This window comes from Schistocerca cancellata, chromosome 7 (genome assembly GCF_023864275.1).
Source record: "Schistocerca cancellata isolate TAMUIC-IGC-003103 chromosome 7, iqSchCanc2.1, whole genome shotgun sequence".
Lineage (NCBI taxonomy): Eukaryota > Metazoa > Arthropoda > Insecta > Orthoptera > Acrididae > Schistocerca > Schistocerca cancellata.
Window position 1 is genome coordinate 487,226,372 of NC_064632.1, and position 144,179 is coordinate 487,370,550.

Consider the following 144,179-nt stretch of genomic DNA (forward strand, 5'->3'; position numbering starts at 1 on the left):
TTCTTCTCACCAGGTTTTAAAGACTCCCTCACAGGCCAGTTCTTTCTGCACCAGTGTTGATCCCTAGCCCTACTGTCCCATTCACACGAGAAACATGGAAATTTGGTAAAGCCACCTTGCTGTTACTTTTGGATCGCCACATATCATCCAACCATGAGCAGAATAGCCTATTTTATTTAGCACTATTTCTAGGTTTTCATAGCTCTCTTTCATATGTACAGAATGTCCAACAGGTACAGATGCATACATGTTACCATTGTGTAATAAAACAGCCTTTAAACTAGTTTTGGATGAATCAATAAACAGCCTCCAGTCTTCCTTTTTGTATTCAATACTAAACTCACTTTTACAACCACGTTTAGACATTATACTGAGCACATATACAGGAAACGGGAAAGTGAGGTTAGGTTGACAGTAAACAAAACATCATCACAAAAATAGAATCGACCCTTTTTTTTTACCAACAAATGTTTTTTCAGCAGTGATACCAACGTCATCTACATTCATTACACCTCCTTTTTAAATTATTTTAACTATATAAAAGCTGTTAAATTCTTTAAAAAATCGCTTAATTTAATAAATTTAACTGTAAAATGTGGCAATGTGTAAATTCTAATGAACTGCTAATACTCTGAAGCGTTTATTTGATCAGCAATGGATCCCCAAGCTTTTACACTTTCTGAAATGCAAACAGAGATTTCAAAGCTTGTATTCCACGTACAGAGAGGGACTGTGACAGTTTCAAGATCCCCTTTATAAACAAGACAATCTACCAGCATTCAAATCAAGAATAGCAGATGCACTCTACAAGCAGGGAAAAGAAGTGACAAAAAAAGGAGAGATAGGCCTTCAGCCAATGTAGATGCAAAACAGTTATACAAGAAGCATTAGGGTCCAACAAAACCAGTTCCTGACAAGCCTGTCTGAACTGATGTAGAATGTCATTGTCCTCATGTTACAGACACAAGGCAAAGATATAAAAGACCTGATTGTAAAAAGAGATAGTATTAATGTGTAGTACATGCAATGTTCATCAGCATCTAACCAACAGAATAAACTTTCTGCAATTTTCATGAACAAGGCTATATTATATTACATATCACTTTTTAAAATGTATGTTTTGATATGTTTTTCATTTTTAATCATATAAATCCTATCAGTGAATCGTCAAAACACTGAATAAAAATCTTTTACTAAATTAAATGTTGTAATTTTTCTCTCAAATATGCCACGTGCTCGGTTATATCTGAAGATATAACACATGTTAGATCAGACCCTGTGTAGTCTATAACACTACATTACTAGCTGCAAATTATGATTTTTGATTTTTTACTTCAAGCAGAAATTTTTTCCTGTGTTAATGGTTGAAGTTTGACCTATAATGTAAGCATTTTGCTTAATTTTTCACAAACAAACCACTTACCCTCATAGTTACAATGTAATTCATGTTATCCATGTTTAGTGTCCATGATTTTATTTACTGTGCCCATACCTAGAATCATCATTTTCATAATGTGAGCATAATAAGTTATGTTTTGCATTTTTTTTTTTTAACATATGAGTTGTATATTAGATCCTGCTGTAGAGGAATGGTAGCAAAATGTATTTTCAATTTGTCTCATTCTAGAAAATTAGTCAAACTGCCAGTACAAATATAGTTTTCATTATACGCCACTTCAGATGTTATACTGATGACAAAAACATTACTATGAAACATTCTGCCTTTTAAATCTATGTCTGCTATGATGTTTTTTGTTCTCACTCCTGACTTCACCATCCTGGTAACTTGGATTTTATTGTAGAGTACCAGCGAGCTTTCTTCAGTGCCTGTGCACTGAATGAAAGCTGTGAGACTGAGTAGTGCAGGGAAGGGGGAGAGATAGGGGACAGGTGGGGGAAAGAAGAGTGCTGTCTGACAGGCCGTGCAGGGACCAGAGGGCAGCAGGACACAGATGCCCGATACAGTGTCAGGAGGCTGTGGGGGAGGGAGGGGAGCAGAGAAGAGAGGGGGAAAGACCAGCAGGTGCATGGCAGACAGTGGCACACAATGAAGGTGAGGGGGAAGAAGTTGAAGGACAGAAGGATGGAAACTGTTGGGTGGAGGGTGTGGGGACAGTAGGTTATTATAGATTGAGGCTGGGATAATTTTGGGAGCAGAGAATGCATTGTTAGCATATTTCCCATCTGCACAGTTCAGAAAATCTGGTGATGGAGGGGAGGATCTAGATGGCCTGGGTTAGGAAAGCAACCACTGAAAACGAGTGTGTAAAGTTCAGCTGCATGTTGTGCCACATGGTAGTCCACTTTGCTTCTCCACAGCTGGCAGTGGCCATTATTCCTGGTGGGTAGCTAACTGGTAGTCATACCAATATAAAAAACTGTGCAATGATTGCGGAAGGGCTAATATATGACATGGCCGCTTTCACAGTTGACATGGCCTCTGTGGGGTATGGTGAGCCTGTGACAGGACTGGAATAGGAAGTGCAGGGTCTGTGGATTAGGCAGGTCTTGCACTTGGGTCCTCCACGGGGATTGGGAGTGGCATAGGGATGGACTAGGCCATTGTTGCAGGTTGGTTTGGTGATGGAACACCACTTTCGGAGGGGTGCGAAGGATCTTGGATAGGATAAAGCTCGTTTCAGGGCATGATGATAGATAATCAAAGCCATGATGAAGAATGTGGTTCAGTTGTTCCAAGTCTCAACCGATCATCAGGCAACCTTTCTGAACACACACTACATTACTATACTAAGTTTGATCAAATTCTATGACATCAGGAATTTGATATTCTATGACTTGGTGCTGATAATTCACTCATGATATTTGCAAATTGGTTGCTGGCTGCAATTGTTGATGCAAGCTGATGTTTAACCTGGTCAGGTATATTTTCATACACATGATGTAATGTTGCAAGATCTGTTACAGTGTACAGAATGTAATTTTATTCTCCACAATCACCACTAATGATCTGAAGCTGGTATCTGTGTTGTTAAGACTTATGTTTCATTGTGCAGTTGCCAGGCTCCCTAGAGCCTAACATAAGAGCAGATTTTTATTGAAACAGGTATACTATGTTGCATCAGTTAATTCAAAATGATTTGTTGAAATCAAATTTTGCCTACAACTCCAAAATCTCTCCCACAACAAATGGCTGGATGAGAAGTCACTTTCATATACTGTAGGAAATACCAAAGTGCTGTATTAAACAATATTTTCAAGCAGTCTGTAGTACAATACCTATCTTAAATGTGAAATCATGTATTCTCATTCTATATTTATTTACACAAAGCAATAATACACAGCATTTCTTCTATATTGAAGAGCTGAAATATCAATGCTGGTTTACTCCTTACGCAGTTTTGCTGGGGGCATATCTGCTTCCTCCTTCTTGCTGAGTCCAACTAGAAGTTTTTTGATTTCAGCTATTGCTTTGCCAGGATTCAGGTGCTGTGCAAATACCAAAAATTCCTTAGACATGTCTAACAAAGAGATATATGATTTAGATGGACAATAAAACTGAAAATTCCCTTACATCAGTTAGGGCTAGAATTCTATTTTTTCCTCACTAAAATGAATTTTAACACTCATGAATAATATAGCAATATTAGCAGCCTAAATATGATGCAAACTGCTCTACAATTCATTTTTACAGTTGAAATCAATAACTTGAACAGAATGAATCATAATATATTTCCAGACAAGGCATACAATCATTGCTATGCAGAGTAGTAATAACAAGAAAATCTTTTCTGTAAAAGGGAAATATATTAATACTCAGTATAAAGTGAATTGTTAGGGAGTCGTTTGTGAAGGTATTTGTAAGGAAGTGAAACACTTACAATAAACAGTTCACACAAAATGAGAACAGAAGTTTTTGAAATTCAGTGCTACAGAAGAACAAAAAAGATTATATGGACAGATCAATTAAACAATGAAGAGGTACTGAATTAAATAATAGAGAAAAATTGTAGGGTAGTAGTAGTAGTAGTAGTAGTAGTAGTAGTGGTGGTGGTGGTGGTTTTATTCACCTGTAGACTTCTTTTACAAGGTATTGGGCATGTCTTTGCATTACAATTTAAGAACAACAAAAATAATTCACATTTATATACATCTATGTACTTCCATGTCTATATATCTAAAAAGAAAGATGATGAGACTTACCAAACAAAAGCGCTGGCAGGTCGATAGGCACACAAACAAACACAAACATACACACAAAATTCTAGCTTTCGCAACCAACGGTTGCCTCGTCTTTCCTTTTGTTTGGTAAGTCTCATCATCTTTCTTTTTAGATATACTTCCATGTCTAGTATGACAAGGATGGGACAGGTAGTCAGCTGTCATCTTATAGTAGGAACCATCCCATCGTTGGCTGAAGTAATTTATGGAAACCATGGAATATCTAAATCAGGATGGCTGGATGGAGATTGGAGCCTCGACCCTCCTGAATACGAAGCCACTCTGTTTAAAACAGTGCTACCTTTTTTGGTTTGTCCCTAGTGTACAATATTGTTCGATATTGGGAAAGGCTAATGCTTTACTGTTCATTCATACCTGACACAACAATGTAATACACACATTGTTTCGCAACACTACACACACCCTACCAGCTGACATCAGGTTCATTTTGTGTACCACAACCTCCCATTTTCTGGCCTGAAAAACTGATTCAGCATCCCTCAACAACAAGTGAGGTGTTGAGCTCTGGGAGAAAGTTTATCAGAAGAGAGAAAAAGAAAGAAAAATATGGTATGAAAATTTTATGGGGAATGGAATGATAAATGTTTTATCACTATTATTATTTTTTATTTATTTATTTATTTATTCATCCGTAGACAACTTGTGTTGTATGGATGTCGTCAACTGTATACATGGAATGAGTATATACATAATAGTACTTCTGGTAGTACATATTTCTATGGTGCAACTTAATCGTTTGTACACAAAACACATACACACCAATCTTAGTTACAAATAAATATAAATTTACAAATGTATTCTTGCATGGATTACACAAAACAAATACACACCAATCTTAATTACAGATAAATATAAATTTACAAAGGTACTCTTGCATGAATTGGGGTGAACACATATCATTTACAGTATTCTTTGACAGTATAGTAACATTTATCTGCTAAATAACTTTTTGCAGCTTTCCTAAAGGCATGTATTCCAGTTTCAGCTTTGATCTCCTCTGGAAGTCTATTATACTGTATATTTTTATTCCATTAAATAATAAACTATTTTGGGTTTTTGTTTTGTTTTTTCATATGAGATGCAACTGGTGGCAGGATCTAGTCTAGTGTTGGTGTATAGATCTGTTTTGTGTGTACTGGTCAATGTGTTTTTTTATATATATCACAATCTGAAAGATGTATTCACATGGTACTGTCAAGATTCCCATGGTTTTGAATAAATCAGTACAGTGAGCTCTCTTGCTGCTTTTTGTTATTATTTGTACAGCCCTCTTTTGCAGCTTGAAAATTGCTTGTATGTTCTGCACATTTGTACCCCAGAAGGTTATGCCATAACTAATTATTGAATGCACATATGCAAAGTATGTAGTCTTAGCACATGAACTATTACATACTGACATAATTATCCGGAGTGCATAGCAAGCAGTAGCAATTTTCTTTTCTAGTGCTGCAGTATGGTCAGTTCAGTTAAGCTGTGAGTCAACATGCATTCCTAGGAATTTTGTGTTTGTGACACAGTATAAGTTCATCTTTAACTTTTAGGCCTATGCTATTATGTTTTTTATTTATGTGGAATTTAATACTGTTTGTTTTTTTAATATTGAGGGTTAATTTGTTGCTTACTACCCACTTGCATACATGATCGAGAGTTTCTTCAGCTTTGTCTCTCAATTTGTCTGGTGACTCATCACTGATAAGGATGCTGCTATCATCTGCAAATAGTATTGCTTCCCCGTATTTGACACTCTGGGGAAAATCATTGATATATATTAGGAAGAGTATTGGCCCTAGCACACTTCCCTGAGGGTCTCCTATGTTAATATGTTCTGGTTTGGAAATGTGTTTTGTCAATCTGCTGAACTTCGTTTGTGAGATCTCTACACACTGTACCATATTTTCCAAGTACGATTGAAACCAATTATTTACTGTTCCCCTTATTCCTAGTGCCTCCATTTTGTTTAGTAGTATTTTGTGGTCTACCATGTCAAATGCTTTGCTAAAGTCAAGGAATATGCCTGTTACATGTTCACCTTCGTCAAGTGCTTCTAAGACAAAATTTGTGAAGTGAGCTACTGCTGAACCTGTGCTTCTTCCTGGCCTGAAACCAAACTGTTCTTTACATAGTAGGTTGTACTTGTTTAGGAAATCCATTAGTCTCTTTTTCATTATATTTTCCATTACCTTGGAAAAGGATGAGAGTAATGAGATGGGCCTATAGTTTTCTATATTTTCTGGATCGCCTTTCTTAAATAGAGGCAGGACTTTTGCACATTTTAAGTATTCTGGGAAGCAGCCTGCAGTGAAAGATTCATTTATGATGTGTGCCAAAGGATGTTGTATGCTGTCTATGCAGTCCTTCAGTAAGCACACTGGCACTTCATCTAAACCTGCTGATGTTTTATTCTTTAGATTCTTCACAACCATTCTTACTTCTTCTATAGAAGTCGGTAACAGTAACATTGAGTTATCCATATAGTTCAATTTTTGTTCAGGCTGTTTTCTGCCAAACTTTTACTGTAGCTTGGTAGCAACACTGCTGAAGTACTCATTTATAGTATTTACTAGTGTATTTGGGTTATGTGTAATAGCACCATTATGTTTAATTCAAATGTTTACTGTTTTTAATTTATTACTGTTTGTTTCCTGTTTGGTAACAGTCCAGGCTGCTTTAATTTTATTTTCTGCCTTTTCTGTAATACTGTCATTGTGGGCTTTTTTTTGCATCTCGTAATACTCTTCTGTATATTCTTTTGTATGTGTGGTAGTAGTTTAGGAAACCAGGATCACTATGGTAGTTTTTTAACCTGTTCAGTTGTTTGAGTTTTGCAGAGGATTTCCTTATTCCTTTGGTCACCCAGGTATTTCTTTTGTGTGAGTGTACTGCAGTTTGCACCTCTGGGAATGCTTCATCAAATCTGAGTTTAAATAGTGACATGAATTTAGAACATTTCTTATTTACACTAGTTTCAGCATACACTTCTTCCCAAGTTATACTGTTTATTTGCTTGGCAAATTCTGATCTGTTTGGTTTGGAGAAAACCCTTCTGTATGTGTATGTTTTAGTTGTATTGTCTATATTTATGTTTAATTTTAGGATTTGACAGGAGTGATCAGAAAGGCCAAGGTTATCTACAATAATTTCACAACTTTCTTTATCTATGTCTGTGATTATGTGATCAATTGTTGATGATGAGTTTTTGGCTATCCTCGTGGCTCTGTTAACTAATGGTGATAACTTATAACAGCACAATATATTCAAGAATGAGTTACAGAATCTATCTGGGTTTTGTGTGTTTATATTTAAGTCTCCACAAATGAGAAGCTTCCCTTTAGGATTCAAAGCCATGTCTACAATATGGATTAGTTTTGCAGTGAAAGTATCTATATCACCACTGAATGAACGGCAAATACATATTATAGTTAACCTTTGTGCCTCATCTGTCTTGCTTATCTCTATGGCTGATATTTCTATGTGTTTTTCCTCACTTACAGAATTAATATCATTTCTAATTTTATAGGCAATTCCTTGCTTAACATATATACATGATCCACCACCTCTAATGGTGGTTCTACTATAATGACATGCTAGTATATATGAGTTTAAATTTATTAATGTTATTTCAGTTCCTCTACACCAATGTTCAGTAATGCATGTGACTGAACTGTTTTTTTGTGTTACATTTTTTACCAAACACCTACTCTGTGATACATAAGTAATACTCCAATTTATAGAACGTATTGTTTAACAAGTACTTTTTAACTCCCTTTCAGCAATTTCTTTAATCTCCTTTGGCCAGTTGTTGTGCAGTTTCATCCTTGGTAGAAAATACCTCAATATAGTAAGCTGGTTCAAGTGAATGTAGGTTGCAGTAGTTATGTGGAGAGGAAGAGACTTGCACAAGATAGTGTGGACAGCTGCTGTTTTCAGCACAAGAATAGAGACTGCACACCTGTATTGGGAAAAAAAGAAAAGAAGGTTGTCATAGTACTTATAATATACTGCTGATGTTCTCCCTGAATAAGTTTTGGCTTATGATGTGCAACAACAATAATTGTACCTTGTGCTCTTGTACTTTTATTGGCAATTTTTGAGGAAATATGATTACATTGTTTTCTTAATATATTTTCCCCCAGAAAGATTATTTCACCAAACACAACACAGGATGTGCAGATCTCCAATAAACCTCCTTTCTTGCTAAGAGATTTTTCCATGTATATCATCAGTCTTTGCCAATGAAATGAAGCTATTATTGGCATAAAAAGGCTTGGAAAACTCACAGAAATTAATTACACTGTTAGAACAAATACATACATAAAAATATATAAACAGACATAATTATCAGAAGCAAACTAGTGTACCTCTCTAAATATGAGACACATGTGCATACCCATAGATAACATAAATAAATGCAATACAATACAACACATGCATATGGATGAAAATAACTCACATTTTTCAACTGTGGTTGGTAATCATGCATAACCCTCAAGTATCTAGGAATTCCTTTTCTGAGCCATTTAAAGTGGGATGACAATGTAAATACTGATGTGGGGAAGGAAAAAACTGAATTCAGATTTATTGAAAGAATATTAACAAAGTGTGATTCACACCAAAAAGATTATACATAAAAGATTTTGCTTACAAAACCTGCAATCAACCAATTCTTGAGTACTGCCCGTTAGTCTGGGATGCTTACCAGATTAGATTAATGAAGGAGCATTGCTGAGTGCCTTTTTACCTAAATGCAAAGATCCCCATATTCCAAAATGAGTCAAGAAATATATTACTTTCTTCTTGATACATCTTGCACAATGACTATAACAGTAATTTCAGAGCCCCCAGGGGGCTCACAGCTTTTTCTTGAGTTTGTGGGGTGTGGCACACATGGAACCCCAAGATATTGCAGCCCATTCTTCCCTCCTGGACTGTGTGTCTTCCCCTGTGCCCATCCCTTCCTGTCCTCAATCCTTCCCCTCTGCCCCTCCTTCCTATCTCTTGGTATTCTTACTTATGTCGACTTGACTATCCACCTATTTTCTTGTATGCCCTCCAGTTCTTTCCCCTTGCTGTTTTGAAATTTTTGGTCCCCCTCTGGAGTCTGAGCTCCACTTATCAATTTTCTCTATGTAGTGTGAGCTATCTGGGGAAGAACTCCCTTCCCAGGATCTATGCTGATCCCTCTCTTTCCTCCTACCCCTCTGCCTTCCCCACCGTAGCCCCATCCCACCCACTAGGCCACCACTACATGTAGCCAGCCTGTGTGGTGGAGCTGTTGTGTACCCAACTGGCTAAGCCCCCTGACAACACTGGGGTCACACTTCTGATACCTGAGCTGTTGCCTCCATGTGTATGCCTAGGAGCAATTGCTTGTCATTATCGAGCATCGGAACTCCCAGCAATGGTCACTGTGCCAGGCAGCCCTTGTTGTGGCTGGGTTGCACCCACAGGGAAAGCCCCTGATCGGAGTGGGTCGTATCAGGGTTGATTCTTTTCATATTAAATCCATAAAACTCCAGAAAACAGGCTGCTCTTTTACGGCCATCTCTTTGATTGGCAATGAATTATTTAATGCTGCTTCTTATGACCCTGCAGCCCTCCCTTCCTGGCTACACCCTGTGAATAAGGCCAGGCTCACTGGCTTGGTACGATACACATTCTCTGCTACCCTGTCTACACTAGGATTGATGGGGATATTTTCACCGCCACCAAGCTGTTATTTTTTGTGGAAAATATCGAACACAAGTTTGGTGACATGGAGTCTCTCAGTGAAATACATTTGGGTTCACTGTTGATAAAAACTTCTTCTGCTGCCCAATCTGCAGCCTTTCATGCTTGCAACCATCTTGGCGACATTCTGGTGTCCATTACTTGTTATCAGTCTTTGAATATGGTTCAGGGAGTCATGTTTCATATGGGATCCCATTCTTCAAACTGATGAGCAACTACAGGCCAATCTGGAACTAAGTGGCCTTCATTCTGTTTGGCATGTTCAGAAAAGTTGTAAGGACAACTCCATTGATACCACTGCCTTTACTCTGGAATTTGAGGGAGATACGCTCCTGGAGAAGGTCAACATTATGGTTTACTGGTGTGATGTGAAGCTGTATGTCTCACACCCATGAGCTATTTTCAGTGTTTGCATTTCTGGCATATGCCTTCCCACTGCATGGAGGACCCTCTATTGTCCATGTGTGTTAACTGTCACAACCATCACTCTCCTAGCTCACCAGGTTGCCTGGTTTATAAGAAGGAACAGAAGAGAAGATACAGGAGTACAAGTCCCTTCATCGTTCATCCTACACTGTGGCTCATCAGAAATATCACCATCTTCACCCTGTGTCGATGACATCTAACTTTGCCTCTGTTATGTCAATTCCCCCTCCCCTCTCCTCCTTGCCCCAGTCCTGCCCCCTCTCCTCCTCCCTTCATTGGTGCCACTGATGGAGATTCCTCCCAGGACCAAGCCCCTCATTTCTCTGGCATCAACAAGGCCAGAGGTCTGCTGCCACAACTCAAGCTGTGGGATCCACAGACCATGTGCCCCTTGTGTCTAACCTCTTATTTATGGCTGTCACCCCCTCCTCATTTGTGACAGATGGTGACTCAGTGATGTGATTGGCTCCAACTTGTTTGCCTCCCATTTGGATCCCCATATCATGCTTATTCAACGGAACTATAGTGGATACTACCGTCACTTCATGGAGTTGCAGCCACTCATTTCCTTTTACTCAGCAATCTGTGTCATTCTCCAGGAATTTCATTTTCAATGCCCAGTTACTGACCTTTCATGCATTCCATGCATTCTATCAGAACCAGGTCAGCCATCTGAGGGCTTCTGGTGGTGTTTGCATGTTGGTCTTACAGAAATTGTTAGTACATGGATCCCCCTTCATATCACATTGGAAGCATCTGCCATCCAGGTCCACTTTCACTCTGCGGTTATGGTTTGCAATCTCTATCCCCCTCCTGACAGGCCACCTACACCCGCTGCCATAACTACCCTTCCTTCAGCAGCTCCCATCCCCCTTCCCCCTTCTTGGGGATTTCAATGTCCAGCACCCTTTAGGGGTCAGTGCTTTTTTGTCTAGTTGCAGGCTCCTCAATGACCAGTTTCCTGCAGACCACAACCTGTGCCTTCTTGATGATGGTTCCCCTACTCATTTTAGTGCCACAAATGGTATTTTTTCTTGCCGTTGATCTTTCGCTCACTTTCCCTCCTCTTTTTCCTTCCTTAAACTGGTCACCACATGATGGCCTCTGAGATAGTGACCACTCCCTGCTGATTCTCTTGTTCCCTGCCCACCTAATGATGGTCAGGTAACCCCTACTGGACTTTCTGTCATGCTGATTGGCTTCTATATATCTCCAAGGTTGTCTTTAAACCTTACTTGGCAGGTTGTATTGATGAAGCCATTTGTGATCTGTCTGATAAGATAATTCACGCCACCAGCATTGCCATTCCACGGCCAACAGGCTCTGTTAACCGCCGGTCAGTTCTGTGGTGGGGCATAGCTATTACCACTGCCATCCAAGATCACTGACAAGCTTTGTAGCATGTTAAGAAGCACCTGTCCTTCACTGGTCTTATTACCTTTAAATGTCTTCAAGCCAAAGCCCATTACTTAATCAAACAGAGCAACTGAGTGTGTTTGGAATGCTTTGTCTCCTCCCTATGTTCTTCTGTCCTTTGTCACAGGTGTGGGCTACACACCACATCCTCCAAGGTTGTCAGCAGCAGTCTTCCATTCTGGGCCTTGCCCTTCCAGGTGGCCTTCGTACAGATCCACCAGTTCTTGCAGAACTCCTTGTGACCCATTTTGCAACAGAATTGGCGTCAGTCTCCTACCCATACACTTGCTCCTCCAGAAACAGGGGGCTGAAGCTTCCAACTTATGTTTTACTCCTTGTCAGGCATCATCCTATGTCAACCTCTGACTGAATGGGAACTACTTCTGACCCTCTCTTCTTCCCATGATTCAGCCCCTCGCCCTGATTCCATCGATAAAAAATTGCTCCAACACCTTAATCCTCCACAGCAATAATATCTCTTCCAGATATTTAACCATATTTGGCTGCAAAGCATTTTCCTCTCTTGGTGGAGGGACAGTATTGTGGTTTCTGTCCTTAAGCCCAGCAAGGATCCATCATCCCTTGTTAGTTTGGCCAATGAGTCTGACCAATCTCACCTGCAAGTTATTTGAACAGATGGTGGCTAGTCAGCTCACTTGGGTCCTCGAATCTTGGAACCTTTTATCTCCTTACCACTGTGGCTTTCAGGATGGATTGTCTCTGATCAATCATCAGCTTCAAATGGAAACCACAGTTCGGCAGGCCTCTTCTCAGTGCTGCCATCTAGTCACAGTGTTCTTTGATCTCCATAAAGCTTACGACACAGCTTGGTGCCATCACATCCTACTACACTCCATTGAGTGGGATCTTCGGGGACCCCCCTCCTGATTTTTACTTACCAGTTCCAACCCCACTGGTAGTTCAGAGTTTGCGCTAGCACAGTTCTCAGCTCTCTGCAGGCCTAGGAAAATGGTGCTCCGCAGGGCTCCGTATTACGTTTCCTTTTTCTCATTGCTATTAATGGACTTGCAGCCTCTGCCAGACCATTAGTCACTCCTGCTTTGTATGTGGACAATTTTTGTATTTGGGCTAGCTCCCACTTGGTGCCATCCAGTGCACTTCCACGTGGACACACACACACACAATTTTCAATTATATCCTCTTAAGTCGAGGGTGGTGCATTTCTGTCACTATAATACAATGCCTGTCACCTGACCAAGTTCCCCCAGTTCCGTTTCTTGGGTCTTTTTTTTCATGAACTTAATGCTTAATGTCCTTCACTTCCTTACCCACACCTCTTGGGGCACAGATCATTCAACTCTTCTCCATCTTTATTGGGAATTAGTTCCATTTCATGTGGGCTATAGCTGTCAAGTTTATGGATCAGATGCCCCTTCCATGCTGCTCCTCTTGGACCCTGTTCACCATCATGTTATCTGTTTAATCACCAGTGCCATTAGCACTAGCCCTGTTGACAGTCTTCCAGCTGATGCTGGGATCCCTCCCCTATCGGTTCAGTAGTCCCAGCTCCTGGTTTCCTATGCCACCACAATCCGCTCTTCCCTTCGTCACCCCTCTAGTTCTATTCTTTTGGTGCCTTCGGGACATTGTCCACTTGCTGCCCACCACAGGGTGAGTTTACTGGCTGGGCTCCACCTTGCTTTTCTCTGCTGCAGTTTCCATCTCCCCTCATTGTCCTCCCCCCAACATTCTCTCCTGACCCCCACCCTCCTGGTTAGTTCCTTGACCCCAGATTCAGATGGATCGATTCCAGGGTTCGAAAGGCTCCATTGCTCCAATTGTGTTCCATTGTACGTTCTGCCCACTCTTATGGCAGCTTCAGGATGCTACTGATTTTTACACCTTTCACATCTTCTGTTAGGACAGAACACCATCTCTTGCCTGCCACATGTGGGGTGTTTACCACGAAACTGATGACCATCTATTGGACCATCCACTTTAGTAAACAGTTCTCCTTCACTCAAGTTTTGTTATGCATGGACTCAATGAGTGGCCTTCAGGCTATAGCTCAGTGTTTTTCCCATCATCCCTTGGCATCGGCTATCCATGACCTTTTCACCGATCTTGGCAATGCTGCTTGTTTTGTTGACACACTTTGGGTTGCTGGCAATGTGGGTATCCCGGGTGATGAACTTGCTGATCACCTGCCTGGGAGCAGGGTGGGGGGACGGATGGGAGGGAGGGAGAGTGGGGGGAAGGGGGGCAGCAGCCAACTAGCCCCCTGTTCTCAATGACCCCTCCAGGGACAGATTTGCAGCTTTGTGTCCAATCCCTTTTCTTGAGGAGGTATCCCCTTGTCTAATAAACTTCATACAATCAAGGAGACTCCCATCACATGGTGTTCTTCCTTCCATCTCTCCTTGTGGGAATCTTTTCATTGGCCATACTGTGTTGACTCATGGTTTTTTATTCTGCAATGTGCCACCCCCCCCCCCCCTTTTGTAGTTACGGGGCCCATTCAAAGTGACATAGATTTCTAGACTGCCCCCACCTTTTGGCCCTGCTAAGTACACCATCCCACCTTTCTTGTCCCAGGTGTCAGCAGACGACTCTCACATGGTTACTCCTGTTACTCCTGTCCTCCGTTTTCTATATGAAAGTGGTTTGTCCTCCCAGGTTTAAGTACCTGAATTTCCATCTGGAACTGGAATCCCTTGGTAAGTGTTTGCATTGGTTGTGGACACCTTAGCCTTGCCTTCATACTCGCCAGGTTCTGCCCCCTTTTCCCTATAGTTTGCCTCGTCTTTTGTGCCATTTTGTTTCCCTTTGTCTTTCCCCTGTACCTTTTACTCACTGTTTGCCCTTTTTCCTTACCCCTTGATTGGATTGGCTGTTTGTGCTCTTCCTCCCTTGGTTTCTGCCACCACAGATCATGAGACTGATGATGACCTCACTGTTTATTTTCTCTCCCCCCCCCCCCCCTCTTCCGCCAATCAATGAACCAACTAACATTAAAGAATTCAGGCTCACACACAGAGGTATTGCCTGTCTTTCTACTTGTATATCATCCATGAATAGAATAGAATGGGGGATAGTTATGCTGGTAAACTATGCACCCTTCTCCAACATTGTAAGATGACTTGTGGAGTACAAATGTACATATCACATATATAAACAGTGTGGATCACAGTGGTAGTTTTACTAAAATATATGCTTACCTTAGGGCATGCAACAGTACAGTTCATGATCGTGTGACATCGAAAAACAGAATAACTATCATTAAGTCTTCTCAGTCGGTGTTCAATGTATTCATCACGTGAATCAATTATCCATCTATATGCCTGCAATGAAACATGATTATCAGCCCCTGCCAGAAAATTGTGAGAATGTGTTTTATTCATCCACAGAAGCTACACCACATTAAAATATTATATACATAAAATATAAGCAGTATCACAGTCATATTGGGTGTACTCCTTTATAATATTATATTAAATGAAAACAAGCATCCAGTCTTTAACATGGAGTGGAAATCCAAACAAGAATTGTGCTGGAGGAAGGGAAAAACAAGAAAGAAGGTAAGAGTAGAAACATATTATGGTTAAACATAAATAATTTAGGAGTAAGGGTAACAGCTCAACAAACAGTAGTGGCATTGAGTCATCGACAGGCACATAAAAAACTGCACAAGCTCTCAGACAAATCCTTTTTTGAGGTAGAATATGCCATGACTGCAATTCTGAAGATAGACTAGTGCGAGGAGTTGTGTCAGATGGAGTGGGCAAGAAGAGAAGGATATAGGCAGTGAGAGGAAGGTACAAAAAATTAACTTCATCTTTTGTACTTCCCTTCTGAGTAACTTATATTTCCTGCTTTCATAGACTGAAGCAGTACACTGCTTGATGACTGTGTTGTCAATGAGTATCGCTCTACTCTTACAGCAACAGTCTCAGCACAAGGGATATGCAATTAGTAATCCTGAAAGCATATGTGCATTCAAGCTGCCTTAGTGAAATATGATGATTCCTTGAATGCACATGTGCAGATGTTAGAAATTCTCAAGTTGCTAGTTAAGCATTTTTACTTGCTTGAACATCTTCTGACTTGTCAAACAGGTCTTTCAACTTGCTATGCTACAACAGATCTGAGACCTTCTCCTCCTTGATTATACAAACATATATAAAAAGTTTATTTCTTTTATTAGTTCGCTTACTCATTTATTTATTTATTTACACTGGTCAGAGTTTCACTCTTTGGGATTCCCCTTACATTGGCTCAGACACTATCATTTTGCAATGTTGGCATTCATATTTTTATGTAGCACATAAAAGTAATTCCTGAACATACACTATTAATTTACAATACAGTAAGTGTTACACACAGACAATACTTATCCTAGGAAGGAGAGGGGTGAAAAAAGGAGAGAAAAGGTGGAGAGAAAAATAGTCTTTGAGTGAAGAGGAAAAGCAGTTAGGAGGTTAAAATGTGCCTAAGAGTTTGGTTAATGACCTTGAAGCTGTAGGATGTAACGTATACATACTCAGCAAAAAGAAAAGATAGAGTTACCATTATTTGATTAGATAAGTAATAAATTCATTTTATATGCAAAAATTTGTAATTTCTCCGTTGTTGTGAGGCACATCATTCCATCATCTTGATAAGCATTTCTGGTATAAGAGAAACTTAAAAAATCATGTAGGAAGTAAAGATCAAGTGAATTGTGAGTTACTATTGGTGATGTAAAAATGTTCCATTCATGAACAGACAAAATTTGTAGTAACTCAGGAAAATACAGAGGAAATGCACAACATGGTGATAATGCCTTTGGACTGTGTATAACCAAGGTATTTCTCCATATGAATAAATCATATAACTAAAGCTTACATTAGTTCTATGTCCTTTTTTGCCATCCAAGAACAACTTCTCAAGTTAGCATTCCACAAAGCATTCTTATTAAACAGTTAGTTGAATCAGACAGATTAAGGTATCACTATGAATCACAATACTGTGTGGAATCAGATGAAGAAAGGTGAAAGAGAGAGGGGGGGGGGGGGGAAGGGGGCTACTCCACTATATTCTTTGACAATGTGATCTACTATGCTCTCACTGAATAATAATCAATGTTTCAAGTTGCATATCAGACATGTCACAGAATGCTTAAAAGCAGTTTTCCAAATTTAAACTGTAGGGATATTCAAAAGAACTTCATAAACCACAGAGCATGAATATATAAATACATACTGTCTCATTATATATGAATGATCCCGCAGCTGCTGCTTGCTCCTTTTTTATTATTCTGGGTGCTTTAGATAGACAAGGTACTACTAAGTGAGATTTCCAATGTGTGCCGGGACTTACCACAGTTCACTACTACCAGCACCACATCATCACAAGGTGCCTGTGCTTAACAGATAGAGGATTGCACCATAATCTAAGAGTGAAATTAAAAATTAAAATTACTTTTCCAAATTATGTGAGTGTATGCTTCAGTATATTAACGTTAACATTGTGAAATCTCAGAGAGTGACCTAATGAATATATTTTACACAATTTGTGCTACTTACAGCACTTGATTGCAATAATGCTATAATACTGCTGCACCAAGTTTCAAGAATTTATTATAAATAACTGTGAATACAAGGACTCTTAAAGAGGCAGTTCAGAGGTCATGTTCTACTGCCAGTTCCATTATAAAAACTTTAGCTTGAAAAGTTTACATGCAATTGAGCTAAAACTTTTTCAGAAACTAAAGCAAATTTAACTCGTATAACAATTAGGAAAATTGTAAATTATTAAACAACAGAGATATTAATCAATATGTGTCTGAGAAAGGGGCCATTTAGATGCTGCAACCTGTGCCTAGAGAGGATGATAGTAGATATTCCATTTGACAGTCGCTGCACCTATATATAAATATGGCCATAGAGGCAGTAAAGTGGAGACATTTCACAAAGAGATATCAATCTGACTGTATGAGTTAAATGCCTGCTTGCACTGTGCCTTGAATGATGTCACAGTTGGTCAGTTACCAAAAGCATTTTTGATAAAAGTAGGAAGTGAATTTGTGAGAACTGTACATCAGCCCAGATCGCTTAGATTTCACACAAGTAACTGTTCATGTGCCACCTGTAATGTCAGAGAAACTCCATGGGGAGTGGCAAGACTGTTTTCCACTTTTAAGTTGAGCAATTAACTTTTGGTGATTAGAGGCCACAGCAACAGACCACTTTACCAGGAACTTTCCATAGAGGTCACCTCTGAACAATTAATATGCTGTTTCTGATAGGGACATTAGTATTATTATTATCATCATGAATATTATCATATTTTGTGCATGTGAACTTTTACTGAATATATCTATCAGTTAAAATTTATAACTTTTATTTATAGTCATTGTTTCTGATCCCGGTGAGTAAATAGCAAGTAGGAACATTTTTTTCAGTGAGCACAGTGAGTAATGTGGACTTGCAGACTGGAAATTATGTCAGTATGTTCTCCATCGTTTTCTGGCTGACCACGATAGTTTTCATGCTCTTGTAGATGACGAAGATAATTTACCCACCACCCCACATATGATGCCAAAGCTCAGAAACTGAACTGTGGAAGTGTTCAGTACAAAACACGGAACTCTGTAGGCACTAACGTGATGCTGAAGTGAAATATGACAAAATCAGCACAACAACAGTGTTAAGATTTGCTCACAAGTGTGGAAACTGAATTGTGAAGGTCAGGCTCAGTATCCTTGAACATGGTGGAAGGAGGTAAGAAGGCGACCCTACACTGCAGCTACCATTGGCACTGAGATTAGAAGAACATGGTGCATTATCATGGAGCTGTGTGGATCTACAAGTTACCTGCAAGCTATTGTGTGTGCTCACCAGTGCCCAACTCCCTGCTACCCCCCCACCCTTGTGCTACTGATGCTGCCTGCATTACATCGCAACACGTGACATCGCATTTGCTGGTACACGACGCCAGCATCACTCATCGATGTCAAGCAATTAAGTCATGAATATTTAAAGGATTTGTTAATTGTTTATAACAGGCTATTAAAGATGGAATCAAATGATAGGGATGATGTGAAAGTTATGATGGAATCAGGCTCTGACGATGAATCCTCAGAATTAGTAATTGAAATTAATAAGGATGGTTCTGTGAAAGTAATAAATCAAAAATCTGAATGTGATTTGTCAAAAGTAGAACTGTAGGTAAAATTCAATGTTACTGCAAAGTCACAACTAATCTTTGATGATGATGTAAATGAAGTTGAGGTCAAAAAAGAAAAAATGGAAAGAGTTATCAGACAATGAAACAGAGTTCAATATTTCTGAAATTCAGCTAACTCAGGGAATACTAGAACCTCCTTTAAAACGAGTGGAAATGCCAATTGGGAAGGTAGAGGCATCAAACTGGATGCAATTATTGTTTCTAAACTTAAATTGCTTCATAACGAGCTAAAGGATACTAGTAAAAAATTGAACAGTACGACTGAATCTAGTAGTAAAGAACTAAAGGATAATAGTAAAGAACTACAGGGTAGTAGCAAAGAACTATAGGATGAAATGGCCTCAAAATTGTATAGCTTAAATTACAAAACTGATTCTAAGTAAAGTGCTCTGCAAGTCAAAGTAGGGCAACAACTAATTAAATTGCATAGTATTTTCAGAACCAAACTTGGTGAAGTTCATAAAGATGTCAAAGATGTAGATGATCTTATGGAAGTGAGGTTGTCACAAAGAATAGCAATCAATCCAAACTTTTCTCTAATCAGTATGAGGAAGTAACTAATAAAGTAATTGCCTTTCAGAAGGATATTAAGAAAGTAAAATCTGACTGTGAGAAATTACGTGAAGATGTTAACAAAAAATTTTCTGATTGAGTAGAAGCAGAACTACAGGTAGAAGAACTAAATACTAGTATTACTAATACAGAAAATAGAGTAATCTCTGGAAGTTCTTTCAGTGCTACATTACAGCCTGTTGCTTCAGTTTGACACAGCTTTTATCGGATGTTGTCAATTTCTATGTTTCGATCCAGATAAACAAATTCACCCATTAGAGTTCTGCAATGATTTTGAGGATGTTTTACCAAATGCATGGACAGAATGTGAGCAAAATTTCTTTCATAAGAAGTCATTTGTCAGGAGATGCTTTGCGATGGCCAGCTGATGTAATGATTAGATGCAAAACTATTTCTGAATTTAAAACTGCATTGTTTAATGAGTACTGGTCACACAACAAACAAAACAAAGTTTTGAGACAACTTTGGACTGGTACAAAGTTTACTGCAGGTCGTGAATCAGTTGAAGAGTTTTCTAGAAGATGGGATTCATGGCTGTCACATATGGCAGAAAAAATTACACTGGAAATGACAGTCATGGGACTAGAAGGTAAATGGCATTGGATTGACAGAAAAGAATCACCTCCATACCCAGAGATAACATGGATAGGTTCATTGAGTACCTGGAGTGAGTGGAAAGAATAGCTGCTGTTGAGGAGCAGGTGCAGAATAATAATAGATCTTCCAACAGTCATATAAACAACAAAAATAATGACAATGGGAAGATGAATGTTAGAAATATGGGCATTCATAATACATACCTAATTATCATGGTCAAGGCCATGGTAGAGGGAGAGGAGGCAGAAAGCCACTGTGCTTTTGCAATAATTATTATGATGAAGGCAGAAATGAAAGCAATGTACCACTGAGACAAGATGGAGAGCAGAATGCTACCCAATCTGATGCTGAATTGAATGAACACAACAGGCTGCATGTGGCAAACTAAGTCCTGTCTATGAAGGAACTGGTGCTCACAAGATAGAAACAGTAACACAGCCAGCAACAAAAATACAGACTACAGTCAGTCAGCACATGCAAACTGATAATAGGGATGATAAAATAGGAACAGACAGTACCAGTGATGTGCTAAACCACTCTCATTATAAAGCTGACAGCATTTTGGACACATTAGAAAAATGGATCAAGAAGGAAAAAGAAAATGCTATATACAATAGGGAAGAACAAATTGACTGGTCTGAATCAGATAAGGATGAAGATGAAGTAAATCTTTATATCTTCAACAATAATGGCAATCTGAAGTTTTGGTAGAGGAAGTAGAGTCAGTTTTGCAAAGTTTTCAAGAGGAGGAGTCATTAGATGAAGGACGTAGCAATAATAATGAGGTCAAGGAACCTATTAGCTGTATTGACTTGCCACAAACTGTAAAAGTTGACAACAGTATTATAGACAGCAATGTTGTGCATGGACACAGTTGCTTAGAGATAGAGAGCAGCTCAGCTGATTTGTAGCAAACAAAAGTTGAGGAAGTTGTCATGTGCTTTGATTTAAATTTGGTGTAATGGTTAGAAAAGGCAACTGTGAATGTAGAGACTGATGACCCTGTGAATCTGAGTTAAAATACACCTGCAGCTGAACATAATTAGTTTAACTGGAAACATATTGAAAAGGATTATTAGAAGCCTTTTAAGAGGAACCTGTTCAAGTAAGAATAATTCACCCCATTATAAAAACTAACATCTCAGGAGTAACAGTGGATTGTCTTCTTGATAGTGGCAGTGATGTAAGTGCTTTGTCCCAAATATTGTTTGATTCTGTTCCTTATAAGAATGGGTTAACTGCCATGAAAGTAAGTGATTTAAGAATAATGGATGCCACAGGAGAAGTTTCTAGACCAGTAAAGCACAAAGCTTTGATACCAGTTGGTATGAACAACATAATAATAGAGCATCACTGTTTAGTCATGCACGGTTTAAGTGTCAAAACGTTAATTGGTACAGGTGTTTTACTGAAATATCTAGGAAAGATTGACTTTGATCAGAGCCACTTAGTACTAATTTTACCAGTCTCTCAAGTGATTATACAGCCTTTCATTGGAAATTATGTTGGCAGTAATAATTAAGCATGGGAACTTCCTATTAGAGTAATAAGAAATAAGGGATACTTGCAAAATGATACTGAGTTCGAAAATAATGTGTGATATGCTGGTGCAGAAGAGAACTATATCCTCGATGAAACAGAGGATAAGGGACAGTCAATACATCAAACTTCTGGTGAAAGAGCCTTGGACAGGAAAAGAAGGTATGACAGAAATCTTCCCCCACATTGGTGAACTAGTGTTAGTCAGAACTAAAGAAGAATCTAAGAAAATTTCAGCAGAAATAAAGGAGTTTATGCATGTTTATCAATGATGATTCAGGACAACAGGTAAGCCTCCTGCAAATGCATACCATTTCGAATACTCAAAAACTAAGAAAGAACTAGGTCTATGAAACACTGTAGAGCAGAGGCCTTTCAAAACTGACAATAATTACTAATTAGATTCTGTATGAAGCCTGCCGCTCTTTGGTGGATGCACAGTTTGGTGCATTGTGTGGCCCAGCTGGTTGAAACTTTATTTCCCTATCAAGTTTCATTCTCTTATTCTGTTCTAGCACTAGCAAGTAAGGTGTTACGGTGTGAAGTCAGCACTGGTATGCCAGTTGGGAATGACAGGGAAGAGAAGGATCTGAGAAGAATTCAGCCAACAACGCACTGACTGACCTCCCTTTCAGGATGACAGTGCAACAGCAGTGGCCCCCTAGGTGAAGAAGACATAAGCAACACGCCCGACTGGTGGCACCCCACTTTGATAGTAGTGTCAATGTTAGCCACTTCATTAGGAACCTATGTAGCACAGACTTGTTTATCTGTTCTGGAGAAGACATTATTTTGTATGTCACCCTTTGCTTGTGACACATATCAAAGTTAAGTATTGTAATTATCTTTTGTACTAAAACTCATTACTACAAGTTGTTTGACTGCTTGTTTAGCAAATCGAGGATGCAGGGCTCCTAGACACAACAATGGCAATGAGATGGAAAAAAAAACACTGGTGATGAGGTGAATGAATACCGTAGCGACAGCCTGTTACCAGAGCCAACCAGCTGCCAGAGATTTTGTTTTGTCGTGGGCTTTTATGTTTTGCTGGCACCTTAATTCTGCTTTGTTTTTTCTTTGTTGGGTGTGTTAACATGTTTTAAGAGTGTCTATTATAGGGTTTTTTCTATGCAGTGTTTTCAGGTGGGTTTGGAGAAATTTTCTTTGCCTGTGTGCTTATTTTTGTTGCTTGCATTGTCTGTTTATTGCATTTGCCTGTTTCAAAATGAGCAACCCACCTCTTCCACTCCCTGCTCAAGCACCTCAGCTGCAAGCAATAGATGCAATGCAGCTAACACAGATGTTTCAGTTTCAGATGCAGCAGACTGAAACCCTTCTAAACACAGCACTGCAGTTACTCGCCAACCGAGCCCAACATGCCACAACTGTAGCTCCGAGAGCCATACCGTGTGCCATACCGCCTTTTTGCCTGTTTAACAAAACAGAAGAGGAATGCTCAAGTCGTTGCAACAGTATGAAGCCCACATCATTGCTCATAAAGTATCAGGTACTGTGAAACTACATTATTTTTTGTCGAGGGTAGGAAGTGCAGTCTTTCGCCTCATTCAGAAATTGTTCCCTAACACAATTTGTAGTGCCCCCAGAATTTTACGAAAGTCTGGAGACACTTGCATTCCAGCCATTTCGAACACGTGTTATTTTAAAGCAGGGCGTAAGGATGAGCATGGGATACTGCACCCATTTATTGTTTGTGCAGGCGAAACTGGAAGGGAGATAATTGAGATAATTCATCAGCGCTGGCAAGTTATCAGCGCAACCTGCCAAGAATAAACAAATATGGCCCGGAAGCTCTGTGGCCAGCTGCAAAGAGTAATGTAGCATTGTATTGTTAAAAAACAAATGGAGAGACTTGAAATAGTGACTGTTTATTAGACGTTGAACTGCTGTTGAGAGTATATGGACTAGAAGTGGATAGTCAGCCACGATAAAAGCTTATGTATTAATTGTGTTCAAAAATGTGTAATTAACAGATTCTGGGCGCCCGGTAATGTGTGGGCTTACATCATAAAGTTTAGTTGTTTTTTTGTACAAAGTGGAAATAAATATGTTCTGGTGCACTGAATGATATTCCAAGAGTAGCGTATTTTTTAAATAAGAAGAGAGAGAGTGAGAGAGTGAAAATTTTCCCTTCCTAGCAGTGAAATCTTTGGAGAAGCATCCGGTGTGAGCCTAAGACATCGGCGCTGCAAGAAAGCAGAACCAGCATTCTTCAACAAGTAAGTTCACAAAAATGCTTAAGCTGTATAGAGAGAGCTTAACATTACACCGGGCCGCCACACATTCCAAGTGAACTTTCCTATGATCAGGTTGCAGATTCTCGAATTATTATGACCAACAAGTGGGTGTGGGAGCAGCTAGGTACCAATTCTTTCATTGCAGGAAAAGGTCAGAACAAACTTATTGCAAAAGGATAATAGATTTGCTGGGTGTGATGAGGAAATGCAAATTCAAATGTGCTTTATATTCAGAAGTTATGTTGCGTGATGCAATTGTGTACAATGTAACTGATGTCAACCTTAGAGAATAGATGCTGAAATAGTCAGATCCATCATTCCATCACCTAGTGCAAATTCTAGATCAGTATGATTCAGGTGCCATAGTGGCCGATAAATTTGAGCAGCCACCAATTTGTCAGGTTGAGTCGTCCCTTCCTCATCACCATCCCAGTAGGCAGCAACAGCAAGCATGCACCAAGCTGTGTAAACAGTTTTCTCTAAACAGATGACTACATCAGTGAATTCACAGCACAAATGCCAAGATTGCCCGTCCAGACAAGCACAGTGTCATGCTTGTGGCAAGAAAATTCATGTTCAATTCATATATTTGCAATGGAACAAACATAAGAATTCTGCCCACTCACAAAAATCTAGTCACAAGGCCCATGTAATCAATGCAGTGTATTCAAAGGGTGCTGCAGGCATTACCAAAACTAGCAAGCAAACAGTTTCTTCAGTGCTATGTCAGTCCAACAAACTTTTTGTTCATTTGCATCTTCAGCTGGACATGGGTGCCCCTGTTACATTGTTGAATTGTAACACATATGAACTGTTAGGCTACCCACACCTGTCTAAAATAGTATGCACCTGACGGCTTATGATGGACAAGACATTCCCATTCTTGGAAAATGCATTTTGCCTGCCATTTATCGATCAGATTAGATTAGATTAGATTAATACTTGTTCCATAGATCATGCACATGACACTTCGTAATGATGTGGAACGTGTCAGGTTAATAAAAGATTTTTTTTGCCCCCCCTTAATTTATATCTAAAAATTCAGCCAATGAGTAGGAGTTGTCATCTAGAAATTCTTTTAATTTATTTTTATATGTTAGTTGGCTATCTGTCAGGCTTTTGATGCTGTTTGGTAGGTGACTAAAGACATTTGTGGCAGCATAATTTACCCCTTTCTGTGCCAAAGTCAGATTTAACCCTGCATAGTGAAGATCATCCTTTCTCTTGGTGTTATAGTTATGCACACTGCTATTACTTTTGAACTGAGGTGGATTATTAACAAAAAAATTGCATAAGTGAATATATATACTGTGAGGTTACTGTGAGGATCCCTAGATCCTTAAATAGATGTCTGCAGGATGACTGTGGGTGGGCTCCAGCAATTATTCTGATTACAGGTTTTTGAGCAATGAATACTTTTCTACTCAATAATGAATTACCCCAGAATATGATGCCATACGAAAGCAGTGAATGAAAGTAGGCATAGTAAGCTAATTTACTGAGATTCTTATCACCAAAATTTGCAATAACCCTAATAGCATACGTAGCTGAACTCAGACGTTTCAGCAGACCATCAATGTGTTGCTTCCACTTTAACCTCTCATCAATGGACACACCTAAAAATTTTGAAAATTCTACCTTAGCTACAGACTTCTGTTCAAAGTCTATATTTATTACTGGAGTTGTGCCATTTACTGTATGGAACTGTATATACCGTGTTTTATCAAAATTTAAAGAGAGTCCGTTTGCTGAGAACCACTTAATAATTTTGTGAAAAACATCATTTACAATTACATCACTTAGTTCTTGGTTTTTGGATGTTATTACTACACTTGTATCATCAGCAAAAAGAACTAACTTTGCATCTTCATCAATGTGGAATGGTAAGTCATTAATGTCTATCAAGAACAGTAAAGGACCTAAGACCGAATCCTGTGGGTCCCCGTACTTGATAGCCCCCCAGTTTGAGGAATAAGCTGTTGTTTTAACATTACATGAACCACTTATTTCAACTTTCTGCATTCTTCCAGTTAAGTATGAATTAAACCATTTGTGCACTGCCCCACTCAAACCATAATGATTTCGCTTATCTAAAAGAATTCCATGATTTACACAATCAAAGGCCTTTGAGAGATCACAAAAAATACCAATGGGTGATGTCTGGTTATTCAGAGCATTTAATATTTGATCAGTGAAAGCGTATATAGCATTTTCTGTTGAAAAGCCTTTCTGAAAACCAAACTGACATTTTGTTAGTACTTTATTTTTACAAATATGGGAGGATACTCTTGAATACATTACTTTCTCAAACATTTTTGATAGAGCTGTCAGAAGAGAGATTGGGCACATTACATGAACTGTAACTTTCACTATGCTACAATTGCGCAATTGTGAGAACATATTTTGCCTTGATTTGTTTGGCTTTCAAATTCAGGACAATGTGTTGTCAGTGACTGCACTCAATGCTAAAGACAGTGTAGCTAGCTTGCTGAAGGAATTCCCTGGACTCTTTTCTGTAGGTTTAGGCAAGGCTAATAATTTCGTTGCACATATTACTATGAAAGACAATGGTCAGCCAAACTTTTGCTGGGCCAGAACTGTTCCTATTGCATTACGGAACACTGTGGCTGCTGAACTTAATGAATTGCAAGATAGCGGAGCTATTGTGCCCTTACAAGCTATCCATTGGTCAAGTCCTCTGGTTTTGCTCCCCAACTTTCAGGTCGCATTCACCTCTGTGTTGACTTTAAGTCTATAGTCAACCCACAAACTGAGATTGATACCAATCCATTGCCATGCCCAGAGGATGTCATGGATAGATTAGGCACTGGCCGCTACTTTTCAAAAATTGATTTGCGTGATCTATATCTTCAAATACCACAATGAAGAATCTCAAACTATGTGCGTTGTGAACACTCATTTCGGCTTTTTTTAAATATTTGTGTTTGCCTTTTCGCAGTGCTTGTGCACCACCCTTTTTCCAATGGAACAGCAGACTCCTCAAGTACCAAACTGTTCAAACTATTTGGACAATATTGTTGTAGCAGCTCATACACCTGAAGACCACATTGCAAATTTGTATGCTTTGTTTTGTGTGTTATCTGATGCAGGACTAAACAGTAGAATAGAATCAACAAGTGTGATTGCTTTAAACATTAGTTGCAGTATCTTGGTCATGTCAAGGTGTACATCCTCATCAGTCACATTTGTTAGCCATACGTGATCTGCCAGTTCCTTGCAATATCACAGAATTGCAGTCAGTCTTAGGGAAAATGAACTATTATATTCGGTTCATACTGAATGCTGCACAAATTGCAGCTCCATTGCATCACTTGCATCACATGAATACCCCCTTTGTTTGGACAGATGAGTGCCAGGAAGCTTTTCAAAAACATAAAGATGCATTGCTCAGTGATTGATGCTCGGTTCACTTTGATCCTGACAAACCAGTTGTGTTGCATGTTGATGCTGCTTCTCACACAATTGGTGCGGTACTTTTGCACAGATTTGTTGATAAAGACAGGCCTATTGCTTTAGCAACAAAAGTGTTGTTCAAAGCTCAGTGTAACTATTCAAATAGAGAAAGGGGCATTGGTTATGGTGTATGGTGTTATCAAATTCCATCACTATTTGTATGGGAGAAAATTCTACTTGGCAATGAATCACAAGCCATTGCCAGCCTTGTTTCATCCGATGAAGCCGATTCCTGTACGAACTGCACAAAAATTGCAATGATGGCTTTGTTGTTGTCTCAGTACCAGTACGAGATTGTGTATCATCCGACAGCTTAACATGCTAATGCAGATGCACTTTCGCATCTTCCAATTGGTTGTCACAATTCTGAATTGCTTCAATCCTTTCCTCTGAACTATAGGAAAATTCCACAGGCCACAGAAGCTGATTTAGATTTGAACATTTTGCTAATATACATATGCACATCTTGGCCTCGCTCATTGTATGGCATAACAAACTCTGTAGTTTGCCGATACTTTGCACGATGGCATAGCCTTGCTGTACAGTAAGGTGTGATTGTTGTTCAAAATTGTGGTGTCACCACCAGACACCACACTTGCTAGGTGGTAGCCTTTAAATCGGCCGCGGACCATTAGTATACGCCAGACTCGCGTTTCGCCACTATCAGTGATTGCAGACTGAGCGCCACCACACGGCAGGTCTAGTCTAGAGAGACTCCCTAGAACTCGCCCCAGTTGTACAGCTGACTTTGCTAGTGATGGTTCACTGTCTACATACGCTCTCATTTGCAGAGACGACAGTTTAGCACAGCCTTCAGCTATGTCATTTGCCACGACCTAGCAAGGCGCCATATTCAGTTACTATTCTGAACAGATAATATTGTGAATCATGTATCATCAAGAGCGACGTTCATCATTAATGGATTAAAGTTAAGTTTCAAACTAATTACGTCCGCTTTCTGAATTCTAATTCCTTGTCATGTTCCAGACCTCACGTCAGTATAGTTCTTCCCTCCTCACGCCAGCCTGCGTGAGCTAAAACGCGTGCGTTTCGGCCTCCATTCGTAACACGGTGTTGGCTCTTCTGCCAACACAACAAAAATGACACTGGACAGTCACTTCTTTGCAAAAAGAAGTGTTGCAGTTACTTCACCAAGGACAGTGGGGGTACTGTTTGTATGAAACAGTTAGTGCGCCAACACTGTACTTGGCAGAGTATTGACACCCAAATAGAACAGATGACATCACAGTGTCGTGTGTGCAGAGAATCAGTCTGCTCCATGAAAAAATTCTCTGCTTGACCTAAGTTGCAATCATCATGGCAACATGTGCACATAGACTTTGCAGGATCTTTATGGAACATTCATTGGTTGATTGTGGTAGACCGTTATAGCAAGTTTCCTTTTGCTGTACCAATGAACTTGACAATCTCACGTAGCACAGCTCAGGCATTGTCCTCTACTTTTTGCCTCCAAGGTTTGCCTGAAGTCATAGTGTTGGACAACGGCACTCAAATGAATTTGAATCATTCTGTGAATACAATGGCATACAGCATCTAACTAGTGCACCATTCCATCCACAGTCAAATGGTGAAGTGGAACATGTTTTCAGAACCTTCAAGCAGCAGATGGCCAAACTTCACACTGTACACACCAGGGATCAAGCACTGCAACTGTTCCTCGCCTTCTGTTGTTCGCATCCACAAGATGGACCATCGCCAGTGGAATTTCCACCATTGGACACTGCTCCACCCTCCTCACCATCCAGCACTAATGGAAGGCCACAAGTATCACTTCACGCCCCACGATATTGTGTTTTTCAGGTTTTTTAGCACCAGCACACAGTGGGCACAAGGCGAGATCCTTTGAGAACTTGGTGCATGCATGTATCTCACTTCAGGCCCAAACAGATTCCAGTGCCGACATCACAATCAAATTCGCCTCTGTCATGTGCACAGTGATCCTTGTGTATCTCTTCCCACCGATTCATGGATTCAGAGGACAGCACAGCCACAGCAGCTGTCAGGGGATGTTATCATGATACCACAGGATGACCCCATGGAGACGGAGCCTTTGCCTCCTCCGCCTCCTCTCGTCTTACCAATTGAGCTGGACCCACCCACACTGCAGCTACCAACGCCTTTGACATCTGGATACGGGCCTCAGGAGGTGGACATGTACTCTTTCCGGGGAGACGTTTCTACCAGAGCAAAGTCCAGAGCAGGGTATCACCAGAAGTCTAACATCTGCTGCATCACAGCTTCCAGTCCATCAGAGCGTCCAAGCTCCTGCCTCAACCCCCCCCCCCCCCCACACCCTCATTGTCATGCTCCATATACGATGACAGTCCATCATGAAGTCAGCACCAACACTCCAGTTGGAAAAGACAGGGAAGAGAAGGCTGTGAGAAGAAGTCAGCCAACTGCATGCTGACCGACCTCCCTTCCAGGACAACAATGGAACAGCAGCGGCCCCTAGGTGAAGACAACATAGGCGCCACACCTGATAGCAGCGTCAACATTAGCCACTTCCTTAGGAATCTCTATGTAGCACAGACTTGTTTCTCTATTCTGAAGAAGACTGATTATTTTGTATGTCACCCTTTGCTTGTGACGCATGTCCAAGTTAAGTATTGTAATTGTCTTTTGTAATAAAACTCATTAACACTAGTTGTTTGATTCTTTGTCTAGTGAACTCAGGATGCAGGACTCCTACATACAGATCAACGAAAACAACCAATTATTGACAAAATTATTTAACTGGATAGATAAAAATTCTACTCACCAAGCGGCAGCAAAACACACACATAAAAGAAGATTGTAAATGCCAAGCTTTTGGAGCCAGTGGCTCCTGCTTCAGGCAGAAGGATTGAAGGGTAAGACGGTAAGTCTCCCCTGACCTGCAGTTCTGGGTGACTTTCCCAAAACCTACCCCTGTTCCTAGACCTCTCCAGTCCTTTTCCTTCACCCTTCTTCTTTCCCCTTCAACCCTTCTGCCTGAATAAGGAGCTACTGGCTTCAAAAGCTTCCCAATTAAACAGTATTTTATGTGTTTGTTCTGCCAATGTTTCCTGAGTAGATTTATTATCTATCCAACATAAGGACACACAACATAAGGAATATATGCCTTCATGTTATACATATGCTATTACTTTGTAATATCTTCCTAGTAAATAAGAATGATTCCTGAAAATGACTAAACCCGAACAATGACTAATAAGTGTATATGAGAGGTAGTTTGCAGTAGCAAATTCAAAATGTTGAAATAACAATGGGTAGCACTAATGGTAGAAAAAATAATGGCTAAAGTTAACAAACAGTAAATAAGATCCATAAAAAGGATCCCCCCCAAGAACCATGGACCTTACCATTGGTGGGGAGGCTTGCGTGCCTCAGTGATACAGATAGCCGTACTGTAGGTGCAACCACAACCGAGGGGTATCTGTTGAGAGGCCAGACAAACATGTGGTTCCTGAAGAGGGGCAGCAGCCTTTTCAGTAGTTTCAGGGGCAACAGTCTGGGTGATTTACTAATCTGGCCTTGTAATACTAACCAAAATGGCTTTGCTGTGCTGGTACTACGAAAGCCTGAAAGCAAGGGGGAAACTATAGCCATAATTTTTCCTGAGGGCATGCGGCCTTACTGTATGGTTTACTAATGATGGCATCCTCTTTGGGTAAAATATTTTGGAGGTACAATAGTCCCCCACTTAGATCTCTGGGTAGGAACTACTCAGGAGTACGTCGTTATCAGTATAAAAAAGAAAACTGGTGTTCTATGGATCGGAGCATGGAATGTCAGATCCCTTAATCGGGCAGGTAGGTTAGAAAATATAAAAACAGAAATGGATAGGTTTAAGTTAGATATAGTGAGAATTAGTGAAATTCGATGGCAGGAGGAACAACCCTTCTGGTCAGATGACTACAGGGTTATAAATACAAAATCAAATAGGGGTAGGGCAGGAGTAGGATCAATAATGAATAAAAAATAGGAGTGCATGTAAGCTACTATGAACGGTATAGTGAACATATTATTGTAGCCAAGATAGACATGAAGCCCACAATTACCACAGTAGCACAAGTTTATATGTCAACTAGCTCCGCAGATGACAAAGAAATTTATTAAATGTATGATGAGATAAAAGAAATTATACAGACAGTGAAGGGAGATGAAAATTTAATAGTCATGGGCGACTGGAATTCGATAGTAGGAAAAGTAAGAGAAGGAAAAATAGTAGGTGAATATGGAAGGGGGTAAGGAATAAAATAGGATGCCACCTGATAAAATTTTTGCATGGAGTGTAACTTAATCATAGCTAACACTTGGTTTAAGAATCATGATAGAAGGTTGTATACATGGAAGAAGACTGGAGATACTAGAAGGTATCAGATAGATTATATAATGGTATGACAGAGATTTAGGAACCAGGTTTTAAATTGTAAGATATTTCCAGTTGCAGATGTAGACTTTGACCACAATCTATTGGTTATGAACTGTAGATTAAAACTGAAGAACCTGCAAAAAGGTGGGAATTTAAGGAGATGGGACCTGGATGAACTGAAACAACCAGAGGTTGTACAGAGTTTCAGGGAGAGCATAAGGAACAATTGACAGGAAGGGGGGAAAGAAATACAGTAGAAGAAGAATGGGTAGCTTTAAGAGATGAAATAGTGAAGGCAGCAGAGGATCAAGTAGGTAAAAAGATGAGGGCTAGTAGAAATTCTTCGGTAACAGAATAAATATTGAATTTCATTGATGAAAGGAGAAAATATAAAAATGCAGTAAACGAAGCAGGCAAAAAGCAATACAAGCATCTCAAAAATGATATCGACAGCAAGTACAAAATTGCTATGCAGGGATGGCTAGAGGACAAATGTAAGGATGTAGAGGCTTATCTCACTAGGGGTAAGATAGATACTGCCTACAGGAAAATTAAAGAGACCTTTGGAGAAAAGAGAACCTCTTGTATGAATATCAAGAGCTCATATTGAAACCCAGTTCTAAGCAAAGAAGGGAAAGCAGAAAAGTGGAAGCAGTATATAGAGGGTCTATACAAGGGTGATGTACTTGAGAACAATATTATGAAATGGAAGAGGATGTAGATGAAGATGAAATGGGAGATATGATACTGTGTGAAGAATTTGACAGAGCACCGAAAGACCTAGGTTGAAACAAGGCCCTGGGAGTAGACAACATTCCATTAGAACTACTGACGGCCTTGGGAGAGCCAGTCCTGACAAAATTCTACCATCTTGCTCACCAGATGGTGAGCAAGATGTATGAGACAGACGAAATACCCTCAGACTTCAAGAAGAACAAGATAATTCCAATCCCAAAGAAAGAACGTGTTTACAGGTGTAAAAATTACCAAACTATCAGTTTAATAAGTCACAGCTGCAAAATACTAACATGAATTCTTATGAGATGAATGGAAAAAGTGGTAGAAGCCGACCTCAGGAAATATCAGTTTAGATTCCATAGAAATGTTGCAATACATGAAGCAATACTGAGCCTACAACTTATCTTAGAAGATAGATTAAGGAAAGGAAAACCTAGGTTTCTAGCATTTGCAAACTTAGAGAAAGCTTTTGACAATGTTGACTGGAATACTCTCTTTCAAATTATAGAGGTAGCAGGGGTCAAATACAGGGAGAAAAGGGCTGTTTAGAATTTGTACAGAAACCAGATGGCAGTTATAAAGAGTCAAGTGGCATGAAAGGGAAGCACTGGTTTGGAAGGTAGTGAGACAGGGTTGTAGCCTATCCTCGATATTTCCAATCTGTGTATTGAGCAAGCAGTAGAGAAAACAAAAGAAAAAATTCGGGTAGGAGTTAAAATCCATGGAGAAGAAATAAAAACTTTGAGGTTTGCCAGTGCCATTGTCATTCTGTCAGAGACAGCAAAGGATCTGGAAGAGCAGTTGAATGGAATGGACAGTGTCTTGAAAGGAGGATTAAGATAAACATCAACAAAATGAAAACAATATAGCCAAATTATATCAGGTGATGCTGAGGGAATTAGATTATGAAATGAAACACTTAAAGCAGTAGATAAGTTTTTCTATCTGGAAAGCAAAATAACTGATGATGGTTGAAGTAGAGGATATAAAATGTTGACTGGCAATGAGATATTTGTTAACATTGAGTATAGATTTAAGTGTCAGGAAGTCGTTTCTAAAAGTATTTGTGTGGATTGCAGCCATGTGTGGAAGTGAAACATGGACAATAAATAGTTGAGACAAGAAGACAATATAAGCTTTCAAAATGTGGCGTTACACAAGAATGCTGAAGATTATATGGGTACATCACATAACTAATGAGGAGGTCCTGAATAGAACTGGGGAAAAGAGAAATTTGTGGCACAACTTGACTAGAGGAAGGGATTGGTTGGTGGGACATGTTCTGAGGCATCAAGGAATTGCGTTTAGTATTTGAGGGCAGCGTGGAGGGTAAAAATCATAGGGGGAGACCCAGAGATGAATACACAAAGCAGATTCTGAAGGATGTAGGTTGCAGTAGGTACTGGGAGATGAAGAGGCTTGCACAGGATAGAGTAGCATGGAGAGCTGCATCAAATCAGTCTCTGGACTGAAGACTCCAACAACATCAACCAAAAGAATTGTTAACAACAAAATACAGATACTTTGCATTAAGAGAAGTAACTGAAGCTGAAAATTCTTAGAATCTGAAAGAATCAACTCTGCATAAACAAATAGTTTGTCATGCTGGAAGTAAGGTTGTCTGTAGATAAAAGATAGTAATAATATGGTGCCAATTGAGGCAAGCCAAAGCATCTTGATATTAATTAAAGGAGATGTGTGGAAGTGGTGTGAGGATCACGCCAAAAATATGTGTAAATGACGTCAGTGTGCTAACGAAGATAAAAGAAAGGAGAAAGAAGTGTCGAAATATGTAGGAAAGTGAAATACATGGGTAAATGAAAACAGGGAGAAATAGGAGAAATGAAGTCAATAGGCTGATTATATGGTAAAATGGTGAAAAACTGGTGGATAGTTCTTTTACGTCTCATAAATAAAAGTGTTGGTAAATGTGTAAGCTTGCCTAAGGCAGATAGTCAATTAACTGATAAATATTGACTGATACAGGTAACAATACAGATATACAAATGTGTTAATAAAAGCAGATTGTACAGTATCGGTAGGTCATATTAAAAACAGCTTTTCAATGGTGTGTGTAACAAAGCACAGTAACTGCTGTCAACTTTTTAGCATACTAATCCATACAATAATTCAGCCATAAGAAGATAGAACTTACAAAGGCCATTTGATTTTCTAGGTAAAGCAACATCTTTGGTAATGTAGTAAATTATGAACTAGCCCAAAATGTGACTATTTGAAAAACCTATATTGACTTTCAGAGCATAATAGCTATGATTTTTATTATTTTTTTTTTAATTGTGAATTTTGTAATTCAAGCTTAATAATGATGTGACTGGTAAAAGTGAGCTAGAGTAACATCACGATTCTATGAAGCAACGACTGTCAACAATCATTTTGAAAAACTTAGTAACAGTTCTCCAGATAATAAATTTAAAAAAAGAAAAGAAAAATTCTTTGTGATAACTTCTCAATTGTTCATTTTAATTATAGAAGAAAAATAAAATACAGAATGTGTTTTGTCCTCCCTTAGATGTAAGCTGAGAACAGAAGCTTAGGCTATGTTATCTGTTTCTCAGAGATGTGGAGGCTTCATTAAAGGCAGCATACAAGCTGTATTAGAGAAGAAAGTGAGAAGGAAATCAGCGTCCTCCTATTTCCCTTTTGTAGTAGAATGTCTTGAAGAACATCTTACACAGTTAATTCCCACCCTCTACCTTAATTGTTTTAGTGAAAGTGGTTTGTAAGGACACACACAACACTGCCTACAGTTGTGATTAAATACATTACTACTGAAAAGTGAAATGTTTTTGTGTATTTCTCTTTCAGGTAAAGACTGAAAATTCTAAATGACAAAATTAATTTTGAAATAATTGAAATTTTTATTTCACGTTTCTCTGTTATTTTATGTGCATAATTGGTAAAAATCCACTATATTATGTTTTTCTATGTCTATATACATATGGTTCATTCAGTGTGGGAGTAGTATAAAGGAAAATTTAGCCATAATCAATTTCCTTTAACAGCTGTCAGCTATAGTAATATCAGTTGTTTCTTATATTTAATTTTGTTCAAAAATAAATTTTTGCACAAAAATAAATAAGGGGTGATGTGGCAAAACAAGGATTGTATCACTGTGAGAGATACAGAGGCAAGCAAGTGTTCCATGACTTACCCCAGTTCACTGCTACCAGTGGCACGTCATCAAAATGCACCTGTGCTTAACAGACAAAGGATTGCCCCATAATCTAAGAGTGAAATTAAAAATTAAAATAACTTTTCCAAACTTTGTCAATGTATGCTTCAGTATATTAATGTTAACACTGTGAAGTCTCAGAATGATCGTATGAATATGTCTTGCTAAATATATTATTTTAAGAAAAAATAAAAGTTGCTAAATAATGAAACTAGAAAGCTAAAAATTGTGCAAAATGTGCAAATGTATGACACAATCAAAAGTTACAAGTCTCAACTTGATTGGGGAAATATTTTGGTCAAAATCAGCATTTTTATGATAAATTGAAGGCACTAAATATTAGACTCAGAAAGTTGAAAATTCATATGTAGTCTCAGTTTGATATACCTACATTAACAATGTGAGTCTGTTACACTATATCTAATAGTTTTCAAGTAATTTACTAAAAAAAAATTGGAAAGGAAATGTCTTTATTCATAATATATTAAGTATTGTTTGTATTTGTTAGAAAGTTCTACTTGCAGCACTCTATTACAAAAATGCTATAATACAGCTGTATCAAGTTTCAAGAATGTATTATAAATAACTGTAAATACAAGGTCTCTTAAAGAGGCAGTTCAGAGGTCATGTTCTACTGTCGATTCCATTATAAAAATTCTGGCTGGCAAATTTCACATGCAATCGAGCTAAATTTTTTTTTTTTTTTCAGTAGATAAAAGAAATTCCACTCTATTTATATAAAAATTATGAACATTGTAAATTGTTAAACAACAGATAAATTAACTTGTATGTGTCAAGAAAGGGGCCATTTACATGCTGCAACCTGTGACTAGGGCTGTTGATAGTAGATGTTCTGTTCAGCAGTCCACTGCACCTATATGAGGACTGTATACCATCCTGGATCACTTAGATTTCATGGAAGTAATTGTTTGTGTGCCATCCATCATGCTGACAAAACTGTATGGCAAGTGGTGGGATTATTTTCCAATTTTAGGGTGAGCAATTAAGTTTTGGGGATTAGAAGATAGGGCAACAGATCATTTTACCTGGGACTTTCCACAGAGGTTCCCTCTGGCCTTTTAATAGTGCTGTTTCTGGTAGGGACATTATTATTATTTCTTTCCTTTCTCAGATGTTATGTCTGGTTAAAAATGGAAAGTGACGCAAACCTTGATCAAGCGTGACTTCCTTTTAACTGTACAGTATATGTTACATTGCATTTAGGAACTTTCAGGTAATTGAACATGTATCAATAATTACAGATTTCTGTAGTTGTATAGATACGTTTGGATGTAGCTGTATTGCGTTGATGTACTGGTGGATACTGTGTGGTATGACTCCTGTAGTTGACAGTATAATTGGTATAATGTCAACTTTATCCTGATGCCACATGTCCTTGACTTCCTCAGCCAGTTGGATGTATTTTTCAATTTTTTCTCCTGTTTTCTTCTGTATATTTGTTGTATTGGGTATGGATATTTCAATTAGTTGTGTTAATTTCTTCTTTTTATTGGTGAGTATGATGTCAGGTTTGTTATGTAGTGTTGTTTTATCTGTTATGATGGTTCTGTTCCAGTATAATTTGTATTCATCAATCTCCAGTACGTTTTGTGGTGCACACTTGTACGTGGGAACATGTTGTTTTATTAGTGTATGTTGTACGGCAAGTTGTTGATGTATTATTTTTACTACATTTTCATGTCTTCTGGTGTATTCTGTATTTTCTAGTATTGTACATCCGCTTGTGATGTGATCTACTGTTTCTATTTGTTGTTTGCAAAGTCTGCATTTATCTGTTGTGGTACTGGGATCTTTAATAATATGCTTGCTGTAATATCTGGTGTTTATTGTTTGATACTGTATTGCAATCATGAATCCGTCCATCTCACTGTATATATTGCCTTTTCTTAGCCATGTGTTGGATGTGTCTTGATCGATGTGTGGCTGTGTTAGATGATACAGGTGCTTGCAATGTAGTGTTTTCTTTTTCCAATTTACTTTCTTCGTATCTGTTGATGTTATGTGATCTGAAGGGTTGTAGAATTGGTTATGAAATTGCAGTGGTGTAGCCGATGTATTTATATGAATGACTGCTTTGTGTATTTTGCTAGTTTCTGCTCGTTCTATAAAGAATTTTCTTAAATTGTCTACCTGTCCATAATGTAGGTTTTCTATGTCAATAAATCCCCTTCCTCCTTCCTTTCTGCTTAATGTGAATCTTTCTGTGGCTGAATGTATGTGATATATTCTATATTTGTGGCATTGTGATCGTGTAAGTGTATTGAGTGCTTCTAGGTCTGTGTTACTCCATTTCACTACTCCAAATGAGTAGGTCAATATTGGTATAGCATAAGTATTTACAGATTTTGTCTTGTTTCTTGCTGTCAATTCTGTTTTCAGTATTTTTGTTAGTCTTTGTCTATATTTTTCTTTTAGTTCTTCTTTAATATTTGTATTATCTATTCCTACTTTTTGTCTGTATCCTAGATATTTATAGGCATCTGTTTTTTCCATTGCTTCTATGCAGTCGCTGTGGTTATCCAATATGTAATCTTCTTGTTCAGGGTGTTTTCCCTTGACTATGCTATTTTTCTTACATTTGTCTATTCCAAAAGCCATATTTATATCATTGCTGAATACTTCTGTTATCTTTAGTAATTGGTTGAGTTGTTGATTTGTTGCTGCCAGTAGTTTTAGATCATCCATCATGTATAGCAAATGTGTGATTTTGTGTTGGTATGTTCCAGTAATACTGTATCCATAATTTGTATTATTTAGCATGTTGGATAGTGGGTTCAGAGCAAGGCAGAACCAGAAAGGACTTAATGTGTCTCCTTGGTATATTCCACGCTTAATCTGTATTGGCTGTGATGTGATATTATTTGAATTTGTTTGGATATTAAGTGTGGTTTTCCAATTTTTCATTACTATGTTTAGGAACTGTATCAATTTAGGATCTACTTTGTATATTTCCAATATTTGCAGTAACCATGAGTGGGGTACACTATCAAAAGCTTTTTGGTAATCAATGTATGCATAGTGTAGCGACCTTTGTTTAGTTTTAGCTTGCTATGTCATCTCTGCATCTATTATCAGTTGCTCTTTACATCCTCGTGCTCCTTTGCAACAGTCTTTTTGTTCTTCATTTATAATTTTGTTCTGTGTTGTATGTGTCATTAATTTCTGTGTAATGACTGAAGTTAATATTTTGTATATTGTTGGTAGGCATGTTATGGTGTGATATTTTGCTGGGTTTGCTGTGTCTGCTTCATCTTTAGGTCATTCCATGTGTAAGTGTATCAGGGAATGTGTATGGGTCAATGTAACTGTTAAATAATTTAGTTAGATGTGAATGTGTTGAGGTGAACTTCTTTAGCCAGAAATTTGCTATTTTATCTTTTCCAGGAGCTTTCCATTGTGAGTAGAATTAATTGCTTGGGTGACTTCATCTTGCAAAATTATCACTTCAGGCATATGTGGTATCATCTTGTATGTGTCTGTTTCTACTTGTATCCACCGTGCATGTCTGTTATGTTGTACCGGGTTTGACCATATGTTGCTCCAGAAGTGTTCCATGTCTGTTATATTTGGTGGATTGTCTATTTTAATGTGTGTGTTATCTATTGTCTGTTAAAATTTCTTTTCGTTTGTGTTGAATGTTTGGTTTTGTTTCCTTCTATTTTCACTTTTTTTGTATCTTCTAAGTCGTTTGGCCAATGCTTGTAATTTCTGCTTCTTTTCATCTAATTGCTCTATCGCTTCTTGTTGTGAGATTTTACCTAACCTTTTTCGTTTTTTGTCTGATATTTCATTTCTTATAAATTGTGTTAGCTGTCCGATGTCTTTTCTCAGTTTTTCTATTCTGATCTGTAGCCTGTGTTGCCATGCTGGTTTTGTGGGTTTCTTCTGTGTGTTGGTTGGATTTGATCTCTGCCTAGTGTGTATATTTAGTGTAGTGAGTGCTCATATATAAATTAATAGTTGTAACTCTTCCATAGTTGTATTTTCATTTATTTTGTTGTGTTTGATTGTGTTGATAGTTGTTATTGTTGTTTTGACTTGTGGGTTATTTGGGGGTCTATGCAAGAATGGTCTAATGTCTGTATTTGTGTCTTTGTATTCTATATATGTCAGCTGAAATTTTTCTTCTATATCTAACATGTGTGTCACTTCGTGTTCTATTTGTGCTTGTTCTGGTGGCTGTCTTAAGATTTCGTTTTCCTCTGATTGTTCAATTGATGTGTGTTGTTCTTTGTTTGTTTGCTCTGGGATGTTTGAGTCCATTACTGTATTTTCTTCTTCTTCTGATTGCACATTATTTTGTTCTAGTATTTGTTGTACTTGTTGTTTGATGTTTTCTAATTCTTACTGGGGTATCCTGTTATTTTTTATTACTACACGGATCTGATCAGCTAGTCGTTGTTCTGTTAAAAATTTTAATTCTGGGTATCTGGTAATAAATGTTGTGTATACTTGTGATCTGTATCCAGATGTGTTGGTTCCTAAGTTTTTTGCTTGGTAATAACAGAACATGAGGTGTTGGTTAACTTCATCTGACCATCTCATCCTCTGTCTTTGTTTTCCTTCTAGAGTGGTTGCAGGAAGCATATCCTGCAAAACACCTCTATTTGGATTTAAATCATTTTCCGTGTGTCGAGCATTGTCGTTACCATTGTGAATGGGCATAGGGTTCAAGCGTCGTCCCCGATCATGACAGCGCTTGTCTGAGGCTTCATTAGTTCTGTCCTGAACCAACTAATCACACTAAAAGGGGGGTTAGCCCTATTAGTGGTTTGTTCTTTTCATTGCCTTTTACAACTGGCAGAACATACCGGAGGCCTATTCTTTTCCCGGGCCACCACTGTTATTATTATTGTTATTATTTCTTTACTTTCTCAGACGTTATGTCAGGCATTTGTGGTATCATCTTGTATGTGTCTGTTTCTGCTTGTATCCACCGAGCATTATTATTATTATTATTATTATTATTAGGAATATTATTATATTTTGTGCATGTGTATGTTTCCTGAATATATCTATCAGTTAAAATTCAAAACTTCTATCCTTCAATATGCACAATGAGTGAAGTGGCCTTGCCGACTGGAAGTTGTGGTCAATATATTCTCCATCATTTTCTGGCTGACGGAAAAAATAATTTTCAGGCTCTTGTAAATGGTGAAGATAATTCACCCACCACCCCACAAGAGGAGAAAGTTGTTGATTGAAATTTTGTGAGAATATCCTGCCACAATGAAAGACACCTTTCTTTTAATAATTTTCACCCCCAAATCCTGTATCATGTCTGTGACATTCTACCCCCTATTTCTCGATAACACAAAAGATGCTGTGCTTTTTTGAAATTTTGCAATGTACTCCATTAATCCTGTCTGGTAAGGATCCTACCCTGTGCAGCAGTATACCAAAAGAGGATGGATAGCATAGTGTAGGCAGCCTCTTGGACCTACTGATAACAAACAGACCCGAACTTTTCGACTCTGTAAGTGCAGAACAGGGAATCAGTGATCATAAGGCCATTGCAGCATCCCTGAATATGGAAGTAAATAGGAATATAAAAAAAGGGAGGAAAGTGTATCTGTTTAGGAAGAGTAATAGAAGGCAGATTTCAGACTACCAAACAGATCAAAACGAGAATTTCTGTTCCGACACTGACAATGTTGAGTGTTTATGGAAAAGTTCAAGGCAATCATAAAATGTGTTTTAGACAGGTATGTGCTGAGTAAAACTGTGAGGGATGGGAAAAACCCTCCGTGATTCAACAACAAAGTTAGGAAACTACTGCGAAAGCAAAGAGAGCTTCACTCCAAGTTTAAACGCAGCCAAAACCTCTCAGACAAACAGAAGCTAAACAATGTCAAAGTTAGTGTAAGGAGAGCTATGCTCGAAGCATTCAGTGAATTCGAAAGTAAAATTCTGTATATCAACTTGACAGAAAATCCTAGGAAGTTCTGGTCTTATGTTAAATCAGTAAGTGGCTCGAAACAGCATATCCAGACACTCCGGGATGATGATAGCATTGAAACAGAGGATGACACACGTAAAGCTGAAATACTAAACACCTTTTTCCAAAGATGTTTCACAGAGGAAGACCGCGCTGCAGTTCCTTCTCTAAATCCTCACACATACGAAAAAATGGCTGACATCGAAATAAGTGTCAAAGGAATAGAAAAGCAACTGGAATCACTCAACAGAGGAAAGTCCACTGGACCTGACAGGATACCAATTCCATTCTATACAGAGTACGTAAAAGAACTTGCCCCCCCCCCCCCCTTCTAACAGCCATGTACTGCAAGTCTCTAGAGGAACGGAAGGTTCCAAATGATTAGAAAAGAGCTCAGGTACTCCCAGTCGTCAAGAAGGGTCGTCGAGCAGATGCGCAAAACTATAGACCTATATCTCTGATGTCAATCTGTTGTAGAATTTTAGAACATGTTTTTTGCTCACGTATCATGTCATTTTTGGAAACCCAGAATCTACTCTGTAGGAGTCAACATGGATTCCGGAAACAGCGATCGTGTGAGACCCAACTCGCTTTATTTGTTCATGAGACCCAGAAAATATTAGATACAGGCTCCCAGGTAGATGCTATTTTTCCTTGACTTCTGGAAGGCATTCGATACAGTTCTGCACTGTCGCCTGATAAACAAAGTATGAGCCTACAGAATATCAGACCAGCTGTGTGGTTGGATTGAAGAGTTTTTAGCAAACAGAACACAGCATGTTGTTATCAATGGAGAGACGTCGACAGACGTTAAAGTAACCTCTGGCGTGCCACAGGGGAGTGTTATGGGACCATTGCTTTTCACAATATACATAAATGACCTAGTAGATAGTGTAGGAAGTTCCATGTGGCTTTTCGCAGATGATGCTGTAGTATACAGAGAAGTTGCAGCATTAGAAAATTGTAGCAAAATGCAGGAAGATCTGCAGCAGATAGGCACTTGGTGCAGGGAGTGGCAACTGACCCTTAATATAGACAAATGTAATGTATTGCGAATACATAGAAAGAAGGATCCTTTATTGTATGATTATATGATAGTGGAACAAACACTGGTAGCAGTTACTTCTGTAAAATATCTGGGAGTATGCATATGGAACAATTTGAAGTAGAATGATCATATAAAATTAATTGTTGGTAAGGCGGGTACCAGGTTGAGATTCATTGGGAGAGTCCTTAGAAAATGTAGTCCATCAACAAAGGAGGTGGCTTACAAAACACTCGTTTGACCTATACTTGAGTATTGCTCATCAGTGTGGGAATGTACCAGATAGGTTTGATGGAGGAGATAGAGAAGATCCAAAGAAGAGTGGCACGTTTCGTCACAGGGTTATTTGGTAACCGTGATAGCGTTACGGAGATGTTTAGCAAACTCAAGTGGTAGACTCTGCAAAAGAGGCGCTATGCATCGCGGTGTAGCTTGCTCGCCAGGTTTCGAGAGGGTGCGTTTCTGGATGAGGTATCAAATATATTGATTCCCCCTACTTATACCTCCCAAGGAGATAACGAATGTAAAATTAGAGAGATTGAAGCGCACACGGAGGCTTTGCGACAGTCGTTCTTCCCGCAAACCATACGCGACTGGAACAGAAAAGGGAGGTAATGACAGTGGCACCTAAAGTGCCCTCTGCCACACACCATTGGGTGGCTTGCTGAGTATAAATGTAGATGTAGATGTAGATGTGTTGCCTCTTCTAAGTGTTCTGCTAGTAAAACACAGTCTTTGGTTCACCTTCCCCACAACATTTTCTATGTGGTCATTCCAATTTAAGTTGTACCTAATTGTAATTCCTAGGTATATAGTTGAATTTGCAGCCTTTACATTTGATTGATTAATCATGTAACTGAAGTTTAATGGATTCCTTTCAGCACCCATGTGGATGACCTCACATTTTTCATTATTTAGAGGTCAATTGCCAATTTTTGCACCAAACATATCTAACTTATTTTGCAGATGGTTTAGATCTTCTTATGACTTTACTAGATAATAAGTGAAGTATTGTTTGGTTTTATCTCTACAGGTCTTTACAAAAGATAAACTGACAGATAGTTAACAAGCTCTACTAAGAAAAATGAGTACGTCTTCTTTCGAAGGCCACTTTATCAAAACCTTTGAAAAGACTTGAAATAGTAAAATTAATCTGTAATTAGAGGTGGTATGCTTACCTCCATTTTTTAGATTGGTGCTACTACAGAATATTTAAGTCTCAGATGAAATATATGCTGAGTCATTGACTGATTGCAGAGATAGCTGCTATCAAATCAGCACAATGTTTTGATCCTCTGTTAGAAAAACCATCACATCCAGCAGAATTCTCACCTTACAGCGACCTGATAAATCTTTTAATTCCATTAGGCCTTGTATTTCTTCAATTAAAGTGTACTGGTTGTGGATACAGTCAGCTCAGAAAAAGTATATGAAAAACATGTTACTGTTGATAAGAACAGATTTGATGCATAGTTGCAAGAAGTCACACGAAATGACTGCTGGCTTGAATTTCATACAAGAACATTCTTATTTTTATTTCTTATTTTTATGAGATTTGTTCAAATAAAAAATTATACATTTATTTAATAACTAATTTTGTATTCAATGTGAAATAAAAATTGTGGTGTGGCAAAACTCTATATGGTGCTCTCAATATTCATCTGGTGTCAACACACACAATTGAAGCTTTCTGGCATTTTATACATCCATTTATCTTTTTCTCTTGAGATGGTTTGATACAATTAAACCTAAGATATATTTTCTATCAATCAGTGTCTCAGGGTATGTGTGCTAATACACTCGATAACACCCATCTACAAAACTGGAGATAATCAAGCCACCTCCAACAACAGGCCTAAATATTCTTTCCAGTCTTTTCAAAAGTGTTTGAGAAGTGGCCTATGATAGAATACTGACCCATTTAATTGATCAGAACTCATTAACCACCTTTCAGTATGGCTTCTGTAACAAATTCTCCACACAGAAAGGAATACAGAACCTAGCAGAACTAAACACTCAAAATTATGCTTTGATTGCATGGATCACAAAATTACACCAATGAGAACCCCTTCAGTGTAAGGTTGCAAAATGCCAATGGTGTTTACGGCCTTCAACACCCCACATATTGTCTTTCAAGCAACCATAATAATGGCTGCTAATGGCAACAGGGGGCAGGACTTGCAAGTGTGCAATGGTGAGCATGAGACTACAGTGCATAGTTGAACTGCTTAGTCGACGAGTAACTCACAACAGTGCTGTAGTGCTAGTGGTGTTGATACAAAGCAGAGCAATAGCAATGATAAATAAAGCAAACATTACATTATATCTACAACAACAGTTGCCAAAGTTGACATTTTGTCAGAAAAAAAACCAAAGAATTTCACAAAGTGAGAAAGAAGTGGCAGATGAAACATTAGTGTTTCTGCGACATCAGTCAGTGGAATGTGTGGTCTCGTGTAGGCTCGACTGTGCGGACAATGAAAATGAGGAGTACAATGAGGACAATACATGCTTGATATTGAAACAAGTGTCGAGACATGGAGCTCATTCTCGTTTTTGGACAGGGAGCCACAAATCCTGATTCCAGTGAAATGTAGTAAAGGATAGCCATTGTCCAAGGAGTGAGTACTAAACATAATTATGTACATGTAAGATCATCCGCGGCATAGTACAAAACAATTACGAATGGATTTCAAATAAGTGTGCAGTATCATCACCATATAGTGCATAAGAAAAACTATGGGTATTCAAGTGAGGACAAGGCACACTTATTACAAAAACTGGTGTTTGTGCATTTCAAGAATGCTCTATAAAATTTACAGGATGTGCATGATAGTGACCTACTACATTATGCACATCAAATTGCATGTGATATATATATATAGATTACAGTGATTTCAAGGGAACTAGAGGAGGGTAGCATAACATTAAACAATGCTATAGAACTGGAAGATTTAAGATAATGAAATGTCAAACAAACCATCAACTTGACGATGCAGAGCAAACTGTGGAATTGGCATAAAATGTTTAGATGAGGTAAATAAACACATCCCATCATTCAGTAAGGAATTTGTTTTGAATTTTGACCAATCAGTATTTGAAGAGGAAATGCACATGTTGAAAGGAACCCTGGAAATTAGAGGTATCATGAGAGTTGTTATCAAGATAAACTAACATCAATGTCTTAAAGCATTAACATACAATTATGCTGACTGTTAGCTGTGTAGTAAATTGGCTGGAAAGTTATTTATTGTGCTGTGAGAAGTTGGAGATGCTCTGCCCCCTATGATTTTTTCTTGTGTGAGTGATCATGCAAGATCAGTAGCGAATATTTACATCACAGCAAGCAAGAGTGGGGAAAAGGCATAAGAGAACTACAGCTACAGTATGAGCACTGCTTTTGGCAAGCAGCTGGTCAAAATAACTTGCTTTTCCTTGATTCCTGGCCTAAATATAAAAATCATACTCTTTCAGAGCAAACTATCCCTCCTCAAAAGTGTGTGTCATTGCAATTCATACCACCTGGAATCACTGGACAAATTCAGCCTCTGGATGTTCCCCCTCCCCTTGCCTATAGTACATATTATTGCATTACTTGCAGGTACACTTTAAAATAGCCAGTTTCATCATAAGCTCCACGACAAACTGTTTTGCATTCAGCTGCAAGCCATCACATTCCATCAGTTCTCACCAACCCATTACACCAATACGCATCCTTAAGGAGTGGATACCTAGCAGAACATTCTGCATGGTTTCATAGCTCCCGAGGAGTTCATCTTTGATCTGGATGGTGTGATCGTTCATGATCACTCTGGCGCACCATTTTTCATTCAGTGTTCCTGGTGCAAGTTTTGAACATTTCTTGATTGTTGAAGGTGTCCATTTCGTGAAGTGTAATAAATACATCCCATAGAAGATTGCTCTGCACCTCCCAGACACTCATTTTCTGTCACCCTCCTGATGTACATTGTCTGTCATTAGCAATTGATATTTTTCCTGTCATGACTGTTAACACACCACCTTCAAATATGCCTTATTAAAGATTGAACATGTGACCTCACACTCAGGGAGTTCCATATCAGTAAGCTTAATGTTGTGGCATTCCTGACATCCCTCTTGCAGGCATGGAATCTTGCCCCTACAGCAGAAAGCAGAGGGTCTCAGAAAAAGACTGTATCTCAGGTGTGAATATAACCTCAGGTGTGCCACAGGAACTGTACTGGTCCCACCCTTGCTTCTAACCCACATAAATGACCTTCCAATAACTATACGACAATTCTAAATCTTTAATTTTTGCTGATGACACAAGCATACTAATCAAGGGCCCAAACTCAACCCTAGCAAAAACAGTTCAGATGACAGCTGAACAGTGATTCACAGCTAACAGTTTAAGTCTTAACCTCACAAAGACTCGTGCTGTATTACACAATTTCAAACCAACAATAGTGGCATGCTAGCACTAGCAATAAACATTAATGAGGCACAGTGTGTGAAATTCCGTGGCGGCCAGCTAGATGAGAGCTTAAAATGCATAAACTAATCAAAAATCTCAGCTTGCCATGTTATGCTCTTAGAAGCATCTCCCATTGTGTTTACTTAAAGACAAGTGTAGTGGCTTATTTGGAATACTTTCATTTCTTGTTGTCTTATGCATTTATCTTCTGAGACCTGCAATTGAAGTAAATAAAGTGTCTGTTCAGCAGAAGTGAGTTGTAAGAATATTATGTACAGTATATCACAGTACATCTTGCGGAAGCCTTTTTAAGCATCTTGAAATTCTTGATCTCACTTCTCAATATATTTACTCCTTAATTGTTTTTGTTGCTGTAAATAAAAATCACCTCCATGAACCATGGACCTTGCCATTGGCTGGGAGGCTTGCAAGCTTCTGCGATAAAGATATCCATACTGTAGGTGTAACCACAATGGAGGGGTGTCTGTTGAGTGGCCAGACAAGTGTGTGGGTCCTGAAGAGAGGCAGCAGCCTTGTCTGTAGTTGCAGGTACAAGAGTCTGGATGATTGACTGATCTCGCCTTATTACATCAACCAAAATGGCCTTGCTGTGCTGGTACTGCAAATGGCTGAAAGCAAGGGGAAATTATTGCCGTAATTTTTTCTGAGGGCATGCAGCTTTACTGCATGGTTAACTGATGATGGCATCCTCTTGGGCAAAATATTTTGGACGTAAAATAGTCCCCCATTCAGATCTCCAAGCAGGGACTACACAGGAGGACGTCGTTATCAAGAGTGTGTGGAGAGTGTGGAATATCAGATCCTTTAATTGGACAGGTATGTTAGAAAATTTAAAATGGGAAATGGATAGGTTAAAGTTAGATATAGTGGGAATTAGTGAAGTTCAGTGGCAGGAGGAACAGGACTTCTGATCAGGTGAATACAAGGTTATAAATACAAAATCAAATATGCAGGAGGAGGTTCAATAATGAATTTAAAAAAATAGGAATGCAGTAAGGTACTATGAACAACATAGTGAATGCATTATTGTAGCCAAGACAGACACGAAGATCACACCTACCACAGTAGTACAATTTTACATGCCAACTAGTTCTGCAGATGATGAAGAGATTGAAGAAATATAAGATGCAATAAAAGAAATTATTCAGATAGTTAAGGGAGATAAAAATTTAATAATCATGGAGGACTAGAATTCGGTAGTAGGAAAAGGAAGAGAAGGAAAAGTAGTAGGTGAACATAGACTGGAAGTAAGGAATAAAAGAGAAAGCCACCTGGAAGAGTTTTGCACAGAGCATAACTTAATCATAGCTAACAATTGGTTTAAGACTCATGAAAGAAGGTTGTGTGCATGGAAGAGGCCTGGAGACACTGGAAGATTTCAGATAGATTATATAATGGTAAGACAGTGGTTTAGGGACCAGTTTTAAATTGTAAGATATTTCTGAGGGGACAGATGTGGACACTGATCACAATTTATTGAACTGAAGAAACCACAAAAATGTAGGAATTTAAGAAGATGGGACCACGGTAAATTGAAAGAACCAGAGGTTGTAGAGAGTGTCAGTGCGAGTGTTAGGGAATGATTGACCGGAACATGAGAAAGAAATACATTAGAGGAAGAATGTGTAGCTTTGAGAGATGAAAAAGTGAAGGCAGCAAAGGATCAAGTAGGTAAAAAGGTGAGGGCTAGTAGAAATCCTTGGGTAACAGAAGAGATTGATGAAAGGAGAAAATATAAAAATGCAGTAAATGAAGCAGGGAATATAAACGTCTCAAAAATGAGATTGACAGGAAGTGCAAAATGGCTAAGCAGGGATGGCTGGAGGACAAATGTAAGGATGTAGGAGCATATATCACTAGGGGCAAGACAGATACTGCCTACAGGAAAATTAAAGAGACCTTTGGAGAAAAGAGAACCATCTGTATGAGTACCAAGCAAAGAAGGAAAAGCAGAAAAGTAGGAGGAGGATATACAGGGACTATACAAGGGCAATGCACTTGAGAACAATATTATGGAAATGGAAGAGAATGTAGATGAAGATGAAATGGGAGATATGATACTGCGTGAAGAATTTGACAGAGTACTGAAAGACCTAAGTCAAAACTAGCACCTGAGAGTAGACAGCATTCCATTAGAACTACTGATAGCCTTCCATTTGGTGAACAAGATGTATGAGACAGGCGAATACCCTCAGACTTCAAGAAGAACATAATAATTCCAATCCCAAAGAAAGCAGGTGTTTACAGGTGTGAAAATTACCAAACTATCACTTTAATAAGTAATGGTTGTAGAGTACTAACACATATTCTTTACAGATGAATGGAAAAACTAGTAGAAGCTGACCTTGAGGAAGATCAGTTTGGATTCCATAGAAATGTTGGAACACGTGAGGCAATATGGACCCTACAACTTATCTTAGAAGATAGGTTCAGGAAAAGCAAACCTACATTTCTAGCATTTTTAACTTGGAGAAAGCTTTTGATGATGTTGACTGGAATATTCTCTTTCAAAGTCTGAAAGTGGCAGGGGTAAAACACAGGGAGCAAAAGGCTTTTTACAATTTGTACAGAAACCAGAGTCAAGAGGCACAAAAAGGAAGCAGTGATTGAGAAGGGAGTGAGACAGGGTTGTAGCCTATCCCTGATGTTATTCAATCAGTATACTGAGCAAGCAGTAAAGGAAACAAAAGAAAAATTTGGAGTATGAATTAAAATCCATGGAGAAGAAATAAAAACTTTGAGGTTTGCCTAAGACATTGTAATTCTGTCAGAGACAGCAAAGGACCTGGAAGAGCAGTCGAACGGAATGGACAGTGTCTTGAATGGAGGATTAAGATGAACACCAACAAAAGGAAAACAAGGAAATTAACTCAGGTGATGCAGAGGAAATTAGATTAGGAAATGAGACACTTAAAGCAGTAGATGAGTTTTTCTATCTGGAAAGCAAAATAACTGATTATGGTCAAAGTAGAGAGGATATAAAATGTAGAATGGCTAAGACAAGGAAAGTGTTTCTGAAGAAGAGAAATTTATTAACATTGAGTATAGATTTAAGTGTCATAAAGTTCTTTCTGGAAGTTTTTGTATGGAGTGTAGCTATGTATGGAAGTAAAACATGGACAATAAATAGTTTGGACAAAAAGAGAATACAAGCTTTTGAAATGTGGTGCTACAGAAGAATGCTGAAGATTATATGGGTAGATCATGTAACTAATGAGGAGGTACTGAATAGAATTGGGGAGACGAGGAATTTGTGGCACAACTTGACTAGAAGAAAGGATCAGTTGGTAGGACATGTTTTCAGGCATCAAGGAATCTCCAATTTAGTATTGTAGGGAAGCATGGAGGGTAAAAATCATAGAGGGAGACCAATATATTGAATACACTAAGCAGATTCAGAAGGATGTACATTGCAGTGGTTACTCAGAGATGAAGAGGCTTGCACAGGATAGAGCAGCATGGAGAGAAGCATCAAACCAGTTTCTGGACTGAATACCACAACAACAACAACAACAACAACAACAACAACAATAAAAATCAGTTTCAACCTAATTGTGATATACACTGACACAATAAAGATACTGGCTACTGCAATACAGGCCATAAAAATTATTTTAATGTTGATTTTGCCAACTTCTACAGGTTTTAGACTGGAGTTATGTATCTTCTGGTAAGGTATTCAGCAAGCTCCCATTTAAGGTAGGGAAGAAGATGGAAATCCCTGCTCATCATCATCATTTGCATCTTCTTTGTTTCCCCTTTATCCAGGATCAGCCATATTGGGACATTTATGGTACTTCTCCACTTTCCCCCATCTTTCCACCATTCTTCTTCTAAAACTTTTTTTGTTCCTGTCGAGATTCCTTCTTTTTAACAGGATACTCTCCACCATCACTGTACAGTGACTTGCGAAATATCTATGTAGATGTAGAGGTCCTTATCTGTGGCTGGTTTTGAAGTAACTTTCCATAGATAGGCTATTATTACAATTTAGTTGCCACTCCCAAAGGCATTTTAGAGCCACTATGAAACCTTTGCCATGTGAAAGAAAATTAAAAATGTACCTCATTAGCTACTCATTGTAAAAGTTATCTGAATATATTGATTCTGGACTGAAAGGTTCTGTTGGCTATGTGCCGAGTATTAGTGCTTGTTACACACCTGAATGACAACTAATAACACACTATAATTAGAACCATTATTTATAGGTGTAAAAAATATTTTATTTGAAAAATACCATTGTATTCATGTAATTATTAGGCTACTAATAACAGACGAACATCATCAACATAACAAAAACTGAGGAGGCAGCATGTTTCTCAAGGTAACAGCTTTCTTACTAATTTATTTGGTTGAATTTAGATCATAATAGCATAAATAGCATTAAGCAGTATAATGATAGTTTATATTGTAACCCCACTGGATGAATCAGTAGATCAGTTGATATAATTATTCATACATGTAGTGAGGTGACTTTTTGTGAGGGAAAAGGTTACATCTGCCAGCACCACATCATGGGGCAAAATACCCACAGCATATTTAATGGCTCCCATGGGTTGCCTGCCACAGACTCACTTGTTGCAAACAGGCAATGTTTACTGCAATTCTCCCATGTACCTACTCACAATGATCCTGTGCTAGGCAGTTTTCTCCTGGACTGTGATTTGGACTTTGTTATTATCTACCATTGATTTTCGAGTAGCACATGGACTTGCTTGTCTGCATAATGTGATACTATCTTTGCTCACCATTCAACTGACTGTTGCATTCCCAGTAAACTAACTGATGGTATACCGGTGCACTGAGGTGATGCTTCATATCTGAGTGCTTCCTAATTGAATCTGCAAACAATGTTCTCCTGCACTATCATGGGAGTTATTCAAAAATTTTCCAGGGTAGTGTATTGGTCAAAAGCTACCCACCTCCAGAGGATTTTAATTTCGTATATTTCCAGGAGAGTTAGGAACTATTACTTCCTCTGATTTATTTGTAAATAATCTGTGCTTAATAAAATCTGTGTTGTTGAAGAAGCAGACTTGCAACAGTGGCAATGATGATTTTTTGGAACCATAACCCAACCCGTGCTTGTCAGGGTGTTTTGCTGCTTGTTTCAACCACTATTGGCAAGCAGTTTTTTGAACTATGGAAACAACAGCTCAATCAGTAGCACAAGATCATACAGAATCTGACAAACTGGGCACATTAACAATTGTATTAAAAAACTAAAAACCTGCCTCGATTGTGAAAAAAGCACCTAGTGTTAAGTGTTAACCCAGGCTTCGGCGTAGGTAACTACACCTTCTTCAGAACAACAATAAAACCCACAAGTGCCTAAGAAGACCTTTGTCAATGATTAAAAGAACACCATAGCTATACATTTATAAATGAAAAAGAAAAGGAAAACACAAACAGTACATATGTGCAAAGTCAAAACCACTACTTAACTTAATGGTGTACGCTCCACCACACACCGGCCTATGTTTGATGGGCCATGACCCACCATAAACTGCAGCTACAAACGGTTGCTCACTTACAAGCCTCACCCGCTATGTATGCACATGCGCAAGACAAGGGAAGTTACTTGAATGTGGATGCGCATACAAATACGAGAAAGTTTTACATGGGTTGGGGCTAAATAGCCCATATATTCTCAACTGTGGATCAACGTATATCAAAAAATGAAATGGATAGAACAAGAGACGAGCTAAATAGGAGATGAAACCTAAATATAACTGCATAGGTAGCTTCATATATAAGTTTCTTTACTAGCATAAGTAACCGTGTGCAGTTATATTTAGGTTTCATCTCCTATTTAGCTTGTCTCTTGTTCTATCCATTTCATTTTTTGATATACATTGATCCATGGTTGGGAATATATGGGCTATTTAGCCCCAACCCATGTAAAACTTTCTCGTATTTGTATGCACATGTGCATTCAAGTAACTTCCCTTGTCTTGCGCAGGTGCATACATAGCAGGTGAGGCTTGTAAGTGAGCGACCATTTGTAACTGCAGTTTATGGCAGGTCATGGCCCATCGAACATAGGCCGGTGTGAGGTGGAGTGTACACCATTAAGTTAAGTAGTGGTTTTGACTTTGCACATATGTACTGTTTGTGTTTTCCTTTTCTTTTTCGTTTATAAATGTATAGCTATGGTGTTCTTTTAATCATTGACAAAGGTCTTCTTAGGCACTTACGAGTTTTATTGCTGTTCTGAAGAAGGTGTAGTTATTTACGCCGAAACCTGGGTTAACACTTAACACTAGGTGCTTTTTTCGCAATCGAGGCAGATTTTTAGTTTTTTAATATATTAACCAACAATTGCTGACGTGCTGCGATGTTGAAGGTTCTTACATTTACAATTGCTTCCAATATCTTGGATTACCAGCCATTCAGTAGAACTGGGTGGTGTACAAAACATTTAGGACTTCATTTCTAGACAAGTTATATTGAGTGCCCTGAGCAACTGCAAGCCTATCTATTATCTACAGACCTACAATTCTATTATCTTGTGCAAAAATTAACGACTTTATCTGGCCCATCAGTGCTGCCCATCGCCACTACTCAGTTACTTTTAAGTGAACAGTTTGATGTAAAAATGAATGTGGTGGTCATTTCTTATAAAAATGCATGTGGTGGTCATTCATTTAGAGTTCCTGCAACATTGTAAGGCAAAATCAGACAATTATGCATTTCGGAATGCACACCTAGAAGGTCTGAGTAGAAAATGCAAGTTTATGTGTTCTTGTAGAGTATCATATGCAGAATCATTAATATGTTATGTGCTGATTAGATTAGTGCTGGGCATTTATGTGCATGCTCGAGTGTTTTGGTAGTCAGAGCCTTCTTTAGCTGAGTCTTGCATATTACTAGAAGTTTCAAGATTCTGCAAGCAGCTCAGGTTTCCATTTCTATGGACTGTGAGACACCAGAACTGTCATCTCGATCTGTAAATGCAGCATGACCTAGTTCATCTAATGGTGAAAAACTCACCGCCAAAACAATTTTTCCTGCCAGCCTCGGTAAAACTTTGCCCAACTGCCTAGCTGTCCAGATGGTTTTTCTATAAATGCTATACACAGTTGCCTACATTTAATGAGGCATCTCACCAGTGTTTTTTCCAGTCTTGTATAGTATTATGTTTGTCAGAGCCAGTCGTGCCATCATCAGTCAAGTGTGCTGATGCAAATAAATGACATCAAAAATCAAAGGTATTATTATCCCATCTTATGCTGTCAGCAATAATTCATGGTACTTCCATTTTATTTCTTTTTGATACAGGGGCAAACAGACTTCATTATTAATCAGCCTACATATCTTCTCTCAGGTTCCCCATCCTTAAAATCGGTATCAGCTAAGCTATGGGAATAAGCTCATCATGAAATTGTGATACTAGGCCATGTAGATCTGAAATTAACATGTGAGCATGTATCTGGAACTCTTCCTTTCTTTGTAGTAACACAACCATTGTGGAAGGTATCTTTGGTGTGGTTGCAGACACAGTCTATGGGTTTTATATCCGAAATCAGTATACGCAATTCAAAATACTATTACATGTGCAGAAGTGCACCCTTTATGGCTCCAATGTGCTGCCTTGTTTCATCTAGACCAGGGAATTGCTTCTAATATTTTTGCCTATATTACACTAAAACAGTTGGCAGTACAGAAATTTTTAGGAACCCACCCAATACTTTTAACCTTGCAGGATGAAATTAAAGTAGGACTGGATCACTTAAAGGAGCCGAAAGTGCCATCCCCATTTCTATGTATCAGATGGATATCACCTTTAGTCATTGCTCACAAACCAGGTGTGCTAATGCAAGACTGTGAAGATTTAAAAAGTTCGGGAAATTTTCAGTCAATTGGGGACTCATATGCTCTTCTGCATCTTGATGAATTATTTTCAAAATTAATAGGGTCTGTATTTCCCTAAGGCTGCTCTCTTTTGGAACCTTATTTTCAACTTCCTTTGGACAAGTTTTTCCAAAGTCATACTGGTATTAAATACTCCTTACAGCCTCTATCAATACAACAGGTTACTACCAGCAATGCTAGCACACAAGAAATCTGTAGAACAAACTATTGCCAATATTCCACCACATATCAATTATCTGGATGATATAATTATTGCAGAATGGACTCAGAAGGAGCATCTCTCAAATCTCCAGTGGGTATTTTTAGTCCTTTCACAAGCCGGACTAAAGTGTAACTAGAAATGCTCCTTCTTTAAGCCTTCCATCTAGTATATAGGATATATCCTTAGCTGTGATGGCCATAAACCAACATCAAAAAATGTGGTAGCCATTTTTCATGTTCCTACACCAAAGAACATAAATAAATTGCAGGTTTGTATGGGTAAGGTTATGTATTATGCACAATTTATCCCGCAAACTGTAATGATAGCCCATCCATTGAATTGGCTGCTGAGAAAAGGCAAGTCTTTTCAGTAGTCCCAGACTGTCATTAGGTACTTGATAAGCTGAAGCAATGTCTTAAACTGGTTCTTGCCTGACATTGTATCAGCTTCATTTACCTCTTGCTTTGACTTTGAATGCATCAGCATGCAGCATTGGGGCTCTTAGATCACAAAAGTACCAAATGGTTCAGAATGGCCAGTCACATTCACTTCTTAAACACTCCTTACACCACAGAAAATTATTTCCAGATAAGGAGGCATTGGTAACTGCAAGTTTTACAATTTTCCATATATTTATTTATTTTATTGTGACTGTCTATGTACTCCGTAAGTCCTGTTGTTTTATAATACATACATTTTCCTTGTAGTTTTTCCACCTTCTGTACATAATACCACTTCAAGCTATTCTTCAGCACTCTTGTCTTGTATCAATTTCATTTTATTGTGATTGTTAGTTTAATTTAAACTGTTATGAAGGCACGGTTTTTTGTGTTTTTATATCAACATTTTTCTGGCTTGTTCTCTCCATATTTATTTATCATTTAACTTCAACATTTTTAATTTCATTGCCACTACACTTTCAAGATGACATTTACTTTGTACTCATATGTCACTCTGGAAGTCAAACATGTTTTTCAATGTTGTTCACTAAAGTTGTGCCTCTTTGGCCATGATAGTTAAAGTCAGATGATGGCCTGGTAATATGGAAACCAATAAATGAAATAAATTAATACTGTAGTATATACACATTATTTTGATTTTCATTTATAATTATTTTTACTCTCTTATTCATGGCAACCAATCATTGTGTGGTCACCTAGGTCAGTAAACACACGTCCCAAAATATCTCTGTGTAGCTCAGACACAAAAATTGCTAACAGGAATTGCATAATTTAAAAGCTAAGAATTTTAGTTTTAATGCATCTGCCATCCTCTCTGTTGTGTTGTAAGTTTCATATGTGATTAGCAACTTTTTTCCAGTTATCTCACAGAAAATATGTTGTACAAATTCCCTAGAAAGAGTGAAAGTGAATTTTCTTGTAAAATAAAAGGAACCTCAAAAGCAATGTGAAGAGGACTTCAGACACTTACGTGCAGGAGTGCTGCTGGTCCCAGAAATTTAGTGCCATTCCACCAGTACGAAGGGCATGACGTAGAGCAACAGGCACACAAAATGCATTCATAGAGATTTTCCTGAAAGAAACAATGCAATTACTTTATATGTCCCAACACAACATAGATGGACTTCAATAAAGGGACAATCTTCAGACTCAGTTTTTTAAGCAATAAAGTTGTCAGTTTATCTCAATACTAAAATTAAATTCATGGCAAATTTATTTATGAAATAAGATATAAGCAGTTTCTACTCTGGAAAATCCAAGATGGAAAAACAGCAATATTATGAAAAGATTAGATTGTTACTCACTGTATGGAGGAGATGTTGAATCACTGACAGGCTCAGCAAAAAGACTGCTATACATTTGAGCTTTCAACCAAAAGGCCTTCTTCTAAATTAGAAAACACACACACATTCACACAAGCACAATTCACACACACATGACCTTGTCTCTGGCCACTGAGGATGGACTGCATACAGCAACTGCACCTGATAAGAGAAGCAATCTCCATATATTTTTATTGCATCCATAACAGCACTGACACGATCTTCTAATGACATAAAAATGGGTGCATAAATCTTACTTGACTTCATGTCACACCTGTTAAAATTATTGAGGACAGGGAGTGACAATCATGTGTCTATGCAAATTTATTTGTAGAGACTTTGAGAATAATATCATCCACACAACCCCAAAGATGGCAAGGGCAGATATGGGCATGAACTATCACACAATCACCTTGTATCAACGAAAATACTCAATTTTTGAAAATTTAATGTAGTTGGGTAGATCAAAAATCTATTCATCAAGCAAAGACAACCCACATATAAAAAATGCATTATGTATGCAAGCTTTTGAGGCCAATGGCTCCTTCTTCTGGCAGAAGGTTGAAAGGGAAGAAAGAGGGGTGAAGGAAATGAACTGGAGAGGTTTAGAAAAAGGGGTAAATTTCAGAAAAGTCACCCAGAACGCCGGGTCGGGGGAAACTTACTGGATGGGATGAGAAGGAAAGCCTAATTGTTGGTGCTGCACTATACAATATTTGCAAACCTGAGAGCTTGAAGGTGGAAGATACGGTAATATGCAAGATAGAGATTACTGCTAAAACATTGTGCACACATTAACAAGAGTGAAAAGATAAGTACATTGCATGTGATTAGAAGTGGGAGGAGGATGGAAAAAAATAGACAGTTCAGAAAATGAAAGATGTAGAAAACTAAAATGAAGTGAAGGAAGGAATAGTTACTGTGAAGAGATGTTGAGACTGAAGAAATTAACGTAAATTAAGGCCAGGTGGATGGCAAAAACCAAGGACATGTTGTAGCACCAGTTTCCGCCTCCAAAGTTCTGAGAAATTGGCGTCTGGGGAAGAATCCTGATGGTACATGTGGTGCAACAGGTGTCAAGGTCACTACTGTCGTGTTGTAGTGCATATTCTCTAACAGGATATAGTGTGTTGGCAGTATACACCCTCTGCCTATGCCTCCTCATCCTAACTGATAACTTGGTGGTAGTCATCCTGAATTAAAAGGCCAAACAGTGTTTACATAAAAGGTGGTATAGACGTGTCTCATTTCACAGGTGGCTCTCCTTTGATAGCTAGTTACAGTGTTGGTATAGGTGTTGGTAGAATGGTGCAAAGGGTGAGTCTTGCATTGGAGGCAGTCACAGGGGTACGAGCCATAGAGTAGGGAGACGGGTACAGAAGGAGCATAGTGTCTGACAAAGATATTGTGGAGATTGAGATGGCGACACAAAGCTATTCTGAATGTGGTGGGCAAAATCTCAGACAGAATGGACCTCATATCAGGGCATAATCTTAGGAAGTCATGGCCTTGTAGTAGTAGCTGATTAATACATTCAAGATCAGGATAATACTGAGCGACAAGTGGTGTACTCCTAGTATGTTTTTTGGAGGGATCAGCAGTATCAGAATTGGATGTGATGGCCCAGGAAAACTGTTTCTGAACTAGGCTGGTGGGGTAATTATGTTTGGTGAAGGCTGAGGTGAGAATAGAAGTGTATTGTTGTAAAGAGTCTGCATCTGAACAAATACGTTTGCCTCGAATTCCAAGGCTGTATGGGAGGGACTATTTGACATGGGAAGTATGGTAATTGTAAAAATGTAAGTACTGTTGTTTGTTAGAAGGTTGAATGTGGACAGAAGTGTGTAGCTGGCCTTTGGTGAGGATGAGATCAACATCAAGGAAAGTGGCATGGGATTCGGAACAGGTGAGGGTGGGTTGTTTGGATGGGGTAAGAAGTTCTATGGATTGAGGTGTTAGTCCCTGTGAGGGGCCTGAGATTTCAAGGAGGGACTGCAGGTCAGTTTTAATCACAGGGATGGGATCTTGATGGCAGATGCTGTGTGTAGAGGTGTCAGAGAGCTGTCATAGACCTTCAATGACACTTTCCTGTTAGTCAAGTACCACAGTGGAAGATCCCTTGTCTGCTGGAAGCATAATAATGTAGTCATCAGCTTTTGGGGTACGAAGAGCTTGGAGTTGTGCAGAAGACAGGTTAGGCTCACGTTGTAGGGACCTAAGGGAGTGCTGTGAAGCAATGCTAGATATGAGAAATTCTTGGAAGGCTTGTAATGGATAATTTTGAGATAGCAGTGGTGAATCGAGTTGGGACCATAGTTGGAACTTTTTAAAGCAGGGTTCAATGTCAGGTTTGCTGTTTGAAAGGTTTTGGGATTGGGTTGAAAAGTGATAGTTCCCATTGACATTATGTGTGAAGGAAAGTAGGTCCTTCACCATAATAGCATGATTAAATGGAGGTTTAGGGCTGAACATGAGACCCTTGGATAATACAAGGTAATTTAGGAGAGGACAGTGCTTTAGACTAGTGGTTGAGAACACTGTACTGTTGTGACTTACTTTAACAACTCATGTATCCAAATTGCTGACAAGAACAATATACAGAACAATGGAAAGGAAAATCAAGGATTTGTTAGATGATGATTAGTTTGGCTTTAGGGAAGATAAAGGCACCACAAAGGTAGATCTGACTTATACCTGATAATGGAAACAAGATTTAAGGAAAATCAATACATGTGTATAGGATTTGTGAGTCTACAAAAAATATTTGGCAATGTAAAATGGTACAAGATGCTCAAATTCTCAGGAAAATAGGTGTAATATTTAGGGATAGATGGGTAATCCATACATATTATAAAATTGTGTGTGTGCGTTCCATGTGTGTGTGTGTGTGTGTGTGTGTGTGTGTGTGTGTGTGTGTGTGTGTGTGTTCCACATCTTCTAAACCACTGAACAGATTTCACCCAAACTTGGTACACACATACCTTACTGTCAAGCAACAATTTCTATGGGGGTAAGAACCATCTAAGTATCAAAGGGGTGGTGGTGCTGAAAAAGAAGCTTAGCCCACAATGTGTGAATTCCCAGACTTCATTCATCCGGCATTTGAGAATGAGAGTTTTTAGTGACTTGAAACAAACTTTAAACATAATTTCAAATCCTTGCAAATTTTTTCTCACTGTCAACCCCTATAAAATGATGAAAGAAAAAAGGTTTATTGCTTAGTACTTTCCTACTGTTGATGCAGTAATAGTACTGCATGAGGCACAACATTATAATTTATTACTTCTTTACTACTAACTGTATTTGTGAAACATTCTGCAGATAGTATGCACTTACATCACTGAATGTAAATTACATCATTGTAGGATACAGAGCTCATGAGATATGACATAATAAACAATGACATACATGAAAAACTGCCGCATCATGTATGACCTTTAAATTTATTACTTCTTTGGTACTAATTCTATTTGCAATAAATTTCACAGACAGTATGCACATTTGCCACTGAATGTGCCTACAATATTGTATCACTGTATGACACATAGGTCAGGAGGTATGATATCATAAACAGTGAGATGCATGACAAAGTGTCGCATCATGCATAATGTTTAAATTTATTACTTTGTTGCTACAAACTCCACTTGCAACACAAGCTGCAGATAGTATCCACATATGCCTCTGAATGTATCTACAACATTATATCTTTGTCCAACACACAGTTCAGGAGATGTGACATCATAAACATTAAGCACAAGGCCATCCACTGTGTGGTATGGGCGTGGACACAGAGCTATAAATAAATATCTGTGCAACGTCAGATTTCTCTACAGTATATTTATGAGCACCAAGAGGGAACAATAGGAGTGCAAGACCTAGACTGAAGTGCAAGTATTAGAAAGACCATAGGACTAGGATGTAGAAAGAGAATGTACAATATGTACAAGAACAAAGAGGTAAAAATAAGAATTGAAGACCAAAATAAAGTGCTAGGATCAGAAAGGGTATTAGACAGGGATGTAGTCGTCTGCTCCTACTGTTCAACCTATACATCAAGGAAGCAATGACAGAAATATAAGAAAGGTTCAGGAACTGGATTAATATTCATAGTGAAAGAATACGAATGATAAGATTCACTGATGACATTGCAATCCTCCATGAAATTGAAGAATTACAGGGTCTGTTGAATGGAATGAACAGTCTAATGTTCCCGAATACGGCTTTAGAGTACACTGGAAAAAGAGACCAAAAAAATGAGAAGTAGCAGAAACGAGAATAATGAGAAACTTAACATGAGAACTGGTGGTCACTAAGTACACGAAGTTAAGGAATTCTGCTATTTTGGAAACAAAATAAGCCGTGATGGGTGAAACAAGGTCATAGAAAGCAGACTTTCACAGGCAAAGAGGGCACATCTGACCTAGAGAACTCTAATGGTGTCACACATAGGACTCAATTTGAGGAAGAAATTTCTGAAAATGTACTTCTGGTGCAGAGCATTCTCTGGAAGTGGACTGTGGAAAAACTGGAACAGAAAAGAACTGAAACATTTGAGATGTGGTGCTACAGATGGATGTTCAAAATTAGTTGGACAGATAATATACGGAGCAAGGAGGCTATCCACAGAAACAGTGATGAGAGGAACTTGTGGAAAAACTGACAGGATGAAGGGGCAGGATAATAGGATATGTGTTTAAGACACCAAAGAATGACTTCCGTAGTGCTTGAGGAATCTATAGGGGGCAAAACTGTAGCAGAAGACAGAATCTGAAATATTTTCTGGTGATAACTAGAACAACTAACAGGGACCAGTCCTTTGTGCAAACTTGTTGGACAGTATTGTAGTTTGTGGAACTTATAAAGAAGAACATCTCTGTAATCTTTGCAAATTATCCTGAATATTACAAACCAAAGGTCTGCACTGAGCAGCTAAAAAATAATAATTCTTACATAAAAAATAAATCATAATGTAAATGAAGCTTGAAAGAAATTGAAAAATTATGTTCCCCACACTGAAGGAAGGCATTCTGCCCTGAGATGCTGGAGTTGGCAGGCATGTGCGCATGAAGTGTGGTTGCCTGTGTGTATGAATGGAGTGTGTCTCTCTTTTAATGATGAAGCCTGTGGTCAAAAGCTTTATGAAAGTGTCTTTTAATTGTGCCTGTCTGCAACTTAATGTCTCTTCTTTATGGTAAGTAGCAGTGTGTCTTTTCCTACATTGTTGATATTCCTAGAGGAGTTTCCATTGTTCCAAACTGAAGGAAGATAAGATTTTAGATCCCTTCAACAATAAGATCACTGGAGACAGAGAACAAGCTTCCACAAGGATAAACTATAAAAGGCATTCCACAGTTTACAGATGATACAACTATTGTTGTCAGAATAGCAATTTACTCTGCAAAATTAATTTTACTTGAATAAATCAGTGAACTTTAATAGAATATATTGAAAAAGAATAACAGTCCTTTCAAGATTTTGGAAGTTATGAAGAAGAGTGAATATATTAACAAACATTATAGCATTATGAATGTTTTCTCAGTCTGAATTTAGTTTTATTCTGTGATGCAGTTAGTCAGTATGACCCCATGCTACAAGCTTTGAAGATAAGACTCCTTTCTTGCAAGAGGGATGCAATTTAAGTTTGATGGGTACAATTATGGTCCACATAATGAAAGTTCTGGATAAAGTCATAGTCTAAACCAACAAGCTGGATTTTCTTGCTTAGAGCACTTGCCCACGAAAGGCAAAGGTCCCAAGTTCGAGTCTCAGTCGGGCACACAGTTTTAATCTGCCAGGAAGTTTCATAATAGGCAGTATCTTGAAAAAGGGGTAAATGGTGTGTATCAATAAATGGTTCAAATGGCTCTGAGCACTATGCAACTTAACTTCTGAGGTCATCAGTTGCCTAGAACTTAGAACTAATTAAACCTAACTAACCTAAGGACATCACACACATCCTTGCCCGAGGCAGGATTCAAACCTGCGACCGTAGCGGTCACGCAGTTCCAGACTGAAGCGCCTAGAACCGCACAGCCACACCGGCCGGCTGTGTATCAATAAAACTGAAACATGGGCAATGGAGTCTAGCAGAATTAAGCTAGGTGATTCCGGGTAAATTAAATCAGGGAGTTACATCCTAAAAATAATAGATGAGTTTTGATATTTTGGAACAAAATAATAAATGTCAATAGAAATAAGGAGAATAAGTGATGTATATTGGCAATGGCAAGAAAAGTTTTTCTGAAGAAGAGAAGTACATTAATATCACATAAGAATTTAACTACTAGAAGTCTTTTTTTAAGTATTTGTCCTAAGTGAAACATGTCCAATAAACATTACAGAGAAGAACATAGCATCTCTTTTGTCATTTCATGTTACAGAAGAATGTTGAAGATTAGTTGCATAGTTCAAATGGCTAATGGTGACATATTGCATAAAGTCCTGGAGGAAAGTAGCTTACTATGATGGCGATTCTAGGAGAGTAATAAAAAATCTTGTAGTGCTTGATGGGGATATCACTGCAATCCATCAGTGACTCCGGACATGCTTTCTGACAGGCTAAATACATTGCAGTAACATCAGTCAATAAAAGTGAAGATAAGCAAGCCATGTCTAATCACAAGGCTGTTTCACTATTTACAGCCTTTTCAAAAGTTTTGAGAAAGTGGCCTTCAGTAGGAAACTGAGACCCCCGCCCCTTTTTTTTCCTCCAGAAGGACTTGCTAACTGCCTCTCATAAGGAAATGTCACCAACTCGACCTCACATTTTAAGCAGAAAAAAGCACACTTGCAAGTATCAGCCTCAGCAATTGATCCTGTGTGAATATTTGGGCCATAATTATGACAGTATGCAGTCATGACCTTCTGAATATACAATGGTTGTCACTCTCTCCCACCTACTATAGCCACCTAATGCCCGAGTGCGAAGCACTGTACAGTGAAGTGAGTAAAAGGTTTGTGAAGTACTGTTTGGATATAGGTAACAAGGTTTGTTCGCTGGGTCACAATGCATGGTTTATAACCTGTAGATGGTGCCAGAGACCTCTTTTCTTTTAACATTTTTATGCTTCAACTCACAAATGCTCCGTAAGTTAATGAAATGAATGAGTAGCTCGTCATAACTGCCGTCTGCTTCACGTTTGCTGTGCAGCGAGCTACGTTAATGTAAGTATTAACTGTATTTTCCTCACTTGTCACTTCTTCTTCCGTGTGTTTTCGCTTTTAGGAAGCGTTAATTGTCAAGTGCTAGTAATAGTGTTCCATAGATTTCATGTTTGTTTTGAATACAGTCAGAGAGAGTCCTTTAGTCAGCCATAGTGCCAGTAGTGTCAGTGTCATCATAACTGCCATCTTCTTCACGTCTGTTGTGCAGTGAGCTACGTTAATTTAAGTATTAACTGTATTTTTCTTACTTGTCACTTCTTCTTCCATGTGTTTTTGCTTTTTAGGAAGCTTTAATTGTCGAGTGCTAGTAATAATGTTCCATAGATTTCGTGTTTGTTTTGAATACAGTCAGAGAGAGTCCCTTTGTCAACCATAGTGCCAGTAGTGCTAGTGTTTGTTTTCAATACAGTCCAGAGACAGGTAGTGTTATTTTCATTGTTTTCTACAAGAAGTGTCTAGCAACCACAGTTTAGTCAACAATCAGCCGCCTTTAGTGAATTAGCAGTCTAGTTAAAAGTTGATTAACTCTCTACAGTAAATTGATTTCTTAGGATGGATAGGATGTGTGACTGCTGTGTACGGACGCAGGAGGAGCTGGCTACTGTTCGCAAACAGCTGAACGTGTTGATGGCCGTGGTCAGCCGTCTTCAGGCTGCTGCCTCAGAGTGTAGCGGCAGTGGGGAGTCTGGTGCATCGCATGGTACACCCCAGGTGTTACATGCTTCACCCACTGTCCCTGCTGTCGAGACATCTACACGGGTACCGGGCGCCGTTGGGCCACCCTCTCCCCAAGGGGTGTGGTGGGTTCAGCGGCGCACGAGGCGGAGGGTCAATGTGGAGGCTGGCCGTGTGGCATCGCCCACTCTGCCTGTGAGTCAACATGTGGCTGCTCCTTCAGCAATGTCCGAGCAGGCACACGGGGGGAGGGGTTTATTAGTTATTGGGAGCTCCAACATTAGGCGGGTGATGGAGCCCCTTAGGGAAATAGCGGAAAGGTCGGGGAAGAAGGCCAGTGTTCACTCTGTCTGCTTGCCAGGGGGTCTCATCCGAGATGAGGAGGAGGCCCTGCCGGCGGCGATAGGGAGCACTGGGTGCACCCGACTGCAAATTGTTGCTCACGTCGGCACCAATGACTCCTGCCGTCTGGGTTCAGAGGTCATCCACAGTTCATACAGGCGGTTGGCGGAATTGGTGAAGGCGGAAAGCCTCGCTCGCGGGGTGGAATCTGAGCTAACTATTTGTAGTATCGTTCCCAGAACCGATCACGGCCCTCTGGTTTGGAGCCGAGTAGAAGGCTTAAACCAGAGGCTCAGACGATTCTGCGGAGATCTGGGGTGCAAATTTCTCGACCTCCGCTATCGAGTGGAGAGATGTAGGGTCCCCCTGAATACGTCAGGCATGCACTACAGTAAATTGATTTCTTGGGATGGATAGGATGTGTGACTGCTGTGTACAGACGCAGGAGGAGCTGGCTACTGTTCGCGAACAGCTGAACGTGTTGATGGCCATGGTCAGCCGTCTTCAGGCTGCTGCCTCGGAGTGTAGCGGCAGTGGGGAGTCTGGAAGCGGTTACAAGGGTAGCGGAGTACGTCTGGAGTGAACATGTGGGTTTTTTAGGTTAGAGAATTCCCTCCCTAGGCCTGACAAGACGCCTCCTGAGAAGCGGCAAGGTAGGAGTAGGCAAAATGCAACAGGGAATAACAATATTAATGTGCTAATAGTAAACTGCAGGAGCATCTATAGAAAGGTCCCGGAACTGCTCTCACTAACAAACGGTCACAATGCCCATATAATACTAGGGACAGAAAGTTCGCTGCAACCAGATGTAAACAGTAATGAAATCCTAAACTCAGATTGGAATGTATACTGCAGACACAGGCTGGACAGTGCAGGGGGAGGCGTGTTTATAGCGATAAGAACTGCAATAGTATCAAAGGAAATTGATTGAGATCCGAAATGTGAAATAATTTGGGTGAAGGTCACAGTTAAAGCAGGCTCAGACATGGTAATTGGATGTCTTATAGGCCCCCTGGCTCAGCAGCTGCTGTGGCTGAGCACCTGAAGGATAACTTGGTAAATATTTTGAGTAGATTTCCCCACCATGTTATAGTTCTGGGTGGAGATTTTAATTTGCCGGATATAGACTGGGAGACTCAAACGTTCATAACGGGTGGCAGAGACAAAGAATCCAGTGAAATTCTTTTAAGTGCTTTATCTGAAAACTACCTTGAGCAGTTAAATAGAGAACCGACTCATGACGATAACATATTAGACCTTCTGGTGACAAACAGACCCAAACTATTTGAAACAGTTAACGCAGAACAGGGAATCAGCGATGATAAAGCGGTTACTGCATTGATGATTTCCGCTGTAAATAGAAATATTAAAAAAAGTAGGATGATTTTTCTGTTCAGCAAAAGTGACAAAAAGCAGATTTCAGAGTACCTGATGGCTCAACACAAAAGTTTTGTCTCAAGTACAGATAGTATTGAGGATCAGTGGACAAAGTTCAAAACCATTGTACAATATGCGTTAGATGAGTGTGTGCCAAGTAAGATCGTAAGAGATGGAAAAGAGCCACCGTGGTACAACAACCGAGTTAGAAAACTGCTGTAGAAGCAAAGGGAACTTCACAGCAAACATAAACATAGCCAAAGCCTTGAAGACAAATAAAAATTACGCGAAGTGAAATGTAGTGTGATGAGGGCTATGCGAGAGGCATTCAATGAATTCGAAAGTAAAGTTCTATGTACTGAGTTGGCAAAAAATCCTAAGAAATTTTGGTCTTATGTCAAAGCGGTTGGTGGATCAAAACAAAATGTCCAGACACTCTGTGACCAAAATGGTACTGAAACAGAGGATGACAGATTAAAGGCCGAAATACTAAATGTCTTTTTCCAAATCTGTTTCACAGAGGAAGACTGCACTGTAGTTCCTTCTCTAGATTGTCGTACAGATGACAAAATGGTAGATATCGAAATAGATGACAGAGGGATAGAGAAACAATTAAAATCACTCAAAAGAGGAAAGGCGGCTGGACCTGATGGGATACCAGTTCGATTTTACACAGAGTACGTGAAGGAACTTGCCCCCCTACCTGCAGCGGTGTCCCGTAGGTCTCTAGAAGAGCGTAGCATTCCCAAGGATTGGAAAAGGGCACAGGTCATCCCCGTTTTCAAGAAGGGACGTCGAAATGATGTGCAGAACTATAGACCTATATCTCTAACGTCGATCAGTTGTAGAATTTTGGAACATGTATTATGTTCGAGTATAATGACTTTTCTGGAGATTAGAAATCTACTCTGTAGGAACCAGCATGGGTTTCGAAAAAGGTGGTCATGTGAAACACACCTCGCGCTATTCGTCCATGAGACTCAGAGGGCCATAGACACTGGTTCACAGGTAGACGCCGTGTTTCTTGACTTCCGCAAGGTGTTCGATACAGTTCCCCACAGTCGTTTAATGAACAAAGTAAGAGCATATGGACTATCAGACCAATTGTGTGATTGGATTGAAGAGTTCCTGGATAACAAAACGCAGCATGTCATTCTCAATGGAGAGAAGTCTTCCGAAGTAAGAGTGATTTCAGGTGTGCCGCAGGGGAGTGTCATAGGACCATTTCTATTCACAATATACATAAATGACCTTGTGGATGACATCGGAAGTTCACTGAGGCTTTTTGCAGATGATGTTGTGGTGTATTGAGAGGTTTTAACAATGGAAAATTGTACTGAAATGCAGGAGGATCTGCAGCAAATTGACGCATGGTGCAGGGAATGGCAATTGAATCTCAATGTAGACAAGTGTAATGTGCTGCGAATACATAGAAAGATAGATCCCTTATCATTTAGCTACAAAATAGCAGGTCAGCTACTGGAAGCAGTTAATTCCATAAATTATCTGGGAGTACGCATTAGGAGTGATTTAAAATGGAATTATCATATAAAGTTGATCGTTGGTAAAGCAGATGCCGGACTGAAATTCATTGGAAGAATCCTAAGGAAATGCAATCCAGAAACAAAGGAAGTAGGTTACAGTACGCTTGTTCACCCACTGCTTGAATACTGCTCAGCAGTGTGGGATCCGTAACAGATAGGGTTGATAGAAGAGATAGAGAAGATCCAACGGACAGCAGCACACTTCATTACAGGATCATTTAGTAATCGTGAAAGCATTATGGAGATGATAGATAAACCCCAGTGGAAGACTCTGCAGGAGAGACACTCAGTAGCTCGGTACGGGCTTTTGTTAAAGTTTTGAGAACATACCTTCACCGACGAGTCAAGCAGTATATGACTCCCTTCTACGTATATCTCGCGAAGAGACCATGAGGATAAAATCAGAGAGATTAGAGCCCACACAGAAGCATACCGACAATCCTTCTTTCCACGAACAATACGAGACTGGAATAGAAGGGAGAACCAATAGAGGTACTCAAGGAGTATGGATGTAGATATAGATGTAGATGTAGGTAGAGGTAGTGCTGTTTAGTTATTATTATTGATTTTGTGAGTGTTTGTTTTGAATTTTAAGACTGACACCGCTAAAGTGAAGTACATTAGAAGAAGATTGCTAATCTTAAATATGATTGGTTTGATTAAACTGTTAGTCGAAAAATATTAACACCATATCATAATAATTCTTCAGTTGCTTTGGTTTAATCATTTTGATTTTGAGGCACATACAGAGATGCAGAATATCAATATGAGAATACTGTTAAACTAATATTGAATACATATCTGCATGAGGTTAACATATTATGCACTCATACTTGCTTACCTATTTTTGACACAGGATAATGTGTGTTCAAGAAAAATTTAAAAACATTTTGGACAGTTGTGTCCACCTCCCCTCTTCCCTCGCCTTCAACACACTGTTAATTGGTTAGCTCTGGTTGTCACTCCACTGTACACTACTCCACACTCGGATATTATGTGGCTGCATTGGGGCAATGGTCTGGTTTAAGGCTCTTTCAACACAAGTGATCACTTGGGACACAAAGTTAAGAGGGATGCCAGAGATTGTTCCTGGTGAAAAATTTGTACACAGGAAGTATCATAATAAGTACTGAAAACAACCCATTTCCATGCTCACTAGACTGGTTTATTTTTATAGGCATGCATCTAAAGTATGAGTGAGGACAGGAAAGGGAAGGGGTGCCATACTAAATGTAGTTTGTATGGAAAATGGTGGCACCAATTTAGAGGTCACTTGTGTGAAAAAATGTTCTGTATATTCAGACTGTTATAACTGCATATTAACAGAATTATGGCTGAAATTTTCCTATGGAGTCAATTGCTGGGGTTAATTTTTGCAAGTGTACTTTTTTCTCCTTAAAATATGAGGTGAAATTGGTGTAGTTTCCTTGTCATTTCAGCTTCTGTAAAGGATTCTCCACAGAGAATGCTGCACAGGAACTCACTTATGAAGTCCTAGCTGAGCCAAACAAGGAAGTTTATCCTGCTGGGGCTTTCTGTGGTTTTACTGAAGTTCTCGAATGAGCGGACTATAAAATTCTACTTGGAAAACTAAAATGTTATGGCACTAATGACATCCCTGTTGCGTAGTTAGAGTTTTATCATAATAGAAAGAAGAGGGTCATACTGTCAGACTGAGACAGAACTGAAATTAACCTCAGAATATGACAACATAGCAAGTATGGCCCTATAAGGACCAGTGCCTCGTTCATTCTTGTTCTTAAGCTACATAAATGATCCTCCAATAGCTTTAAACAATGGTTCAAAACCTGAACTGTATACTGATGACATAAGTGTACTAATCAAAAGTCCAAACTCAACATTACCAGATTAAGCTCAAATGACAGCTGAACACACTTGATTCACAACAAATATTTTACATCTCAATCTCACAAACACTATATTATGTAATTCAAAACAAGAAAAAAATAAAATGCTATTAACAAAGATCATTTTCAGCTGAACTTTGATTGTACAATCACAATACAAGGTACAAAAATAATTTTCACACAAACTTTATCTCCTTGTCTATGATTCACAGTGGAGATACATACTCCAGTATAAAGGTATTAAACAAACTACTGTATAGCACACATTAAGAAATTGAGAATTGTTACTAACCCAAAAGAAAATTCTACAAATTATCTGCTTATGGTACCTTGATTCAAGGATTGAAAATTCCTATTAGCTACATGGCAAACAGCAGCATTCAGTGTAAAACTATATCAAAAGTAGTAGTGTATTATCATCAGGCTTGTTCTGTTACAAATTTATGTAACCATTTTCTTTATGACTAAACAAAACTACAATCATCCAACCATAAATGTGGGTTCTTTGACTGCTCGGTGAGGTGGCACAAAGCAATTGTAACTTATGAAGTATTTATTCACTCTATTACATAAATAAATGGTTTACTTAACTTTGGCATACTTCCTTGCCACAGGATTGTCGGATAAATTACAACTGTCATTGATTTTTAATTAATCACCTGATTCACTAATTAACAAACTGGTCTCCTGAGGTACAATGTTCAACCTTTGCTAAAGTACAAGTTCATCAGAAACTTCAATGGCTTATTGGTCCTACACTATGATTTTGACTCCTTGAAGTCTGAGCTCTTGCATCCTCAACACTATATTGACCTCAGTGTGAAAGCACTGCAATACTGAGAGGGATGCGTGGTCTTCTGGAGTGCCTTCAATTGTTGTGTATTGCAGCGAACCATCACTAATGTCTGTGGTACTGATTCGCGTTTCCAACTTTGGTGTGGCACCATGATCTCTGGATGATACCACATTTCTCCTTGTCAAATCTCCACACCATTCAGAAATCCCAGGTGACTTAATGTGTGAGCATAAACACTGTAGATTTGCAGACTCAATACTTGCTGCTTTTTTGTCTGAGCTGCATAATTTTTACCTATGATTTGTGGTGCTGGAGTGCTGACTTATGTTAATTTTACTCCACAGTATATCTATTTACCTCATAATTTTGGCATTTCCACAGATAAACAGGCAAACTTGGACACTGGTAACTCAGAACTATCACTGCCTCATTTTAAAAATTGATGAATGGTTAACAGCTGAAACATTCGAATATGAGTTATGCTGTCCTGGATTCAAATCTGAAATATGATGAAATATTCTATCTGATGGGAAAACTCCAAGAATCACAAATACTGGATCTCCTAAAATAATATTTATTACAAATATCAGCCTCAGGTCACACATGTTTAATATTATGGAAGCCTCGGATAATTTGGGTCAGTGTCATTACTTTACGACAGTGGATCTCAAAAGAGATTATCGTTAGTCAGAAGTAGCACTTTAGGATAGACCAAAAACAGCATTTATGGCACTTTGTGGTCATTACCAGTGTAAGCGAAAGTCATTCAGTTTGAAAAATTCACCTTCTACTTTTCAGCAGTTACTGGATGGAGTTTTAAGAGGGTTAAGGCCTAAAACCTGTATTGTATATTTAGATTACATAATAGTTTATGACAAGGATACACTAGAGCAAGTGAGACAATTGGAGGATGGGTTCAAATGATTATAATCAGCATGGTTAATACTCAGCATTGACAAGTGCCATTTTGCTCAAGCTGTCTAGGACACAGAATTACATCTACATCTACATCTACATCCATACTCCGCAAGCCACCTGACGGTGTGTGGCGGAGGGTACCTTCAGTACCTCTATCGGTTCTCCCTTCTATTCCAGTCTCGTATTGTTCGTGGAAAGAAGGATTGTCGGTATGCCTCTGTGTGGGCTCTAATCTCTCTGATTTTATCCTCATGGTCTCTTCGCGAGATATACGTAGGAGGGAGCAATATACTGCTTGACTCTTCGGTGAAGGTATGTTCTCGAAACTTTGACAAAAGCCCGTACCGAGCTACTGAGCGTCTCTCCTGCAGAGTCTTCCACTGGAGTTTATCTATCATCTCCGTAACGCTTTCGCGATTACTAAATGATCCTGTAACGAAGCGCGCTGCTCTCCGTTGGATCTTCTCTATGTCTTGTATCAACCCTATCTGGTACGGATCCCACACTGCTGAGCAGTATTCAAGCAGTGGGCGAACAAGCGTACTGTAACCTACTTCCTTTGTTTTCAGATTGCATTTCCTTAGGATTCTTCCAATGAATCTCAGTCTGGCATCTGCTTTACCGACGATCAACATTATATGATCATTCCATTTTAAATCACTCCTAATGCGTACTCCCAGATAATTTATGGTATTAACTGCTTCCAGTTGCTGACCTGCTATTTTGTAGCTAAATGATAAAGGATCTATCTTTCTGTGTATCCGCAGCACATTACACTTGTCTACATTGAGATTCAATTGCCATTCCCTGCACCATGCGTCAATTCGCTGCAGATCCTCCTGCATTTCAGTACAATTTTCCATTGTTACAACCTCTCGATACACCACAGCATCATCTGCAAAAAGCCTCAGTGAACTTTCGATGTCATCCACCAGGTCATTTATGTATATTGTGAAAAGCAACGGTCCTATGACACTCCCCTACGGCACACCTGAAATTACTCTTACTTCGGAAGACTTCTCTCCATTGAGAATAACATGCTGCGTCCTGCTATCTAGGAACTCCTCAATCCAATCACACAATTGGTCTGATAGTCCATATGCTCTTACTTTGTTCAATAAACGACTGTGGGGAACTGTATCGAACGCCTTGCGGAAGTCAAGAAACACGGCATCTACCTGTAAACCCGTGTCTATGGCCCTCTGAGTCTCGTGGACGAATAGCGCGAGCTGGGTTTCACATGACCGTCTTTTTCGAAACCCATGCTGATTCCTACAGAGTAGATTTCTAGTCTCCAGAAAAGTCATTATACTCGAACACAATACGTGTTCCAAAATTCTACAACTGATCGACGTTAGAGATATAGGTCTATAGTTCTGCACATCTGTTCGACGTCCCTTCTTGAAAACGGGGATGACCTGTGCCCTTTTCCAATCCTTGGGAACGCTACGCTCTTCTAGGGACCTACGGTACACCGCTGCAAGAAGGGAGGCAAGTTCCTTCGCGTACTCTGTGTAAAATTGAACTGGTATCCCATCAGGTCCAGAGGCCTTTCCTCTTTTGAGCGATTTTAATTGTTTCTCTATCCCTCTGTCGTCTATTTCGATATCTACCATTTTGTCATCTGTGCGACAATATAGAGAAGGAACTACAGTGCAATCTTCCTCTGTGAAACAACTTTGGAAAAAGACATTTAGTATCTCGGCCTTTAGTCTGTCATCCTCTGTTTCAGTACCATTTTGGTCACAGAGTGTCTGGACATTTTGTTTTGATCCACCTACCGCTTTGACATAAGACCAAAATTTCTTAGGATTTTCTGCCAAGTCAGTACATAGAACTTTACTTTCGAATTCATTGAACGCCTCTCGCATAGCTCTCTTCACACTACATTTCGCTTCGCGTAATTTTTGTTTGTCTGCAAGGCTTTGGCTATGTTTATGTTTGCTGTGAAGTTCCCTTTGCTTCCGCAGCAGTTTTCTAACTCGGTTGTTGAACCACGGTGGCTCTTTTCCATCTCTTACAATCTTGCTTGGCACATACTCATCTAACGCATATTGTACGATGGTTTTGAACTTTGTCCACTGATCCTATCAGTACTTGAGACAAAACTTTTGTGTTGAGCCAACAGGTACTCTGAAATCTGCTTTTTGTCACTTTTTCTAAACAGAAAAATCTTCCTACCCTTTTTAATATTCCTGTTTACGGCTGAAATCATCGATGCCATAACCGCTTTATGATCACTGATTCCCTGTTCTGCGTTAACTTCTTCAAATAGTTCGGGTCTGTTTGTCACCAGAAGGTCTAATATGTTATCGCCACGAGTCGGTTCTCTGTTTAACTGCTCAAGGTAGTTTTCAGATAAAGCACTTAAAAAAATTTCACTGGATTCTTTGTCCCTGCCACCCGTTATGAACATCTGAGTCTCCCAGTCTATATCCGGCAAATTAAAATCTCCACCCAGAACTATAACATGGTGGGGAAATCTACTCGAAATATTTTCCAAATTATCCTTCAGGTGCTCAGCCACAACAGCTGCTGAGCCAGGGGGCCTATAGAGACATCCAATTACCATGTCTGAGCCTGCTTTAACCGCGACCTTCACCCAAATCATTTCACATTTCGGATCTCCGTCAATTTCCTTCGATACTATTGCACTTCTTACCGCTATAAACACGCCTCCCCCTTCACTGTTCAGCCTGTCTCTGCGGTATACATTCCAATCTGAGTTTAGGATTTCGTTACTGTTTACGTCTGGTTTCAGCCAACGTTCAGTCCCTAGTACTATATGGGCGTTGTGATCGTTTATTAATGAGAGCAGTTCTGGGACCTTTCTATAGACGCTCCTGCAGTTTACTATTAGCACATTAATATTGTTATTCCCTGTTGCATTTTGCCTACTCCTATCTTGCCGCGTCTCAGGAGGCGTCTTGTCGGGCCTAGGGAGGGGATTCTCTAACCTAAAAAACCCCCATGTGCACTCCACACGTACTCCGCTACCCTTGTAGCCGCTTCCGGCGTGTAGTGCACGCCTGACCTATTCAGGGGGACCCTACATTTCTCCACCCGATAGCGGAGGTCGAGAAATTTGCACCCCAGATCTCCGCAGAATCGTCTGAGCCTCTGGTTTAAGCCTTCCACTCGGCTCCAAACCAGAGGACCGCGATCGGTTCTGGGAACGATACTGCAAATAGTTAGCTCTGATTCCACCCCGCGAGCGAGGCTTTCCGCCTTCACCAATTCCGCCAACCGCCTGTACGAACTGAGGATGACCTCTGAACCCAGACGGCAGGAGTCATTGGTGCCGACATGAGCAACAATTTGCAGTCGGGTGCACCCAGTGCTCTCTATCGCCGCCGGTAGGGCCTCCTCCACATCTCGGATGAGACCCCCCGGCAAGCAGACAGAGTGAACACTGGCCTTCTTCCCCGACCTTCTTGCTATTTCCCTAAGGGGCTCCATCACCCGCCTAATGTTGGAGCTCCCAATAACTAATAAACCCCTCCCCCCGTGTGCCTGCTCGGACCTTGCTGAAGGAGCAGCCACATGTCCCCTCACAGGCAGAGTGGGCGATGCCACACGGCCAGCCTCCACATTGACCTTCCGCCTCGTGCGCCGCGAACGCCGCTGAACCCGCCACTCCCCTTGGGGAGAGGGTGGCCCAACCGCGCCCGGTACCCGCGAAGATGTCTCGACAGCAGGGACAGTGGGTGAAGCATGTAACACCTGGGGTGTACCTTGCGACGCACCAGACTCCCCACTGCCGCTACACTCCGAGGCAGCAGCCTGAAGACGGCTGACCGCGGCCATCAACACGCTCAGCTGTTCGCGAACAGTGGCCAGCTCCTCCTGCGTCCGTACACAGCAGTCACACATCCTATCCATCCTAAGGAAACAATTTACTGAAGGGAGTTAATCAACCTTTAACTAGACTGCTAATTCACTAAAGGCGGCTGCTTATTCACTAAACTGTGGTTGCTAGCCCCTTCTTGTAGAAAACAATGAAAATAGCACTACCTGTCTCTGGACTGTATTGAAAACAAACTCTAGCACTACTGGCACTATGGTTGACTACAGGGACTCTCTCTTACTGTATTCAAAACAAACACGAAATCTATGGAACACTATTAAGAGCACTCGAAAAATAAAGCTTCCTAAAAACAAATACGCACGGAAGAAGAAGTGACAAGTAAGAAAAATACAGTTAATACTTAAATTAAGGTAGCTCGCTGCACAGCAGACGTGAAGCAGGCGGCAGTTACGACGACACTGACACTACTGGCACTATGGCTGACTAAAAGGACTCTCTCTGACTGTATTCAAAACAAACACGAAATCTATGGAACACTATTAAGAGCACTCGAAAATTAAAGCTTCCTAAAAGCAAATACACACGGAAGAAGAAGTGACAAGTAAGAAAAATACAGTTAATACTTAAATTAAGGTAGCTCGCTGCACAGCAGACGTGAAGCAGGCGACAGTTATGACAACACTGACACTGACACTGAACAAGGTGTTCAGACCAATCCTTGTCTTACAGAAGCAATTAAAATTTTTCAACACCACAAACAACCAAAAAAATACATTCATTCATCAGTTTGTTTAACAACATTTGTAAAGGATTTTGTGAAAACAGCTGAACCTATGAACAGATTACTCAAAATTGTTGTAAAGTTTCAGTGGACAAAGGAACATGAGAAACTGAAGGCGGTGTAGGTAGCGGGGAGTGGGCGTGGTAATTACGACGATAAATAACCACTCGCACTCCTGTCACTTGCTATGAATACTTTTATTCTCGCACAGTATACACAATGCGTACAGTATAAAGCACGCACTACAGAGGATGATCTAACAAAGATACAGTTGTTCTTGCTGCGATAGGGCAGTAGGCAGCAATATTATTGGGGGGGGTGGGGGGGGGGGGGGGGGGAAAGAGCCAGTGGTTCTACATCCCCACAGAGGCATTGATTTTTGGATCCAGTATTGGTTTTTCTACACTTTGAAAATGAATTCATCCTCTCATTTGCTGCTTCTAACAAGTCTTGGCTGTATTTTGGGTCAGAGTAACATTGAGTTGTGGCTATAAAATAATGGGACCATTTTTGTAAAACATTTCACTTCAAAAGCATACATATTTATCGATTTTCACTCTCACTATACTCTCCTCCTATATCCCTATAATGCTCTGTGTGAATTTTGCTATGATGGAAACAGTGATGGAACTCTTCCTCTGTGAGATCCTTGATGACATATGCTGCTTTTTCTTTCACTGCTTCAAAGGACTGAAATTTTGTTCCTTTTAATTCAGATTTGACCCTGGGGAATAGATAAAAGTCACATGGTGCTAGGTCAGGTAAATAAGGTGGGTGGCCTAATGCTAAGATGCTGTACTTCACAAGGAACCTCTTAATGGACAATGCAGTATGAGCCAGTGTGTTGTCTTGATGCAGAACCCATGACTTGTTCTTCCACAATTCAGGTAACATTTTTTTTCTTATTTCCTCACAGAACTGAGTGAGAACCTCAATCTAGTACTATCAATCAATAGTTTGACCTTCAGGCACCCAGTGAAGCATCATTTTGAATCTCGATTTGCTCATTCGGGCTTTTTTTGCTGTCAGTGAAGTTGGGCCTTCCAATGATTGATTGGTGCTTAGTTTCTGAATCATACATGAAAAACCAAGATTTGTAACATTATCACTGTTTCCAAGGATGATCTTCAATGGTATGACTGGTGCTTAGTTTCTGAATCATATTTGAAAAACCAAGATTTGTCACATTATCACTCTTTCCAAGGATGATCTTCAATAGTATTCGAAGTGTGAGTACAAACATTTTCATGACCTTCTTTTGTTCAATCATGAGAATTTACAGCACTAGTTCACACAATGTTCTCATGTTAAACTAGTTATGTAAAATTTGCTTTCTCCGTTCTTTATTAATTTGTACAGTTTCAGCAATCAGTCACATACTTAACTGTATGTCATATCGAATCAGATTACCTACTTTTTTTATATTTCCATAATAACATTTTCTTGGCCATATTTGAAACACTTGAACCACACAAAAACTAGCATATATGATAAACAGTCTTCACCATTCACTTCTTTTAGTAACAGGTAAGTTTCAGTAGCAGTTTTTCCAAGTTTCAACTGAAACTTCAACAATTCATTGCTCTACTATTACACTTACCATTTTTCTAACAAGACAAAATAACAGCTCTTACACAAAGGAAGGTCATGGCCACAATGATCTGTCTACAGACACCAGACATGATTCATTCGAATGAGAAGTCTTCAAGCTTCACAATCATTTGTCATTCACTTTTGGCACATGCATACTTACTCTGTGACAGTATCAGTCCTGTTATTTTACAGCCACAATTCATATGCTTTGAGGCAGTCAAATAAAGCAGAATGTAGCTACTCAACAACTGAGAAGGACATGTTAGCGGCCATACACTGCATTAATGTAATTATAATGTTACTTGTATGGTAGAAGATTTAATGCTCTGACTGATCATGCATCATTGAAATGGTTGCTTGGTCTCAAAGACCCACCTAGTCATCTAACACACTGGGTTCTCAAGCTTAGTGAATTTTATTATGAGGTACCCATAAGCCAGGCAGAAAAGACACGAATGAAGACATGTTAAGTTGCAAATTGGCTGTGTTGAGCACATTGGGCAAGGGTGTGTTGGAATGGTGACAAGTATAGGTGAAGGGTAAAGATTGTTAGGCTTTTAAGTCACAGCCGCTCTTTATCATACATGAGGATTTGTTGTGCAGAGTCACAAAATGCAGACTAAGTGTCATGGCCCCAGCTATTTCCCAAAAAATGTTGTTACAACAGGCTATACCATGTGCTGTCATGTCATGGTGGCCAACAAGCAACAGATAGGTGTGTTGCTAAACAGTTTTGGTGGAGGAATAGGGAGCATGATGTAGAGCAGTGTGTCGGAGAATATGTACCATACACACAAAGACCAGATATTTTGCATCAGAAAATCCCTTTGCAGAGGTTACCAGAGGCGTTGAAGCCATTTCAAATACTTGGCCTTGGCTTTTGCGAGCCATTCAACAAAACACATGCAGGGAATAGGTATGTGCTTATGATCATTGGCAATTTTTTATGGTTTGTGGTAATGATAGCAACAGGCCAGTACTGTGGCAGAAGCATTAGTTAACAGTTAGGTACTGAAGTTTGGTGTGCTTTAGTCACGGATCAGGGTGCAAACTTCATTTCAGAACTAATGACATGAGTTACATATTCCACCCTCAGAGCAATGGAATGATGAAGCCTTCTATGACACTACTTTAAATATGCTAAGTAGCTGCATGAGCACTAGACACAATGACAGGGATATCAACTTCAGTATGTGGTTTGTGTGTACAACTCGAAGACTCATCTAGGAACAAGCATGTCACCCTTTGATATGGTGTACGGGATGCCATTCCCCTTTGATATTTTATGCCGTAAATTAAGACAAGATTGTAAATCAGTAAAGAAGTTTACAAGCAGAATACGGGAAGTATGGAGAAACAGATAAAAGGCAAACACAAAGGCTCTGGAATGACAGGAACAGCCAAACAGGCACATGGGAAAACTACTGCAGTATCGTGTAGGGCAATGGGTATTGGTCACTAATCCCTATATGCCGAAGGGAAAGACAAAGAAGTTCCTGACCATATATCATGGAGCATATCAGGTCAGAGAGATGACCTCACCAGTTAATGTAAAGCTATGGTTCCCTATTAAAACGTGTAATGTTCACATCAGTCACGCAGAACCATTTAAAGTTACAATGGATGCAGTACCACAATTATCCGTGACCAACCCTGTACGTGAAGGTGCAGAAGGTAAGGAGAAGGAACTTCTAAAGGTCAGATAGCACAAATTACATGACATGCCTTATGCCGTAACGAGTTAGGTTCTTAATAATAAACAAAAAGCACCAATTTGCTTTTGTTCTACAGTTAGTTCTTTGCAATATTTTGGTGGTGTTTGATTTATTCATGTTATTTGAGTTTATAAATATGTTTCACACTGTGTTGTGTGATTCAGTGTTTTCATATCATTGACAAGTGTATTTTTCTTTTATTGTTGCAGGTTACTGTCAGATTTATTTGGTGTTGTTTCTTATTTCTGGTTGTCATTAGTTACTCATTTCAGAAGGTAGGAGGGGACAATTTTTTTCCTCATGTGACAAGAATGTGGGGACATCCTGCATTATAGGGTACAGGATACAAATAAGGCAGCTGGAAGTGTAGTTGACTCAGATAATAGGGAAGCTCATGTAGTTATGTCGTTAGCGGATTTGGAGAATTGCACCCAAGGGAGTACTGTTGAGTGTCCAGACAGACCAGTACAGAGTTATATGCACACATGTGAGGCAAATACTTTTATGGGGAAAATAAATGAGACTATTTACAAAAAGGAAATCTTGTCCACGTGTTCTTACTTCCAAAAGGTAGGAAAATAATGGCTGTACTCAGTATTCTTACCAGAAACTGTGTTGACAACATGCTATGGAAAATGGAAACTTAAGGGATTGAAGAAATTAAAGTTGTAAGGAAGTGGTGATATCATTAACAGCACAGCATGTGAGATCATCGGGAAAGCTTTCCATCTTCAGCTACCTTCACTGATATGACTATTATGGCATTGATGTGGAATATGTTGTACTGTACAGAAGGGTCTCTGAGGGTATTACCAACACAACATTTAATTTACCTTAACACCAGCCTTCAGCCTGAACTTATGCATTCATTAGACAAATTTATCAAGTCTCAGCAAGGAAATGTTTCAATGGAGCAGATGTTACAAAATGTTCAAAATTCTCAAGGACACTGTCAGCAGGAGATTACATCAGTAATCATTTCAGCTACCAGTTGTGGCATGTTTCTACTAGGTACTTGCATACTGCATTTCTGTAATAAACACAGACAAGCACAGTCTATGGATCCATTGACACATCAGTTGCCAATTGAGTGGTTAACCAGCAGAGGCAATAGTTGATGGAAGTAAACCCACTGCATTTAAGTAGTGTAAGCATTAGATTAAGGATTCTATTGCAATAAGGTCCTGGAAACTGCACTTTAAGAATAACTCCATGTAGTAGTGGATAAGGCAGAAACCCATTTGGGACAAATATTGGCTAAAACTAGCTTTTGCCATCCATGGTACAGAGTTCTGTTGGTTAAGAGTAATTTTAAGGGAAGACTAGTATTGAAAGATTCAGGACAAATTGGTCACACCAGGGGAGATGTGCTGTAACCCAGAAGAGTTTGGTACATGAATTGTAAATTGTTACAGTTGAATCCCAGCCACAGCCAGGCAGTATGGGTGAGCTCAGGTGATGTGCTAATAGAGTACACCACTGAGCAGTATCACTGACCATTCCAACCAGACAAGCTTAGGGTCTCAAGGCATGCACTCATAGTGCCATCTGCATCTTAAACTGGAGAAAATAATGGGCTTTTGAGTTTCAAGGAGACCGTGTTTACTATTGGGTGATAATGATTGGCTGAGTACCTATACAGTGAATAATTTATCAAGTTCTAGCATGAGGGATGCAATATCTTTGGTGTGGTGACTGCAGGACTTGGGGAAACTTCACCGATGGGGCAGCTGGTGTCCAGCCAGGCAGTGCCCTCTGAGGGATTTTGGCCGATGGACTGCAAGCTGTCAACAATCCCGCTGGGGAAGGTGCACCCTTGTGGCCTCCTATCCACCTACATATCATTGGTCACCGCCCTGGTCCACCGCTGGAGGATGAATGGGGCACTGCTGCTTGACATCAGGGCACCTAGTGTCAGCTATCACATCCAAGCACATGACATGGGGACAATGATGAGCATGTGTGGGGGTTCCTAACTGCTATAGCTCCAGAGGCCTGGATGAGCCACACTCTTCTTCACCTGCTAGTGACCCACATGGTTTTGTGGCAGTTGCCACCCAAAATCCAGGACAATGAATGTCACCAGTGTGATCAGGGCCTCAGTGCATTCTGTAATTGGCTGCACTTGCATGCACATAGTGTGGCCTGGAGACTACTTAGAGTGTTATACAAGCCTGCATGAATAAACACCTGTCAATATTACCACAGCTTAAATGAACGCCCTGGCGTGAATCTACGATCTGCCCCCTCCCTCACAATTTCTCTCATCCATCCCAATGTTAGAGAAGTGATTGCTGGATAACTCTCGACACCCAAACACTGTGGTGTGGTAGCAAGATTGGATACTTTGCTAATGTGTAAAACTAGTGGCACATGGCATATCTCCAGCTCGGTAGTATTGGCTTAGCACAATGGGGTGTCATTGTGTGACAAGTCCCATTTTGTTTATGTTTGATTCAGTATCTGTTCTGAGTTATTAGATTTAGTTTGTGATTACTAGATCAATTAAGTTTAAGGTTAAATTTGCAAAGCCGGTGGACTTATTATTATTTAGGGGAAATGGTAGACCCAATAACCTAGTACCAGTAAGGTGTCAGTCTTGTGTTAAGTTTAAGGTAAAATTTGTGAAGCCGGTGGGCTTATTATTATTTACGGGTAATGGGTGACCCAATAACCTAGTACCAGCAAGGTGTCAGTCTTGTGATCATGCAGGGTACGAACTGCCGTGCACTAAGGTTGTGGCAGCCACATGTTTTACTTGTAGACGCGTTTGTAATTTGTCTCACAATTGTTCAGAGATTCTTATTGCAGTCCACCAAATTCTCAGGTCTCTACATGGGTAGCATGGTTAGCTGGGAACATCAAGTCCTCAAGATCATGAAAAAGTTGTTGTCAGCTACTTTTGCCTTTAGAACAATCTTACATACTGGAAACATCAGTGTCACAATGACCACTTGCTTTGGATACTTCCATCCTATTATTTGCTCCCTATGCTGAAAAATTATATTTCATAATCTTTTTAAGTAACTTGTGATACTTATTATGACTCCCAACTTATTCATTATGAGCTTCATGGTTGACAAACCCTGTGCTCTATGGAACTAATTAATGTACCATGATAATCGTACAAGAAGAATGGTTGACCTCCACTGTGATTTGAAAAATCAAAGGTGTAATATATTCCAGTACTAAAATATTTAATTCCTGTCCAACAACATCAAAGGTCTATGCAGTACCACCACATTATTTTAAAATAAGATAACTATGTATTTACGTGATAAAACTTTTTATGGGTACTCATTAGATGAGGTTTTATCAGACATATACACTTTTTTACATGTATATTTTTATTGTTTGATATGTAGTGTTGTGGAATGTGCTCTAGTGCCTGTATGATATCTTTGTTTCACTTAGCTTCTGTTTTTGTTATAGCTTTATGTTTTTATTTTTCCTGTAACTGGTTTATGAATTAACTGTACTTCCCTCGTTATATGTTATATGTAATTTTTTACATTTACATATTCTTAAACTAGTTCCACATCCTAGCATCTCACACATACAAAAGGATCTATGATATATATAAATAAATAAATAAATAAATAAATGTTAATCACTTTCTACTGAAAGGATTAAAAGATATGTTTTGCACATTTCCATGATGTGCTCAGCTTCTGCTGCCTGCAACCAAACAAATATTATATGGAAATTAAAAATTTATGTTAGTACTAGGTATGAGAGTGATTATTTTTTTAAAAAATCATTAATTTAAAAAGATGGATGGTTGCATACCATTTTTTTAGCATCTCGTTGAGACTGCAAATACTGTATACCACAGTATGTTTGTTCATCTTCTTTCCTCATTAGCCATGGCTCTATGTAAGCATATTGTTTAAAGAAATGGTTCATGTCAACCACAAGATCTTTAATGACATACATGTGTGGAAGAGGATATATTATGGTTGGCTTTTTTAAGTTCTGATCAATAAAACTGAAAACAAGTGATAAAAGATATTTGTTTACAGTACAGAAGACAGTGAACCACTTTGTTTTATAACTATTTAATATTCTTTCATAACATTCCTACAAAACAATTTACAGGGTGACCATTATTGAACTATATGAAATAAAATCATCATAACTTCTGAATGGTTTGTGTTACAATGCTCAAACTGCATAGCTGGTGTGCATGATGGGAATTAGCACACCCATGCACATGCACCTTGTTGTTGTCAGCCATTTGCACATGAAAATGTCACGGTACAGCATGCCTGAGCATATAGCACTTGAGAAGCAATAACAGCCAAGCTGCAACTCAAAGGAAGTTTACAACCAAGTTCAAGCTGAAGATGACTGGTCCAAGTGTGCTAACAATCAAAATTTCATTCACGGTTTTGAGAGAATGGGTAGTGTTTGCGATGACAGTGTTGACGATGTTGGTCATCCAAAAAGGGTGAAAATGCCTGAAAACACTGAGAAGATGTGCGCTGTCTTTCAACCCACCCCCAGGAAATCGATCAGATGAGCTGCACAACAGAAGACACTGAGACAAATTGTTGTTGAAGACCAGCATCTCTTCCCACAGAAAATTCAAACCCATCAGCCATTAAGCCCCAGGGAACAGCGATTGTGTTTCACCAACACTATGATCCACAGAATTGATAAACTGGACTTTGATGTGAAAATGGTTTGGTTTAGTGAAGAAGCCCCCTTTCATTTGGATGGACTTATCAATACGCAAAATTGGCACATTAGAGGCTGAGACTCTACATTTTGCGATAGATAAGTCCCTTCACCCTCAATGGGTGACTGTGTGGTGTGCAATGTCCAGTCACAGAATAATTGGTGGGATATTCCTTGATGGTACTGTGACTACCAAACAGTACGTGAAGGTTTTCGTAGATTATTTTATCCTCATTATATAAAGTGGCCCTGATTTCTATAAGATGTGGTTCATGCAAGACAGAGCTCAACCCCATCAAAGCAGAAGAGTGTTTGATGCCCTGAGGAGCACTTTGGAGACCACATTCCGGCTCTGACGTACCCACGGCCCACTGACATGGGGCTCAATTGGCCACAATATTCTCCGGATCAGAACACATGCGACTCCTTTTTGTGGACCTATATTAAAGACAAGATGTACAGCAATAACTCCCAAAACCATTGCTGAGCTGAAAATAGCTATTCAGGAGGTCATCGATAGCATCCATGTTACATTACTTCAGTGGGTTATGCAGAATTTCGCTATTCATCTGTGCCACATCATCAGTAACGATGGCAGCCCTATCAAACATGTCATAACCTAAATGCAAATCTCTGTAGTGACATTTACATGTTGACTAAAGTGTGTGCATGCCACAGTTTGAAACCAATTTATGTTCTTTTCATATAGTTCAATAATTGTCACCCTGTATATAATGTAGATATGAAAATAGTACGTTAAGTGCAAACAAAAGAATTTGTAAAACTACTTAAAGCAGCTTTAAAATAACATTCAGGATTTGAATGAGTTGTCTGAAAAGAGTTTTAATCACATATTATAACAGAGATTGAAATATTTCCACACATGTTCTTCATAGCTATTAAAACGTTTATCCCATATAATTACTATATTCATCATTATCTTTAAAAGTAAACAATATCACAAGCAAACATCTCTACAGAAAGGGAGTGTGTGCACATGTGTGCACACATGCATGCACACACACACAACTAGAGAGAGAGAGAGAGAGATCCACTGTTGTTTTCTATCTACATAAATGATCTTTTGGATAGGGTGGGTAGCAATGTGTAGCTGTTTGCTGATGATGCTGTGGTGTATGGGAAGGTGTCGTCATTGAGTGACTGTAGGAGGATACAAGATGACTTGAACAGGATTTGTGATTGGTGTAAAGACTGACAGCTAACTCCAAATATAAATAAATGTAAATTAATGCAGATGAATAGGAAAAAGAATCACATAATGTTTGAATACTCCATTAGTAGTGCAGCGCTTGACACAGTCACGTCGATTAAATATTTGGGCGTAACATTGCAGAGTGATATGAAGTGGGACAAGCATGTAATGGCAGTTGTGGGGAAGGCGGATAGTCGTCTTCAGTTCATTGGTAGAATTTTGGGAAGATGTAGTTCATCTGTAAAGGAGACCGCTTATAGAACACTAATACGACCTATTCTTGAGTACTGCTTGAGCATTTGGGATCCCTATCAGGTCGGATTGAGGGAGGACATAGAAGCAATTCAGAAGCGGGCTGCTAGACTTGTTACTGGTAGGTTTCATCATCATGCAAGTGTTACGGAGATGCTTCAGGAACTTGGGTGGGAGTCTCTAGAGGAAAGGAGACGTCCTTTTTGTGAATCGCTTTTGAGGAAATTTAGAGAACCAGCATTTGAGGCTGACTGCAGTACAATAGATTTTATAAAAGTAGCATCTTTGATTGTATGGGAAGTATACAACATTTTTCTGTCCATAGGAATATTACAACTAAAGGCTGGCAACGATTTCTTAATAACATTTCACATGTACCATGAAGATATATTTCTAAAGAAAGTGCCTCACACAAAGTGGACAACTCTTGTAACTCATTATCGGTTCAAGATATGAAAAAAGGTTTTTCAAAAGATCATAACAGTAAACTAAGAAAGAAATATTTGTCTGCATGATAACACTCAAAATATTTTTATCAAACAATTAGAAGGAACTATAGTTTCCTAAATCAAACTATTTACTTTTTTAAATAACATTCAAGAGATCTTGTAAAGAGAGTACGGTCATACAGTTCTTGTTCATGTGTCAACAAAACTTATCAGTTTTGAAAATATAAGTAATTGGATAGATAAAAGGTCTACTCACAAAGCGATGGCAGGAGAAGCTTTTATATTTATGTTTTCTTGTCACTGCTTGGAGAGTGGATTTTTTATCTATTGAATCATTTATAGTTCTTGTTAATGGCATTATCTGTACCACATGAGACTATAACTCAAACTACGGCCAGACCGATGTGCCTCACTTGGCACCTAGATACACTGTTACTCGCCTGGTGCCAAGTACTTGAATGCTTGGTGGCCACACTGGAGCAGCAATGCCAGTCGCCATAGGCATAGTGCTAGCTCACACTGTCAAAATGTTTCTTCCAATGCTGAGTTAGAAAATGCTTCTGTCAGAAAATGTTTCTTTGAAATGAGGAAACTCCCATCATGTTGGGTACATAGTACTAACTGTGAGAGAAATTTATGTGGTGAACTTAATATGTTGTACAAACAACTTTGGGAGTTTCAAGGCAAATTTTTTGGTTATTTATGAATGACTGCAAAATCATTTAACATCTTTCTCGTGGCTACTACAGAAAAACTACAAAAAGAAAATATTAATTACAAATCTAGTTTATCTCCTGAGGAGTGTCTAGTGGTAGCATAAAGATAAATAAATATAAATTCAATATGTGAAAAACATGTGGCAAACTCTGGAGATTGGACATTTTAATACAGCATAGCACTTTCATATGCTGTTGTTTGCTTTCACTTTCTATCTCTGTGTTCGGAGATCACTGTAGTATTTTCTTTTTTTTTTCTTAAATTGTAACTGTTTGAAAAAGTGACAAGACGTTGTGGCAACATCATCAGCTACATTTCCATTTTGTGCTTTGCTGGTTGACTTGTGCAGTTCCTTAAGTTTATTATATCAGGATTAGAAACTGAGTGTACAATTGGTACCAAAGCGAAATAATAATGTCTTCAAAGAGTCCATGGGTGTACTGCCAGTTCATAGTGTCCAATGGGTCACTAAGGACCTGCAGTAGACCTGTGAACTGTACACTGTGAGAAACTGAAGAATCACAATAATATAGTCATTATTTTTACTTTCAGATTTTTAGCTATTGGACATAGTTGTAGATCTCCTGGGTACCATTTTTGTTTAGGCTGCTCAGCATAGTAAAGGAGACTTGTCAAATACTCTGGGGCTCACTGAAGGCTAAATACTTGCCATCGCTACTATTGTGCAATGGTAAAACAATGCCAGCAACTTTTTTGTGAAATGGAATTTTCCAAGCTGCATTGGTGCACCAGATGAGGAACACATGGATGTAAAAGGCCAATATCACAGTGGACCTTTGAATTACAGCTACAAACAATACTCTTTTATTTTAAAGCAGGCTGTAGTAGATACAAATTGTAAGTTTGTTGTCATTGACACTGCCACAGAAGGGCAATAATGTGACTTGATGAACTTCTGAGATTTAGCATTGCTTCAAATACTAGACTCAAGTCACCTCAACATTCCCACGATAAGACAGATTCCAGGAACAAATGTCACAATTCCATTGCTTTTAATTGGGGATGATGGCTATCCTCTACTGGATTACTTGGTGAAACCTTTTCCTGAAAGGTATTCTGATGACAGAAAAAGAGTGTACAGTTACTTCTTTAGAGATCTCACTGAAGCATTGAGTGTGAATTTGGCATAACAGCAACAAAGTGCAGAGTACTGCAAAAAGCTATTCAAACTGATGTAAGTATTGCCATAATAATTACAAAAGCAGTATGTAGTCTCCATAACTTTATGATGGAGCATGAACAACTCGAAAAAACAACTGATACAAAATTTTTGCCAACATTCAGTTCCCAAGGACCTCAGCACAGATGCAAAAACAGTGCAATACATATGAGGAAAATGTTGTTGTTGTTGTTGTTGTTGTCTTCAGTCCTGAGACTGGTTTGATGCAGCTCTCCATGCTAATCTATCCTGTGCAAGCTCCTTCATCTCCCAGTACCTACTACAACCTACATCCTTCTGAATCTGCGTAGTGTATTCATCTCTTGGTCTCCCTCTACGATTTTTACCCTTCACGCTGCCCTCCAAAGCTAAATTTGTGATCCCTTGATGCCTCAGAACATGTCCTACCAACCGGTCCCTTCTTCTTGTCAAGTTGTGCCACAAACTCCTCTTCTCCCCAATTCTCTCCAATACCTCCTCATTAGTTATGTGATCTACCCATCTAATCTTCAACATTCTTCTGTAGCACCACATTTTGAAAGCTTCTATTCAATTCTTGTCCAAACTATTTATTGTCCATGTTTCACTTCCATACATGGCTACACTCCATACAAATACTTTCAGAAATGACTTCCTGACACTTAAATCTATACTCGATGTTAACAAATTTCTCTTCTTCAGGAACGCTTTCCTTGCCATTGCCGGTCTACATTTTATATCCTCTCTACTTCGACCATCATCAGTTATTTTGCTCCCCAAATAGCAAAACTCCTTTACTACTTTAAGTGTCTCATTTCCTAATCTAATTCCCTCAGCATCACCCGACTTAATTTGACTATATTCCATTATCATCGTTTTTCTTTTGTTGATGTTCATCTTATATCCTCCCTTCAAGACACCATCCATTCCGTTCAACTGCTCTTCCAAGTCCTTTGCTGTCTCTGACAGAATTACAATGTCATCGGCGAACCTCAAAGTTTTTATTTCTTCTCCCTGGATTTTAATACCTACTCCGAATTTTTCTTTTGTTTCCTTTACCGCTTACTCAATATACAGATTGAATAACATCGGGGAGAGGCTACAACCCTGTCTCACTCCCTTCCCAACCACTGCTTCCCTTTCATGCCCCTCGACTCTTATAACTGCCATCTGGTTTCTGTACAAATTGTAAATAGCCTTTCGCTCCCTGTATTTTACCCCCGCCACCTTTAGAATTTGAAAGAGAGTATTCCAGTCAACATTGTCAAAAGCTTTCTCTAAGTCTACAAATGCTAGAAACGTAGGTTTGCCTTTTCTTAATCTTTCTTCAAAGATAAGTCGTAAGGTCAGTATTGCCTCACTTGTTCCAATATTTCTACGGAATCCAAACTGATCTTCCCCAAGGTCGGCTTCTACCAGTTTTTCCATTCATCTGTAAATAATTCGCATTAGTAATTTGCAGCTGTGACTTATTAAACTGATAGTTTGGTAATTTTCACATCTGTCAAAACCTACTTTCTTTGGGATTGGAATTATTATATTCTTCTTGAAGTCTGAGGGTATTTCACCTGTCTCGTACATCTTGCTCACCAGATGGTAGAGTTTTGTCAGGACTGGCTCTCCCAAGGCCGCCAGTAGTTCTAATCGAATGTTGTCTACTCCTGGGGCCTTGTTTCGACTCAGGTCTTTCAGTGCTCTGTCAAACTCTTTATGCAGTATTGTATCTCCCATTTGATCTTCATCTACATCCTCTTCCATTTCCATAATATTGTCCTCAAGTACATCGCCCTTGTATAGACCCTCTATATACTCCTTCCACCTTTCTGCTTTCCCCTCTTTGCTTAGAACTGGGTTTCCATCTGAGCTCTTGATCTTCATACAAGTGGCTCTCTTTTCTCCAAAGGTCTCTTTAATTTTCCTGTAGACTGTATCTATCTTACCCCTAGTGAGATAAGCCTCTACATCCTTACATTTGTCCTCTAGCCATGCCTGCTTAGCCATTTTGCACTTCCTACCGATCTCATTTTTGAGACATTTGTATTCCTTTTTGCCTGCTTCATTTACTGCATTTTTATAATTTCTTCTTTCATCAATTAAATTCAATATTTCTTCTGTTACCCAAGAATTTCTACTAGCCCTCATCTTTTTACCTACTTGATTCTCTACTGCCTTCACTACTTCATCCCTCAGAGGTACCCATTCATCTTCTACTGTATTTCTTTCCCCCATTCCTGTCAATTGTTCCCTTATGCTGTCCCTGAAACTCTGTACAACCTCTGGTTTAGTCAGTTTATCCAGGTCCCATCTCCTTAAATTCCCACCTTTTTGCAATTTCTTCAGTTTTAATCTGCAGTTCATAACCAATAGATTGTGGTCAGAGTCCACATCTGCCCCTGGAAATGTCCTACAATTTAAAACCTGGTTCCTAAATCTCTGTCTTACCATTATATAATCTATCTGATACCTTTTAGTATCTCCAGGATTCGTCCATGTATACAACCTTCTTTTATGATTCTTGAACCAAGTGTTGGCTATGATTAAGTTATGCTCTGTGCAAAATTCTACCAGGCGGCTTCCTCTTTCATTTCTTAACCCCAATCCATATTCACCTACTATGAGCAATATCTGGATAACTATTTCAGTGGGAGTGGTTTGGTGCCCTGGTAAATTAACTGTCTGTCTCAAAACATTATTGAACATGATGGTCATGACATGGAATGTATTCAGAATTAAATTACCTACAAAATTAAAAATACTGTAAACCACTCGATTACTGCTGTGGAATTGCAATTTTTAATTAATTTGTAGTTGCTTTGATGAATAAAAATAAAACTGAAACTTACTGGAGCTACCAGTTTCCTTTGCAACACCTTCCTACATCTTTAAAACCATTAATTTTTATGAAGATCATGTGCTAGATTCCACAGATTTTCTCTTTTGAAAATTTACGATATTAATGCTTCATCACACATGGTAGAGAAGAAAAAAATGCAATTATATATGCAGAAGTGTTTATCAGGTAGTATAATCTTTGAAGCCACTGGGTGGCAATCCAGGAAGAACCAACATGACTGTTCATCTAATGACACACCGAGCAACTAGCTTAGTCATCTAGTGCTCAGTGTGGCTGGTCTCAAAAAGTCACAGCGGTCTGCTTAGCAAAGTGGGTTGCCATCTGAGTAGCAAGGTACCTAGGTGCCACATGAGACACATCCAGTGTGACTGTAACCTCAGGTAATTATCATTCTTCAGTGTGGAGTATTCTTTAAAATAAGTTCAAACTAACTCCAGCTGTATAAATTTTGCACACCTGTAGAAAAAAGTATGTGTGCCAACTCCCAGTGTGCTTGTGAACAATCAGATTCTATTTGCAGTCACTGGGTTTTTTGTGCTTTTTTATACCCTGAGGTTAAAATATATATGACAACTGAGTGGACAACACTAACTGTTAAATATGGCCTGTAATTTGATTTTCAACAACAAAGAATTTGTCTGCAGCAGACATTCAACACCAGATATGAGAGGTGTATGTCCCTAAAGCAATGGGTGACAGTAATGTGTGTAAATGTGAAATGCCATTCTAAGATAAGTGAGACAGTGTTGAACAGTGATCAGGTTGACCTGCTGTAATTGGAGACAATTTAGAACACGCAGTTGATACAGAAATTGTTGAAAACTTGTTCACGATTTCCACTGCTATTCCCACATCTGTGCAAGAGACTGCTACACAGAATGTCTGAAAAGATAAAGTTAAGAAAATTTTGTTTGTGTTAGGTTCTCACACTGCTTTCAGTGAAGCATTTTAACAGGAGAATGGCCAGTACTTTAAAATTTGTGATCCAGTTTTCAGTGAGGAAAATTAACTTATAGACTACATTGTAGCTGGAACAGTGAGTGTCTTGCATGGCTCCATCAACAAAATATCAGCCAGTAGAATGTTGGCACGGGAATTCTTGAACAAAGTGAAAGCCAAAGAAACCATTTCAACGTGCAAGATTATAACAATTTTTGTTTGGGCAGATTTGGTGCTCTGTTACTTAACTTTATGTCACAAGGAACAACAACAAATTCAGCTGCTTACTTATGGCCTTGAGTAACTTTCAGCAAACCATACAGCAGAAGTGATATGGCTTACTGTCATCTGGAGGGTTTTTTTTTTTTCCTTGCATGCCAATTCATGACCTCATTCTGTCACTCATCCTCAAGAGTTAATCATATCATTTGCATGGGAGCAAATGGACCAACACCTATAGAACCAAGATGTTGCAACAAGAGATTACCTCTTGTTATGCTACCTGACGGGATTATTCACTGGTTAATAGTTTGACAATGACGGAAGAAGTGAAAAAAAGTAGTTGAAGATTGGTTGTACTAGCAGGTGGATGGCGTCCATGATGTGGGCATAAGCAAATTAGTACAATACTACAATAATTTGTTAAATAATGGAGGAAACTGTGTAGAAAAAATCTTATGGTTTAAGAAATGGAATAGAAAAAAAATTGGCAATACCTTTACTAGTTTTATTGTTACTGAAATACAGATATTACTTTAAAAAATGTGTAGGAAAAAGGTTGAGGTATAAATGGTAAAATAAAAAATATTTGGTGATATAATTACTAGTTTTCTTGTTATTAAAATATAGACCCTACTTTAAAAATGATCCCTCCACATGTGCTGATGATAAATATCTATCACATATAGGTTTACCTTTACATCCAACAGCAGTATATCCAAACCACAGTATCTGAATATCTCATGGTTTGTTGGTTTGGGGTCTGGCATTGGGAAAGGTAGTGTTCAATAGTGATAAGGTCATGGGCATTAGGGATGTTAGTGTAAAAGGAAGTGACATCAGTCGTGACGAGCAGGGCACCATGTGGTAAAGGAACAGGAACTGTGGAGAGTCAGTGGAGGAAATGGTCGGTATCTTTTATATAGGAGGGTAGGTTGCGGAGCAGAGATTCTCTCAATAGGGGCACATTAACGGGCCACAATGGAGTGCCCTGATTGGTTGGGTTTATGGACTTTAGAAAGCATGTAGAAGGTTGGAGTGTGTGGAGTGGTAGGGGTGAGGAGAGAGATGGACTCTGAGGAGAGATTCTGGGAAGGACCTAAGGATTTGAGGAGCAACTGGAAATCCTGCTGGATTTGTGGAATGGGATCACCTGTGGTGTAGAATCACTGTGCAGGGTTTGTATGGGGATGAATCTGGCAACTGGTGGAGACAAAGTTTGGTTTAAATGGTCAAATCTAAAGGCATGCATACCGTGCCTTTACTTATGCCAGAACACAGGTGTACTGAACTCTGTTTTTAATAAATAAATAAATAAAATAATTTTTTTTGTTTCTCCCCTATAGCATTACTTGTTTCACAACACATCAGTCTTTCAATAATTCTTTAGCATGTGCATCTGCAAAGTTACGGTGTATCCCAGGGACCTTACAAATGCTTTTTAAAATTCACAGGCTAATTGTAGAGTGGTCCTCATTCTTGCTATGAGTAATTTCATTGCTTACTGGAGTAAAATGATCTCAATCAGAAATTTGCTGTCTTGTGTCTTTTACAAAGACTTAAGGCAATCAGCTAACTCTTATAACCCTTTTTGGCTGTAAAAGGGCGAAAAATCTTCACTCTCTTTCTGAACAATAATGGACTACTTTTGATGCAACCATTTTCCCACTGCCAAGAGTTTTTTTGTATGAAACAAAAGATTGCACTGCAATATATAAAATAGTGCAAACAGAGACACAGGATAAGTAAGAAACATGAGGAGCAATAATGTGAAAAAGAGGATTGCTACTCACTGTAAAGATATCACATTGAGTTGCACACAGGTACAACAAAAATACTGTCGCATCTGAGCTTTTGGCCAAAGACTTCTACAGAAAAAAAGGAAAACACACACACATTCACACAAGCAGGTACACCTCATGCCCATATGACTGCTATCTCTGGCCAGACTGCAACAATCATATTGAACAAAAGTGCCAATCTGGAGTGAGGCAGGGAAGAGGGAGGAATAGCAGAGTATGCATGGAAGGAGAGAAGAGCACTGTCTGGCGGAGTGTGTAGAGACTAGAAGGCAGCAGGAAAAGGCTGCCAGGAGCAGCACTGGGAGGCTGTGGCTATGGCAGAGGGAGGGGTGGGGGGGGGGGGATTGGGAGCATAAAAGGAGAAATGCTCTGAGAAGAGCAAAGGTCGATGGGTGCATTGGCAGAGAGCAGCACACACAACGAGGATTAGGAGATCGGAAGCGAGAGAGGTGATAGGATACAGGGGGTGAAAACTTGGGTGGAGGCTCTTCAGGCAGTAGGTTATTGCAGGTTATCCCCACACACTCTACCCAGCAGTTTCCACCACCTCTGTCCTATCACCTCCTCCTATTCACAACCCCTCACCCTCATTGTGCACCTCCTCCTGCCAGTGCACCCACCAATCTTTTCCCCCTCTGTGTTCCTCTCCTTCTCTCCTTCTCCACTCCCCATCCCTCCCCACCCTCTCTCCCAGAGCCTTCAGGCACTACACCTGGCAGCCTTGGCCTGCCGCCTTCTAGTACCTGACCACTTTACCAAACAGTGCTCTTCTCTCCCTCCACCTATACATTCAGACAACGGAAAAGAAAGGATGGAATATAACAATATTATAAAAGGATGGTTGCTACTCACCATATAGCAGAGATGGTGAGTTGCAGATAGGCACTACAAAAGAACTGCCAGAAAGTGAGTTTTTGGCCAACAAGGCCTTTGTCAAAAACAGACAATATACAGACATGCAGATGCAACCCACAATGACATGACCACAGTCTCTGCCAGCTGAAGCAAGACTGCGAGCAGCAGCACGTGATGGGAGAGGCAACCGGGTAATGGGGGTAACGAGGAGGCTGGATGGGGAGGGGGAGAGTGACAGCATGGTGGGGTGGAGGATGGTAAAGTGCAGCTTGTGGAAGCGTACAAGGACAAGGTGGAGAGAGGGTGGGGAAGCTAGGTGCAGTCAGGAGGTCAGATGGAGGGCGCGGGAGGGGTTGACAACTGAGTTCACTCCTCCATCCAACCATGATCCACCCCCACTGCCCCCAAATCACCCACTGTTAACTTCTCAGAATTTCTTAGCCTCAAACCTTGCCTCACTATCATTCCCCAAATCCCCCAACATGCAAATTAACTTTATATCCACAGAAAGAACTGCAATCCACCACCTAAAAACTGATCACAACCTTATAATCCTATCTGCTGACAAAGGCTCCACCAATCTTGTTTTGAACTGCAATGATTACCTGGCAGAAGGACTCCACCAGTTGTCAGATTCATCCACCTACAAACCTTGCCATAGTGACTCCTCTCCACAGGTGACCCCATTCCACAAATCCAGCAGGATTTCTAGTCGCTCCTCAAATCCTTAGGTCCTTCCCAGAATCTCTTCCTGGAGTCCACCTCTCTCCTCACCCATACCTTCTACATGCTTCCTAAAGTCCATAAACCCAGCCAATCAGGGCACTCAATTGTGGCCCGTTACTGCGCCCCCACTGACGGAATCTCTACTCTCTTAGACCAACACCTTCAGCCCATTTCTTGCCACCTACCCTCCTATATAAAATACACCAACCATTTCCTCCACTGACTCTTCACGGTCCCTGTTCCTTTACCACATGGTGCCCAGCTCGTCACTACTGATGCACCTCACTTTACACTAACATCCCTAACACCTATGACCTTATCACTATTGAACACTACCTTTCCCAATGTCCAACGGACTCCAAACCAACAACTTCCTTCCTAGTAACCATAACCAACTCCAACACCCATAATTACTTCTCCTTTGAAGGCATTACCTACAAACAAATTCAGTTTACAGCTATGGGTACCTGCATGGCGCCATCCTATGCCATATAGAAGAATCCTTCCTAAGCACCCACAATCCCAAACCCCTCAGATGGTTCAGATTCACTGATGACATCTTCGTGATACGGATCGAGGGTGAGGACACCCTGTCCACGTTCCTCCAGAACCTCAACACCTTCTTCACCATTGCTTCATCTGGTCCTTCTCAACCCAACAAGCCATATTCATCATTTTTGACCTCCACCTCAAAGATGGCTACATCAGTACATCCATCCATATCAACGCCAACAACCAGCAGCAATACCTCCACTTCAACAGTTGCCACCCATTCCATACCAAGAAGTCCCTTCCACACAGCCTAGCCACTTGTGGCCATCACACCTGTAGTGGTGAGCATTCTCTCTTAAAATATTCTGAGGGTATCACTGAAGCCTTTACTGACCATAATTACACTCCTAATCTTGTACAAAAACAGATCTCCCATGCATTATCTTTCCAGTCACCCACCACCTGCCAAAGTCCCACCATCTGTGATAGAGGAGCATTCCCCTCATAAGACAGTGCCACCAAGGACTGGAGCAACTGAATTACATTCTCCACCATGGTTTCAACCACCTCCCATCATGTCCTGAAATGAGAAATGTCCTACCTACTACCCTTCCCACACCTCTCACAGTGGTATTCAGCTACCCACCAAACCTAAACAATATCCTCATCCATTCCTAAACAGCCCCTGCTTCCAACCACTTCCCTCATGGCCCATATCCCTGTAATAGATCTAGATGCAAGATCTATCCCATACATCCTCCAACCATCACCTACTCCAGTCCAGTCACAAACATCACCTATCCCATCAGAGGCAGGGCTATCTGTGAGACCAGTCATGAGATCTCCAAACTAAGCTGTAACCACTGTGCTGCATTCTATGTGTGCATGAGAACCAACAAACTATCAATCCACATGAATGGCAACTGACAAACTGTGGCCACGAAACAGCTGGACAACCGTGTTGCTGAGCTCACTACCCAACATGACGTTCTTCAGTTAAATTACTGTTTCGCAACCTGTGCCACCTAGATCATTCCCACCAACACCAGCTTTTCTGAACTGTGCAGGTGGAAACTTCCTCTGCAATATATCCTATGTTCGTGTAACCCTCCTGGCCTCAACCTTCATTAGTCATTGTCCTTACCCATCGAGCTTCTTCCCTGTTCCCATTCCAGCATACACAGACCTCTATTCCACCTACCCACTCTCAGTCTTTTTACTTCTCTCCTTTTCCACTACCAACTGCCCTCACCCTTCATCTAACCTCCTGACTGCATCTATCTTCCCAACCCTCCCTCCACCTCATCCCTGTACACTCCCATAAGCTGCACTTTACCATCCCCCATCCCTACCCTGCTATCCTTCCCCCTCCCCGTCCAGCCCCTCCTTACCCCCATCACCCTGTTGCCTCTCCCATCATGTGCTGCTGCTCACAGTCTGGCTTCAGCTGCCAGAGACCGGGGTCATGCGTGTGTGAGTTGCATTTGTGTGGGTGTGTGCGTGTATGTTGTCTATATTCGACAAAGGCCTTGCTGGCCGTAAGCCCTCTTTCAGACAGTCTTTTTGATGTGCCTATCTGCAATTCAGCATCTCCTCCTGTACATTGCTATTCTTCCCTGTTCCATGCCCAACTCTGGGTTGCTGCTTTCACTCAGTGCAACAACTAAAGATTGGCCATAGCACCCAGAGATAGTGATCATGTGCCGGTGAAGTGTGCCTGCTTGTGTGAATGTGTATGTGTTTTCCCTTCTTTTCAAAGAAAGCTTTGGCCAAAATCTCAGTGTATAACAGTCTCTTCGTTGTGCCTGTCTCTAACACAATGTGTCGTCTTTACAGGTAGTAGCAATCTATCCTTTTCACAACAGTTTTGATGTTCCTGCCTGGACCTTCCACTGTTTCATAAGAGGATCAGCATCATATGCACCACAAACTTATTGAATTTTCATGTAATATCTATTTCAGTGATCATCAGTTATTTTGCTGCCCAGCCGGCCGTTGTGGCCAAGCAGTTCTAGGTGCTTCAGTCTGGAACCCCGCGACCGCTACGGTCGCAGGTTCGAATCCTGCCTCAGGCATGGATGTGTGTGATGTCCTTAGGTTAGTTAGGTTTAACTAGTTCTCAGTTCTAGGGGACTGATGACCTCAGATGTTAAGTCCCATAGTGCTCAGAGCCATTTGAACTATTTTTTTGCTGCCCAAATAGCAAAACTCATCTATGGCTTTGAATATTTGACTTCCTAATCTAATTCAATCAGCATCACCTGATTTAATTTGATCAGATTCCATTATTCCTGTCTGACTTTTGATGATCATCTTGTAACTCCAGAATGAAATTTTCATTCTGCAGCACATCATGTGCACTTATATGAAACTTCCTGGCAGATGAAACTGTTCGTGAAAGGCAAAGGTTCAGAGTTCAAGTCTTGGTCCACCACAAACTTTTAATTTTTCAAGAAGTTTCATATCAACACACATTCTGCTTCAGAGTGAAAATTTCATTCTGTAAACATCTCCCAGGCTGTGTCTAAGCCATGTCTCCACAACATCCTTTCTTCCAGAAGTGGTAGTCTAGCAAGTTTTGTAGAACAGCTTCTGTGAAGTCTGGAAGGCAGGAGATAAGGTACTGGCAAAAGTAAAGCTGTGAGGTTGTGTCGTGAGTCATGCTTAGTTAGCTTAATTGGTAGGGCACTTGCCCATAAAAGGCAAAGGTCCTGAGCTCAAGTCTCAGTCCAACACACAGTTTTAATTTGCAAGGAAGTTTCATATGAGTGCATACTCCACTGCAGAGTGCAAATTTCATTCTGGAAACATCCCCCAGGTTGTGGATAAGCCATGTCTCCACAATATTCTAGAAAGTTTTGCAGGAGAACTTCTTTGAAGTTTGGAAGGTAGGAGATGAGATATGCTGGAAGTAAAGCTGCGAGGATGGATCGTGCATTGTGCTTGGGTAGCTCACTCGGTAGAGCATTTGTCCACGAGAGACAAAGGTCCCATATTTGAGTCTCAGTCCAGCACACTGTTTTAATCTGACAGGAAGTTTCATCTTGTAACCCGTTTTATAGAGACTACTGATTCAGTTCAAATGCTTCTTCAAGTTCTTTACTGTCTTACAGAATTACAGTTTCACTGGCATGCATGAATTTTTTTATTTCTTCTCCCTGAACTATAATTCCATTTCCAAATTTCTCATTTATTTCTTTCATTGCTTTCTCAATGTACAGATTAAATAACATTGAGGGTACACTACAACCTTGTCTCATTCCTTTCTCAACCACCACTTCCCTTAGACTCATACCATTCACCCTGTCTTCTGTTCATGTTATATACTATAACTTTTTGTTCCCTGTATTTTATCCTCGATACTTTCAGAGCTTCGAAGAGTTTATTCCAGTCAACATTACCAACAGCATTATTACAATTTGATGACCTAGAATCAAAGTGGATTGAATTTTCAGATCTACTTTCATCAGGCTTAGGGTGTGCAAACAATTACATACCTCAAAAGTCTTCAAAGTACCTTGGTACTTTAAAGCTGGACAAGTGTCATTAGCATTGTGGAATGACCTGAAGATGGAATTAGATCATCTAGTGTAACAAGACATCCTCATACTCCTCACATTAAGTCAATAGATAACATCACTGGTAGTTTTATATAAACCAAATGGTTCCTTTCGTCTTTACAATAATTCCAAAGCAACCATAAATATACACTCAGGTATTGCTTTCTATCCCATTCCATGGCCACAAAAGCCGATGTCACAACTATCTGGTGGCCAGCACTTCTCTAAAGTTGTCTATCTTATCTGAACAGTGCCATCAAACCCTCACCCATTCCCCTCCCCCACTCTACCTCTCCTGCCTTTCCACGTTTTCTGTAAAACTATCTATCTTCAACTGTTTCTATGCATATTCAGCAAATTTTATGATTTTGTAAGTAGTTTAGCAAAAATGAAGCCCTATTCAAAAATATTACTTAAATGAACTTTACTGATGAAAAATATTGCTTATGACAAAATCTATGTACTATAGTTTATGGCAGCTACTGTGTATACATTTTAAATGTGGAATTGGAAAGCTCTAGTAGAACATATATATAATTCAGGAGTAGAGGTAATAACTCACTGAATAGTAGAGGCATTGAGTCATTGACTACTAAACTGAATCAAAGACTTGGTGTATTTGTGTATGTGTGTTTATGTGTACTCTAGCTGGGAAAACAATTTGTCCATAAGCTAGCAAAGTTTTCAGATTAATTAATGTGACTGTGAATGGTTTGACTTTTCTACTATTCAGTGAGTTATTATCTTTACTCCTGAATTCTGTACACTGGTTTTAATATAATGTATAATAAAGAAGAGATGTGATTTGCTCCTCATAAATTAGTAATTAGGAATAAAACATTAGGGGTACAGTCAAGAATTGAGAAAATTTCTCTCTCCAGGAATTGTGTTTCTATTATAATTTTACTTTGCATTTCCTTGATTTGAACAAAGCAAAATCATTCTTTACCTCTTTGAAGTCCAGTTTAGCAGCTGTGTCATATTTTGTGGAAAATATAGCTAAATTTGACAGTCTGTCTTGACCCATATTCAAACTTGAATAGTATTTTTCATTTTTTATATGCTGAAATTGCATTCACAAGATGCTCCACTCAGTGTCATTGTCATAAATATCCTAAATATTATAGTGATATTTGGATGTAACCCATACTGTGTAAAAAAACATTAAAATTCCCAAATCAAACTTGGAAGCAGATACTTGGTACCAAAAGCAGCTGCATATTTTTCAAAATAAGACACAGATCTTTCATTTAAGGCATTTCCTGACAGAAAATCAAAGTCAGATAAATTATTGTGACATACTGAGATCTGTTTTTCATTTCTCTTATTACTCTATGAAATACTTCCAAGCCCTCTAACCCAAAACAGTCTTGCTCCAGTCCTCAGTAAACAGAAATTGCCAAAAATCAGAAGCCTTCATTGAAATAACATACTTGCTTCAGCATCCGCTTGCTGATTTTTGAGATCCTGCAATCTGGAGCAAATTAGCTGCAAGAACTCCACTGTTGAACATGAGTGAGATCTGTAGGCAGCGGTCAGCAGTCACGTGACCTAAATGCACTGTTGCCACAGAAACCACATTAGTGACAGACATCTCTTTGGTAGCAGTGATTTTTTTGGCGGATGAAATTATGGTGTTAGGATGGTACAATGAAGGCAGCATGAAACTTCCTGGCAGATTAAAACTGAGTGCTGGACTGAAACTTGAACTCAGAACCTTCGCCTTTTCGTGGGCAAGTGCTCTACCAACTGAGCTACCCATGCACAACTCACAATGCATCCTCACAACTCCAATTTTGCCAGTACCTCATCTCCTACCTACCAAACTTCACAGAAGCTCTCCTGCGAACCTTGCAGAAATAGCACCTCTGGAAGAAATGATATTACGGAGACATGGCTTAGCCACAGCCTGGCGGGTGTTTCCAGAATGAAATTTTCACTCTGCAGCAGAGTGTGTGCTGTTATGAAACTTAATGGCAGATTAAAACTGTGTGCCCAACTGAGATTCAAATTCGGGACCTCTGCCTTTTGCAGGCAAGTACTCTACCTATTGAGATACCCAAGCACAGCTTGCAAACCATCCTCACAGCTCCAGTTCTGCCAATACCTAATCTCCTACCTTCCAAATTTCACATAAGCTCTCCTGCTAAAAGCATGAGTTTACAATCAAGGGCCAAGGGAAGGGGTTCTTCTCATATGCAGAAGATAGAAACTTGGGTACAATAACTGACACACCTCCAGGACTGGTTTAAAGTCCAAGAGACACAAGTGGATGCCTAGGGTGTATTGCATTTAGCAGAGGCCGCTTGGGGCGCCAAGCTGAGAGAAGCACCTGACTACCCAGGTGCTCAATTTGTATACTGTGCATCTACATCTACATCTACATTTATACTCCGCAAGCCACCCAACGGTGTGTGGCGGAGGGCACTTTACGTGCCACTGTCATTATCTCCCTTTCCTATTCCAGTCGCGTATGGTTCGCGGGAAGAACGACTGTCTGAAAGCCTCTGTGCGCGCTCTAATCTCTCTAATTTTACATTCGTGATCTCCTCGGGAGGTATAAGTAGGGGGAAGCAATATATTCGATACCTCATCCAGAAACGCACCCTCTCGAAACCTGGCGAGCAAGCTACACCGCGATGCAGAGCGCCTCTCTTGCAGAGTCTGCCACTTGAGTTTGTTAAACATCTCAGTAACGCTATCACGGTTACCAAATAACCCTGTGACAAAACGCGCCGCTCTTCTTTGGATCTTCTCTATCTCCTCCGTCAACCCGATCTGGTACGGATCCCACACTGATGAGCAATACTCAAGTATTGCTGGCATGGATGAAAGTGTAAGAGGGTAAAGGGCAGAGAGGGGGAAGGAATGGGGACGGAGCAAGCAAATAAATTGCTTGTGTGGAAAAATTTACTCAAACTGGCCCTATGCACCTCTCCCAGTTAATTCCCAAAGCAAATATCTTCTCTCATAACCCCCCCCCCCCCACCCACCCACCGTCCCCTTCCTCCAGGTGGCCTACTGCATCATACTTTTGGTATGGCCCTGTATCCAAAGCATATCTGCAATTACAAACAGACAAACGGTCACACCAATTCATGATTATTAACACACCATTAAAATTTTTCAGATATAACTGGTTGCCATTAGGAACTGTGAGTGCACCAGATTTTTGAGGGTTTTTGGTGCAATTGATCAACACATATCGAATTCAATAAACTACCTGGATGATATATTAGTAAGTGGAACTACAAAAGAGCAATATCTTGAAAACAAAGGTCTAATTTTCCAAATACTACAGCAAAATGGGCTTTGGTGTAATACTTAAAACACATATTGAGTCATAAAGGACTGTAATCAACCCAGCAATATGTATAAGCTGTAACATCATGAAACTTCCTGGCAGATTAAAACTGTGTGCCGGACCGAGACTCGAACTCGGGACCTTTGCCTTTCACGGGCAAGTGCTCTACCATCTGAGCTACCCAAGCACGATTCACGCCCCATCCTCACAGCTTTCCTTCCGCCAGTACCTCGTCTCCTACCTTCCAAGCTTCACAGAAGCTCTTTCTTGCGAACCTTGCAGAACTAGCACTCCTGGAAGAAAGGATATTGCAGAGACATGGCTTAGCCACAGCCTGGAGGATGTTTCCAGGATGAGATTTTCACTCTGCAGTGGAGTGTGTGCTGATATAAAACCTCCTGGCAGATTATAACTGTGTGCCAGACCGAGACTCAAACTCAGGACCTTTCCCTTTTGCAGGCAAGTGCTCTACCATCTGAGCTACCCAAGCATGACTCACGCCCCATCCTCACAGCTTTACTTCCGCCAGCCCACTATTGCACTACCCATGTGTCAACCAAGTCAATGCCTCTATAACAATTCCACACCTGCCCAAAGCCATAGCACCTGCAGGAGCATGTACATGAGGATAGCCGTCCCATTCCTGCAAGAGATGAGGCTCGATGTCATCAGTGCCTGTCAATTCTCTTATGTCGGTCAATTGCAGAATACCACAGCAAGGAAAACCATCAGTACCTTGCAGAAAATATTCACCACTGTATAGTATCCAGAAAAAATCATTTCAGGATACTGTCCTCAATTTTCTTCTAGTATGTTTCAGTGTTTCTGCTGTTGTGTTTGCATAATGCATATAACAACAGCACCATTCCATCCCAATTCCAGTGGTGAAGCCAAGTGGTTCATTTGCACCTTTAAGGTAGCAAGTGTAGCAAGTGTGTACAGCTGACCTGCAGACAAGTTCCTGGCATCCTACAGGACAACACCAATCCAAGAATAAATTCTGGCAGAACTGCTGTACGGCTGCCAACACCTCCTGTGACCAACAACATGCCCACACCAGCTCAGCTGTCACCCTTGCTACTCTCTGGGCACCAGAGGTCTGGGCTTTCACTTCTGGAAGTGCACAAGGATAGCTACCCAGCATCATCATAGCCACTGAGGATGACTAATGTTCACTGTGGAACCCAGTGGCACCATGTTGCTATGGGATGCAAACCAACTGAACTCACACCCTGCAGATTCCACCACAAGCTCCCCCACTGGCCTGGAGTTGGCCCGTTATAACTTTTAATGCCACACTAAGTCAAATTAACAAACACATTTCCAGAAACATCAAAGTTGGTCCACCCCCATCGAGCTGGCCCCCTTATCTCCTTCAGTGCCAATGACTCTGACATCAAGATGACACCCTGCTACAACCAGAGGGAAGTGTGATCACTGATCCACAGCCACCAATACCAATCAATGTCAAGATGAACATCAAATCCCTCACTGTCCTGTCCCCTACCAGTACAGCAAGTCCACTACCAGCAAAGACACTTTCAGCCATACAGGCCAGTTTAAGGGGGAACGGAAAATATATCTCCGTCCTTAGCAAGGTCAATAAATTACTATCATCATTGCTGAGGACCACCACCAGCCAATAGAAAGAACCAAAAGACTATCATGTGGGCATTTTCAGGCAGCATATAAAACTGATTGCACAAAAAGATTGTGACACTTCATATCATGCTGTGCTACAATACCATCCTCAATGTTTATGTGGATTTTTCTTTGGATACTCCAAGGATTGCCAACTACATTGCTGCTGAAATACTTGGTATCATAATGGACTCTTCAGAGCTATCTTAGCTTGCTTTCTACAAAGTCACTAAGACACAGCTGACTGGTTTTGTGAATTGCCTGTTATTTCTGTAGCCATCCAAACTGAGCAGTGAGGGTTATTTGTTAGACTGTAACATGTGTTAAATATAAAAAGGAAAATTCATTCAAGAAAACCATAAAATTTTGATACAGAATTGCTGGCCAGTACCTACATGCAGGATGTGACATTTTATAGTCAGACTGAAATTAGCTGTCACTTGACAGGTAGCATGCCAGAAGGCCCTCAACAGCAGTACATCAATGAGAGACTGGCAATCTCAGCTCCCACTGTGTTGTCACTTCCGTTGCACTGTGCTATTCTCTGTAAAGCATTGTGTAAGACAGTCCTCAGTGAGCCACTGTAGTAAAACAACTGGGTAACTTTCAATTTCACATGCCTTGCCATGTATGACAAAAGTAATTAAAAGCAGGGCCGATGAATGGTCCACTCTCCTAGGATACTTTCAAAAAGAGGTAATATTTTGAAAGACAGATGCAAGCAGGTCACATGGTCCTTTGGACAAAGTGATGGAGTGAATTTAAGTTGCTCTACAAATCAGTGAACAATCAGTAATAAGAATTAGCAAGGATAAATTCAAGATGAAAGAATTGGGTGAGTCATCTACACTAAAGTGCCAAAGAAACTGGTTAGGCATGCATGCTCAACTACAGAGATATGTAAACGGGCAGAAGAAGATGCTGTGGTCAGAAACATCTATATAAGACAACAATTGTCTGGTGCAGTTGTTAGATCAGTTACTGCTGCTACAAAGGGAGGTTATCAAGATTTAAGAGAGGTTGAATATGCTGTTAAAGTCAGTGCACGAGCGATAGAACACAGCATCTCCAAGGTGGTGATGCAGTGGGGATTTTCCTGTACGACAATTTCACGGGTGTACCATGAATATAAGGAATCCAGTAAAAAATCAAATCTCCGACATCACTGCAGACAGAAAAAGATCTAGCAAGAATGGGACCAATGACGACTGAAGAGAACTGTTGAAAATGACAGAAGTGCTGCACTTCCACAAATTGCAACAGATTTCAATGCTGGGCCATCAACAAGTGTTAGCACGCAAACCATTCAATGAAAGATCATCGATATGAGCTTTCAGAGCCAAAGGCCCACTCGTGTACCCTTGATGACTGCATGACACAAAGCTTTACCCCTCACTAGTGTCCGACAACACTGACATTGGACTGTTGATGACTGGAAACATGTTGCCTGGTTGGATGAGTCTCATTTCAAATTGTATCTAGCAGCTGGATGTGTACAGGTATGGAGAAAACCTCATGACTCCATGGACCCTGCATGTCAGCAGAAAACTGTTCAAACTGGTGGAAGCTCTGTAATGGTGTGGGGCATGTGCAGTTGGAATGACTGGGGCCCCTGATACATCTAGATATGGCTCTGAGAGGTGACACATCCGTAAGCATCCTGTCTGATCACCAGCATCCATTCATGTCCATTGTGCATCCCGACAAACTTGGGCAATTCCAGCAGGACAAGGCAACACCCAACACATCCAGAATTGCTACAGATTGGCTCCAGGAACACTCTTCCAAGGTTAAACACTTCTGCTTGTAACACCAATATCGGCTGTAAGTAGGTTATACTAGGTAAGTATGTGTGTGTGTGGCTATGAAGTGATAGTTCTTTACTAATTAAGTTCATTGATTGGTGAGAGGAAATTTAAAGTTTATTATGTATGTATTGTAAAAGTTAAAGAATGTTTAAAAAATAATGACATTTTATGAAATATGTATGGTTGTAAAGAAAGATTAATGTTTTGGAAGCTGGTTCATGCTTAGGGAACTTGTATTGTACAGTATAAAAGCTGCAGGGAACCCCCTCTGCTACAAAAATGGCTTGGTGCACCATGAAAGGTGGTTTTGGTGGTCAATCTGGGCAGCTACTTGGTGGGAACGCTACACAGTCAGTGGCTAGCCATTGTACTGTATACGTCGAAGCATTTGGAAGCAGTTTTATATGGAAAAATGCCTCGGATGTGGTTTCGGCTGTTGCATAGTGCTCTTGGTATTATGGAATGGCTCTAAAATGAGAAAAATCCATCACCAAGAAGAAACTGTATAGAGCTTTCAACATCAAGAGTGTGAGACCAGTTGGCTGCCACATTGTTTGCCACCACTATTGCGCCACTGCTCCGCCAACTTCAGGAACACAGATATGTATTATAGCATGGACCAGTATATTTGTGTGAGTGTTTTTCAATAATAATACAAGTGCTGTAAACCTGTGTTTGAACCTTAAAGTTGTCCTAATCATGAACCAATGCAGGATTCCATCCTAAATGTACAGAAACTGAGTATCCTGTTTCTAACTAAGTAGTGATTTGCTTCCGGATTAAATGTGCTATAGTTCAGTGACAGAGTGTGTAAATATTGCTATCTAAAACACCACTTCACAGGTGGTGAAAAAGGCACATAAATTGAACTTATATGAAATGTAATTTAGTATTGATTGTTAACGTGAACTATTTTCTGAGGTTAATTGAGCTTTCTGTTTTAGTAATTTGCTTTAAAGGAGAAAAATAAAATATAAACTATTCCAGGTGAGGTTAGGAATCAATATTAGTGAATTACACTTTGGTTCTGAAATAATCACAGAGTTTGCCTGGAGAGACGGTAACAGTTTATGGTTTCATTGTAGTTTTTCTCATATTAGACAGGTAACTGGGATATTTGTTGTTACTAAAGAAAACTGATGCATTCCCATAAATGAGAGTAGAAAAAGTGTCTATGTAGTATTATTTAATTTCAGTTGTGGTATTTATATGTTAGTTAAGTCAGAACTCTTTTCATGCCCAACTTTAGTCCAGTGCTTTATATATTAACATCACAGTACTGTGTTGATTAATGACTTCAATCGTAACTATTATTATTAAGAGGGAAGTACCAGTTATCTTCCTACTATTACTGATTTGTGCTAATGGTATCTACTGCTACCTATAACTTAGTTCACCCTTTGCACAATTCAAAGGGAGTGTTAATGAAAGTCACTTTAGCTACTCATATTCAATTTCCTTGAACATAATGTTCAAAATTATTATGCCTAATTAGGCTGGTGACCATTTGTTATTTCATTTGTTTGCACTTCTCTACTTTCATTACCCCCAAAGTACAGCCTGTTAAGTTTTCTATTGATTGCCATATATACGAAATTATTGTTCAATACCCTCTATCCATTAGGTGCAAACACAGGGTCAAAACACTAAAAAAAATCCTCCCAGAGGGTAACGCGGTCTGTGAGCTTAGCGATATACTTGGCGCAATCTTGCAAAATGGTATTATATGCTGGCCATCAAGATCCCCTGACATGAACATTATTAAGTATATCTGGGATGCCTTGCAACATGCTGTTCAGAAGAGATCTCCATACCCTCATAGTCTTATGGATTTATGGACAGCCCTGCAGGATCCATAGTGTCAATTCCCTCCAGCACTACTTCAGACATAGATGAATCCACACTATGTCATGTTATGGCACTTCTGTGTGCTCGTGGGAGCCCTAAATGATATTAGACAGGTGTACCAGTTTCTTTGGCTCTTCAGTGCAAACAGGCAATACTTTGAAAAAGAGGTGCCTTGAGAGAAGGATTGTAAAACTCAACACCTTTCTGGAAGATGCAATTATGTGATTCAAGGGAAGAGAATTTGACACTTAAAAAGCTAAATTCCACTCTTGTAGCAGCAGACCTGTTTTAGAGAAAGAAAATGTTCCTGCTACAAACTGTGAAAAAAAGTTAGGAATTTGTTATAAATGTATTGTGGCCAAAATTTATTATGGGAACACCAAGACATTATTGCCTGGAACTCCATTTTTTGCAGGAAGTAGTAGGGACAAATTCTGATGATGTCACTTGTCTTAATGAAACATGGGTATATGTTGGACACAGTTCTTAAAAAAAAATGCTTTATAGTCAATACCATCACCGGTAGTGTGGTAGCTCCAATTGGCAGAAGGAAGAAAATACTGCAGCACATGCCAGAACTTCAAAATGTCTCATTCCGATTTCTCTGTTCGACATACAAGATAAGGACCCACAAAAGCAACAAGGAGAGACATGACTTGCTGGCTAGAGAAACTTAACATACCAGTTGACAGTGGCTTGAAAAGAGCTTAATTATTACAGATTGTGTTGCAACACAAGCCAAAATGTCCAGTTTACTTTGTGGATGAAATCGCAAAAAAATAAAAGTATAAAATTCTCAGATTGTATCCCTATCTATCTAACAGAACTCATGTCAGCTTACGTCAAATGTCATATTGCTACACAACAGAAAAAAATACATTGGCTGAAGTGGAATACATTTTTTAAAGGCAGGAACTGAAAAAGTGAGACCTGGTGACAGTCGAAAGGCAGTGAAATATGTGAAATGAATGATACAAGCAGCACAGAATGATAAAGGTATGTGGCGGTTATCAACTGCAAGAGTCGACCGCCTCATCTTTGAGAACGAACTTCTTTGAAAACTGTTGATCTCAGTGTGTTCCGAACTCTGTATTCAAGCGGATGTGTTTGTACCGACATGATCAAAATAAAGTTAATTCATTATATACGAGTGAATACTAATGTTGGGTTCGATATTACCATATGTAACATCTTGATTCCCACACTGGTGACCCCGACGCTCACGAACGCCACTTATGACGCCAGTAATGTGTACTGGAACATCACCATGGACAAACAATGCAGCAACCCTTTGTCTGGTTTCTACGTCCATCGACTTCACATCGCGCTGCATCTGGATGCAGTGTACAGTAAGTGTAATTAGTGTGTAAATTCCCGACTCTTGTGTGAATCGTGCTTTTTGGTAACTTTCGTCACCTTCTCACACATCGAGAATGCGACTGAGGCGCACATGTCGTCCATCAAAACCCACTCAACGCGTCAGTAATTTCACTTCCAGACAGTGCAGTGCTCCTTTGCCGATTAATTTGGACAATTTTGACTTGCTTTTGTGTAATGAATTAACTTTGTGTGGTGCTTCGACATTGGACAATCATGCCAAACAATGGACTGCAACAAACAGAGACTACATTGCAAGTCCCAGTTCGCATGAACTCCGAACTATGGCTAAATCGCATGCCTGGTCGAATTCACAAATGCCCGTCATGGCTACCTGGTCGAATTCACAAATGCCCGTCATGGCTATTATGTCTTCCACGCTGCATGCAAATTCGTTCGACCCAGTTTTCGTACAGCTCCTTTTCCAGAGTTCGAATGTTCGCGCCAACTTTTCAGGCGCTTCTCCGCGCTTGTCCCTCATTTGCAGCATTCAACTACCAACATTTCTCTCGGACCAACTTCCAATGTGGTTCATGGCCGCGGAGTATATATTCTCCTCTTATGGCATCACCAACGAAAGTGAAAAATACCTCGTACTCTTCAGGCACCTAAAGGACTATCATTAGATAACTACAGACATTATCTGTGACAATTTGAGTGACAAGTACACCAGAGCGAAATCTGCTTTAATTCAGCACCTGTCATCAACATCACAGGAACAATTTCATCAAGGGCATCATACTGATCAACGACAGTGCACCAATTACACCGACGACAATGCCGGCTGTTTCTCAGTGCAACACTGGACATGCCACGCCTCCCTCTACGCAGCACCTGAGCCGCTCGACTGCTACCGACAGCGACATCACGGCCGCCGCCTGCTGGCTCACTGACCTCGACCCAGTCAAAACAAACAGCTGCGTGACATACGATCCTGCCACGGCTACCGCACCCGCATCTTGTCAATAGCTCACCAACACTACGCTCGCTTACTGCCCGGCCATTCACTACTCAATCGTGCCCGCAACTTGTTCACCCACCCCAGAAGATGATTTCAGCCACATCAACGCTTCATACAGCAGTGAATGTGTTCTCACTCCACCGCCGCTGAGTACTGAGTTTCACAATTGCGATCACACACACGATCTCTTCCACTAGAACTGTTACATCAACACTGTGCCACTGACCTTGTCTTGTATGCCAGGTTACCCTTTGATAGAGACAGATTCTGATTTCGACCCCATCTTACTCAGTGATACACAGCAGACTGCTTCACGACATACATTTTCGCCTGAACAACTGCAACAGGTACGTGAGCAAATTGTGTCATACAACTTGTTGGTACAAGATCAGTTACACATGCTGCAGCCGACACCAACCGAGCACGACATGCAACGAGATGCTGCTGTCATTGTTCTGCCTCCGACTGCTGACAATCCTTCGCCGTTACATACATTTTCGCCTGAACAACTGCAACAGGTACGTGAGCAAATTATGTCATACAACTTGTTGGTACAAGATCAGTTAAATATGCTGCATTCGACACCGACCGAGCACGACGTGCAACGAGATACTCCTGTCATTGTTCCGCCTCTGACTGCTGACGATCCTTTGCCATTACTACCAGCTACAACTAATACCCTGACGATCACGCTACATGGATCTATGTCCCAGATGTCACAACTGTCATCATCATGCCGCCTCAAGTGGAAATTCTATGTTACTGATGTGATACAAGCAACTTATTTAGACCGCTGCCACCTTTCCTTGGTAGTTCCAGACACTTCATTTCTGTAGCACGGCATAACCAGCTGCATTCCAGTGCTGCTTGCTTTGCCACCCTCTTCACTACCTCTGCTATGTATGACCAACACATCTGCCATTTCTGCTTCGAAGAGTGAGCATCTTTCCACTCCGACACACGACCGTGCAGCAGTTTCGCGCGAGCAGCTTGCAGCCTTATGACTCGACCGCAGCGCCAACAGCGACAACACACATGCAGCTCCAGCTCCATCGAACTGTGTTGCCTCTCCACCACGGACCAGTAGTTCATCTGCCAATTTGACTTCTTCACATTCACATTACGTCTCATCGCCTTCTGCTCTGACCACGGTTTCACCGACCACGTCCGCCTTCCACCACCACCACCTCTCGCTGTCGCCATGCCTCATGCACAGGGCTCATGGCCACACCCCACAACCTTCGATCACGGCTGTTTTGCACATCAAAACACCGACACTGTCAACTCCTTGGAACATCCTGCCATCTACCGCTGTAACACACTCACCGTCCATGGACTCTGAGGTGACGCTTCCGTCTACACCGAAGTCATCTACCACCAAGGTCAGTCATGTGCAGCTTGCTGTTTTCTCTCCTGCTGCGACATCATCAAGCACCTCTATAGCTCCATCACTACCGCAAGTGTTGCCTATCCGGCATCTCTTACACAACCTGTTAAGCCACAGCATGCTTGCTCCTTTATGTCATACGGCCAATAACAAACTGTTACCAGACAAGTGCACTTACCGTCGCGCTCACAGCAAATACTTTGGCAATACATTGCATCACATCTTCGACACACTCCGCACCTATGATCGGATCAAAACCCTGCTGCCCCGCACGGCTTCAGCACGACAATGTTCTCCCCACTGACACGCCGCCGCCTTCTGCTTCCACTGTGCCATCAGCAGCATGGCATGGTCAACCTGAGGACACCTTCTGCGCCTCCTTCCCTCCGCCGGTCACGCCTACCAAGACATCGAGAAACGGTCTGATTGCGCCTCGCACTAGCGCCTGTCACAACACAATCGGTCAAGCGCACCAGCGCCATCAGCCGGCCAGGTGCACACAAACCTCTCATCGTCCTTACCATGCTCCGCACTACCGGCGGGGGCTCTGTGGCAGTTATCGACTGCAAGAGTCGACTGCCTAATCTTTGAGAACGAACTTCTTTGAAAACTGTTGATCTCAGTGTGTTCCGAACTCTGTATTCGAGCGGATGTGTTTGTACCGACATGATCAAAATAAATTTAATTCATTATAAACGAGCGAATACTTAATGTCAGGTTCGATATTACCGTACGTAACATCTCGATTCCCACAGGTATATTACAATGGTACATGAAGATTTAAATTATGTATGTCACTACAAGCAGCAACACTGATAGTTTCACTGACTCAGACTGATTTAAGCTTTTTTCCCATTGTCTGACCAGTGTATAGAGTTTACTGCACTTAAATGAACCTATTGTTTGCATTAAGCCTTGTGTCTGTCTACTTACCTCAATCAATTTCTCTTTCACGTTGTGAAACTAAGGAATACTGTTAAGCCTGCTGACATCATCTGCTTATGAAAGTTAGACTTCATTTTAAATGTATTTCATGTTGTGTAGACGTCAAAATGTTATCTCAATGCATGTAATAGTTTTAGAGATATGCAGTGATAAGCAAAAAACTTCATTCATTCATGAAAATTTCTTCCATTTCAATAATAAACAAAACACAAATCATAAATAAAATTAAAAAAATATATGCTACTGAGAGCTTTACCATAAATGAATGTCAGAATTTTTATGTTATTTTTGTAGTAGATGGAAACTTTAAACTTCATACTTCTTTTGAGTCAAATACAACTGTATAAAAATGCCATTCTCAGAAGCTTAGGTACAGGAAATGCAATGTAATACACAACTTTCCAAAGATTTATTGTCAAGGAAGGTATCTAGTAATCAACAGAAAAAGTATTACCATGTGTTCAATAAATTTTTAGGCAACATAGTTGTATGGAGATATACAGCAATTCATTCATTCAATTATTCAAAATGACAGTCACAATCGCATTATTTATTTTGCCACCAACCGGTCTCAAACCCGCGATGGGGCCATCTTCAGGACAATTTACACCATTTGGTCGCTTGCTGGAGTCATCACCCTGCCTGTGCACGATTGGTAACTGTCCAACTGTCCAACTGTGAACAAGAAGGGTGACAACTTCAGCGAGCAACCAAACGGTGTAAATTGTCCTGAAGATGACCCCACTGCGGGTTGGAACCAGTTGGCGGCAAAATAAATAATGCGATTGTGACTGTCATTTTGAATAATTGATTGTGTGTTCAATAGTTTTCAAGATATGACTTGGTAAGTTTGAAGCTGTTTAGGCAAACAGGAAAACTTCATCTGTTTTAAATGAGTTATCGTAACTATAGCCCTAATTAAAATTAAAAGCAGATTTTTGACATGCTTAGAGACATTATAGTGATCTACACTGTACATAAATTTGAGATGTGTAACTTGATTTTCATCAGAGATAAACGATTTATGGCCATTTTCTATAGCCACTGAGATTGAAGTTATGTGGCAGCTGCCGCACATGTGATACCATTATCAAACAAATTCTCAGCACTTGTAGCGGATTGTGGTAACACAATAGACATAAAAAAACCAGAAAGTTATCACAAAACTCCTGCTAAAGAACCAAAAAAGAACTTGCCAACCTTAAGATGCACCAAACGGCTTCTTCTGTATGCCGACAGTCATGGAAAAGATCTATCCAAACGTTTTCATGAAAGTATGCCTTCAAAGCATTCAGTTTTCATAAAAATCAAGCCTGGTGCAATGTTAAATGCAGTGGTGGAGAATATTACAACAGAAACAAGTCAACTGGACAAAGACACTCACATTGTGATTATTGGCGGCGGCAACGATGTATACAAAAACGAAAGCAAGACAGCCCTGCGAGGCTTCCGTAACATATTATCAAAACTAATTCAAATGAACGTTGTCATCACAAACGAGCCAGTGCGACATTATTTACCACTGTGGTCATGTGTAAACAAAGAGATTCGACACTACAATTCCCAGCTAAAGAAACTCTGTGATAAATTTAGCCATGTACATGTGATAGACTTAAGTAAGATGAGTCGTGATGAACATACAAAACACGGTTTCCACTTAAACAGGAAAGGGAAGGCCAAGCTAGTTTCCCACATAAGCAAACTGTGCGAGAAAGACAGCGTGGAGAAAGCTCCAATTGCTCTGGGCTACAACAGCGAGACTTTTTTAGAATAAAGGACCATAATAATAGTTTTCAGGGATGTATTTCAGATGTGACCGAGTCCCGTGCGTGCAAAGAAAAGCCAGGCTGTGAAGTAAGTGCTCAGTCATTGCAGGTCAGTTCCAAAAAACCAGTGTATGCAAAATGTCGTAAAAAGTGTAACTCAAACAATTTTGATTCGTGCAAAACGATAAATAAACAAGAAGGGATAACACCCTTAAAGTTAATGCACTTAAATGTGCAATATCTCAGAAACAAACTAGACATTTTACAAATATTCATAGAGGAACACATGAACTAGTAATAACAGAACATGGGCTAAAATGCAGTGAAATAATATACTATAGATTAGAAGGTTACTTACTAGCAAGTAGTTATTGTAGGCAAAACCGTAAAGGTGGTGGTGTGGCAATGTATGTTAATAAGGATGTAGAAGCTAAAAAAATTTCCTTTCTTGAACACCACACCAAAGAAGGATCAATTGAAATGACAGGCATTGTACTCCACAGTAACGATCTTAAGTTACCGAAGCATAAAGTGATTGGAGTGTATAGGCCACCAAATGCTGATGTAATGCTGTTTATGGATAAACTTAGTAGTGTTGCTGGTCAGGCTGGTTCTAATGACCTTACTATATTAGGTGACTTTAATATAGATGCAAACTCAAATAGTATAGTAAACTTGAAACTCAGTGATGTACTCACCTCATACAACCTTGTAAATATAGTGAACCCTGACACCAGAGTGACGGACACATGTTCCACTAGAATAGATTATGCTATAATTGACAAAGATGTTATAGACAAGGTAAATTACAGTAACTTAGATTTTCTTGATTCTGGCCACTTCTGTCAGGTGATAGAATACAAAAATTCAGTTGTGCCTAAAATAACAAAAATTTTGCTACAGAAACGAATGCTGCATACCTCAAATATTAATGCTCTTAAAGACAAGCTAGCAAATGAGAAATGGGGTTCTATGTACCAGGTAAAAGGGTCAGATGAGAAATGGAATGAATTCTACTCAACCCTAGTGCATCATTATGAATATAGTTGCTCAGCCAGAGAAATCCAGAAGGTAGTTAAACACTGTCAAAATGGAAGTATTCCTAGACTAAAACTCCCAACAAATCTGATTAGGCTCAGGCAGCAAGTACATGATCTAAACCAGCTTTATAAAGTTACTACTATGCAGGTTTTCAAGGAAAAATACAATAGGGCCAAGCAAACTTTTAAAACTGAAATTGTCAATCTAAGGAAGCAGATTAACAGTAAAACAATAGAACGGTCTGACAACATAAGCAAAACATCTTGGAAGCTGATTGACAAATATCGAAAAGGTCCCAACATGATGAACATGGAACCACTCAGCATAAGACATGATGGTAACATTATAAAAAACCGAGATACTATATGTAATATTTTTAATAATTACTACATTTCTGGTGAACAATCAACGCATATTACAGATTCACAGCTAGAGTTCCGATGCCATCTCACCCAGTGTACCGAATTTGAATTTGTGGAAGTGAATGAGCAGGAGGTTCGCAGGGCAATATACATCCTAAAGAAAAAATTTTCATCTGGATGGGATGGCATATCCAGTGCTATTACTAAAGCATGCTTAAAAGAAATTTCTAAAGCTCTTAGTCACCTGATTAATTGCGGCATTAGAGAAAACGTGTCCAACGGTTCTAAAAATGAGTGTAGTGAAACCAGTGTATAAAAAGGGAAGTAAGGAAGAAGTCTCCAACGATAGACCAATATCATTAATTCCCACTTTTAGCAAGATATTCGAAAGCATTACCCTTTCTCAGCCAAGTGCCATTTTCACAAAATATAAACTGCTTGTAGATTCGCAGCATGGCTTCAGAAAAGAGCTAAGTACAACCACAGCAGTTACACAGTTCATCCATGAAGTTTACTGTCTGTTGGACCAGAAGATGCAGACTGCAGGTATATTTTTGGACCTGACAAGAGCATTTGATACGGTAAACCATAGGGTACTTCTTAAAAAGCTAAAATCTTATAGTATTGGGGATCAAGCCATGAATCTTTTAACCACGTACCTGTTGAATCGTAAGCAAAGCACTAAATTGTCATACAAACCAGATAATAAAATCATGAACTCCCAGTCCACCAGTGAACCTGTATTACGAGGTGTACCACAGGGCTCAATCCTTGGACCCTTTGTCTTCCTTATATACACTCCTGGAAATGGAAAAAAGAACACATTGACACCGGTGTGTCAGACCCACCATACTTGCTCCGGACACTGCGAGAGGGCTGTACAAGCAATGATCACACGCACGGCACAGCGGACACACCAGGAACCGCGGTGTTGGCCGTTGCATGGCGCTAGCTGCGCAGCATTTGTGCACCGCCACCGTCAGTGTCAGCCAGTTTGCCGTGGCATACGGAGCTCCATCGCAGTCTTTAACACTGGTAGCATGCCGCGACAGCGTGGACGTGAACCGTATGTGCAGTTGACGGACTTTGAGCGAGGGCGTATAGTGGGCATGCGGGAGGCCGGGTGGACGTACCGCCGAATTGCTCAACACGTGGGGCGTGAGGTCTCCACAGTACATCGATGTTGTCGCCAGTGGTCGGCGGAAGGTGCACGTGCCCGTCGACCTGGGACCGGACCGCAGCGACGCACGGATGCACGCCAAGACCGTAGGATCCTACACAGTGCTGTAGGGGACCGCACCGCCACTTCCCAGCAAATTAGGGACACTGTTGCTCCTGGGGTATCGGCGAGGACCATTCGCAACCGTCTCCATGAAGCTGGGCTACGGTCCCGCACACCGTTAGGCCGTCTTCCGCTCACGCCCCAACATCGTGCAGCCCGCCTCCAGTGGTGTCGCGACAGGCGTGAATGGAGGGACGAATGGAGACGTGTCGTCTTCAGCGATGAGAGTTGCTTCTGCCTTGGTACCAATGATGGACGTATGCGTGTTTGGCGCCGTGCAGGTGAGCGCCACAATCAGGACTGCATACGACCGAGGCACACAGGGCCAACACCCGGCATCATGGTGTGGGGAGCGATCTCCTACACTGGCCGTACACCACTGGTGATCGTCGAGGGGACACTGAATAGTGCACGGTACATCCAAACCGTCATCGAACCCATCGTTCTACCATTCCTAGACCGGCAAGGGAACTTGCTGTTCCAACAGGAGAATGCACGTCCGCATGTATCTCGTGCCACCCAACGTGCTCTAGAAGGTGTAAGTCAACTACCCTGGCCAGCAAGATCTCCGGATCTGTCCCCCATTGAGCATGTTTGGGACTGGATGAAGCGTCGTCTCACGTGGTCTGCACGTCCAGCACAAACGCTGGTCCAACTGAGGCGCCAGGTGGAAATGGCATGGCAAGCCGTTCCACAGGACTACATCCAGCATCTCTACGATCGTCTCCATGGGAGAATAGCAGCCTGCATTGCTGCGAAAGGTGGATATACACTGTACTAGTGCCGACATTGTGCATGCTCTGTTGCCTGTGTCTATGTGCCTGTGGTTCTGTCAGTGTGATCATGTGATGTATCTGACCCCAGGAATGTGTCAATAAAGTTTCCCCTTCCTGGGACAATGAATTCACGGTGTTCTTATTTCAATTTCCAGGAGTGTATATTAATGACATTGCACAACCCATTAACTCCCATATTGTAAGCTATGCAGATGACACGTCAATCTTATTCTATGGGAGCAAATCTAATGAGCTAGAATCGCTTGCTACTAGTGGTGTAACAGAAGTAACAAAATACTAAAATGATCAGAGACTCAAGGTGAATGTCACCAAATCTCAACTACTGACATTTAAAACAGGCATTTCTCATCACAACAATATGAATAGTGCGTGTAATATCTCTGCAACAGAAAATGGTAACTGTAAATTCCTGGGTGTATATGTTGATGAAAATTTGCGGTGGACATACCACATTAATTTCATATGCGGAAAAGTCAGTAGTGCCATATATCTCCTCAGCCAGCTCGCAAAGATAGTTCCTAGCCAAGCTCTGAAATTAGTATATTATGGAACACTTTACCCCCTTCTCAATTATGGAATTGAACTATGGGGCTGTGCAGCTGATGTACATTTAAAAAGAATCCTACTACTACAGAAAAGAGCATTAAGACTTATGCATGGGATGGCACATAGAGATTCATGTTGTGAAGTGTTTGTGCAGCACGAATATCTGACAATATATTCTCTGTACATCTTCACAATAGTTGTATTTTTCATAAGTCGACCAACAGAAGCAATCAAGAGCAGTGATGTACATGATCACAACACTAGAACAAAGTATAACTATTTCCGTAACAGAACAACGATAAAAATGACTGATAGAAGTGCATATATCAGTGGTCTGATTTGGTATAACAAGCTACCAAACTCTCTAAGAACGATCATGGGAAATGTTTTTAAAACAAAATTAAAATCTTTTCTAATAGAAAAATGTTTATATTCTTTCAATGAATTTTAAGATAGTGATTGTAACACGAGGCATTAGCATATCAGTTGTAATGTGATAAATGTAAAAAATAGACATAAGAAGCAACAGCTACAGAATATAGTGTACTTTATAAGTATAAATATAACCATAGTATTAAGTCTGACGAGTGCAAAAGCCATCATTATGATGGCTCCAAGCAAAGAGAATGTAAATAAATAAATAAATAAATGTACTTGATGTGACAACATCACAACTTTGAAGCTTAAACATCAGATACCAACCAGTTTAAACCACTCTATATTACTGCTGATACACACATATATAAGCACATACACTTCCTAGCTTTTGGAACTGATAGCTCCTCTCCCATTCCTTAGATAGGAGATGGGGATAAGTAGCTGAAAGTTAAAGGAAGGGTAGATCATTCAGACCCCAAGATGAGAGGGACCCACATACTGTGAGGGCATGTGAAAAGAAATTCGCAGCCATAGATATGTTTTTCACAAGTGGAATATTGTTGTGGAGGTTAATGCTGAATGCTGATATGTAGAGGACATTAACACCAGAGGCATGGGTATTTATGTCATTGCATTGAACATAGAGTCAGTTGGGATCTTCCTTCAAACAGTAATGCTTCTGCACTCTGTAGCTAGAAACTGACTCTTCAAACATGCACTTGGTTCTCACAAACATCTAGTATTAAATTATGTCGGTCATTTCACCTTTCATTCACTTATTTGCCCATTCATTCATTGTGTTCACTAAGAATACAAATATTTTATTCCATTGTTGAGCATATTTACATGCAATTGGTGTTGTCAGTGTTTACATAATAATAATAACAATAATAATATAAACTTCAACATGACAAATGTTATTAACTACAATATAATAATCCAGGATGGATACAATACATATTTGTGCAAATGTCAATAACAACAACAACAGTTAAAGTGTAACTGAGCCACAGTGCTAGAAAAATTCATAGCAGAAGAATATGAGTGCAAAATCTAAGCATAGTGTTTAATTTATTAGTCATGTGTCCATTGACGGTCTGGTACTTAACTACTAATTAGCTAGTAATACTTGAGAAACAGTAAATACATTCAGCAACCTACCTGAGGCATGCTAACTTGTTGCTCCCATTGATATTCATTCCACATGACCCACATATCCCCTCACGGCATGATCTACGAAATGTGAGGGAACCATCACATTCATTCTTAATCTTCATCAAGGCATCCAACACCATCCGTCCACAACTGCTTGCAACATAATAAGAACATGCTGTGGGTATACCGCAAAAAGCCAAAGAGTAGATTTTCTCAAAAAACCTATTCGAAACTTCCTCACTATGACATAGATTAAGATTAATCTTCTTGCTGATTCATATATTTATATCTTGTGTACAATATATTTTCGAAGTATGAAGATTTTTTTTCCCTTATCATTAGACAGTAAATTTTAAGATGATAATATAAGTAACGATTTGGTCACCAAATGATTTTTCAAATAATATAGCATGGCGAACATGTTCTTACTAAACAGAACATCATTCATTTCAGTACTCCAAAGTCAAGGAGTATAAAATACATAAATTATGAAAAACATAAACAGAAAGGAAAAAGTACAATAATGTACAAGGGTTGTGAAACAGTAATGGCTCCACCTTCATAACTTGCTTTTTGATAGGAATATTTAAAATAAACTAAAAACAGAGATAATCCTCAGAATGTGCTCTTTAATTATCGACATTCACTTTTCCACATAATCACCACACAACTGGATAAGATGCCCCTGCAGATTTTGTTTCATTACTGGGAACAGATGGAAGTCACACAGCACCAGTTCCGAATACTATGGAGGATGCTATATAGTGGTGAGCCTCCATCTCTGAAGTTGTGTTCAGATGGCATGTGAAGTTCCTGGTCTGGTATTTTCAAGCAATAGGAAAACATTTCCTTTTACCTTTCAGGTGCTTGTTGTTCATCATATCAAAGGTATTGTGAAGCATTGTGAAGTAACACTCTAAATTAATAGCATTTTGCCTCTTTTATTTGTGAAGCATCTCCAGTGGCCTGTAAAATGTTTCTTTTTATATGTATAATAAATGTATCTTGTGGTAGTTACAATACATCACTAAGTTACAGTTTTTCATGTTTTTCTCTTGTTTTCTTAGGTTGGAATCAACTTTTGTAGCACAAATTTTGTGACATGAAATTATTGTTCAGTGTTACTTACTTTGATTTCCAGTGCTGTTAGCCCATGTGTATGGTCCTGGAGATGTGTTCATTAGTCTCCATGCTCCAGTAGGCCAATTTCCGTGTTTTTTTCATACAAATTTGTCTTAACGCATCACTTACATCACTTGCACTTTACATTTTGTGTTCAACATGTGTGTGTTTACAGTGTGTAGTATTGCCAACTGTCGCTGCGTGTTTATCTTTTGTTTATAATTTGTGTTTGTGTGTGTGTGTGTGTGTGTGTGTGTGTGTGTGTGTGTGTGTGTGTGTGAGGGTGGGTGGGTTCATATGTGTGACTTCATATTTTACTAGTACAGATATGTGGCTGACTTAATCTATATGGTAGATGAACCAACAGAGAAAATTGATAAACTTCATACAATGGAAAAAGACATATAAAAGCAAATACATTTCTTGGATATAACAATAAAGAGAGACCACAATAAACACACGTTTGACATCTTCAGAAAGCCAACAGTGACATGTTTCATCCAACCACCTGCAAAATCAAAAAATTAGTGGACCTACGACACATGTTACACAGACTAAGTAATGTCCCACTCAGGAAAGAAAACTACGATAAAGAATTAGAAACATTACAACTCACAGCCACAAACAATGGTTACAACACCCATGTAGTACAAGAACTTAACCAAAAAATTAAAACACAACTAAAGAAAAACGAAAATAAACAGAGAAAACAAATGCCAAAGAAGCCCACAGACACTACAGAACACACGGAAACACAAAACAGTGACCCTCTTGACATGACTGACAGAAAAAATGGTACACTTTAATGTACAAACACAAAGCAACACATAAGACAGAAAATATATTAAAGAAACGGGAATTACACATTGCTTACAAAGCAAGAAACACACTTCAGTCACATTTACAAACAACAAACAAACCAGATAATTACCAAGAAGTAGGTATATACCAGTTAGAGTGCCAAGAATGTGAATCAATATATCTGGGAAGACAGGAAGGAACTTCAAAACTAGATATAAAGAACATATAAGAAGTTGGAAATATGAAAATAACCATTCTACCTTCGCCAAACATCTGCTAACACATGGACATAAACCATCCCACATGGCATAAGATGTGACAGTTATTAGAGTGAATAATCACAACAAAAGGTGTACTTTCACGTATAAAGAGCCTTTCCAATGGAAACAAAGGTACTTAATGACCAAATCCATACATACAACACAAACAAATGATGACAAATAAATACACAGCGACGGTCGGCAACACAACACACCTTAAACACACACATGCTGACCACAAAATGTAAAGTGCAAGTGACATAAGCAATCTATTAAAACAAATGTGGGTGAAAAAATGCCATAAATTGACCAACTGGAGCATGGAGATTAATGAACACATCTCCAGGACCACACACATGGGCTAACACGTTGGAAATTGTAGGTAACACTGAACAATAATTTCGCATCATGAAATTTGTGCTAAAATAGTTTATTCTTACCTAAAAAAAGGGAAAAAGATGACAAATTGTACCATAATACCATATTGGTAACATGTTGTAACTATCACATAATAAATTTATTATATGTATAAAAAGAAGCATGTTATGGATAGTACTGCCTGTGTTCCAAAACAATGATGCTATGATTTTTCCAGCTCGGGGCTGTGTCTTTAATTTTTTTCCTCATGGCACCTTTGTGTTGATGCTCCATGAATTGATATTTTGTCTCTGGTCTGTAGTGGTGTACCCACATTATCTCTGTAGTTACAACTGAATACAGAAAGTCATCACCTGTAGTCTTGTAATGTCAGAGGGATTCCTGGCAAATTTCAAGTCTGTAGCCTTCAGTTGTCATCATTCAGGATGCCCACAGATCTTTCAATAACCAAGCAAAGCAACAATCTGATCTACATGTCCCTGCCCAAGGACCCCAACTTCACTCATTCTGCATACACACCCTCTTCCTCACTGTCTCCCCTTCATCAGTTCTGTCACACCCTTACAACCCACTACCCCACATCTTCATCATCACGTGCTACAAGAGCCCACAGTTGCCTGCATCCACTTTCCTATCCCACACACCTGCTACCTTCCTCCAAGCAGCCAGCCACACTTCTCCAATCCTCCCTCCCTCCACTTCCCTTTTCCCCTAACCCAATCCACCCCCACAACCTCTCACCCCAGCCCACCTCCAAAACTGCAGTCCCAGTACTGTATATTCAGCTACCATACTGTACTTTCTGTACCTTTACACATGTGTGTGAGTGTGAGTGTGTGTGTGTGTGTGTGTGTGTGTGTGTGTGTGTGTGTGTGTGTGTGTGTGTGTAAGAGAGAGGGGGGGAGGAAGGAGGAGAGGACAGATAGACATTCATGTGTGTGTAGGGGGGGGGGGGGGGGGGGGGGTTGAGATGCATGATGGAGCTGTGTGTGTACTACAGCTCAAAAAAGGATTCATCCAAAAAGCTAGTAAAGTTTCCAGTTTTGTTTGTGTGCCTGTTAATGACTCAGTGCCTATACTATTTGGTAACCAATTCACCTACATCTTCCTTTGATGCCAACTGTGCTTGCAGTTTCGCTCTAAGAGATATGATCATCCTGTATCAGTTTGTCAATGTTTTTCTTTTTCAGTTCCATTGTCCAACACTTTTTCATTAAGTCAGATGCCTCACCATGTTTATACTTACTGGACTAGCTACATACTATGCTCAAACGAAACAATCACCATACATGGCTTGCATTCCCTAATGAATTACCTTCAGGGTAAGATCCACTGCTGTTAAGAACTCTATGGCAGCACTTTGTTTACAATGCACTGACCAACAGCCTGTGCAAGGCTCTAATCTTTACATTATAACAACACAACCACTCACTATCAAAGCTCCCTGCCAACTGAAGCTGTCTACTGAAGAATCCAGTACCTGCCACATACCAGTGCTGCCATCTGCCTAGGAGATACAAAAGTGGAAGCACTACTTTTCATTCAACATTCATAAAATTTTATTGATTGGTGACTCCATGTTGTCTTGTGCACTATGACCAGATAACAGGTATACTTGAAAAAAGAGACAGCATTGGTCGTATATTTTTTACTATCGCAAAATCGATTTTCTGTCACTGAGTGACCATCTTCAGTGCTATATTGTATAACTTAAATTAGGATGCACTGTTGTCACTAAGCTTACGGCAATCACATAGACTGAGGTCGCTGTTTAAGGTAAATACACTTTAAATATGTCTGCTTGTGTCTGTATATGTGTGGATGGATATGTGTATGTGTGCGCGAGTGTATACCCGTCCTTTTTTCCCCCTAAGGTAAGTCTTTCCGCTCCTGGGACTGGAATGACTCCTTACCCTCTCCCTTAAAACCCACATCCTTTCGTCTTTCCCTCTCCCTCCCTCTTTCCTGATGAGGCAACAGTTTGTTGTGAAAGCTTGAATTTTGTGTGTATGTTTGTGTGTCTGTCGACCTGCCAGCACTTTCATTTGGTAAGTCACATCATCTTTGTTTTTAGGTATATTTTTCCTTCGTGGAATGTTTCCTTCTATTATATATATATAGCCCCCAATAAATTTTTTATAGCTGCATATAATAGTCATACCACACACACTATTTTTTTTAACTAGACAAAAGTGTGCATGGGAATCTCTCACTTCCTTACCCTTTAATCTTTCACCACATATTTTTTCAACTCCATTACATTTCTCAGTCCACATGGATTTTTGGACACCTATATGCCAAACTATATGCTTTAGGGTGTGGACAACCAGTTATCTCAAAGGGTCCATGGTATAATTCAAATAAGTTTTTGGTTTCGCCATCAATGTCACTGGATTTTTTTCTTGTTCCTCACCAGCACCTTATCTCCCTCCTTGAACTTGGCTGTCTTATACCTTTCTCCATGCCTCCTCTGTCTCTCATGTCCTTTCTTTAACATTTGCTGTCTGGTCATCTGCATCTTCTCTTGATTTGTCAAGCCTTGAGATGGACGAAAATCTATGTGTTCTGCTATTAGATTGTCTGGCTTGATATCTTTCATGAGCACATAGGGTGAGAAACCTGTCACACAACTCTTCACTGTGTTCATGAGATCCTCAAACACAGTTATATATTCTGCCCAAGTGCTATGCTTTTTACTGCAATATGCCCTACATAGCCTACCCAGCTCCCTCATATACCTCTCAGCCAGGTTTCCCGCAGGGTGATACACTAAAATCCTTATATGCTTTATCCCAGATCTTTGCATAAACTTCCCCCACCCACTTGATACAAATTGTGCTCCATTATCAGACATGCTCTGGTGTTATAACGTTCACAAAGTAATCTTTCTCTAGCTCATTAATTATGTTCTGGCTAGTGGCCTTTTTCTGTGGATACAGCTTTACAAACTTGGAGAATACATCAACAGCTAAAAGAACATACTTCATACCCCTTCGACCTGTTGGCAGCCTCCCAAATAAATCAATAGCCAGCAGTTCACCATTTCTTTTAGGAACAATATTCTGCATCTGTCCTTGTACTGCAATAGTATTATACTTCACTTTTTGACATTTGTCACAAGAAGCCAACTGTCTCTGTACCCTCCTGGCCATGTTGTTAAAACTAACATAGTCATGCAGTTTTTCCAAACATTCCTGAGCCCCATAATGCCCATGGCTAAGGTGGATGTAATTGACTAATTTTTCCACATGCTCATCTTGAAAACATACCTTCCACTCCTCTTTGTCCAAATTTATTTGCCTAAATAAAATTCCCTTATAAATTCTATAATATTTAGCTATTTTTTCATGTTATTTACTTCCAAAGTTTGTTTTGATAAACTTCAAGTTTTGGTCCCCATTCTGTAGTCTCCTCATATCCCTACAGATGGATTTGATTTCCTTCTCTCCACCATCTCCTTTCATATACAGTATCTGTAGTTCTTTCTCGTCTCCATTCCCTTCATGTTCTTCTCCAATGAAAGATAACCTTGATAAGACATCAGCCACATTGTTGTCTGTACTTTTAACATATCTTATCTCATAGTTAAATTGCTGCAGAAACATGGCCCATCTCGTGAGTCCATTATTTAACACCTTACATTCTTGCAAATAGCTCAGAGCCTTATAGTCTGTGTAAACAATTGCTTTCCTAACTTCCACATATATCCTGAACTTCTGAAATCCAAAAACTATGGCTAAAAGTTCCTTGTCTGAGATACCACACATTAATTCATGTTTGAACAGCATTCTTCTCACAAAAGCAATTGCCCTGTGCTCTGTCTTCCCACCTACTACTCTCTCCTGAAATAGCACTGCCCCTATCCCATAATCTGAGCTGTCTCCCCCAATACAGAAAGGCAAAGACAAATCTAGAAAGTACAAAATTTTGCTATTTTTTAAACTATTCTTTATGGCTTTAAATTCCCTGTCACACTCAATATATCCAGCACCAGGTTACACTTTTCTTCAATAGTCTACTTAAGTTAGGTGAATTCAGGCTATAATCACTTATATACTTCCTATAGAACAAACATAGTCCTATAAATGATTTCAGTTGTTTCCTGTTTGTTGGCACCTTGCAGTCAACAGTAGCCTTGATTTCCTCTTTATTTGGCAAAATGCCATCAGGAGTTAGCTGATGACCGAGAAATAGCAATGTTGCTTGAAAAAATTCACACTTACTTAACTTAAGCATCATTCACCCTTTAGATATAGCCTTGAATACATCCTCCAACAGCTGACAGTGCTCTTGCCAATTGCCACTCGTGATCAAAATGTCATCTACATGCACCGTCAATTTTCTCATTAGTTCATCACCCAACACATGACTTAAAGCCCTTACAAAAACTGCTGCAGACATTGACATACCAAATGGCACAATTGTAAACATGTAAGTCCTGCCCTCAAATAAGAAAGCAGTGTACTTTCTGCTCTCTTCAGCCAATTGCACCTGCCAGAACCCTGAAGTCAAATCAACACTGGACAGAATTTTAGCATTATAAAATTTTTGCAACAGCTCATTCATGTTCTCTGGCTGATCATTTTCCTTGACTATTATTTTATTTAGCTTTCTTGCATCAAATCCTAGTCTTATAGAACCATCCCTCTTTTTCACCACTACTATTGGATTACAATACTCACTCCTCCCCATTTCCAGTATGCCCCACTTCAACATCTTCTGTATCCTGGCCCTTACAGCCTCTTTATCAGCTATTGCTATAGGATAAGGTTTGGCCCTTATTACTTCATGTGGCAATACCCTCAAAATATAATGGAAATCTACAACTTTTCCAGGTCTGTCAGAGAACACATGCTTATGTTTGCACAATAAATCCTCACTTAAATGCCCCATTTCATTTACTTTGTCATATATCTGCTGTTCAGTGCCCATTTCATCACCTACCTCATCTATCCATTGTAAAAGAGTCACTGTCTCATCCCCTTTTAATTCTCCTTTAAATTTTATTCTTCGTCTGTTTGAACCAGAATCAAATTCTATCACTCCGTCCTTTACAAAAATGCTACAGTCATATTTGTACAAGACATCCATACCCAAAAATTACATTCAATGTCAAACCCTTCACCACAAAGCAACTAATATCAAAACAATACTCATTACTATTAAATTCGAGTATTACTTCTCTGCTGATGGGCTTACTACACGTCCCAGTTGCTGTCTTAATTTTGACTCCTGTAACTGATAATTCTATTAATCCTAAACCATTAATTTGCTGCCAGAAAGATTCATTATTTGCAGATAAACTTGAGCCAGAGTCTAATAATGCTATATCTGTAATTCCTCCCACATTGACATCAATTATTGACTGTATCACCTCTATTTCTACTCTGTTAAACCCGGATTTCTGTAATAAATCACTTTCTATTTCACTCCTGCTTTCCTCTTGCATAATGCATATATCAATAGGTCTTTCTCCAAAATATACATCAGTATCCCCTTCAAACAGATCTTTAATAGCAAACTCAACATTCTCTTCTTCACTTAATTCTTCCAATTTTCTGGCAGTTTTAAATTTTATTTTACCCCATTCTTCAGGCAACAAAGCTTTATGTAATTTTGCATAAGACACCCAATCACTCCAATCATAATCAGCCTCCTCCTTTCCTAACCATCTAGAATTAACATCTTTTGGGCTTGCATCCTCATCAGTTAAGAAAACATAGGTTTCAATTTTATCCTCTGGGCCACCTACAGCAACAACATATCATTATCCATTTCCATATCCACATTGAACTCATTGTCACTACCACACTTATCACTTGCACCCACAAGCACAGTTACATTATCAGTAGGTAATTTACCAGCATTTTCCACATTGTCAAATACACCACTCATATTAACCTTTACATCACACTGAACAATCCTCTCCTCACATTTTCCACAATTCTCCATAGTATTTCCAATAGACATCTCTACCCATTCATCACATCCATTATTACTGTGAACATTGCCCCTTAATTCCATATCCACTTCTGTTTCCCCTTTTGATGAAACTACCTCTGCCTCTGCCTCTAATCTTTCAATGAATTTTGCTGCACACAAACCAATATTGTCCTCCTCTGCTTGTAATTTCTCTTCCCTTTGAAACATGTCATCATCGTTAAACTCACACTGTTCATTGCTGATATTAGCCTTGTTCCATTTTTTCCTGTTATACCTTTTATCTGTATTTCTGTAATTGTTAAAACTTCCCCACAGATTTTCATTTCCTAAGACAGCATCCATATGACACATCCCAATTTCCCTATTTTCCTTGCTGACTTTATCATTCATCCCATCATGTCCTTGTCTGGCCCTGTTCACATAATTACCAGCCTGCTTCTCCAATCTCTATCCTGATTATTGTGATCACTTCTATCTTCTCTCCACCTGTTATGATTATTACTGTACTCATAATTAATACTGCTTCCCCTTTCATGATACCTTCCACTCTCCCCTTGTTCCGTGTATTTAGGTCTGTAACACAATGCCCTCACCATGTTATCCACAAAATTAAGAAATTCTTCCACTGAATCTGTTGCACTGTGAATCAAATCCCATTGCAAAGGCTCTGATAATCTTCTCTTTAGTGTTGATATTTCTGTTAATACACCCAGTGGCATATCCAGATGATTTAATTTATTCAGTTCTCTAACATAGAACTCTCTCATACTTTCCTTTCCATTCTTGTAACTGGATCCATTCAAAAAATCGTTTTGCAATCTTAATTGTTTTGCCTGGCCCCAGTATTTGTTCAAGAAAAGGTTTTAAAAGGTTTTAAAATCACAAAATTTACCATCATTTTGGTTCACCTATGTTTGAGCTCCCCCTTCCAACTGCCTCTTAACATATTTAATTTTTGCCTGTTCACTCACCCCTGTCACAAAGTTATCCTTACACGGAACTAAAAAGTCAACTGCATGGTATTTATTCTCCCCACTAAAAGGTTTTGACTGAAATCTATGCCCCATAGGATATCCCAACAACAAATTTCCATTCCCTGTTGCTACAGTATTAACTATTTCCCTCAAGACATTTATTTCCCCTTCTAATTCCTTCTTAATATCAGTAATCCCCTTATGGCAATCCAGCACTACTATCTTAATGGATTCAATGTCTGCCTCTGTTTGTTTCTGAAATAATGTGCATTTCTGTTCCTGTACCTGAATTTGCACAGTGTCCACCTTGGCTGCTAGTCCTTTTTCAACCTCATCAACTCTCTCAATAATTCCCTCAACAATTTTAACTGTGTTTTTGACTTTATCTGTAATTTGAGTGAACTTGAGATCTAGATGATCACATTTTTCACTCACTGTCTTTATTTTATCACTAAGCCTCAATTCCATATCCCCTATTTTCGAATCCATTTCTCCAACTATTTCAGTTTTTATATTCCCTATTTTTGAATCTATTTCTCCTAATTTACTAGTAAGTTTTACAAAAAATGCACTCAGGTCACTTCCTGGTATCCAGCCTATTTCTTTTGGCATGATAGGGCTACTACAGTTACTCCTAACATCCACTGATTAACCTTCACTTTGAGATCCACACATCTCATCAGCCATGGCTAATGAAAGGGCACAATTTTGCAATGTAGTTACTGGCATACTTATCTTTTATATCATTGTGTGATGCAACGTCTGCAGTCAGTGCCAGTAGTACAGCTATGCAATGAATCGTAGTCAGCGGCATGGACATGCAGCAAACTCGATCAGGAGCGAGAAAACATTGCATGGGCCCCTGGCAGGATGTAGTCGTGTTGGTTGGTAGCACAGATGATGGCGTTGATCATTGGCAGCACATGGATACAGCTTCAGCTGCTATACCCGCAGCAACACATGGACACAGCACGGACAACTATTTTACCCACGGCAAAACATGGACATGGCACGGACAGCAGTTTTACCCAAGGCAACATGTGGTCAACTCATCAGGATGTGTTAATGACTGCCTCACAATCGTGGTGGCCTTATATCGGCGTAACCAAGGGGCAGCGTGTATCTTGTCAAGGACAAACGCGCCGCTACTGCTAATGCACCGATTTAGCTCAGAGCCCCCTCACTGACTGCCCAAAAGCCTAAAAATCAGATGGACACCCGATTCTGAAATACTATGGAATAGAGAAGAAGAAAGTCCCATCCTGGATGAGCCCCCAATTGCAACTGTACTCGGGCTCGTTCATTACTTCTTCTTCTTCTTCTTCTTCTTCTTCTTCTTCTTCTTCTTCTTTTTTTTTTTTTTTTTTTTTTTTTCTGCAAAGGGGGTTGGTAGTGAACAGTTGCATTTGTGCCCCTACTATTGAGTTGAGTCATATATTGGCTAGCTTTTGAAAAGCAGTGAATTGAACTATACAAGTTCAGACTGAAACTTATTTATTCAAAAGAAACACTTTAACCTTGTGAACATGCATTTTTAAGTTCACAAATAAATCTGATCTGTATAAATACTAATAATTGGTGCAATTCGTACACTGTTTATTGTCTCACACCTACACACTTTCATGTTGTTCCTTCACATACACTGGCGTCCATGCTTACACTTGCAGCACTTTGCTGCTCCCAACTTACCACCACAATGGACAACGACAAAAGATCCCAATTTTCCCCCTCATATCCACAGTCCTGGGTCGGGTCACGTGACACTACATTAGTCAAAATAATCCCTAAAGATGGCCACAATTTGTTTACAATTTTTTATAAGATTTCAATACTTAAACCTAAATACATTATATACACATTTATCACCACAATTTTGTAATTCATTGCAATTAAAAGAAAGACAAAACAAGATGCAACAGAACTAAAATGCCCATCAAAACACAAAATAAGTATTTTCTGGTCTATGTTGCCCAACATATTGTTCCTGCTGCTGTGCTTTAAATTTATATTATGAACTACTTGGAAGAGCTCCATATTATCCCCTGTTACCTTACAGCCCCACAGCCAGAAGTCACACGGATTAAGATCAAGTGATCAGGACAACCAGGTTGTAGGGAAATGGCAGCTGATATTTCTAGCATTTCCAAAATGGTGCTTCAGCAGCTGCTTAACTGGATTTGCAATGTGCGGAGGTATGGCATCTTGCATAAAAATGATCCCATTCACACATCCACGCTGTTGGAGAGCTCGAATGACATGGTTGCACAAAAGTCACTCATAGTGCTTACCAATGATGGTACAGGTAACAGGACTGGAAGCACCTGTCTCTTCAAAAAAATATGGCCCTATGATAAATGGTGCCATAAACCCGCATCACACAGTGACCTTTTCAGGATGAATTGGTACTGGTTGATTTGTGTGTGGATTTTCCGTTGCCCATATTTGACAATTCTGCATACAAGGTGCATTCAAGTTCTAAGGCCTCCGATTTTTTTTCTAATTAACTACTCACCTGAAATCGATGAAACTGGTGTTACTTCTTGACGTAATTGCCCTGCAGACATACACATTTTTCACAACGCTGACACCATGATTCCATGGCAGCGGCGAAGGCTTCTTTAGGAATCTGTTTTGACCACTGGAAAATTGCTGAGGCAATAGCAGCACGGCTGGTGAATGTGCGGCCACAGAGAATGTCTTTCATTGTTGGAAAAAGCCAAAAGTCACTAGGAGCCAGATCAGGTGAGTAGGGAGCATGAGGAATCACTTCAAAGTAGTTATCACGAAGAAATTGTTGCGTAACGTTAGCTTGATGTGCGGGTGCGTTGTCTTGGTGAAACAGCACACGCGCAGCCCTTCCCGGACGCTTTTGTTGCAGTGCAGGAAGGAATTTGTTCTTCAAAACATTTTCATAGGATGCATCTGTTACCGTAGTGCCCTTTGGAATGCAATGGGTAAGGATTATGCCCTCGCTGTCCCAGAACATGGACACCATCATTTTTTCAGCACTGGCGGTTACCCGAAGTTTTCTTGGTGGCAGTGAATCTGTGTGCTTCTATTGAGCTGACTGGCGCTTTGTTTCTGGATTGAAAAATGGCATCCACGTCTCATCCATTGTCATAACCAATGAAAAGAAAGTCCCATTCATGCTGTCGTTGCACATCAACATTGCTTGGCAACATGCCACACGGGCAGCCATGTGGTCGTCCATCAGCATTCGTGGCACCCACCTGGATGACACTTTTCGCATTTTCAGGTCGTCATTCAGGATTGTGTGCACAGAACCCACAGAAATGCCAACTCTGGAGGTGATCTGTTCAACAGTCATTCGGCGATCCCCCAAAACAATTCTCTCCACTTTCTCGATCATGTCGTCAGACCAGCTTGTGCGAGCCTGATGTTGTTTCGGTTTGTTGTCACACGATGTTCTGCCTTCATTCAACTGTTGCACCCACGAACGCACTTTTGACACATCCATAACTCCATCACCACATGTCTCCTTCAACTGTCGATGAATTTCAATTGGTTTCACACCACGCAAATTCAGAAAACGAATGATTGCACGCTGTTCAAGTAAGGAAAACATCGCCATTTTAAGTATTTAAAACAGTTTTCATTCTCGCCACTGGCGGTAAAATTCCATCTCCCATATGGTGCTGCCATCTCTGAGATGTATTGACAATGAACGCGGCCTCATTTTAAAACAATGCACATGTTTCTATCTCTTTCCAGTCCGGAGAAAAAAAATCGGAGGCCTTAGAACTTGAATGCACCTCGTATTGGCATATCCTGTCAGATGGAAGTGAGCTTCATCTGTCCATCAAATCTTCCACAGCCAATCATTGTCCACTTCTATGTGAGCAAGAAATTCTAAAGCAAAGATCTTTCTTGCTGGCAGATCAACAGGAAGCAACTCGTGCACATGGGTAATTTTGTATGGATAGCAAAGAAGGATGTTTCATAGGATTTTACACACCATGCTCATGGGTATGTCCAATGTTCGCGTAGTTCTCCATGCACTACACGTTTGCACACCACCACTCATCTCCTCCTACATTGCTGTGGCCTATGCTTCCACTGACATTGAATCAATTTGTTCCCTCCCTCTACCAGGTTGCACACCAAAAGAACCCGTCTTTTCGAATTTCCGAATCATTTTCTCCAGACCAGTCATTGGGCCAACGCCTTATTTCAAACCCTTCAGTGTCTGGAACTTCTGCAGAGCAACATGTACACAGTCATCATTCTTGTAATAAAGCTTTACAAGCCGAGTGTGATGCTGCATTGAGACAGTCATGGCAAACGTTGCAATTGCGAAAGAAGGAAAAGCCCTGTACCCAGCGTGTTTATACTGACTTCAAGGGGTCGTGCGCTTGACAGACGTTTTCATTTATGTGTTCTTACACATACAGTGCCATTTATTGATCAACTTTCACACTATTTTTTTTTCTTCCGCCATACACTTTTCCCCTTCTCTGATAATATTCCTTTGCAATTTGACGTCATTCTGACCAGTGGTGTTATTACTACAGCGTTTTGAAAGTTTAACTTTAATTATAATCAGCCTTTACTCTGAAACTACTGTGAAGTATATGGCATGTAGTACTTCCCACTTCACTATATGTAAGGGTTTCCGATCATTCCTTTGTGTATGAGGAATGGGAAGAACGCTTGTTTAAATGACTCTGTGCACATTGTAATTTGTCTAATTTTATCTCTGCAGTCCCTGTGGGAGTGGTATTACCTGTGGGAGTGGTATTAAGGGGGACTGCAGCACATTCCTAGATTCTTCAATTAATTCTTATTATTTGGACTTTGTAAGTAAGATTTTGTGGGATATGTGGTGTGTATCTTCAGGCATCTACCAGTTCCCATTTACCATCATTTTCATGGTGCTCTCCTGTGAATTAAACATATGTTCAGCATCTTCTGTTAGTCTTTTTTGTCATGAGTCACACACACCAGAACAAAATTCTAGGACAGAATGCACAAGTGTTTTGTAAGCTGCCTCCTTTGTAGAATAACTTCATTTTCCCAGCATCCTACCAATGATTTGAAGTCTACCACGTGCTTTATGTATAATTGATATTATATTATCATTACATTTCATATCATTACAAATTGTCACACTCATGTATTTGTATAAGTTGACTGATTCTAATTGCAGTTCACTGATATGCAGTCATAGGATACAGCTTTTTGTGTTTTGTGCAATGAACAGCCTTACATTTCTGAACATTTAGAGCAAGATGCCAATCTTTTCTTCACTTTGAAATTTTACCACTTTAGTATTTCAGTGTAGACAGCTAAATCGTCTGCAAAAAATCTGAGATTTTATTGACATTGCCTGCCAGAAATCCTCAGTCCACTCACAAATTTTGTTTGTTGTGAATAGAATACATACATTTTTAAAAAAATCAGCATACATATGTGAGCATGTATGTATGTTCCATGTCTCCTCCTACATCACTGGACCAATTTCAACCAAACTTCATGCACATATCATCTACTGTCTGAAGATAATAAATTTTGGGGGTAAGAAGCACATGCCTATGATGGGCAGGGAAATGGGGAGGGGGGGAGGGGGGGATGAAAGAGTAATGTGGCTCGCGACACGCAAATTTGAAGACTTCATTCAGGCAGTATTTGAGAATGAGAGCACTTATTGACTAATTTCAAACCTTCGAGAAACTTTCTCTTGCAGATAACCCCCACAAAATGATAAACGGAAAAAGTTCATCGCTTACTACATTTTCACTATTCATGCAGTAAAACTGCCATGCCAGGCATGACATTTAAATTTATTACTTCTTTGCTACCAGCTTTAGTCACAACAAAATTTGAAGACAGTAGCCACATGTGCTGCTGAATGTATCTACAAAATTATATCACTGTATGACACATAGCCCAGGAGATATGACATCAATCACAATGAGCTGTTTGAAAAGTTGCCACATTATGAATGCTATTAGGAACAAATTTTACAAACAGTATAAAAATATATCACTGAATACACTTTTAAAATTATATCATTGTATGATACATTGTTCTGGAGATGTGACATCACACAGACTGAGCTGCATGAAATAAAAACTACATGTTGAATTGTACTTCAGATACAGGTGAAATATGTGTCTAAATATCTGTGAAATATGTTAAATAAATGTGAAATATGTGTGACACATTTTGACAAAGCCATGGCTAAAAATCTCCTCCTAAACCCCTGGATTGATTTCTACCAAATGTCATACACTTCTTACTACACTCCTGGAAATTGAAATAAGAACACCGTGAATTCATTGTCCCAGGAAGGGGAAACTTTATTGACACATTCCTGGGGTCAGATACATCACATGATCACACTGACAGAACCACAGGCATATAGACACAGGCAACAGAGCATGCACAATGTCGGCACTAGTACAGTGTATATCCACCTTTCGCAGCAATGCAGGCTGCTATTCTCCCATGGAGACGATCGTAGAGATGCTGGATGTAGTCCTGTGGAACGGCTTGCCATGCCATTTCCACCTGGCGCCTCAGTTGGACCAGCGTTCGTGCTGGACGTGCAGACCGCGTGAGACGACGCTTCATCCAGTCCCAAACATGCTCAATGAGGGACAGATCCGGAGATCTTGCTGGCCAGGGTAGTTGACTTACACCTTCTAGAGCACGTTGGGTGGCACGGGATACATGCGGACGTGCATTGTCCTGTTGGAACAGCAAGTTCCCTTGCCGGTCTAGGAATGGTAGAACGATGGGTTCGATGACGGTTTGGATGTACCGTGCACTATTCAGTGTCCCCTCGACGATCACCAGTGGTGTACGGCCAGTGTAGGAGATCGCTCCCCACACCATGATGCCGGGTGTTGGCCCTGTGTGCCTCGGTCGTATGCAGTCCTGATTGTGGTGCTCACCTGCACGGCGCAAAACATGCATACAACCATCATTGGCACCAAGGCAGAAGCGACTCTCATCGCTGAAGACGACACGTCTCCATTCGTCCCTCCATTCACGCCTGTCGCGACACCACTGGAGGCGGGCTGCACGATGTTGGGGCGTGAGCGGAAGACGGCCTAACGGTGTGTGGGACCGTAGCCCAGCTTCATGGAGACGGTTGCGAATGGTCCTCGCCGATACCCCAGGAGCAACAGTGTCCCTAATTTGCTGGGAAGTGGCGGTGCGGTCCCCTACGGCACTGCGTAGGATCCTACGGTCTTGGCGTGCATCCATGCGTCGCTGCGGTCCGGTCCCAGGTCGACGGGCACGTGCACCTTCCGCCGACGACTGGCGACAACATCGATGTACTGTGGAGACCTCACGCCCCACGTGTTGAGCAATTCGGCGGTACGTCCACCCGGCCTCCCGCATGCCCACTATACGCCCTCGCTCAAAGACCGTCAACTGCACATACGGTTCACGTCCACGCTGTCGCGGCATGCTACCAGTGTTAAAGACTGCGATGGAGCTCCGTATGCCACGGCAAACTGGCTGACACTGACGGCGGCGGTGCACAAATGCTGCGCAGCTAGCGCCATTCGACGGCCAACACCGCGGTTCCTGGTGTGTCCGCTGTGCCGTGCGTGTGATCATTGCTTGTACAGCCCTCTCGCAGTGTCCGGAGCAAGTATGGTGGGTCTGACACACCGGTGTCAATGTGTTCTTTTTTCCATTTCCAGGAGTGTATCTGCAAAGAAATGCTGCGGGGATAAGAACCAGCTACCTACTACCGGAGTGAATGTGATAACATGGAAAGAGATGAGGGGAGAAGAGGTAGACAGCAGAATGGGGGAAAGAAGTCATGGACACAGATATGAGGGAGGATCAATGGAAAAAAGTGAGGGGGAGGAGGTAGGAGGAAACAAAGGGAGAAAGGGAAGAGGAGATGGACAGAGAGAGGGGAGAAGGAGATGGACAGAGAGAGAGGGGAGAGGAACGGATAGACACAGAGAGGGACTGGAGGAGACAGACAGTTGGGGAGGGCAGGGTGGAGGAGGTAGACAGAAAGAGAGAGAGAGAGAAAGAAGACAAAGGGATGGACAGAGAGGAGGGCTTAGAAGATGGACAAAGAGAGAGGAAGGAGATGCGCTAACGGAATTGGAATAAATACATACCTGGGAAATACCAGCTACTCTGCTTTTATGTTAACAAATATTGTGTGATACTGAACCAGATGCTTTTTGGGACTCAAGAAATACTGCAACCACATGACTTCCTTGAGCTATGGCTTTCAGGGTGTCATAACACAAAAAACTGCAAATTGGGATTTGTGTGACCAATGTTTTTGGAATCCATGCTGGTTTACATGAATGAAATGATTCTATTCTAGATATCTCATTAAATTTTAACCAATAACATGTTGTAATATTCTACAACAAATGGATGTCAATGATACTGGATGGTCATTTTGTGGATCATTTCTGTTATATTTCTTGTAGACAGAAGTGATCTGCACTTTCTTACAAAAACTAGTAACAGCTTATATTTGTGAGATCTACAGCATACAGTGGTTAAAACTGGCATTAACCATGTTGCAAATTCTGCAGAGAATCTGCCAGGGACCCCAAATGTTGTTTAATGTTAAAAGTTTCAATCGTTTCTCAATGACATTGAAACTAATACCTGTATCACTTCTTTGCAGTGGTGCAAGAATTAAACTGGGGCAGTATTCCTGTATCTTTCTTTGTAAAGTAACTACTGAAAATGAAGTTCACTGCTTCCACTTTCCTAACCACTAAGAAACTGTATAAGAAAGAATTACAATTGGCAAAACAAAGATACAACACAAATCTCATAAAAAATGGTAAAAACCAATGCAAAACAGCCGGATCAGTAATTAATACTGTTAAAGGTGAAGTCAGAAACTTTATCAAGACAGTCTCAATAACAGCAGATACATTCAACAAATATTTTGTAAGCCGTGCTGATGATATCAAAAGTTGATCAGTAAACCCAATGTAACATATATAGATTATCTTAAGAGCGCAAACCTAAATCATAATAGGACCAGATCATCATTGAAACACTTTAAAGAGATACACCAACATGAAGTTCTTAAAATAGTCAAAGAAATGAAAAATTCATACAGTACAGATATTTTTAATATGTCAAACAATCTACTGAAAGAAATCATACATTACATTACAGCACCATTAACATATTCTATAAACCTGTATCTCATAGAAAGGGTTTTTCCTGATCCTCTCAAACTATCCAAGGTGACTCCAGTCTTTAAGAAGAGTATCAAATCAGATCCTGCAAACTACAGACCAATTTCACTAATTCCAGTAGTAGGAAAAGTCTTTGAAGGCATAATATATCAGCAGATGTATGAACTAAACTAAATGATATGTTAAGTGCATAACAGTTAGTTACAGAAATGGAAGGCCAGCTATACCTGCCATAGAGCTCTTAGTCAGAGACATATTAGCAGCATTCGAGGACCATGCTCACACACAGGTAACCTTATGTGATCTGAGAAAAGCCTTTGACTATGTTGACCACTCACTTTTGCTCTCTAAACTTGAGTACTATGGCATATGCAATAAAAGTTTAAAACTCATCACATCATACCTCAATAAAAGGAAACAGGTGGTGAGTTCAGGAAGTCATCTGTCAAACATACTCGAGGCTCAACATGGAGTGCCGCAGGGATCTAAACTGGGACCACTTCTCTTCCTTGTACACATAAATGACTTACCAGGAAATATAACTGTAAAGATGTACATGAATGCAGATGATCTGTAAACCACGTATTTGATAACCTTGTAAGTGGTATGAAATCAGCAAAAGAAAATGCAACATCATGGTTTAAATGGTGTAACAAAAAAATATGGCTCTGAGCACTATGAGACTTAACATCTGTGGTCATCAGTACCCTAGAACTTAGAACTACTTAAACCTAACTAACCTAAGGACATCACACACACCCATGCCCGAGGCAGAATTCGAACCTGCGACCGTAGCAGTCGCGTGGTTCCAGACTGAAATGCCTAGAACTGCACGGCCACACCAGCCAGCTTTAAGAGTAACAAATCAAAGGCATGAATACTAAACAAGAACCCGTACTTCTCTTCTGTTGCCACAAAATAGATTAGCTAAAACTAACAATAGTCATAAGCATATGGCAATTAAAATATATAACAAGTTGTCTAAGAATGAATCAATCAAGTCTGACAAATTATTTAAAGAAAATGTACATAACTTCTTGTTAACTAATCCATTCTATTCATTAGAAGAATTTTGAGAAATGCCTAATATCAACTTAAATATGTAAAAATTTATTTTGTAAAATTGATAGGTTAAGTGAACTGACGAAGTCTATTGCATGTAATAATGCTGAATGACCAATAAAGAATCTGAATCTGAATCTGAATCTACTTTCCATTCCTGTGTCATTCAGGACTGACTGTATACTAACTCTGGTGCTATTAACAGCCTTTATATATTTATTGGGTTTTGTGAGAGATACGTTAGTAACATTCTGCTGTGGTAGTTATTGAAGACTTCACCCATTGCTCTTTTGCAACCAAACATTTTGATCAAATTCTCTCTATCTATTGCCTTATGCTCTGTCACACTACGTTTTATATCTAATATGCAGTAGTTGCAAGTTTTTTTGAGGGATAGTGTTCTTTACAGAGACTGTACACCATGAAGATACCTCCCATGAACATTTCTCTATCTACAGCACTGTGCACTGTTTTACACCTATTGTGCAGTGCTAGCTATTTTGTTAGTGAAGATCTTACAAGAAATGTATACTATCTATCCAGCGTTTGATCAAATGTTCATCTAAACTTGAGTTACTTTACTCCAAATGCTGCTGACTAAAGCTAAGCAAATGTTTTGAGTTCCTCCTTGGGATATGACCCTATTGCCTTATTACCAGCTTTATGGACAAGTAAATCTTTCTACTTGTTTTAGTTGTCATTTGTACTTACATACTCACTGTGGTCACTGACACCAATTTCATTGTGGTCATCTGCAAAGAGATCCGGCCTATTGGTTGTCATTAGATCCACTATATTTCTGTCATTGCTGGGCCTCTGAACTACCTGTTCTAGGTAGTTTTCAAAGAATCATTTACTATTGTTTCTCAGGGTGTGTTGCCACTTAGAAAACTGTTATTATCCCTACCAGTTAGTGGAAGATTAAAATCTGCTCCAATGATGATAGTATGACTGGAGAACATATGCATTAGAAATCTGAGGTTTTTTTCTCAAGTTGTCAGTTATATCTGAGGGAGAATCTGGTGGTCACTACAAGGACCCAATTAAAAGTTTATGCCCTTCCTCATATTTCTATCTTGGTGGATATGAGTTTCCTGTCTATGGCCACAATACATCAGATCAGTTCCCCATACTTCCACTATAATGAATTTCTAGTTCTAACCAGCTTTATACCTAGTATTAAGTAAGACCCCTGCTTTCTACCAGTGCTCAAAGTTTTGACACATTGTTGTGAATGCTTCTGCAGTTTATCACCAGGATTATAACAGTTTTATCTGTGTGCTGCATTTATTTTGGTCTTGCACTAATACTTAAGCATTTCCAACCACAACTATCACAATAATGTCTGGATGGAGAGACACCTAATATAGAAATTCTTGTATGTACCCCACATACAGTTAGTTAACTACTTAGAAGTCTCTGATGTGTAGTGCACCCCTGACCCATTTAAGTAGAACCTACTTTCTCACCCCTGTACATCAAGTCAAAAAAGTGACACCCTGGTTTGTCTGGTTCAAGTCTTCCGCTACACTCAGAGCCAGGAGACTGGGATCAGTTCTGGAGAGAATGCTGCAGTTTGTGAGTTTGTGAACCTTGTTGAAATTCCATTAGCAAGGTTGATGTTTGAGCGCCATCTACAAATCGTTGGAATGATCCAAAACGGTCTCGCAGCTGAGAGGACAGGCATCATTTATTCAAACATGCACCACAGCTCAATGGCTGCTAGAACAGCTGCAACCTGTTGAATGAGGCTCTCAGGCATACACAATGAGTGCACAAGGTGATCAAACTTATCCCTTGCTGCCATTTCTTTAAGGGATGCCATTCTTGTGTTATTGAAAAGTTTACAACTACAATCTAACTTGAAACTAACTTTTCTGACTGTTCTTTTTGTAATTTTTGTTAGTATTTTATGCTCCAGTCACCAAAAATTACCTTTTAAGCACTGAAGCAACAATGCTCAATAAAGCTGTTTGTTTTATAACAAGAGAAAAACTTTCGATAAAATTTACTGTTTCCCTCAAGATATTTTGGAATTCATGTCTGGAACTTTCCTTTTTTGAAGGTTATGTTCACTGACAAGCTAGTAAGTGGAATTTTATGACTAATACAGAAAAAATACCCTGCTGCTGAGTAAGAAATCATCCTTGGAGAATAATCATAGATGATAACTTACTGAAATCACTAAAGTATTTTCTTCAATAAATGACTGGTGTGGGTATGATGAGTCTGGTATAACAAACACTAAAACAAATTTACTAATCAGACAGGTTGCAACATGCTTTTAAACATGAATACAACTTTGTGATAAGATGGGCTGCAATTTCATGGCATTTTATTGACTCTAATGTTGCTGCCCAAGGAAGGTAACAGTAAAGTAATATAGAGACATGTAAGTAACTAAATGAACCTTATGACGTATATGTTATTTTTTAATCATGTTAGTTAAGGTAGGGTAGGCCTATAGATAGAAATTGGAATAAAAAATTCAAATATTATCATGGACTCAAAAGTGGGATCTATTTCCAGTAATTACACCTGTTAAAAGGGATGCCATCTTTGAAACAATATCCTACCATCTCACACTACTAACTATGTACCAGCAATGTTTGACACACTTGTACACAAACATCTCAAGAGGTATGAAATCTGAATGAAATATAACATCTATGGTCAAGTTTAGAGAAAAAAATTTGTAAATATTTACTCCTCCATCACTACTATTGATATTAAGTAATGCACTGCACGGAATATGTTACTGCACACGAACTGCAGCTTTATGGGCTAAATATGATAAACACCATATTACTCAATTTTATTCAAGCACTACCATTATTATAGAGATAACTACCAGTATATGAGGTGAGGTCACTTATATTCTGAACAAGACATACACATTTATATTTAATATGCACATACTAATGATTTTGTGTATGTGTTGATTTGGTTTTTCTTTATCTTTTTATTTTCTAATTGTATCAAAAAGAAAATCTGGATTCACAGTCAATCATTTCAACATGTAGAATTCATCCTCCACCGCAATGAACAGGATAGGACATTTCAGAATTAAATGAAAACATCCTGAAAATTGTCGTGCTGGAGTACCTCTACAATAACGTATTTTAATATGAAAAAATATTGCAGTTTTCACATTATCAAAGAAAATAGCAACAGCAATGTCCTTACTTAACTGCATAAGCATTAGTGTAATCTCTAGCTCACCTGCCTCTATCTTACCTTTGTCCTTTTGCTTTTGTAATCAGGAATCAGTGTAAGGTTTTTCTTACTTCACTTTGCATGGATACTTAAGAACAAACTTTTAATTTAAAAGTTAACATACTAATGGTCCTGGCTTTAATATTTTATACAGTGTGTCTTCAGTTTTATGTAATGTACCATTCTCTTCTGCAGTGTCATATAAAAAACATCTGCCTCTGTCACAAGGTACTTGTATATTAAAAATACAGTGGTGCTCAATCTTAACACAGCCAGTTTGATTACCAGTGCTGAGAGAATTTTTATTATTGTTGTGGTCTTCAATCCAAAGATTGGTGTGATGCAGGTCTCCAGGTTGGTCTATTCTGAGCAAGTATCTTCATTTGTGCATAACCTACATCGACCGGAACCTACTTACTGTAGTAAATCCTTAGCATACTGAGTTGCAGAAAGGCACAGCAAAATGACTGCCACAAATAAGCTTTCAGCCAGCAAGGCCTTTTAAACAGTCTTTTTGTTGTGCCTATCTGTGACTTAGCATCTCCACTATACGGTGAGTAGCAACTGTACCTATCTGTGACTTAGCATCTCTGCTATATGGTGATCAGCAACTTTCCTTTTCATAATATTGTTACATTCCATCTTGGATTTTCCATTGTTTGACTTAATATCTGTCTACTACTTTTAGCCCGCCCCCCCCTCCCCCCCCATGCCACTTCCCTCAGTTACCATACTGGCTTGGTGCCACAAGATGTGTAAGTAGGTTTTCATAAAAGCAGAAAAAAATTTTTGGCCAGTAGCATTTTTTCTATTGATTACTTCATATTCTAGAAATGAAATGGAGCAAAGAGGCATTAAGTGTCTTAATTCAGCCATACAGTCAGGAAAAGTGTACACGTGGCTCGCTGTATCATTATACGATACATCAGCAATCATTTCTTCCTGAGTAACATGCATATAATGCCACACGGTGATTTTCAATTTACATGGTATCGTAATGCATTAGCTTATGAAAGTTCATGTTTGCTTTGATTGCATCTCTTGTTTACTGCAGCACGCCAGAAAAGAGAAACTGGCAGTGATAGGTGACAAAGTCTGTGCAGTTTCGCCCAGTG

The 144,179-nt window shown here is 39.8% G+C and overlaps 1 protein-coding gene across 1 annotated transcript; it reads right to left on the minus strand.

Annotated features, from left to right (window-relative positions):
- Positions 1–3,342: 3,342 nt before the first annotated feature.
- LOC126092837 (succinate dehydrogenase [ubiquinone] iron-sulfur subunit, mitochondrial-like) lies at positions 3,343–120,288 on the minus strand. Its single transcript, XM_049908567.1, has 5 exons — positions 120,145–120,288; positions 83,413–83,611; positions 56,691–56,792; positions 14,949–15,071; positions 3,343–3,447 (listed from the first exon to the last, which is right to left on the minus strand). The coding sequence occupies exons 1-5, from the start codon at positions 120,276–120,278 to the stop codon at positions 3,343–3,345; spliced, it is 663 nt and encodes a 220-aa protein (XP_049764524.1). The 5' UTR covers positions 120,279–120,288.
- Positions 120,289–144,179: the final 23,891 nt, after the last annotated feature.

What these genes read in the sequence shown, in the direction of transcription:
- LOC126092837 (XM_049908567.1), bottom strand. Translation starts at nt 120,278, where the DNA reads ATGGTGTTGGATGCCTTGATGAAGATTAAGAATGAATGTGATGGTTCC. An exon ending in AACAAGTTAGCATGCCTCAG is followed by an intron (nt 83,612 to 120,144) that starts GTAGGTTGCTGA and finishes ACTTGTTTTCAG; the next exon opens with TTTTATTGATCAGAACTTAA. An exon ending in AACGAGATGCTAAAAAAATG is followed by an intron (nt 56,793 to 83,412) that starts GTATGCAACCAT and finishes TGTTTCTTTCAG; the next exon opens with GAAAATCTCTATGAATGCAT.